The sequence below is a fragment of the Lissotriton vulgaris genome, chromosome 7, assembly GCF_964263255.1.
Source record: "Lissotriton vulgaris chromosome 7, aLisVul1.2, whole genome shotgun sequence".
NCBI lineage: Eukaryota > Metazoa > Chordata > Amphibia > Caudata > Salamandridae > Lissotriton > Lissotriton vulgaris.
The window spans coordinates 1,737,654,473-1,737,792,207 of record NC_141695.1 but is presented as its reverse complement, the minus strand read 5'-3'; the positions used below and the strand labels follow the sequence as shown (position 1 = coordinate 1,737,792,207).

Here is a 137,735-nt window from a genome sequence, read left to right as displayed (position 1 = left end):
AAAAGGGTCTGACAGAAGGACTTACCACACTTTCTCTCCTGGGACCATTAGAAATGAGACTGATGACGGCCTTCAAGGTCAGATCATCCTCCATACCTTTGGACCAGTCATCACGAGTAAATGTGCCAGCACACACAGACAAGACATCCTCTATTACAGCAACAGCGAGGTCGTCAGACTTGGTCCCAGAACTACAGTCAGTGGAAGGCATAGGGAGTCTAGACAGACAATCCGCTTGGATGTTTTTCCACCCATGAATGAATTCAACCTCACACTGGAAGTCCTGTAGCCGAGAAGCTAGTCTCGCCAACCTGGGAGAACCTTTACCAGCTCCACCAGGAGCAAGGATGTTGACAAGGGGTTTGTGGTCGGTACGTAAAACAAATTTATAACCCCATAAGTATGTTCGAAAGTAACTTGTACCCCAGACCGCAGCAAGAGCTTCGCGCTCTATTACCGAGTAGTTAGACTCAGAAGAGGACAAGGGTCTAGAAGCGAATGCGATTGTCTTTTCGACACCGCCATGTTTCTGTAGAAGAACAGCGCCCAACCCAATGGCACTTGCGTCTACCATCAAGATGGAGGACCGAGTAGTGTCAAAAGGGGTGAGGACATTGGCAGATTTGAGTTCCTTCTTAATCAAATTGAAACAGGATTCGTGATCAGCGGTCCAGGTAAACTTGACACCCTTTTTGAGCAAGGATCTAAGAGAAGCTGTTTTAGAGGCAAAATCTCTTACGAATTTCGAGTAGAACTCGATTAGGCCCATAAAGGACCGAAGTTGATCCTTATCGACCGGGGAGGGTGCAAGCTCAATAGCCTCAATCAAATTCTTTTTGGGTTTAATGCCATCTTCTGACAAACAAAAACCAAGGTATTCTATTTCCTTCAAGAGAAAAGCACACTTCTCTTTCCTTAAAGTCAACCCAGCCTCATCTACTCTAAGTAAGACATCCTGTAAAATTTTATTGTGTTCCTGTAAAGAACTACCATAAATCAAAATATCATCTTGAAAAAATAGCACTTTGTCAAGACCCTTAAAAACTTCAGAGACAAGTCTCTGGAACACGCTAGCAGCTGAGACTAGCCCAAAAGGTAGTCTAGTAAATTGGAAAGTGCCCTCACTAGTGATAAAAGCAGTTAAATGCTTTGAGCTATCGTCCAGACAAATTTGGTGGTAGGCGTGCTTAAGGTCCAACTTACTAAAGAACCTTGCACCTCTAAGGGTTGACACCAATTCGCCAATGTTGGGAAGGGGAAACACGTCAGCTACCACACACTTATTGAGGGAACGAAGATCCACACAGAACCTGATTTTGTTGTCCGGTTTCTGCGAGATCACAACAGGCGAAATCCAAGGAGATGCTTCAATGGGCTCAATAATCCCCCCTTGGAGCATTTCCTCTAGAGTAGCCTTAACCTCATCTCTCAAAGCAAAGGGCACTCTTCTAACCTTGTGCTGTACGGGCAAACTGCCCTCTTTAAGAATTATGCGATGAGAGTATCCAATAAGTTCACCTAACTGGTCTCTAAAAACATTTTTAAATCTGGCCAAAATGTCTTCCACAGATGAAGTCTCAACTATGGAAACTGGGTTGTCTGACCTGGGATCAACTACTATATGGAGATCGTATTGGTGATGACGGCCCAAGATTGCTGGACCATCAGCTGATATGTAAATTTTTCCATAGGCTGATCTGCCTTTGAATACAATTTCAGCTTCAAAGAAACCCAGCATGTCTATTCTCTCCCCCTGGTAACCAGACGGGAAGATGTCACACACTTTCAAAGCTCTCTTCCCCCAAACATTTTCCAACAGGGAAAAGGGAATTATGGTCCACTTCGACCCTGTATCAACCATGAGCGTAACAGTTTTGCCATCAATTATGAAATCATCTTTGAAAGGATTGCCCCTCTGGTTATCACACGCACACACAGTGTCAGTCAGAACTAAAATTTTGTTCACATCACGTCTTAAAACATCGCATTCATCAACAACCGTAACTTTAGAGTAATTCCTATTCTTACACATTTTAGCAAAGTGTCCCGTTTTACCACACTTTAGACACTCTTTGTTATTAGCATAACAAAACTTCCCATCTAAAGGATGAGAAGAAGTACCACATCTCGAACACATTTTCTGATTATTCTTGTTGAGAGATGTTGCTTGCACATTCTTTCTTTGAAGAATGTATCCTTTTTTTCTGACGATTGCGATGGCGGCAGATTCATCATCGCTATTATCACTTACAATATTTTTATGAGAAACCTCAGTCACCTTGGACTCTAAGCCACTTTTTTGCAGTTCTCTCATGCATTTTTCACTTTCCTCTACAACTTTGGCCAGTTCTATTGCGTCTTTCAATGTTGGGTTCTTAGCTGCCCACAGACGTTCTTGCACCTTCCTATTGTTGGCTTGCACAACCAATTGATCTCTAATTAGCTCGTCTGCCATCTGCCCAAAGTTACATTTAATAGATAATTCACGCAGTCTTGCTACGAATTCGTCAATGCTTTCTTCAGCCAATTGCTTATTTTTATAAAATTTATATCTCTGAAGAATGAGATTCTCTTCCTTGCCAAAACGAGTTTCAAGTCTTGTGACAGCCTCTTTAAATTCGTCAAAATCGGCTTGTGAACCTGCAGGTAGTACTTGTGGTAGGTATCTGAACAACCGCTGCCCCTCTTTACCCAACGTGGTCATCAACAGTGCTTTTTTGCGTTTAGGCGAATAATCCTCACCATCTAGAGCCTCAATATAGTTATGGAACATAACTATCCAGTCCTCCCATGCTATAGGAGGATTGCCTGGCTCTGATAAGAATTGAGGAGGAAGGGCAACATTGATTGATTGTGACATGACTTTTAGTAAATGTCAGTAGGTACAAGGAACAAAGTACACCCAACAGTGGAGCAAACAAGAGTATGAAGCAAATGCTTACTGTTAATGCAGCTGATGGTCTGATTGCTGCTTTGTCACACTCGTTTCATGCGCTTTGAAACGCTCGTTTCCAACAATTCCTACGAGTAAGGAATTGTACACATCAACCTTCGTAGCGTTAAGTGCGTTAAAGCGGAGCTGGGAGGCACTTGCACTGGTTGAAGATTTCGCGTTGAACGCGAAGGTCTTGTGCACCTCGGCGCGTTACTTCGGCGCGTTACCAAGGCAACGGTAATGCCGTCCAAAATGGCCGACAACGTCATGGCGTCGTGCGTGAGCGTCACGCGTCAGACGCCGACGTTACAAGTCAATAGCTCACGCGCCCTTGACGAACGCGCTCAGAGGCAAAGCGTTGCTTAGCAACTCACCAACAAAGGAAGTTGGTTCGGGTGGCGTCGCTGCTTGTGAAGATCGCGTTGCCAGGATACGCGTTGCAGCAGAGTAGACGTTGATGAAGATGACGTCAACGCTGTGTGGGAAGCAGGAAATGGGCAAAAATACCACAAATGGATCACCACGAAGTCGCTGTCGCCGAAGAAACGAAGGCCACTCTTCTTCACCAACGCTGAATCACACGCGCAGATTCTTGATGGAGTTGAGACACTACTTCTCTGTAAAACGGGCTCAGGCTGCAGCGGACACAGGAGACAGTGGTCGGACCTCACACCAACTCAAGTCGCCAAATGATGTAAAATAGATGTAAGATCCACAGGCACAGGTAAGCTTTAAATGAGCTTTATTGCAACACAGAGATAGTAGGTCAGCTCCAAGTCCAACCAGGGCTCCAACTGCCAAGAAGGCAGGGGAAGCGCTCCAGAATGCAGAACACAAGAAGAGATCTAGAGTGCAGGCTCAAGGGAGAGCAAAGCACTGTACAACAGGCAGTAAGGCCCAAGATGGCGGCGAGGGGCGCGTAACCAGCAGAGAGGTAAGGGCCAGAACAGACACCCGAGCAGCCCCAGCCGCGAGAGCCAGACTACACCACCAAGACGCGGCAGCAGAGATCAGCATAGGGAGAGAGGCACAGCGGCCGACCGCCGACACCCAGAGCTGCGCCCCGGGGGCAAAGCACGGCGCGACACAAGCTAGGCAGGAAGAGCGGACGCAGGAGCCCGACGGTGAAGCCAAGTGCCGAAGCGGGTGAGCGATATGGTCCAGACGCACAATTGAGCTGGTGTGAGGGACCCAGAGGCACTGAGGAAGTACAGCTGCCTAGAACCCGATATCACTGTGGGAGCAACGGGACGGGACAGTCAGCTGAGCAGCCCTAACCGCGAGAGCCAGATCGCCGGAGCTGCGCCTCGGGGGTACCACACGGCCCGACAAAGCTAGGCCTGAAGATCTGACCCAGGAGCCCGGCGGTGCAGCTGAGTGCAGAAGCGGGTGAAAGACATTGTCCAGGCGCATGACTGAGCTGGCGTGGAGCCCCGGAGGCACTGAGGCGATGGACGACGGGGGGGGGGCTGTATCTGGTGGAACACTCCAGGGGCACCACGCAGACGGCATCATCGGGAGTCTTCCCACTGCGGGAGAGAGGGTGGACGTTTTCCTGAGCTCCTGCCCGCTGTCCATCGTCATTAGCATCGTATAGGCCCAACGAGAGTGGAGAAGCCTGATTTTGACTTCGGAGAGCTCCCCTGTGCCGTTGCTGCCCTTGACGCCCGCTTTGAGATCGGCGGGGGCTGAAAGCAGGCAGCGGAGCCCATCGGAGACGACAGCGTCCTGCCTCGTGGAGATTGCAAGGCGGCAGCGACCTCGCTTAAGCGGCGGCCCGTAGCGACGAGTGAAGGTAGGAGCCCATCGGAGACGACAGCGTCCTGCCTCGTGGAGATTGCAAGGCGGCAGCGACCTCGCTTAAGCGGCGGCCCGTAGCGACGAGTGAAGGTAGGAGACAGGGGGAGAGAGGTTGGGGCAGGAAGGCAGGGGAAGAGAGGAGGGAAAAAAAAAAAAAAACAAATCGACTCACCTGCACCTTGCGACGGCGGCACTTCTCCGGTCTCCCTCTTCGGCATGGGAGACCGGCAACGTCGACAATCTCTCTGGCACTTCTCCGGTCTCCCTCTTCGGCATGGGAGACCGGCAACGTCCTCCGCATCTCCCGGGGTTCCCTCCAGGCCACGGGAGCCCCGCGGGCGCCGCCATACTTCTTGCCGTCTTCCTTCTTCCCCCGGGCTGCGGGGGGCGGGCACTTCCGGCCGGCCGCGCTAGGATTGGCCGGCCGGCCAGTCACGGGGCGGGAAACGGGGGAGGAGAGACGCAGAAGTGCCGGCAATGCCGGAACAGACTCGGGGAAGTTCCTGGCGTCGCGTGACGTCGGCAAAAGCCAAAGAATGTCGGGAACGCCCCCGTGTCTGGTCCGGCATTGACGGACAGGCCCCTCGTCCAATGGCTAGGCTCCATTTATGGAGCCAGCCAATGAATGACGAGGGCCGACCCAAAGCACACTACAGTTCTCATCAGGTTTTCGCCTGCGCGAAAAAGCTGCGCAGAAAGCGCAGCTTTCGCCAGGCAAAACCTAAAAAAGAGTCTCGCATGCCTTAGCTAATCTGTGATCCTCAGCACAAAGCCCCCTCTTAAGGGAATTTACCCTTCACGGGGAAATATCCCCGCGCCCTCATCACCCCAGAGCGGTGCGCCTCCTCTATGGGAAAAGCGTCTTTCATGACGTCTGAGACAATGCCTCTTTCTCAGGGTAACACCCCTTGCTCTGGGAAATGCCCGGTCTAATTAAGCCTCCCATTCAGGGGGCCGTCTGAGGAACAGAGGGGTCTCTTTGCTCAGGTCTGCATGGCTAACAAACATCGACAATGGGCAATCAGCATGCTCCTGTGATGACGTCTGTTTGGACTTGAAATACTGGTCGGGAACGTCATTACCCTGATGCCACCTGCATGGCTCAGGGTCGGCCTCCGCTGTAAATGCTGGTAAATGACACGCACGTGTTCAAAATTCACAATTCTATAAAAATGCTCTGTAAAGAAATGCCTGTTATGGACACACCCCCGAGCACAGATTAACTCGCACTTGTGCACGCCTACCTTCATGGGCCGTTTAAGGTGCATACAAGGACCCTGGAATAGGCTACCCGAGGGTAAAAGGAATTCTTTAAACTGTTATTTCTGAAGTAAGAAAGAGAGCGCGAGAGTGTGAGATAGAGTTTGTGTGTGTGTGTGTGTGAGAGAGAGAGTTTGTGTGAGACAGAGAGAGTGTGTGACAGAGAGAGTTAGCGTGTGTGTGTGTGACAGAGTGTGTTTGTGTGAGAGAATGTGTGAGACAGAGTGTGTGACAGAGTTAGTGTGTGTGTGTGAGACAGAGAGAGTGTGTGTGTGAGAGATAGAGTGTGAGAGACAGAGAGTGAGAGTGTGTGTGGCAGAGAGAGAGTGAGCGTGTGTGTGAGAGAGACAGAGAGAGCGTGTGTGAGAGACAGAGAGAGTGTGTGACAGTGTGTGTGTGTGTGAGGTAGAGAGTGTGAGACAGAGAGAGTGTGTGACAGAGAGATGTGTGTGCGTGTGTGAGAGAGTGTGTGTGACAGAGTTAGTGTGTGTGTGTCAGACAGTGTATGTGTGTGAGAGAATGTGTGAGACAGTGTGTGACAGAGTTAGTGTGTGTGTGACAGATTGTGTGTGAGACAGAGACTGAGTGAGCATGTGTGTGAGAGAGACAGAGAGAGAGAGCGTGTGTGTGAGAGAGACAGAGAGAGTGTGTGACAGAGAGTGTAAGTCAGAGAGAGACTGTGACAGAGTTAGTGTGTGTGCTTGTGTCTGTGTGTGTGTGTGTGAGAGAGAGAGAGAGTATATGTGTGAGACAGAGAATGAATGAATAAAATAATTATATAAAGTGTGCAATACCCGAGGGCGACTTAGCGCTAAGCGAATCAAGTCCCGGGATGGGGGGGCCATCAGCCAGGGGGGATCTAAGGTGTTGCACAGTGGAATGGGAATAGCCAAGACTTCAGCTCCTTCCTGAATTGCTGCAGGATGGGCAGTGAGCGAAGTAAAAGAGGCAGGGAATGCCATAGCTTCCCACCGCAGTATGCAAGCATTCTACCACCCCACTAGGATGAAAAGTCTGGGCGTCTGGTTAGACAACTCTCTCAAGTTTGACCACCAAGCAGTGAGGGTGACAGTGGCCTGCTTTGGCACGCTCAGACTACTTCGGAAGGTCCTCCCTCTCCTTCCAATGGCTGCAAAAAGAATCTTGATTCAGGCCTTGGTTCTATGGTTCTATCGCGACTGGACTACGACTGGACTACGGCAACTCTCTTCACTTAGGAGCTCCCAAAGCAACATTAAGGAAGCTCCAAGTCGCACAGAACTGTGCCGCCAGGATACTGCTCGGGATTCCAAAAACTCAGTCAGCTAAGCCAGCTAAGCCAGCCCTAAAGACCCTGCACTGACTGCCAATCCCCGAAAGAGTAAAATTCAAGGCTCTCTGCATGGCCCATAAGATAATGTGGGGAACTAGCCCTGCCATCAACAGCCCCCTCATCACCTCCTATCGCCCCAAGAAAGGCCTGCGATTGGCTAATCTCAACCTTGCAGTCCTCTCCAAAATTAAGAGGGTAAGAAGCGGAGGAAGATCCTTTTCCTATAATGTGGCAAGGCTTTGGAACACATTACCCCCACAACTTCGCGTCAAACCCCACCATTTTCCGTTTCGTCAACTTCTTAAAACCTGGTTATTTCAACAATCGGCCCTATAACCCCACTCGTTTCCCTCTGTCAGTCACTAGCGCTGGGATGCCCTAGGGTAGCTATGCTCTCTACAAATGCTGAATAATAATAATAATCTTTCTCTGTTAATTCTTGTGACCATGACCATGTGCGCAGAGCTTGATCTAAGGTTCCTGCTGGGCGAGTACCAGGAGAACCAATCTTTAAAAAAGGACGTATCGGCTCTTTAAAGAGGCTTGTGAATTAGACATACAGCCTTGAATGAGATTCTCTTCTCCACCGGCAAGCAGTGAAGGCCATGCAGTAGGTGAGAAATTGTTTTGAACTTGAAGACCTTTAGTGGTGTTCTTTTTTTAATCAAGTATTTGGAGGTACCTAAGGAGAGGGCATTACAATAGTCCATTTTCGACGCAATGAAAGCCATCATCACCATTTTTGTAGTTCAAATGGAATGAACAGGAGAATTTTTGTTTAAAACCCTCAGCATAGAAAAACCAGCTGAGGTCACCGCATTAATTTGATCAGAGAAACATAGTTAAGTTTCTTACCTTCTCCACTGGCCGAGGTAAAGTCAGAGAGAGAGAGTGGGAGTGAAAGAGAGAGAGAGGGAGGGGGAGAAAGAGAGAGAGAGAGTATGTGTGTCTGGGTGTATGAGAGAGAGAGAGACAGAGTGTGTGTGTATGAGACAGAGAGTGTGTGTGACAAAGAGAGAGTGTGTGTGTGAGACAGAGAGAGAGAGTGTCCGACAGAGAGTATGTGTGTGTGAGTGAGAGAGACAGAGAGAGAGAGTGTCTGTGACAGAGAGTATGTGTGTGTGTGTGTGTGAGACAGAGAGAGAGAGAAAGAGTGAGACTGTGTGTGTGCATGTGTGTTACAGAGAGATAATGTGCTTGTGTGTGACAGAGGGAGAGAAAGAGTGTATGTGGGCGCATGTGTGTGGCAGAGGGAATGTGTGAGCGTGTGAGTGTGACAGAAAGAGAGGGAAAATGAGATGGGGTGCAGGTGATACAATGATTGAATGAAATGATGACCAGGAATTGGAGGCAAGTGTTAAATTTACTAACGTCGAGGCCAACCCCTCTGGTGGTGATAGTCTTCCAACTGGCTTTCAAACCAGTTTTTATTACGGAAACATGGGCTAAGGACTCCTCTGGTCCGGACCTTATTGAAGCAGTCCCTGATGGGTACTGTCTGACTCGGCAGGATAGAGTCGGCCGGGTCGGTGGCGGCCTAGCCATCCTGCACAGGGACAACTTTCAATGTCATACCACGCTTTTATCTGACCCCAAGGATGCGACTCAGGTGGTCTACTTTTCATTACATGAGTCCCATGTCTCCCCATTTAATGGGATTTTGGTCTATCGTCCGCCCGGTTCTAGAGCGGACTTTAGTCTAAAACTGCTTCAACTCCTGGAACCCTACTTTGGTCGGGAGAATCTGACTATTTTGGGTGATTTTAATTTTCATTTGGAACTATTGGAATCTCATGACACCTCCGTGCTGCTGGAAGCTCTGACAGCATGTGGATTCACTCAACTGGTGAAAGGACCCACCCATTGAGCTGGTCATACGCTCGATGGCATTTTCTCTAATGATCAGAGACTTTCAGTTATGGTTCCTTTCTCCCTCTCCTGGTCAGACCACTTGGCCGTGCCTTTCAAAGTGGCCCTCCCTAGTCAGGAAAGTGTCAGGAAAGTCCCAAGTACTTTTGAAGTACGTAGGAACTTCAAAAAGATCGATGAACACTCTTTTGACCCTTGGATTTCTAGTCTGTCTTCTATTCGGGAGATGGACCCTTCCTCAGTGGTGCCACATTATGATAACATTCTGAAAGAGGCCTTGGACGAACTGGCGCCAGCTCGGTCCTGCTATTCAGCAAGGAAAAGACCATCAGCTCCTTGGTTCTCCGAACAACTCAGACTCCTTAGGCAGGAAGTTAGGAAACAGGAGCGTCGATGGCATGCCAGTTGGGATCTCAAAGACAGGGAAGCTCACAAAACCCTGCTCAAGAGATATAAATTGGAAGTTATCAGGACCAAGCAAGATTACTTTGTGACCCTGACTTCCTCTCTCTCTTCTCCCAAAGAGCTCTTCAGGATCGTTGACTCGATCACATCTCTTCAGGTCCCCGATCCAGTTGTTCCTTCTCAGGAGCTCTGTAATGACATCGCTTGTTTCTTCCAGTCCAAAATAGCGGACATCTACACTGCCCTGGAGTCTCAGAGGCTTTCTACGGCAGAGCCATCAGTTACCGTAGTCCCTGATGTCCCATCGGCAGAGTCTCCCGTGGCCGGTTATCTGGAATCCTTCCCCCCGCTCTCCCTACATGATCTCGACAAGCGGCTTGATAAAACCAAGTCAGGGTCTCCACTAGATGCTTGCCCTCTCAAGATCCTGAAGCAGTGTAGGGGATCTCTTCTACCCCCTCTACTTGAGATCATGAATGGGGCCATGAGGGAGGGTATCTTTCCACAGCAGTGGAAAAATGCTGTGGTTAAACCCCTTCTTAAGAAACCCTCCCTTGATCCTGGGGTTTTGAAAAACTTCCGCCCCATCTCACTGCTTCCGGCCCCTGCAAAGATGCTCGAGTCCCATCTTAACGAGCATCTGGCGGCCTTTGTGGAGAATTCAGGCTGTCTTGACCCTTCCCAGCATGGTTTCAGGAGGGAACATAGCACCGAGTCCGCCCTCACCCTGGTTCTCGATTCCATCCGCATGAGTGTGGATGAGGGCCGGACATCCCTCCTGATCCTTCTGGATCTCACAGCTGCCTTCGATACCCTATCTCCCCAGGTCTTAACATCTCGACTGGGCGAGATTGGGGTTCGGGGGGCAGCCCTGGGTCTGCTCTCTTCCTTTCTTGATCATAGGGAGCAGAGGGTAATGTTGGGAACATTTCTATCTCCATCCCTGTCTGTGCAATGTGGGGTCCCTCAAGGGTCGGCGCTTAGTCCCACCCTTTTTAACATCTATGTGACCCCCCTTGCCAGACTCATTAGATCTTTTGGGATGGAGGTAGTCTCCTATGCGGACGACACACAGATCCTCGTGTCTCTCTCCCAGTCAATTGAGCTGACCGCCTCCAGATTTAGATCCTGTATGGAGGCCGTCGGCCAGTGGATGATATACAACTCACTCAAATTGAATGGGGAGAAGACCGAGGTGATGGTGTTCGGTGGAAGGGAAGATATCTGGTCCATGGAGTGGTGGCCCGACTCGCTTGGTCTGTGCCCCAAACCTACTTCCTCAGCTAAAAACCTTGGGGTAATGATTGACCCTACCCTGGACATGCGCCAGCAAGTCAACAGGACGGTATCGACCTGTTGGGGCATAATTCATGTTCTCAGGAAAATAAGGAATTATCTTTCCCAGCCGGCAAGAAGACAACTTGCTGTCGCCCTTTTGGGATCGCGCCTGGACTACTGCAATGCGCTGTATGCTGGACTGAATAAGAGTCAGATGCAGCGCTTGCAGGTAGTCCAGAATGCGGCAGCTAGATTTGTCCTTGATCTTCCCCGTCGCTCTTCGGCCACGCTGGCCAGGAAGCAGTTGCATTGGCTTCCGATTAAGGAGCGGATTGTCTTCAAGTCCATGTGTATGGTCTATAAAGCCTTGGCCAAAAGCAGCCCCACAGGGATCAGAGCCATCCTGACATACTACAACCCTGGCAGGAGCCTCCGCTCCTCCAATCACTCTTTCCTCCACATCCCCCGTACTCGGAAAGCCAGATGGGGTGGTAAGGCTTTCTCCCTCCTGGCCCCTAAATGGTGGAACGATCTTCCATTAGAACTTAGGTCCCTCCCCTCCCTCCAAACTTTCAGAGCAGCCCTTAAAACTCGCCTCTTTGTCCAAGCGTACATGTAAGTGCATGTCTGTTCGCTCTTTGTTCTTTTTTGCTAGGCGCCTTGACACCTTCGGGTTTTAGTTTGCGCGGTATAAGTTGCAAAATAAATAAAATAACCACCACCCAAGATGGTTCTTAAACCTACTTTTCTGCTCTTCTAAAGAAGTTCAGAGATGGGTAGCTGGGCACTAGGCACCCAGACATTCTGAAGTAGCCGGTTCAGAACCATGACCGAGCCTGCAGACAGCGCCTGGTGGTCGTACAGCGCCCCGCCAAAGCTTAGGGTACTTTAACATGTGCTCAAAACCCCCAAGAAGCTTCTAAAAACCAAGGAAGTAACCAGAAAGATTCACCCCACTCCCTCTGAATCATAACTCTAATGGCAGTCGCTCCATTACCAGAAGGGCTCGGGGTTAGGGTGAGACTTCTCTCCCAATAAAAGTTTTCAGAAGATAGGGCCAAACAGTGCATTTCACAGTTCATGGTTTTATAGAATTTTCCCACCAAACTGAAAGCTCTGCAGAAATTTTTAAGGCTTCTTATGAAATAAACCAACATATTAAAGTAATTCCTGATGAGGCCGACCCTTCACAGGAAGTTCAATGAGCTCTGTCTCCTCCCCACCAAGATCATGTTAACACAATGCAACCAAATGTAACCAAATTGCTTATGGCCCAGATGAATTTCTAAAAACATATAATAACAGCCTTAGGTTTGAAAGATACTTTTGAAGAGGCTCTCATGGAATATTCCATTTACTTCCAGGCATGCCAGGCAAGTTTGATCCTACCTATAGATATTGCATCGGGGAGAAGTGGGGAGGGTTGCACCCCTAAACTTCACTAAGAAACCTGGCAAAAATGGATGGAAAAAAGACAATTTATCAGTCTAATCTCCCACATTGTGGCTTAAAAGCCACATGTTCTACAAGCGAGGCAAATAATCCTGTCATGACATTTGATGTGGCTTATGTAATTTTGGAAATTCCTCACTTATACTTTCCCCGCCCGCACGAGCCACATTAGTCAATAGACAATCAAGCTCATGGGCTTGGACGCAAAAAAACATCACTCGCCATACAGATACAGGCAGAGCACGGATCTATAAATTTTTTGTGCTGACGTATTTTTGTGTAATTTCTGGCATTTTGCGATACAAATATTACACAAAAGGGCTAAAATCCTGTTGTTATGCCAAATCGCTTAATTTAGATTTTGTTCGAGTGAAAATCTTATTGTAGGAGCAATGGAATAAACCAATCGAACCGAACGCAGGCAATGGTTGTTTGCGTCACATGTCATTTTGTGCTATTTCTAAAAGTGAAATACATCCTTGCACACAAAATGGACACCAGGAAACATTTCATACAAAAAACTACGCTCAGTCCACATCAGACTTTCACATAATAACCCATAAATTGTTGTGCATTTTTGCATAATTTGCTCAAAGGAAATTGCATGAATTTGTCCCAGGTTTAATATTTATAAGGTCTTAATTAAGGCTGCCAGTTTTCTATTTTTACAGGTAATGCAGGCAGAATACAATGTCTTTCTTCTCTGTACTTACTTTTTAAAAGTGGAAAAATACTGAACATTGTGCTTCTTGTGAGTTACTCTCCATGCCGTCTTTCATGAATAGATAGATAGCATGGGCAACTGAAAAACATGATGAGATTTCTTCAAATACAGGCATATGTGTGTGTATATATATATATATATATATATATATATATATATATATATATATATATATATATATATATATATATATATATATATATATATATTCACTGAAAAAACCATAGGTTATAGACCATATATAGTTAGGAATTAGCATTTACAAAACCTTGAAAATTCACTGAAAAAAACCATAGGTTATAGACCATATATAGTTAGGGATTAGCATTTACAAAACCTTATTTTACTCGCATAAAACCATTGAAATTCGCATATATAGTTAGTTGCGCTAACTATATATCGCGCACCCGCAATCCACTGCTGATGATGTCACATATTACATCATTCATGACATGGTCAGTGACATCACTGATGACATCACTGATGACATCTCAAATGACATCACTGATGACATCATCCAGTGGCTGTCTGTTTCTGAAAAGTTAAAATTTGTCTTACATATTGAAGAATGAGTGGATGTATAAGTGTCTGGATGAAGGATTTAGTAGGTGCATGACTAACTGTATGAGTGAGTGATTAAATGTGTCTCACTGAGTGCATGGGTTAGTGACTAAACTGTCTTAATGTGTGCATCATTATGTCTGTTGTTCTGTAAACTGCTGCATGTGTTGATCAGGAGCTATATGAGTAACTATATGGGTTATTGGTTGGTTGCCCAAGTATTTGTATGGGAGACTGAGTGTGTGTGTGGGTGGCTGGGAGGTGTATGACTCTGTGCATAGATGTGTGAGCAGTTGATTCACTAGATCTATGGGTTCAAAAGTGCATGTGGAAACAGCTGTATGAGTGGTTGACTGTGTGCATGAGTGTATTGGTGAGTGAATGGATATCTCAGTGCTACATGTCAAAGTAAGTACATATGTAAAACATAGTATGGAATGGAATGGAATGGAAATAGATTTATTGAGCGCGGTTGCTGCCCATGGGCGTCCAAGCACTGAGGTGAGAATCGGAGGGACAAGCGGAGTGACAGATTAGAGCTCGGAGGCTTTGGCAAATAGTAAAGTCTTCAGCTTTTTTCGGAATGACAGCAGGTCCGGGTTGGAGCGGAGTGAGAGGGGGAGGGTGTTCCAAAGTTTAGCGGTATTCAATGAGAACAGCCTACCCCCGGATCTGGCTCTCTTCACTCTAGGAACCACTGCCAGGAAAGCCTCAGAGGAGCGGAGGTTCCTATTTGGGTGATAGGGAATGACAAGGTTGCTGTTGATTGCGGGTCCTGTTTTCCAAAATGCCCGGTGCGCAATGCACAGCGCCTTGAATGACACTCTGTGTTTGACTGGCAACCAGTGACATGTGAGAGTAGACATATATAAATAACTGTGCATAAGAGCCAGTGAATATGTGAGTGGCTGTATGGATCATTGTGAACTTGTATCAGGGATTGGATAAGAGAGTAAATATGTGTTAGTATATGTTTGAATAAGTAAGGTGTGTATAACTGTATAGTTGAGGAAATAGAGATGTGATTGATTCTTTGCATGACTGACTAGGTGTGTGAGTAACTCCATGGATGAGTGACAGTCTGTGAGTGTCTGTTTACACTGAGTGTATCTAAGGTTATATTAGAGTCTGAAGAGGTTCATCGTATTATCACATGAATGATGTCATCATTGATGTGATCAGTAATGTCAAATGAGATGTCATCAGTGATGTTATCAGTGATATCATTTGAGATGTCATCAGTGATGTCATCAGTGATGTCATTTGAGATGTCATCAGTGATGTCATCAGTGATGTCATTTGAGATGTCATCAGTGATGTCATCAGTGATGTCACTGACCATGTCATGAATGATGTAATATGTGACATCATCAGCAGTGGATTGCGGGTGCGCGATATATAGTTAGCGCAACTAACTCTATATGCGAATTTCAATGGTTTTATGCGAGTAAAATAAGGTTTTGTAAATGCTAATCCCTAACTATATATGGTCTATAACCTATGGTTTTTTCAGTGAATTTTCAAGGTTTTGTAATTGCTAATTCCTAACTATATATGGTCTATAACCTATGGTTTTTTCAGTGAATTTCAATGGTTTTTTAATAGCAAATATCAAATGCTGTCAAATGTCAAGTACATGATAGGTAAAAACATTTTCGTGTTTATGCACGCTGATGTGCTTTGAACGCTGCCCCCCCCCCCTCTTTTCTCTTAGGAGTACTCTCTCTTTGCAGATAGTGAAGGGTAGTTAACGCAGGCCTTTGCCCCCGTTGTAATCCGTCGTGCCTGCTTCTCTCTCCATTTGATTGATTGTTATCCAAGCATTTAATATTTTTGAATTGGTTCTCTTTGGTTCATTCTGTATTTACAAACAAGCACAGAGTCGCAATACTCTGTTTAGTCTTTGCAGATAGTGAAAAATCGTTTAAAAAAACAAAAGGAATCGAGCAAAATCAGTAGGCCACTAATGGGATCTGTTTTTGACCTCGCTAAAATAGAAACATTAAGAACAACCCCTCATGAGAAATACGAAACTAGTGAGATGAACTTAGCTCCACACCATGATGGCTGCAAGACAGCTCGACTCTGCCGCCCACCCCACCCCACCCAAAATAACGACAAACCCTATGCAAATATTATAAATATAAATATATACAACACACCAGCAAAGTAACAGGGTAAAACATTTTATTAAATAACTATTTACATAACTATTTTATACTTTTTGTTGCCCGATCCGGCTAGCTCAATCGATCGAGCATGAAACTCATGCACTCTGATAGCAAGCGTTGCTGCTGATACTATGCAGACAAAAACTGGTTTTCAGTTTGTACATTCTTCAAGATTTTTCCATCCAAGGCTGGTTGAGAGTTTGTAGAACGATGGCTTCAGATTTTCAACATATTTCAACAAACATATTTTCAACATACGGTGTGGTGGCGCGGACTGGGAGGGGGCGCTTGGCTCCTGCCCCCTCCCCAAGTAAGATTTTCATACGTGAGTGTACGTTCATGGTTTTGGTCCCTGAGTTGCTTCGATGTCACTGCCATGCTCAAATGGCATAAGTCCTGGATGTTAGGTGCCATAGTTCAGAGTTCTGAGCAGCGCTTGTAACACTGTCTGAAGCTTATTTGCACCTGCTGCAGCTTCACTATTCTCAAAGTAAGTGAGGGCCGTTTGTGGACCTGACTGCATTGGAAAACAATGTGATGCGGTGCCTCCCTGAACCGCTTGACGGAGGCCCCCGAGGGGCGGTGAGATGGCGCGGACTGGGAGGGGGCGCTTGGCTCCTGCCCCCTCCCCAAGTCGTGTTGCCCTGGTGTGGCCTGAGATCGCCCCCGACATAGGCGGCCGGCTCCCGGGGTCCGGCGGAACTTTTTGCCTTTTGATGACTCTTCCATTCTGGACCTTGTCCCACAATCCGTTTGACCTGAAGACACGCTGTAGTGGGGCGCCCCTTTACCGTTTCAGTTGCCATTCCGCCCGCTTTTGCTACACTGTGCCTCTTCCGCCATTCAGCTGTTTACCGCCCGCTCTTGCGACTACAGCGTCTCGCTCACCATGTAGTTGAGTTGCAACCGCTCTTGCGATGCAGCGATAGGCGGCTGCCACAGGACTCTCAAAATGGCGGCCGGCTCTTCAGATTTGGGCGTGGTCCACTAAAATGGCCCTGGGACACCTTGGAACTCGGACGCTTGTCTGCTAGGGCTTGGGCCCCATTCTCGAAAGCGTCCCCTCAGCCTTGAAGATTCTACAAAAGTCTTGGGGGCCCGACTCCCGCAGGCTTCTGGTGGGGAGCGGCTGCCATGATTGCTCGTGGAATGGCCACGACTAAGCTACGAGATGGTGGTGCTCTCATGCTGACGCCAGCTTCAGTCTGAAACATCCAGAAACACTGTAGACTACCAATTCGATCAGTTCCGGTAGCGCCCCAACGTGACCCGGTAGAGAAGAACTTGCCCTCCCCTCTTTGACTGATGGTTCTTGTTGCCTATCCCTTCTGTTGTCATTTAACAGAACTTTTTAGACTGCTGAAAGGGGTTGTGTTCCGAACGCTGGTTGGTGGAGACATTTTGACTATATTCTGGACCTACGTTGTCGCGTAATGCGTTATATGACACGCCGCGTTAGCGCACCCGGAAGTGCTCCGGTGCGCGAAGCGCAGTTTCCCGGAAGCGATCCGGGGCGCGGCGCGCAGCGCGTAACGTAAGCATAACAGGTCATGTGACTTGTTAATAAAACTTTTCATTGGTTCATTTTACTTTTGTTATTTTAATGATGAAAGGCTTGGTCATATGACCTAAAAATTACGCTTTTTATTGGTTTCGAACATTATTTTTTCTTAAACATATATGTTATAATGTTTCAAGCTAATGTACTTTCCCGGAAAATGTACAACTGTCCTGCAAGTAAAATATATTCCTTTCGAGAAAAAGGGCGTTTCTTCGTCCCATGACGGAACCGTTGAGTAAAAGAGGCTCGGCCTGCTGTCTTAGTCGCCGATACGCCTGAATATCAGATTCTTATCGATCACTTTATGTTGCAGGAGTGGAAAACACAACTGCCCTTGACCATTTATCTTTACTGCGTTCCTGCGTATTATACCTTTTATCCGTCATGTAATTGGACTGCTTTATTTCACTTGCCTTTTACTGATTCGAAAACAGTGACTAAAATTAAAAACTTTACCAATGTAAATACTACTACCATGTTTTGTTTTAAAAACCTTTATTGTGAAAATGTCAGTATACAAATACGGGCCTATAACCACGTGGGCCGGCCACGGAGCAAACTGGAATCGTATATGATGAGGAGACATTTACATTGTAGAGGAACGTAACGAGCGGGCCATTAGGTTGCAAGAACTAAGGTGTCTAACAGTTGCGGAATCGGTGGACGTACATTTTGTAATTAAAATACGACAGGGCCACTTTCAATAAAATTATCTAGATATACATTTGCGGGCAAGTACCATGGGTGACGTTAATTCGAACTTTCAATAGTACAGTAATCAATAACACATCAGAACTTAATATCAATAGGGATGTCGAAATATTCAATCAATTCTCGTCCCCGCCCGCCATGTGCTTCAAAACTGCATACGTATCTCGTGATATCAAGGTTGTGCAACCAGTACACAACAAGAAGTTACGAGTCCCATTTATACCGGCGCCATTTTGGGCAATACCACCCTTGACACAGCCCTTTATGCTACAAGATGGTGTCTTCCATTCAGAAAATATTTTTGGCAGCATTTTGAAAGGAAAGATAAACAGCCGTTCTCCTAGTGAGTCTCACATTGTTACATTTAGGAAGAATGTTGAAGAGTAGTATGTTGAAAATCTAAAGCCATTGTTCTACAAACTCTCAACCAGCCTTGGATGGAAAAATCCTGAAGAATGTACAAACTGAAAACCAATTTTTGTCTGTATAGCATCAGCAGCAACGCTTGAGTCAGCTTTGTGTGAAGCCGCCATTTTGATTCAATCAATAGCGTCCCCCTGCACACATTCAGGGACCTGGTTGTGTCTTCAGGTCAAACGGATTGTGGGACAAGATGCAGAAAGGAAAAGGAAAAAAGTTCCGCCAGACCCCGGGAGCCGGCCGCCTATGTCATGGGCGATCTTTGGCCACACCAGGGCGATAGTGAAGCTGCAGCAGGTGCAAATAAGCTTCAGACAGTGTTACAAGCACTGCTCAGAACTCTCAACTATGACACCACCTCGGTGCCATCCGGATCTTGGCGCCTTGTGCTGGTTCCGGCCTATTCACACATCGGTCCGCTACTGACACCACCTCACAGGCCAACGGGGCACCCCACGCCGACTTTCGGCGCAGCATTGTAGGATGGCCACTACAGAGCAGCAACTTGCTAAACACCACCTCGGTGCCATCCAGATCGCGGCGCGTTGTGCTGCCTTCGGCCTACCTTAGCCGCAAGTGCGGACGCAACTCAACTGGATAGCGAGTGAAACACCAAGGAGCGCCCCACTGCAGCCGAGGAGCCTCCATCTTGGGGGCGACGCACAGCATCACCAATGCAGTCAGATCCTCAAACAGCCCCCACTGACTGACGTAACCTCACAGGCCAACGGGGCGCCCCACGCCGACTTTCGGCGCAGCATTGTAGGATGGCCACACCAGTGCGGCAACTTGCTGGACACCACCTCGGTGCCATCCAGATCTCGGCGCGCTGTGCTGCCTTCGGCCTACTGTAGCCGCAAGTGCGGACGCAACTCAGTTGGACGGCGAGTGAAACGCTAAGGGGCGCCCCACTGCAGCCGAGGAGCCTCCATCTTGGGGGAGACGCACAGCCCCACTGACTCACGCGACCTCACAGGCCAACGGGGCGCCCCACGCCGACTTTCGGCGCAGCATTGTAGGATGACCACACCAGTGCGGCAACTTGCTGGACACCACCTCGGTGCCATCCGGATCTCGGCGCGTTGTGCTGCCTTCGGCCTATTCGCACATCGGTCCGCTACTGACACCGCCTCACGTGCCAACGGATTTTCTACGCTTTTTATAGCCCTATGCCGCATAACAGGTCATGTGACTTGTTTATAAAACTTTTCATTGGTTCATTTTACTTTTGGTTTCCTAATGATGGGAGGCTTGGTCATATGACCTAAAAATAACACTTTTCATTGGATTAAAACATTTTTTTTCCCAAACGATGAAAGCCCCACCTTCTTTCTGGATGTTTCAGACTGAAACTGGCGTCAGCATGAGAGCACCACCATCTCGTGGCTCCGTCGTGGTCATTCCGCGAGCAATCATGGCAGCCGCTCCCCACCGAAAGCCTGCAGGAGTCGGGGGCCCCCAAGACTTTTGTAGAATCTTCAAGGCTGAGGGGACGCTTTCGAGAATGGGGTCCAAGACCTAGCAGACAAGCGTCCGAGTTCCAAGGTGTCCCAGGGCCATTTTAGTGGACCAGGCCCAAAAAGGAAAGAGCCTGCCGCCATTTTGAGAGTCCTGTGGCAGCCGCCTATCGCTGAACCGCAAGAGTGGGCGCAACTCAGCTGAATGGCGGATTTTGGCACAGTATACCAAAAGCGGGCGGAATGGCAACTGAAACGGTAAAGGGGCGCCCCACTACAGCACACGAGCTGCCACCTGGGGAGGCCCGTTCACGCCGCCTCCCCCCCCCCCCCCCGGGGCGCCCCACGCCGTTTTTCGGAGCAGCATTATAGGATACCAAAACCAGTGCGGCAGTTTACTGGACATCACCTGGGTGCCATCCACATCTCAGCGCGTTCTGCTGCCTTGGAACTATTCGCACAACAGACTGCTACTGACAAGGCCTCCCCCGGGACGCCCCACGCCATTTTTCGGAGCTGCATTGTAGGATACCAAAAACCAGTGCGGCACCCAGGTGACATCACCTGGGTGCCGTCCAGAACACAGCTCGTTGTGCTGCCTTGGGACTATTCGCACAAAACACAGCTACTGACCATTGTTGCTTCTGTTTTCAAAAAATTTTTTAAATGTGTTTACTGTTTTTGTTGCGTTGTATATATTTATAAGTTATTAAAGTTTTATAATCCTACTACTTTGTTGGAGTGCTATATATTTTTAATGTGACACATAATTGTAAAAACTTTGATGTACAAAAAGGCATCCCTGGAATCTTCCGCTTCAGGCTCGGACCCACACACCCTCACAGTGATAATCCCCTCCCCAAGCACAATACAGGATGGTTATCAGATATTAGGAACGCGTATGGTGTGACGGATCTCATGGGGGGCCTTGATCTACTGTAACTCCTTTGAAGAGGGGTGATTCTCTACAGCTGGGGCCATAAACTACATCCGCAGGGCTAGGTGATAGCCTGGGACCGGCCTGGACAATTGGACACAGAGGAAGAGGAGTGTCAGAGGGTGCGGTAGTGAATAGGGTGAAAGGGAGGTGTCGGGCGGGCACGGGGTGTGATTCTCAGGGAAGAGCAGCGCAGATGGGGGGAGGTTTATGGCCCATGCATGAGAGAGAGAGCGGGGGTGACCAGTGCGTGGGGGAGATGCTTGCGAGGGTGGGGAGCCGTGCTGAGGATCGACGGCGTGCAGAGAGTGGGTCTGGTCCAGGCATCTAAAATGGCTGCCGTGCACGACAAAATTGTGGCATTGGAAAAAAGGCAAGATGGCGCAGACAATGTTTATCAATAAGGATTAATTAATAACAAAATATTTTATTGTAGTGACAAAATGGCGGTCAACAGTTCCTGATTTCCATCGAATCGAACGTTAACAGACGTCACGCAGCAAAAAAAAAAAAACGCTCATGCACAGCCGCTGGAAGACATGTATCAACATATATGAGCCTCCTCAGCCACCCTCAGAAAACATAAGGGGTCAGGATACGTCTCCCGTCCCCCCTTATACCCTGTAATTTAATTAAAACGAAACACAAAATGGCGAATTCCCGTTTCGCTACCAGTTTGCGGCCCAGTTCGCGGCCCGGGAAGCGCTTCTACCGTGAAAAATCAATTTTTTTTTATTTTCCTCACGGGACCCTTTAATAACCCCAACATCATTCCTAGGGGGTCAAGAGGGGTCTACCTTGCCCCCTTTCATTAAATTCCCCCTTCGTTTTTCTCCTCCTCTTGTCTCTCGATCCTACCGAGAGACAAGATGGCGGCCGCTCCGGACTGTTTAGAATGTTGACAGACACCGGAGAGCCAATCAGCATCGCTTCGCAAAGCTCCGTGACGCGAAAAGTACGCGATCTGGAGCGCTATCTGGGACGCTGTCACAGATATATACATTTTTTAAAACGTTAATTTCTCAAAATCCACTGGAGCACATATATTGAGACCCAGCAAAGGCACATCGGGCTAACAGTCCCTACAATTTTGCCAAGTTTCGTGCAAATCCATTCAGCCGTTCGAGCTAAAAGTGAGGCCAAACGCCCTATGGAAATTAACATGGGAAAAACGCGTTTTGGGACCCCCTTTTTTCTCGGCCCCCCCTTGACGAAACCCCCCCAAATTTTCAAGGGCTGCTCAGAAACAAAATGTGCCATTTTCCTGAAAATTTCAGCCGATTCCGTCCACAAACGCCAAAGTTATTAGACATAGAATTTTCAAAAGTTCCATAGAGAAATAATCCTAACTATATATACCTACTGGCTATCGCCAGTAGGTAATATATATATATGTATATATATATATATATATATATACTAGCAGCCCGTCCCGACCTTGTCCGGGAGCAATTAGGCTTCCCGGACCCCCGCCTGCCCCGACATTGTCCCCCGGATGTCACAAAGGCCCAGTGTTGAGGCGCTCTGCATAAATCTCCATGGCAGATGCTGTAAGTCCCCATCCCCCGCCTGCCCCAACATTGTCCCCCGGAGCCTTTCCTCAGCCGATGTAAATTGTACCCTTCTGTTTTTTTGTAACTCCCCGTCCCCCGCCTGCCCCGACCCCCGCCTGGCCCGACATTGTCCCCCGGAACCTTACCTCAACAGATCTAAATTCTATCTTTCTGTTTTGGTGTAAGTCCCCGTCCCCCGCCTGCCCCGACCCGCGCTTGCCCGACATTGTCCCCCGGAGCCTTACCTCAGCCGCTGCTCCTCAGTTCACCGCTCCTCCTTCTGTTTTGGTGTAAGTCCCCGTCCCCCGCCTGCCCTGTCCCCCGCCTGCCCCGACCCCCGCCTGCCCGACATTTTCCCCAGAGCCTTACCTTAGCCGCCGGTCCTCAGTTCACTGCTCCTCGCCGCTGGTCACCGCTCCTCCCGCCGGTCCGCTGCTCCTCACCTCCTCCCCCGCGCCATGTCCGCCGCTCGTCACCGCTCCTCCCCCGCGCCATGTCCACCGCTCCTCCTCGTGCTCCTGGACGCCGCACCTCCCCGCGCTCCTGACGTCAGCACGCAGGTCGCGGCCGGTGCTACTTCGAGGGGACTACATTTTTTATAATGTAAATCTTTCAAATATAACGTATTTTTTTACTTTATATAGCCTATGTCCATCTGCACACCCTGAGTATTACAACGATGTATCGGGTGTGTGGATTGGCGCTGTGGTTCCCGAGTTTACCCGCCTCAAAGCCTCAAAGTTCTTCCTTTATAATAGTAGTATAGATTTACTGTCTACGTTAATCAATATATGTTTTCTATTGAACTGATTATATTTCTTATGGTTTTATTGTGTATATATGTTATATTTTCATTTTACATTATATTTGTTTTGAATATTTTACATTTTTTTTATTCATTTTCATGGTAATACAATTTTAGCATAGAGTAAAATAAATATATGTATTAGATATGGCACAGTATATATATGTTAATGAGGCTTATTCAATGTGTGCTCGGCAATGGAAAGCGGCGTCAATTTCCATACAGCATGTCTCTTTTTGGCAATGTTAATGAGGCTTATTCAATGTGTGCTCGGCAATGGAACGCGGCGTCAATTTCCATACAGCATGTCTCTTTTGGCAATGTTAATGAGGCTTATTCAATTTGGGCTCGCAATGGAAAGCGGCGTCAATTTCCATACAGCATGTTGGCAATGTAAATGATGCTTATTCAAATCTGCGTCTTTCTGTTTTCCTGTCCGCCCCCTGTGCGAACGTTTATTGTACTTTAAATTGTGAAAGTTGCATGAACTTAATTGAGCCGGCCGTGAACGGCTTTGTCCTTACAACGCTAATAATGTGCTCCCTAGTTTGTTGTACTGCAAAACTCTGAAAACTGTCTCTGCTTTTGCTCGGCTAATCGAGTGCTCCCTTCTCCGAACGCATTACACCCTACGACAGGAATAATGTGCCAAGTGCGTCAAGCATTCCGTGTGCTTATTTATTTATTTTTTGTCACATGCGTGTTTGGACCAATGTGTGAAAGTGTAGCATACTTTTGTTATCAAATACTGTGCAACATTTATTTAATGTGGTGTGATTGGTTGTAGCATGATTGGTTGTAGCGTGATTGGTTGTTTGGTAAGGCGCGCCCCTTTGGTGTGGTCTGACATTGATCGTGTTTGGTACCGCGCCCCTTTTGGTTACGCAGCTGCGCCCCCTTGTTTATTTTGGATCCGAACCCTGCTGAAAATCGCGAATGTGTTAGCGATGTTGGGACTGAAGTGAGTACCCAGCCCATGCCACACAGCGAACTTGTAAGGCATGCCCCAATCACAATGTATTCGCCGACATGTAGCCGTATAAAGGTTTGTTTTTCAAATCGCTATGTACAAAACGGTGTTTATGTCTCCACTGACACGTGTATAAATGTTTTAATTTTTCTTCTTGAACTTCCTGAAGTCGCTGTGTTTTGCGAAGGGGCTGTGTTTTATGTGTGGTTGAAGTTCGCAGCCCCTGTAAGCGAGTTAAGTGTCATGAATTTTGGGACATGCCCCTCTGCCAATGTTACCGCCCACATTAGTTTGCCACGCCCATGCTACTCCCTAACAGCAGAACAACGCCCACAAGGAACTACTTTTCCCCGAATGTTGTTTGCCCTTTGTAATGTATATGTTGGACAAATGTATAGCCTATGTCCATCTCGTGGACCTCCCCTTTCCAACGCTGTATTGGGTGTTGTGATTGGTGGTGTACTTCTGGAGTTTACCCGCCTCAAAGGTTCCCAGTTCTCGCTTTATAATAGTAGTATAGATTTATATAGATTTATATATATTTATATATATATATAATCCTACTGGCGGTCGCCAGTAGGTGGTTATAGTTAGGACCTATTTTCCATAGGAAATCCGCAACATTCTATTTGGAATAACTTTGGCACTGGTTGATGGAGGTCCCAAAATGTGTTTTCCCCATGCAATTTCCATAGGACCTTTAGCCGCAGCTACAGTCCAAACTCCTGAACGGAATTACGCCAAATTTGGCAGAGATGTAGTCCTCAGTTCAGACTCATACCTTTTTTTTTAAATGGTGTCACTCTGCTCAGTAGTTCCTGAGAAAATTACAGTTAAAATCATATATATATATCTATGGGCGCGGTGGATCCGCTGACTCTGAGCGCACCGTGAGTGCACCATAAGCACACCCTTTCGATCACGCACTCAATGGTAATTGGCTGTCAAGTGGTTGACAACATTTGCAACCAGGAACTGTTGGCAGCCATTTTGTTCCTCGGTAGAAGCGAGGCTGAAGAAGTCAGTGGAACAAGTGTGCAAAACATAAAGGGGACAGGGGACAGGGTAGAAATATCCTGATCCTCTAGACATGTTTAGGGGACACCCAGGGCTCAAAATTGTATTTTTTTTTTTTTAACCCGGCAGGTGTTTCCCAACGGGGCTTCTTTTGTAATTAGCCCTCGGGGGGCCAAGTCCCGGAGGCAAATTAAAAAAATGTATGGGGGGCCCATAGGGGCCCCCTAGCCCCAGGGACCGCCACCCACCCTGCTCTCTCTTTCAAAATCCAAACCAAGTTTGCTATGGGAAGGCAGGAGCCGCGAGACTCCCGCCCTCCCATAGCAAAGAGCAGTGTGCCCGGGACACTGCAGGAACCGGACCTGGGTGTTGGGGTCCCCAGGGCCCTCTAGGGCTCCAGGCGGGGGACCATGCAGCCCCCTCCCACAATACAAAAAGCCCCGGGGGTGGTGGTCTCCGGGGCTTGGGGGGCCGTTAGGGGCCTCCACCTCTAATTTTGCAGGGGGGGCGGGCCTTGGAGCCGCACCCCAACCATTTATTTTATAGCCCCGGGGGGTGGCTCTCACTCTGTTGAAGAAATCTTTCGGTAAGATAACAAAGGATTTTGAAGTCCATTTTCGCAGTTTTTGTTGTAGTTTGCTGCCATTAAAGTGGCGACAATTTTAACGCCGTCTTTGTAAACATGCCCCAAAGTTTTGTAATGTCGACAATCCCATCTCCCATTTAAATAGGCACAACATATTTATTGAAGTGCATTGTGAATCGTGAAGCAACACTGTCTAATTGTGATCGATAAAGAATTGAAAGAGTTGTGTACTTCTTTTGCTCGTAATGTGCATAGGGGCAGATTTACAAGTTCATTGCATTACTATTGCATCACTTTTAAGATGGGAAAAGTGATGCAAAAGGGGCTCAAGAGGCTTGTAAATCTGCTACACAGTGTTCTGTCTTACTTTGCTTTCCTTTCTGTCATGTAGAGGATCCTGGGTAAATATAACGGTTTCTGTACAGCCAGTACCTTTCAACCCTACCCCCAAACTGCTTACAGCCTGTTACCATAGTACCAGTTCCTGGAACACTTAAGTGAGCACAGAGGTAGAACTTCACCACAGAATGTTGCTAATCGAAACAGTTACTGTGCTGGAGTTGTAAAGGTTTTCCATAGGAACCGTTAGTCATAGCTATAGACTCTGGTAAAGAGCTGGTAAAGAGTTAGCCTCAGTATTATACTTCTACTTATAAATATCATTTCTATTTTTAAATGTTTTCTAACTATATGAGTATCACACTAAATAATAGTGAAATGTTGCCAGAAGAAGATGTATGTACTTTTTTAAATTAACTTTTATTAGAACAACAAAAAATAACTAGAAACGTAACTTTAAGATAATAATATAATAAATAACTAGAAACATAACTTTAACAAAACAATATAATAAACAAAATGTGATATGGACTCCAATAGAAGTAGGGTAGGTAATCTTCAAAACAAAAATGAAAATAAGTGTTTAAAATTAGATCGATGTGACTGAAGGAGGTCAAAGATTACAAGTTAAGGTAATACTTGGCAATATTTCTTAATTTGCAGGTCTGCATTGTGCCTGATACATTCCACCTCTCTTATAGGCCCGCGTCCAAGAGGTGCCTACTGCATCAGATTTACAGTATGGACGAACAGGTCTTTAAAATGATTCAGAGATGAGATAGAATTAGTTTGAGAGCAAATCATTATGCAGGACAATATTCTTTGGGGCTTATTTACAAGCCCCTTGTGCCACTTTTGCATTACTTTTCCCATGTTAAAAGTGACGTAAAAGTGGCGCAAGGGTCTTTTAAATAAGCCTCTTTATTTCTATCGCATTTAATCGGAGGCATTGTGTATCTAGGCCGCTCTGCTTACCTTCTGTAAACACTGTGGCGAACAGAGTTCACAACTTGAACTCAGCTTTGGTTGTACACGGCAGACAGTCTTACATTCAGCCTTGATTTTTTTTATCGGCAGAGTGGATAGCAGCATCCATAACTTTTAAAAGATAAAGAGAAACGATGTGAGAGAGAAAGAGAGAAAAAACGACATTAAAACTGTGAGAGAGAGAAAGTTATAGATGGAGGAGTTAATACTGGAGAAAATCTTCGTAACTCACCTTTTTGCCTCCGTTGTGTGTCCAAGCACGTGCCGGTTCATAGTGCACCCTCTAGTTTAGTGATCTGAAAGATAGTATAGAGATAGTAATAGCAGAGTATATACAATTGCACAAGTATATTGTTACTTTATGTCTTTGTAAAGACAGGATACTGTATTTCATCAACTTCCACTGTAAGAAGGTGTCTGTGAGCTGTTTTTTTTTCAAAGTACTATACTCCCACTGCATAGCGGTCAGTTCTCAATACTGCGTACCCAGAGTGTTGCACCCCATTGACTCCCAGAGTCCGGAGGTGAGTGCTTTCTTTTGCGCACTCAGGTGCAGATTTACAAGCTCCTTGCGCCACTTTTCCCATGTTAAAAGTGTCACAAAAGTGGCACAAGGGGTTTGTAAATCTGCCCCTCAGACTGTTGTAACCTATCTATTCTCACTGCTCAGAGGTAATTGTATATTCCTACGCAGTCAAGCTGCTGCACACTACCCACTCTCTCTGTCCACAGATGACTTGTCGTTGTTTCGGAAACAAGCTTCTTTGCTCACCTTGTGCCATTGGCTTGATTCAAAGAGGGTGCACCACGTGTCGAAGCAGCCTTCTCAGACGTTGTTACGATGGCCACGCATCATTGCAGAATGCACGAACGTTGAGCTTTGGAGGTTTTTGGGGGGACGCCAATTTGTAAAACACAACCTATAAGATAAAAAGGAAGTTAACATTGTGTGTCGTTTCTTTATGAAAGGAGAGAGGAAGTGAGAGAGTGACTGAAAGAATATTTGCAGCTCACCTTTCTGTCTTCGATGTGTCTTTCACCACGTGCCGGGACATAATGCACCCTGAAGCTCTACATCTAAAACACAGTAAAAGAAATATGTTTTATTGGTAATTGTTACTATCTTAATGTGGAGTAGAATTACATCGCCCTTTCACACACCTTCCCTCCCGCATTTAAAAACAACTATTTGTACAGTTCCAACTTGTTAAATAGGCTTTGATTTTTGAAAAATTACTATAGTAGTAATCTTTTTATTCGGTTGTGAAAGCAAGTGGTGCGAAGTGATACACGTGGTTTAAATCATCACAAGCATCGAACATTTGATTATAAAAACGTTCCTGCTATTGGGAAAAAATATATAAATGCAATAAGATACGGTATATAGGACTGCGTACGCCTAAATCTCTGCGTTGCCTTTTTGTATCCAGTCAGCTGCACCCCATCGACTCCCTCCGATGCGCACCCAGGCCTCCTTGCTCATCTTTTCATGGACAGGACACCTTCTACATGCAGTCCCCCTCTGCCACCAAGAAGTCTGACATATGGTGCTGAGTCTTGATATAGTTATGGGAAAGGACATACTTGTGCACCTATCTTCATAGCAGGTTCCTCACCCACTCGGTCCTTGCGGTACCACTAACTCAGTGACCTAAGAGGCCACGCACGTAGTGGTGGACCGTTTTACTCAGTGGTTCGGGCGTAGTTCATACATATTTCACAGGATGTAGGGATTAAAGGTGCTTGCGCATACTAGCAGTGCCACAGGAGTATTTTTTGTGTGTGCCTTAAATAAATCAAGGCTAAATTCCCTACTGTCTGTAGTGTAGATACAAAGCTAAATTCAAGTTGTGAATCCTACTGTCCGGAGTGTACATCGAAGTCACTATTCAGCACAGTTATAGAAGAATGCTTTTTTCCACTTATTTTAAGAAAATCTGAATACATACAGTATAATTGTCTCTGCATTAAGTAAATCAAGGCTGAAGTCCCTACTTTCTATTGTGTAGATGCAAAGCTGAATTGAAGTTGTAAACCCTGCTGTCTGCAGTGTAGATCGTAGGGTGGATTGCATCATCTGTAATCATGATTGAAGTGAAAGATAGAACATGTATGCAGTGTAAATTTTATTATTCAACTAAATCTATAAGTGATATAAAAGAAGGTTTTGAAGGAAGCATACTAAAGGGATATTGTGTAGGGTTTGATAGGTGTTAGACTTAGTTTGGTTTGCACTGAGTTAGTGGTATCTGTAACAACAAGGTTCTGTGGAGCCTGCGATGATGCGCGGTCCGGGCAGGCCGTAATGATAGTAATGTTTTTTGTCTTGTGAATTCTGCCTTAGTAAGGCCACGTGATAATGATTTTTAGTACAGCAATTGTACTAATGTGTTTTGTCGATTGAATTTTGCATGAATTCCATTTAAAAGGGACAGTATGTCTCACTGTGACATAAAACTGTTCACTTTTCTTTGCGATGATTTATGGTGCACTGAGTTAGTAGTATCTTTGGCGCTGAGCTTCTACGTATCCTGCAATTATGCATAGTGCAGGGGAGCCGCACTGGGAAGAATGCTTTTGCCTAGTGAATTCTGCTTTAATAAGGCTAAGGGAGATGACTTGTGATGATGAGTTAGTGGTACCGAAAGAACTCAGCGTGTGCGTACCCTGCTATGATTCATTATTCTGGGGGGTTGCAGTGGTATAATATCTCTTGTCTACTGGAATGCGTCATTTGAGATGTCATCAGTGATGTCATCAGTGATGTCACTGACCATGTCATGAATAATGTAACATGTGACATCATCACCAGAGGATTGCGGGCGCGAGAGATACAATTAGTACAACTAACTATAACGGAGGAATTTCAATGGTTTTGTATGAGTGACATGTCCAGCTAACTATAACACCCCTGAAGCCTATGGTTTTTTCAATGAATTTCTAAGGTTTTTTAAATGATCATTACTAACTATAACCTGCCTGAAACCTATGGTTTTTTCAGTGAATTATATATATATCACGGTCGGAGAACCTATCCCCCTGGCCTGGTCCGACCACTTTGCCCTCCCTTTCGACTTTTTGACATCAGGTTGGCCCTCTCCTGGTCCCTGGAAAGTGGAGGAAAAGAGGAACCTTAGCCTCATTAGCGAACATTTGTTTTTGAACTTTTTCACACACTTTGAACTGCTAGGTCTCTTGATGTTAATCTAGTAGCTGCTGAGATCTCACGACACTTGTTAGCAGCAATGGACTCCCTTGTCCCTGTTAGCAGTCATTATTCAGCTAGAAAAAAAACCTCTGCCCCCTGGTTTACAGAAAGACTCAGAAAAATTAGCAGGACTGCCGTAGACAGGAGAGACGTTGGCATGCTAATCTTGAGCCATCAGGCAGGAAGCTGCATAAACATTGCCTTAAGGAATATAAGGCAGCCATTGTGGAGGAAAAAGGAAAAAAAAACTCAAAGATCACAGGGTCCCTGAAATCTTCTAGGGATCTGTTTCAAATAATTAACTCCCTTATCTCTCCTTATGTGGCAGATCCCTCTGAATTCTCCCAAGAGTTCTGCAATAAATGATCTGATTTCTTCCTATATAAGATCACAGACATCTATTCGCTGTTGGAAGCCTCCAACCCTAGGGTTGGTCCTTCTGTTCAGATCGCCCTCCATTCTAGCAATGTCTGGCGGTCAGAAGATTTTCCTAGGCTCCTTACTTTTCCTAGTTTGCTGCTGGACGAGACGGGCCGCCTCCTAGACTTAATCAAATCAGGCTCTCCATTGGATCCTTGCCCCCTTAAGGTGCTAAAAATCGTCCGCAGAGTCTATCTTCTACACCTTACGGCTGTTCTTAATATGGCCATCTCCGAAGTGCGGTATCCCACCATATGGAAGATGGCGTTAGTAAAGCCATTGCTAAAAAAGCCTTCCTTAGACCCGGGAGAATTGAAAAATTATCGACCGGTTTCTCTCCTGCCAGTCCCTGCTATGATGTTGGAGATTCATTTAAACGCCCATCTTAGTACTTTTCTTAAGGATCATTGTTAGCTGGATGTCTCTCAGCACGGATTTAGAAGCCATCACAGTACGGAAACCGCACTGTCTTCAATACTATCCGTACTAAAGTGGATGAAGGGCACACAAACTTGCTTGTTCTTCTTGACCTCACTGCAGCCTTTGATATCCTGTCTCCCCAGAGGATGGTTCAATGCCTCAGGGAGATTGGGATCGGAGTCTCGGCTTTGAGGTTGCTTTCTGCCTTTCTCAGTGACAGGGCCAAACCGTGGAATTTGGCCCTTTCTACTCCGCCTCTAAATCCCTGTCTTGTGGTGTGCCTCAGGGCTCTTCTCTGAGCCCAACCCTTTTTAACATTTATGTGCCACACCTGGCAAAGGTTGTAAGATCATTTGGACTTGAGTGTTTTCCTATGCCGATGACACCCAAATCATGGTCTCCATATCCCATAACATTAGGGACTCTGCCCTTAATTTCAAACTCTGCATGCAGGCCGTTTCCTCCTGGATAATGGAAAATTACATGAAACTAAACAGAGACAAGACAGAAGTACTTGTCTTCGGTAGTAATCAGGACATCTGGTCTATGGACTGGTGGCCTGTTAGCCTAGGTGCCTGCCCTTGTCCTGTTTCTCATGGAAAAAACCTAGGTGTAATTGTTGACAATTCTCTCTCCATGGAGCACCAGGTTAGTAAGACCATCTCCACTTGCTTTGGCATTATTAGGGTTCTTCGGAAAATTGTTCACTTTCTCTCCTTTGAAGCACGCAAGCAGGCTGTGGTAGCATTGGTAACATCCAGATTGAACTATTGTAATGCCCTATATTTGGGCATTAACAAGGGTCTTGTGCAACGGCTGTATTTGGTGCAGAGGGCTGCAGCCAGACTGGTGATGAATCTTCCAAAATGTCATCCTGTCAGTGCCGCAATGAGGTCACTGCACTGGTTTCCTCTTGATCAAAGGATCCTTTTCAAGTCCTTCTGTCTGACTCATAAGGCCTAGGTCCTGATGGCATCAAGTCGATGTTTCAGCGATATGTTCCTAGTAGGCCTCTCCGCTCCTCCAATAAAAATCTGTTAGTGCTCCCTAAATTTAGAAAATCCAGGTGGGGAGGTAGAGCCTTCTCATCTCTGGTCAACCCTCTCACTCCATCTTTTGCAGGAGCTTAAAAACCTGGCTTTTCTCACATAATTCAGTATGAGTGTGTTGTCTACTCTGCTGCCTCCTTTTAGATGCATTAGCGCCTTGACACCCTTGGGCTTAGTTCGTGCTTTATAAGTCCAATACTTACTTACTTACATATACATATGTACATATATATATAATACAAAAACCACAGTTGATGGACAGAATGCAGAACAATGTCATACATTCACCCCAGTACAGAGATCTGGGCCTAAATCCATCGTTTTTTTGCACTCCACACCACCCCAGTTCAGACATGGCCATATGCAAATCAGTCTGACCCTGTGCCTCATGGGAACAGTCCAGCCCGAACTGCCAAGCCATGCCTTCCCTGGACCGGAAACAAGCTTTTGAGGACCGGTTTCTGGCATTCCAGCCGTCTTCAGCCCGGCTTGCTTGAATCCAGTGGTGTGGAGAGCATGGGACTCACGTCTGAGCATACCCATCCCACTCGGGGTGACAAATGCAAAAACCACAGTTGATGGACAGAATGCAGAACAATGTCATACATTCACCCCAGTACAGAGATCTGGGCCTGAAACCATCGTTTTTTGCACTCCACACCACCCCAGTTCAGACACGGCCATATGCAAATCAGTCTGACCCTGTGCCTCATGGGAACAGTCCAGCCCGAACTGCCAATCCATGCCTTCCCTGGACCGGAAACAAGCTTCCGAGGACCGGTTTGGCTGAAGACGGCTGATAAAGCAAAAGAAGGGGGCTCCCCGTAGGGTTTCTTAGTGATATAGGCAGGCCAAGGGGGGAAGAACAACTGTATAGAGAATGAGAGAAGGCACCCTGCCTGATATTTGTAGAGGTCCTAGCTAGAGGATCCAAACGTGATAGGAGAAGGGGGGGTGGTTAACCCAGAGGCTGAAGCTGCACAGGACAAAGACCAGGTCAATCCAAACAGACTCAACAACATATATTAGACGAATACATATTTTTTATTTTTCCCTTTTTAAATATATTATTTGAAATTTTCAAAAGACAGACATGTATAACTTAAATAGTCACAGTGATATTTTACGAGACACATGGCAAAAATTCTTTTCTGGATTAAGATCTGCCCAGTACTGACCACACTTCAAACAAACAACCATACTCATTCACACAGGGGTTTTCTCTTACTATTGTTTGAACATTCAACTTTCATTCATCCATTCATTCATATAGTCCTGGCGTAGACAACAACAGATATTCAATAAGTTGCCTAAATCGGGAGGTTCATCCAGGCAGATGGTATTAATACGGGTCCAGGTGTAGTTAGGACAGAATGCCGTATTCCTGGGAAAACGTGCTGACGCGCGTTTCGGTGAGAGGCCAATGTGGCCACACCTTCGTCAGGGCCTGGGTAGTATGCTGGGCAGGGGACAGGAGTAAAATCTGTTTGTTTTATTAGGAAGGCATAGGATTTAAAGACCGCCTTCACGAAGTCAGGAGAGGATGAATTCCAGTTGTTACCAAGCTATTGGGTCTCAACTCGTGGTTCCTCTGGTAGGATTTACAGGGCGCATTGCTCGACCAAGTGGCTCACATAGGCCGGGTAACCAGAGACACGGGGTAGCCGGTCGCTGTTCGTCGTATTCTCTTCCGCGATGTTTATCTGTCAATTATTCTATCGTCTGTTCAAGAGAGTCCTGTTGGTCATCAGGTGGGGGGTTGATCCTGTCACATTGCTGTCTTTAACGACTTTTGCGATAGTTGGTAATCCTGCAAGCACTAATACTGTGCCTTCAGTGCCGCGGGCAGAATCAGAACAATCAGGTCGGATATTTCGTCATGGCGTCATCGAAGGGCGCACAGGCGAGTGTCCTGTATCGCGCAGTTGGCCGACCGAGGCAGCCGGCGGAACCCCATCGGAAGACAACGACCGACTCCATGACGAAATATCCGACCTGATTGTTCTGATTCTGCCCGCGGCACTGAAGGCACAGTATTAGTGCTTGCAGGATTACCAACTATCGCAAAAGTCGTTAAAGACAGCAATGTGACAGGATCAACCCCCCACCTGATGACCAACAGGACTCTCTTGAACAGACGATAGAATAATTGACAGATAAACATCGCGGAAGAGAATACAACGAACAGCGACCGGCTACCCCGTGTCTCTGGTTACCCGGCCTAAGTGAGCCACTTGGTCGAGCAATGCGCCCTGTAAATCCTACCAGAGGAACCACGAGTTGAGACCCAATAGCTTGGTAACAACTGGAATTCATCCTCTCCTGACTTCGTGAAGGCGGTCTTTAAATCCTATGCCTTCCTAATAAAACAAACAGATTTTACTCCTGTCCCCTGCCCAGCATACTACCGAGGCCCTGACGAAGGTGTGGCCACATTGGCCTCTCACCGAAACGCGCGTCGGCACATTTTCCCAGGAATACGGCATTCTGTCCTAACTACACCTGGACCCGTATTAATACCATCTGCCTGGATGAACCTCCCGATTTAGGCAACTTATTGAATATCTGTTGTTGTCTATGCCAGGACTATATGAATGAATGGATGAATGAAAGTTGAATGTTCAAACAATAGTTAGAGAAAACCCCTGTGTGAATGAGTATGGTTGTTTGTTTGAAGTGTGGTCAGTACTGGGCAGATCTTAATCCAGAAAAGAATTTTTGCCATGTGTCTCGTAAAATATCACTGTGACTATTTAAGTTATACATGTCTGTCTTTTGAAAATTTCAAATAATATATTTAAAAAGGGAAAAATAAAAAATATGTATTCGTCCAATATATGTTGTTGAGTCTGTTTGGATTGACCTGGTCTTTGTCCTGTGCAGCTTCAGCATCTGGGTTAAGCACCCCCCCCTTCTCCTATCACGTTTGGATCCTCTAGCTAGGACCTCTACAAATATCAGACAGGGTGCCTTCTCTCATTCTCTATACTGAAGACGGCTGATAGCCAGAAACCGGTCCTAGGATGCTTGATTCCGGTCCAGGAAAGACATGGCTTGGCAGTTCCGGCTGAACTGGGGTGGTGTGGAGTGCAAAAAAACTATGGATTTAGGCCCAGATCTCTGTACTGGGGTGAATGTATGACATTGTTCTGCATTCTGTCCATCAATTGTTGTTTTTTGCATTTGTCACCCCAAGTGGGATGGGTATGCTCAGACGTGAGTCCCATGCTCTCCACACCACTGGAGTCAAGCTATCTTGGCTGAAGACGGCTGATAGCCAGAAACCGGTCCTAGGATGCTTGATTCCGGTCCAGGAAAGACATGGCTTGGCAGTTCGGGCTGAACTGTTCCCATGAGGCACAGGGTCAAGGCTGATTTGCATATGGCCATGTCCGAACTGGGGTGGTGTGGAGTGCAAAAAAACTATGGATTTAGGCCCAGATCTCTGTACTGGGGTGAATGTATGACATTGTTCTGCATTCTGTCCATCAATTGTTGTTTTTGCATTTGTCACCCCAAGTGGGATGGGTATGCTCAGACGTGAGTCCCATGCTCTCCACACCACTGGAGTCAAGCTATCTTGGCTGAAGACGGCTGATAGCCAGAAACCGGTCCTAGGATGCTTGATTCCGGTCCAGGAAAGACATGGCTTGGCAGTTCGGGCTGAACTGTTCCCATGAGGCACAGGGTCAAGGCTGATTTGCATATGGCCATGTCCGAACTGGGGTGGTGTGGAGTGCAAAAAAACTATGGATTTAGGCCCAGATCTCTGTACTGGGGTGAATGTATGACATTGTTCTGCATTCTGTCCATCAATTGTTGTTTGTGCATTTGTCACCCCAAGTGGGATGGGTATGCTCAGACGTGAGTCCCATGCTCTCCACACCACTGGAGTCAAGCTATCTTGGCTGAAGACGGCTGATAGCCAGAAACTGGTCCTAGGATGCTTGATTCCGGTCCAGGAAAGACATGGCTTGGCAGTTCGGGCTGAAATGTTCCCATGAGGCACAGGGTCAAGGCTTATTTGCATATGGCCATGTCCGAACAGGAGTGGTGTGGAGTGCAAAAAAACTATGGATTTAGGCCCAGATCTCTGTACTGGGGTGAATGTATGACATTGTTCTGCATTCTGTCCATCAATTGTTGTTTTTGCATTTGTCACCCCAAGTGGGATGGGTATGCTCAGACGTGTGTCCCATGCTCTCCACACCACTGGAGTCAAGCTATCTTGGCTGAAGACGGCTGATAGCCAGAAACCGCTCCTAAGATGCTTGATTCCGGTCCAGGAAAGACATGGCTTGGCAGTTCGGGCTGAAATGTTCCCATGAGGCACAGGGTCAAGGCTGATTTGCATATGGCCATGTCCAAACTGGGGTGGTGTGGAGTGCAAAAAAACTATGGATTTAGGCCCAGATCTCTGTACTGGGGTGAATGTATGACATTGTTCTGCATTCTGTTCATCAATTGTTGTTTTTGCATTTGTCACCCCAAGTGGGATGGGTATGCTCAGACGTGAGTCCCATGCTCTCCACACCACTGGAGTCAAGCTATCTTGGCTGAAGACGGCTGATAGCCAGAAACCGGTCCTAGGATGCTTGATTCCGGTCCAGGAAAGACATGGCTTGGCAGTTCGGGCTGAACTGTTCCAATGAGGCACAGGGTCAAGGGTGATTTGCATATGGCCATGTCCGAACTGGGGTGGTGTGGAGTGCAAAAAAACTATGGATTTAGGCCTAGATCTCTGTACTGGGGTGAATGTATGACATTGTTCTGCATTCTGTCCATCAATTTTTGTTTTTGCATATATATATAATATACATATATATATATATATCTGTGTGTGTGTGTATATATATATATATTACCTACTGGCGGTCACCAGTAGGTATATATAGTTAGGACCTAGTTACCATAGGAAATCCCCAACATTCTATTGGGATTAACTTTGGCGCTGATTGAGGAATCTGCGTGTAATTTTCCTTAGATTTGCTCATCTATGCTCCGCTCCTTCCCTGAAAGTTTCGGGGGGATTCGTCAAGTGGGGGCCGAGAAAAAAGGGGGGTCCCAAAATGTGTTTTCCCCCTGTTCATTTCCATAGGGACCTTTAGACACGGCTACAGCCCGAACGGCTGAATGGAATTACACCAAATTTGGCAAAATGGTAGGGCCTGGTATGCAGATGTGCCTTTGCTATGTTTGGTGAAAATCCCTCCAGTAGTTCTTGAGAAAATTGAATTTGAAATTTTTCAAATGGCATTTTCTATGCGACCTTTAGACACGGCTACAGCCCGAACGGCTGACCGGAATTACACCAAACTTGGCAAAATGGTAGGGACAGGTATGCAGTAGTGCCTTTTCTTTATTTGGTGAAAATCCCTCCAGTAGTTGTTGAGAAAATTGAATTTGAGCAAATTATATATCTATATGCGCTCAACATACTATTGGGAATAACTTTGGCGCCGATTGAGGAGTCTGCGTGTAATGTTCCAGAATTTTGGCCAGCTCCGCCCCGGTCCTTCCCTGAAAGTTTCGGGGAGATTTGTCAAGCGGGGTCCGAAAGGGGGGTCCCAAAACGTGTTTTCCCCATGTTAATTTCCATAGGGACCTTTAGAAACGGCTACAGCCCGAACGTCTGAACGGAATTACACAGAACTTGGCAAAATGGTAGGGACAGGTATGCAGTAGTGCCTTTTCTATATTTGGTGAAAATCCCTCCAGTAGTTGTTGAGAAAATTGAATTTGAGCAAATTATATATCTATATGCGCTCACCGTACGTGCACCTTACGGGTACGGTACGCGTACCAAACGTGCGCGTACCCTTACGTGCGCGAGCGAGTTTCTGATTGGCTGGCAGTCGACTGTCAACATTCCAAACTGTCCAAACTAGGAAGTGTTGGCCACCATCTTGTTTTTCAGGAGAACTGAGGCACAAAAGAGCCCAAAACAAGAGTGGAAAACACTAAAAGGGGGCAGGGTAGAGACCCCCCAACCCTCTAGCCCTTCTCAGGGTGTCCCAGAAAGACCCCCAAGGGCAAAAAAAAAAAAAGAGAAATTCAAATAAATCGAGGGGTACGCACACTGTACGCGCACGGTACGCGTACCCTGTGATTTAAAATAATTTTTTTGCACTTGGTGGTCCTTCTGGGACCCCCTGAGAAGGGCTAGGGGGTCAGGGGGTCTCTACCCTGCCCCCTTTTTGCATTTTCCACTCTTGTTTTGTGCTCTCTTGTGCCTCACTTCTCCTGAGAAACAAGATGGCTGCTCAGGCGGTCCCAGAAATATAATAACATATATAAACGTTATCCGCTAATAGAATTAGCATTTACAAAACCTTTGAAATTTATTGAAAAAAATATAGGTTTCACGCCCGATATAGTTGGGAATTCGCATTTAAAAAACCTTGCAAATTCACTGAAAAAAACATAGGTTTCAGGCCTTATATAGTTAGGAATTAGCATTTTAAAAACCTTGCAAATTCACACAAAAAAACATAGGTTTCAGGCCTTATATAGTTAGGAATTAGCATTTAAAAACCATTGAAATTGCTCCTATATAGTTAGTTGTACTAACTATATTTCGCGCACCCGCAATCCACTGCTGATGATGTCACATATTACATCATTCATGACATGGTCAGTGACATCACTGATGACATCACTGATGACATCTCAATGACCGCTCTATGGCAGGAAGCTGGTATTAATTCCCTGGAACAACTTTTCCATGGTGACAATTTTAAATCCTTTTCCCAATTAAGTGAGGAATTTCATCTACCGCCCACACAATCCTGTAAATACTCTCATCTTCAGGGGCAACAGCAACACTCACCGCCGTGACAGGAACGGCTTGCCCAGCACCCAGCTCCCTTCTCCGCTCCAGCGCACCGTGAGGTGAACGGCCAGCGAAGACCACAACTCCCAGGTGCCCCAGTGGCAGAGGCGCACCTGGGACGTCATACACAGCGCCCGGAGGCGCCAACAAAGAGCGGAGCGCCGAGTGCTCTGTGGGGGCAACAGCAACACTCACCGCCGTGACGGGAACGGCTTGCCCAGCACCCAGCTCCCTTCTCCGCTCCAGCGCGCCGTGAGGTGAACGGCCAGCGAAGACCACAACTCCCAGGTGCCTCAGTGGCAGAGGCGCACCTGGGATGTCATACACAGCGCCCGGAGGCCCCAACAAAGAGCGGAACGCCTCCCGTCCCGCGGGACGCGCGCGGGCGGCGCCGGGCTGAGCCCGGGCAGAGGGCGGGCGTCTGTGGCCGTCAGAGGGCCGGAGGAGGCTGGGCAGGGCCACGCCACTTACATCATCACCATCGCCCCTCCACTACCTAAGGTACTGTGCCTTTACGATCATTCATAATGGGGAAGAGGAAATCAATGGAGGATGTCATAGATGTGCCAAGTACCCGGGTAAAAAGGAGAAAATCTAAGAAAGCTACAAAAGCACCCAAACATGCGGGAGAAAACTGTGTTATGACACGCATCGAAGAACTGATTGAAGATTGTAGCCTCATTCTCACATCCAAGCCACCATCAGAGAACATCCTAGTAGATATGGAAGGGGATGATGTAACTGACTCAACGCAGAAGAAAGGTAAACGGGGTGTGACTGTTGTTCCTGGGATGTTTTTGAAGAAAAAGTCTAATCTTAATATTGATGAGCACATAGGGGACACCCCAAATGATGGCCCAACCATAATAGACACTGAGGTCGAAAATTTCTCCCATAGCCCGCTTAATCCACTTGTATTGTGCTCAAACAGGTACTTACCTCTCACAGACATTGACTGTTCTGATAAAGAGAATGGGGTACCTTCGACCCAACAAACACCATCAGATGCCTACCATGGCCAGAGATTGGAAGTTAACCAGCACATACCCACTATAGAAACTGGGAATGATATTTCTGAACTCTGTAGCCTAGTGAACCGTCTATGTAGATTTATACATTGCATGCAAGATAAAGTTGACATTTTAACTTCTAAAGTTCACAAGGTAATCACTAATGCGAATACTTGCCCCACTTGTAATCCTGTTATAAAGCAGTTGAGCACTGGTACTGTTGAGAAGCAAAAGGCAACACCACAGTGTCCAGTACCACAGCAGCATAGCGGTAGTACCCAGACCAAAGCACATATTTTGCCTAGTAAACAAGGTAAAGCCACAGAGGTGTCAGCAAAGCCCCTACCAGTGAAAATATCTAAATCTAAATCTCCTGAAAGAGCTAAAAATAATGGGCATGCAAAGCTCACTGATAGGCCATCTAATACCCCCACTACCACTAGAAACACCCCAAAAATTAATCCCGGGAGATGTCCTTCCCTGTCTCGACCTATACCTCCTGATTTATCTAAAGTATATATGGTGAACGTCCAAAAATTAAGTGTAGACAAGAACCTGGAAACCAAAGATTCACTGACAAACAAGGCTGTCCATTGGATTAGGCATACCAGAAGATGCCGATCAGTGATAAGGGAAGACATCACTAGGGCTTCCAGGCTCTCGCATCCAGGACACGGGACTGATTGCATAGAACTCACATTTAAAAATGCAAATATTGCACAAAATCTAATAACGCTGGAGTTCAGGTCTTGCTCCCCCGATCATTCAACCATCCAAATTAGATCTTCACCCCCCCAACAGTGGTTGAAAGAAACAGGAACTCAATCACAGGGGGAAGGAGTGGGTGGGTCATCCCTGGACTTAAATGATTGACTAACCCCAGATGACATTAATGTTAAACACTGTGACGATCTATTACTATCCATCCTAACTGCACCACAGAGAACCCACACAGGAGCACTTTGTGCTTTTCAAGAAATAGTAGAGTATAGTAGGGAAGATATTCCATCAAACCCGAATTCCGATGTATCTGTACTCCAGGACATCCACACGAGAAATTCTTGTTACTTATTAGATACAGGGGGTCCACAAAGGTGAAGTTAGTATACCAAACCTGAACCCTGATGCAAGTCGATTGACAGATTTTGACATATTTGGCTCAATTTTGTCATGGAATATTGCAGGGTTGAGTACCAAAGTGCAAAGCGGTTCCAGTAAGTGTGGTGGCAGCACAACAGAAGGTCCTCTGAGCGCTGGGGGCAGACTGCGAGCTTCCAGGATTGCGTAGAGCTCTTCTGCTTCCCCTTCCATTCCCTCTGGGTTTTTACCTCTCTTAGCTGCTTGACAGCGCTTGGCAGCGCGACTTTTAAAAACTTCAGCAATCTTGGTATTATTACCTTTTTAATCTCCAACCAGACAGCGGGTGACTTGAGACTCGTTTCCTTACGTGGGGTGTGCCTCCCTGCCCCGGTCCACCACGGCTGACGTGCCGATTCCTGTGGAGGGCAGGCGCCATCTTGCGTGAGGACCTGGTTCCCGGCGGTGACGCGCGCTGCGCTCTAGCTGGTGGTGGGGTTTGGCTTTAAACTGTCCACAGGATTGGGGCACTTCGCGGTTCCAGTAAGTGTGGTGGCAGCACAACAGAAGGTCCGCTGAGCGCTGGGTGCAGACTGCGAGCTTCCAGGATTGTGTAGAGCTCTTCTGCTTCCCCTTCCATTTCCTCTGGGTTTTTACCTCTCTTAGCCGCTTGACAGCGCTTGGCAGCGCGACTTTTAAAAACTTCAGCAATCTTGGTATAATTACCTTTTTAATCTCCAACCAGACAGCGAGTGACTTGAGACTCGTTTCCTTACGTGGGGTGTGCCTCCCTGCCCCGGTCCACCACGGCTGACGTGCCGATTGCTGTGGAGGGCAGGCGCCATCTTGCGTGAGGACCTGGTTCCCGGCGGTGACGCGCGCTGGGCTCTAGCTGGGGGTGGGGTTTGGCTTTAAACTGTCCACAGGATTGGGGCGCTTCGCGGTTCCAGTAAGTGTGGTGGCAGCACAACAGAAGGTCCGCTGAGCGCTGGGGGCAGACTGCGAGCTTCCAGGATTGTGTAGAGCTCTTCTGCTTCCCCTTCCATTCCCTCTGGGTTTTTACCTCTCTTAGCCGCTTGACAGCGCTTGACAGCGCTTGGCAGCGCGACTTTTAAAAACTTCAGCAATCTTGGTATTATTACCTTTTTAATCTCCAACCAGACAGCGGGTGACTTAAGACTCGTTTCCTTACGTGGGGTGTGCCTCCCTGCCCCGGTCCACCACGGCTGACGTGCCGATTGCTGTGGAGGGCAGGCGCCATCTTGCGTGAGGACCTGGTTCCCGGCGGTGACACGCGCTGCGCTCTAGCTGGGGGTGTGGTTTGGCTTTAAACTGTCCACAGGATTGGGGCGCTTCGCGGTTCCAGTAAGTGTGGTGGCAGCACAACAGAAGGTCCGCTGAGCGCTGAGCGCTGGGGGCAGACTGCGAGCTTCCAGGATTGTGTAGAGCTCTTTTGCTTCCCCTTCCATTCCCTCTGGGTTTTTACCTCTCTTAGCCGCTTGACAGCGCGACTTTTAAAAACTTCAGCAATCTTGGTATTATTACCTTTTTAATCTCCAACCAGACAGCGGGTGACTTGAGACTCGTTTCCTTACGTGGGGTGTGCCTCCCTGCCCCGGTCCACCACGGCTGACGTGCCGATTGCTGTGGAGGGCAGGCGCCATCTTGCGTGAGGACCTGGTTCCCGGCGGTGACGCGCGCTGCGCTCTAGCTGGGGGTGGCGTTTGGCTTTAAACTGCAATGGCCACCCGGAAGCGCAGCGGACGAGCGCAGCGGGCGCGACGATGGCGCGCCGAAGGTAAGCCTAAGGTAAGCCCGTCTGCGCCCGTCCGCGGCCGGCCGGGGCACGGGGCACGCCACTCTGCCTCTTTCCTCTCCTATTCCCGTTCCTCCCTTATTAACTTTCATGACCACGCGCTTCCTCTCCCTGAGTCTTCATCCAGGCTCGCCTCATTGGGCTTGCTTACAGCCAGGAAAACCTTTCCTGAGATTATATCTTCTCCGGTTGCTGTCAGGCCGCCAGCCTTGGGCCCCAGGTCCTGTACACCACCGTTGGTAAGAGCCCACAAACCCACTTTATCAGTGATATACCTCAATACACGTTCACCTGTCAGCCATCAGTTAGATATTTTCCATCTTCTGGGGTCTGAGCAGCCGGACATCCTATTTCTTACTGAGACTTGGCTTACGGATGACTCATCCCCCGATATTCTGGCGGCTATTCCCCCGGGTTACTATATACTGCAGGCAAATCGCCCCTCTGGTAAAGTTGGCGGTGGTGTTGCAGCCATCATTAGGCATCCAAACCGTTTTTCCCCAGTGGTCACTTCTAGTATCCCTATGACTGACTGCCTGGTGCTCAGACTGGAGCAACCAGGGTCTTCCCTTATATGTGCCCTGGTTTACCGCCCCCCCCCCCCCAGCCTATGCCCAGCTTCTCGGCCCAGTTTGGTGACCTTATCTCCCAGCTCACCATTAACAACACCAATGTTCTGGTCCTAGGGGATTCTAACTACTGGCCTTCGGATGCTCACGAAACCCCATGCTCTTTGGCTTTTTCGGACCTTATGTCAGGTCTAAACTGCACCCAACACATACATTCACCAACTCATGCTAAGGGCCACATCCTGGATCAGGTTTGGACTTCCTGTTTGGACATCTCTGTACCTCTTGTCCTCCCCTGTCTTTGGTCAGATCACTTTTTAATCACTTTCACCTTAGCTATGCCCCCCCTGTTACCAATGTCCTAGAAACCAACTTCTTAGCTCGCAATTGGAACAGGGCTGATTTGAACAAATTTACTTCCTTTCTCAGCACATCTGTTCCACCTAATACTGGACCTTCTGCCTCTATTGACGCTCAATCACAGGGCTTGACTCGCTTGCTTACTTCTGCCGCTGACTCCGTGGCACCTCTAAAACTAGTTAGAGCGAGGCGCCGCCATGACGCCCAAAGGTGGTTCACCGAGGATCTCAAAGCCCTGAAACTTGGGCTTCGACAGGCAGAACGGCGTTGGCGTCGGGGGTATTCCCCTGATACCAAACGGATATTTTCCTCCCTGCTTAGAGAGTATAAGTTAGCCACAGCCTCGGCTAAGTCTCTTCACTTCTCTAATAAAATGTTGGTTTCAGCCAACAAATCCAAAGACATATTTTCAATTATCGAGGAACTATCCAATCCAGTTAGAGTCACCATTGCACCCCTCCCCTCCCAATCTCTATGTGATTCCCTTAATCAATTTTTCGTGGAAAAAATTGTTAATATTAAAAATAGTATCCCTGCCCAAGTCCCGCCTGTCCCTCCTCCGTCTGTTGTTTCTTGCTTTCCACCCATTTCGAAGGAAGGCTTTCTTGCCCTCCTGTACAAAGTCTCCTCTGGTTCACCTAACGATTGTTGCCCTCCCTCAGTTCTCCGTGAAGCTTTCACCGTCTGCCCTGAACCCCCCCTGGCCCTCCTGAACAACTCTTTCGCCACGGGGGAGGTTCCCTGCTCTTTTAAGCAGGCAGAGGTGGTTGCCATCTTAAAGAAACCCTCGGCAGACCCCTCCATCATGAGCAACTTTCGCCCCATATCCCTTCTCCCTTTCCTCAGTAAGGCTCTGGAGTCACATGTCACCTATACTCTTAGTTCTTTTATTGAGGAATCGTGTTTTCTGGACTCCCAGCAGGCTGGGTTCAGACCTGCGCACTCCACAGAGGCGGTCATTCTCTCTGTGATGGAAGAACTGCGCAGAGGGGCCGACGCTAACATCTGTCAGGCCCTAGTGCTCCTGGATCTGTCGGCCGCCTTTGACACGGTCGACCATGGTATTCTGGTCGACCGTGTCGTAGAGGCCGGCATCCAGGGCACCGCCCTGAACTGGGTTCAGTCCTTTCTGACCAAACGTCAACAAGCAGTCAGACTGTCCCAATTCTCTGCCGACCAGGTCGAGCTGACCTGTGGTGTCCCGCAGGGTTCCTCTTTGTCCCCCCTCCTTTTTAATTTATATCTGGTCCCCTTGATTCGTTCTCTCCGTGGGTTGAATGTCACCGCGTTTAATTACGTGCATGACATTCAACTGGTCTTTACCATCGACCCCTCGGACGAATCAATCTCTACCTTTCAAACCACGCTCTGCTTCATCAGCAACTGGGTGAGCTCAAACCATCTGAAGCTCAACCCCGACAAGACCGAGCTGGTTCTTGTCGGGGGGTCTTCTAACCCTTGGCAACCTTCCTTTTGGCCGGCAAGCTTGGGCAGCCCCCCTTGCCCAGTGAATTCAGCCAAAAGTCTGGGGGTTATCATTAGCAGTGATCTTTCTATGAAACCCCAGATTAGTGCGGTAGTGTCCTCCAGCCATTTCCAGCTTAGGAAAATTCGCAAAATCTCTCGCCTACTCACCACCGAGGCTCTTACCCTGGCCCTGCTAGCGTTAGTCATTTCCAGACTCGACTACGCAAATGCGTTGTATGTAGGCATCCCCGTTTTCCAAACTAAGAGACTCCAGCTGATCCAAAATCAGGCCGCCCGCCTGATTTTTCACCAGCCTAGTAACCAATATGTTCGTCCCTTTCTAAAAAGTCTCCATTGGCTCCCGGTCTCTGCACGTTGTAAGTTCAAGCTAGGTTGCATTATCTTTAAATCCCTTGCAGGTGACGGCCCCTCCATCTCTTCCCTTCTTCACCCATATGTTCCTCTTCGCAATCTTTGCTCGTCTCAGATGGCCCTGCTATCAGTTCCGAGATTCAAGAGGAAGAAACATGGTGGTCTTAGGTTTTCATTCTTAGCCCCCTCCTTCTGGAATGCACTCCCCCTCCCTTCAAGGCTGTCTTCCCCATACACCAGGTTTAGATCTCTTCTTAAAACTTTCCTGTTCACCGATGCCTACAATTAAATCTGTCCTCACGCTCTTTTCACTGTTCCCTCAGCATAAGCGCCAAGAAACCTTAAGGTGTAAGCAGCGCTATACAAAATTTAAAAAAAAAAAAAAAAAGCCCTGAATGGGCTTTGTTTGTCAGCCAGTTCACCATCTGTATATTCCAAGAAACGTGGCTCCTTGACCCACTATATCTCCCAGGGTTTTTGAATTTTAGTATCGCCGCTGTAAAAGGAGACAAGGGACGACCCTCGGGGGTACTAACTATTTGGGTCAAACAAGATTCTGGGATCATCGTAAAGGAACTCACCTCTAATCACAAGGATATACAGATTCTCTCCCTTGTACTTAATCGAGCTAAACCTTTATGCATTTATAATGTGTACGCTAGGAGCACAGGGGGGCGGAAGACAGACACTCTTGTTGTCCTCGAAGGCCTCATTGAAAAATGTTCCCAAAACTCACGGCTGATTATTGCTGGAGATTTTAATGTAAACTTTGAACCATTGTCTGGTGGCGATTCTCACTTTGTAGATGATCAAGATAGCCAGTGGGGGGTTCCCAAACTAGAACTGGACCCAGTGTAAAGATGGACCGACCTGGTGATCCAAATTAATTCAATGTGTCTGAACCAAGGACTAAGGGCAGTCAATGGAAGGACCCCGAAAGACCGGATGGGTGCTGTCACTTTCAAGAGCGGCAACCGAAAAAGTAGAATTGATTATATACTAGTCCACCTTGAGGTATGGCACCACCTGGTAGACATGATGGTTGTTGACCGCCTAGAGAGTGACCACAACCCCCTATGCATGATCTTTTCCTACTGGGAAGTCCCAGTGACACCAGAGGACCCAAATAACGGAAGCTCTCAACCCGTTGTATTGGCAAATGACATGCGCCACCTGAAGTGGGCCAAAGTTGTCCAAAATCAGTCAAACATTGACTTTGTTTTAAAAAATGTACAGAAAGCTACTATGGAATTGAGCGCCTGTTCCAATGCCGAACCTTTTACCCCTGAGAGAGAAAGCGCAAGTAAGGTCCACGAAACCCTCTTTTTGCAAATAAAAGGTTTATTTGTTAAACCAAATAATCCGAACAAAAACATGACCGATAAATCTCCAAGATGGTATAATAAAGAATGTAGAAAAGCGTGGCTGGAACTAGGTCAAGCCATTAAAAATGGGCCCAGTGCTAGTGTTCGCACTGCCAAGAGCGCGTATCAAACTATTATTCAAAAATCCAAGCGCGCCTGGGATGAACAAAGATGGGAGGAGCTTAAGGAGGCAAGTTCTCACAAAAATTGTAAACAATTCTGGGACCGTTTGAAATGGGGCTGTGAAGGAAGCCCCGAAAAACCCCAAAATTCGGTAGCCCAGGATGATTGGGTAACTCATTTTAGGACCCAATATAATCAAAGGGCCGGAACTACCGATAGAACAGAGAGAAGGGATTGTATGTACCCCCTGTACGGAAGATGCGTTTACTATCATGGACATCCAACGCGCACTAGATTCTATCACTCCTGGAAGGGCGCCAGGTATAGATGGTGTCCCAGCTGACATCTTCCTTAATAATAGAAAACTCTGGGGGAAGTACATACTATTACTGGCTAACATGTTAGTCAGTGGATCCCCAATACCCGAATCCTGGAACGGGGCGGAAATAATCCCCGTCTTCAAAAAGGGCGATAAATCGCTCCCAGGCAATTATCGCCCGATCAGTCTAATTGATACCATCCAGAAGATCTATGGCAGACTGGTATTAAATAAGGTCCAAGAGTGGGAGCGGGAGATGGACATCCTGTCCCACCTCCAAGCAGGATTTAGAACCTCCATAAGCACAGTCGATCCCTACATTTTGCAATGCTCTATTGGAAGGTCGTTCAACTTGGGGAGGTAGCTTGTATGCTGCCTTCATAGATTTGAGGGCAGCTTTTGACTTTGTACCACGGTCCAACCTTTGGTTTGTCTTGAATGACATGGGCATGCCCCCCACCCTTCTTTCTATGATTATCAAATTACATGAGCATAATTACGCCCAGATAAGATGGGGTTCCCCAGGACATGTTACCAATCAGTTCCCGGTAGAGAGAGGAGTGCGCCAAGGCTGCGTGTTAGAGCCTACCCTCTTCTCCCTCTACATTAACAATGTCGCAAAGACCCTGTTGGAAGCAAATGTTGACGCACCAATTCTAGCAGGCGCTAAGATACCAATCTTAATGTTTGCCGACGACTGTCTCATTATTTCTAAGACCCCAAGTGGTCTGCAAAAAGCACTTGGGATCTTTGAAACATACTGCACTGACCATGGCCTGGAAATTAACGTCCCAAAATCCAAATTTATGTCTTTTAATCAACACAAGTCATTCAAAGGAAAAGTCCTGATGAATAACCTACCCCTAAAGCAAGAAAAATCGTTTTCATATCTAGGTGTTACCATCCAACATGACCTACGTTGGAACGAACAGATTGACCTGGCCACCCTCAAGCACAGGCAAATCGCAGGGGCATTGGCCTGCGAACATGCAAAATCCCTGACAAAACCGATGGCACCTGCAGTTAAAGTCTATAAAGCAAAGGCCGTGAGTGCAGCACTTTATGGGGTTGAGATGTGGGGACATGAGAACCTAAGTAAGTTAACGGCCTCCGAAAATAGGTTCCTACGAAATCTTGTTATGCTCCCACACAGCACCCCCATGGGCCCGGTTTTACAGGATCTAGGTATAAAACCAATTGAGATCATTGCAAATCTCCATCCTGTATTGTACTGGCGACGGATATGGGTAACGCCGTAGCTAAAAATATTTGCCATGGGACTCCTGGACATTATTAAAAGTGATGTCTTTCACCAGATAAAATGGCTCTCTGGAATTAGAGCGGTTCTCAGAGAGCTGGGTCTGGCGGAGACATGGGAAGACCCAACCAATGCTGTATTTCCATCAAAAAAGGTCATCAAGGGCTTGTACTGGGAGATGACATCTTCGAAACTTTTTAGGACCGTTCCCCCACTTTCACTAACAGGGGTGTTTATGGAGTTCAAGGATGAAACTCGTTTCGAGACATTCTGGGACGACATAACGAAGCCACTGGACAGAAAACTTTATTTTCAATTGAGAATTGGTAGTATACCTATCAGATCTTTCACATCCAGATGGTCAAACGGTGGAAGTAGCTCTTGTCCATTTTGCCCAGATCTTAAAGAAACAGTTAGCCACTTACTTATTGTGTGCCCGGCCTACTCTGCCCCGCGCAGAGTCTGGTTGCGACCCATGGCTAAACTATTAGGCACTCAGAGCGGAACTGTGGCTACTAGAATTATCTGTACAAACCCAAGCCCTGTAATATATATAGCTGTGGTGAAATATTTAGGATGGGCCTGGATTATTAGAAGCAAAAAATGCAAAGGGGTTGGTCTTTGAAAATGCACTTTATATATGAATACTTGATGTATCTTAAATTGGTCATTTTTTATTATAATGAATTACTTGTTTTAAACTTTGTATAAATTTTAATTCCACTTTTATATAAATTATATATGTAATGCTTTTATGACTATGTCGAATAAAGCTTGTTTGACTGACTGACTGGCTCTCATCTTCAGCAAGCTCTCACAAAACATTTAAGTTCCCCACCTGAGTTGTTGTCCGTCTCTCCTATTTTATCTTATCTGAATTTATGGGGAACTCTTAAGGGTGTCACTTCTGGTCTTTATAAGACTTTCCTGCTCCCTCTATTTTCGCAACCCCTTTCGAAAGCTCTTCAATTGAAATGGCAAACACGCCTATCTGTGACTTGCTCTGACACTCAATGGGATCTCATTTTGGAAGGATTACATAAGGGTGTTCGAGAAGTTCGCCTTAAATTTTTTATTTTTAAAATCCTCCACGAATGGCACTGGTCTCCGGTCAAATTACATCATGCTAAGTTACTTTCGCATTCCTTGTGTTAGAGATGTTCTGCTTCCGGCTGTGATATAACACACATTATATGTGAGTGTCCTCGTACCAGATCATTTTGGCTTTTTGTACGAAACACTTTGGCTCATTCTATGTCAATGCCCTTACCCTTTACCTCTGCAAATATAATTTTACATGACTTTCGTGGCCTTTCCAAGTTTACTAAACCACAGACTCGTCTCCTCCATACTGCTTTAGCTACGGCAAAAATGTGTATATTGCGTCATTGGAAGTCTTCCTTACCTCCTTCTCAGGAGGAGTGGTTGGTGGCAATGATACAAACAGCTTCTAATGAACGTATAATCTATAGTCTACAGGATCAAGCTTCCATTTTTTTTCAAGTATGGTCCCCATTCCTGGAAACCACAGTGGATAATGACTCTATCTCTACTTCTTCTTCTTCTACTACTACTCTTCCTTCTTAATTCCACCTTCCTTGTACCATGCTTACTTTCTTTTCCTTCTCTCTTTTCCACTTCTTATCATTCTTCTTGCTTCCATCTCTCTTCACAACTAGTTTGTTACTCTGGGGCTCCTTTTCCTTCTTTTCTTTTTCTTTTTCTTTTTCTTTCTTTCTCTCCTTCCTTTCTTCTCTTTCTTTTCTTTTCTCTATTACCCTTCATTTTGATTTATGAATACTAGAGGATGTGTTGTTGTATGCCTCCTTTGTTATATTCCATGAATGGTTTCCTCATTTATACTGTGTTCCATTTCTTCCTCTACATGTATATCTGCATTTGGGATTTATTTGAAATGTTCTTAATAAACAATTTCAACACAAGATTCACCACTTGTCATATGGACCTTTGATTGTCAAGTGAAAGCGTAAGAAAGGAGCAGTAGTTTTCAATAACAGTGAAAGGAATGTGGATCCACAAAAACGACAGAGAGGAGGGGGTCCAAATCATAAGGGTTCTATTAGCAATTTTGTCATGGTTACAATTCAATCAATTAGCAGTAGAATAGTCAACTTTATTGCAAAAGCATGTATAGCCAACTGTTCTGTTCATGCAATTTGAATTTCAATATTATGAAGAAAAAATGCAAACAATTAAAAAACTAGAGAAGACAAAATATAAGATAAATTGGTTCCATAAAAGAGCTTCCCTATTCTAAGTACAGCATCAAAAGAAGCAAGGGGATTTCTAAGAGAAGGTGTCAGCATCAAATGAACCAAATTTAAGGCTCATGGTAAATGCACGGGTGCTCCAGCATAAAGCTCAAACACCCTGGGCAGGGGAAATCAGCAGAGTCGAGAAAAGGTCTTCCCTCCTAGAAGTCACAACAGGATCTGCTGAACTAATTTTTTGAACCCACAAATAATACGTGAAAGAAAGTTTTGGAAGCCTCTTCAGTCTGTTACCACCAAATAGTCCAATCAGGAGCAGTAGTTTTCTGGGAGCAGGTACACGCCCTAGCTTCCCAGCTGGACAAAGAAACACACATCTGCACACCATTGAAGTTAGCAACAGACAGGCAGAGGAAGATTTCTCTCATCCCTACCCTCTGTATGTGTAAGGCCAAGCCCTAATTATCCCTAGCTGTTCTAAGGGTTTCCATACACTTACAAGGATACTCGTCTAACGAACAAGCAACTTGATAAGACACCCGCAGAGAGAGAAAAAACACGAAACTGATAGAGCATTTTATAAATGAGCAATTTGTGTGACTCTGGCCTGGTTACAAGTTAGGCCAACTTTAAAACAACATGGCTTCCAAACAAGTGCAGTTAACATGAGTAAATACATGGACTATCAGCCTGATTCATGTACGGGCCGTTTTGCGTGGCCCTAATAGCGAATCATAGCGACTCGCTATTGAGGACACGCAAAACGGCATTCATGTAGGAATTGCTAAATAAATAGCGATTCCTACATGTTCTCTATTTGCGAGTAGCAATTTGCTACTCGCAAAAAAAGGAATAACTCCCCATTCATTCCTATGGGCCAAAAGGCCCATAGGAATGAATGGGGAGTATCCCTTATTTGCGAGTAGCAATTTGCTACTCGCAAATCAGATAGCGATTTTAAGGGTGCCAGGGGTGTCCAAAGGACACCCTGTAGCACCCCTTAAATGCAAATTGTAACAGTTGATGCGCACACACATGTCCAAAGGACATGTGTGTGTGCAACATGCAACTTAGAAAAATGCTTTTAAAAGCATTTTTCTAAGTTTTTGCTATTTACCGAGAGGTCTGACCTCTCGGTAAATAGCGGCCCGAATTTGCAAAATCGCAATTTTGTAATGTGTCATGAATAGCATTTAAGGAATCTCTAATAGAGATTCCTTAAATGCTAATCCTCGCATGTTTGCGAATTCTTTAATAGCGATTTTTGCATTTGGGATCATGAATACCAAATGCAAAAATCGCACTTGCAAAGGGCCAGATTCTCAGAATCTGGCCATTTTGCGAGCGCTTTTAGCTACATGAATCAGGCTGTATGTTTCTGTTATCTCACTATGAGTAAATACAGCCACTTCCAGTTTTTCAATTAATAAAGTACACACTAGTTAACACGGTTTAACACACGTTGAGTATATGTGATGCATGGAGCACCACAATGCACGGCTCCTAAAGGTTTTACAAAATTCCTAGTCATAGGTTTTTTTTAACATTAACCCAGAGTCCATCTACAGGTATATAATGTCCAATTAGCTTTTGGTACTGGGTCAGAAAACACCACTGAAATTGAAGGGATCTCCGTGGTTATTTGATTAAATGACCTGTATGTGATGCAGTCTTGGTTGAAGAGGAGCTACCTTTTCCCGAGCTGATTAAATGTGTCGAACCAACAGCCATGGGCGGGGCCCACTCACTACATTTGTGGTTTTTCCTCCAACCCCCTCCCAGCACTGAAGTTGGATGAACCGGAAGACAAGGATGGCGATGCCACAATTTTCCCAGACTAAAATCTCTTTAAACTTTGGAGGATTCTACTGAAAATGGAGCAAAACAGAGAACAATGAATTGTGGTGAGTGGTCTGAATATATAAAGGGAGTCTCTCCTTTTGCACGAGTGGTGTGTTATAATGCTGCATTTTGTGGAAAAGTGTATACATGTTTGAACATGTCACAGCTACTGTACGAGGCCCCACAGCCTTGCTATACTGCTCTAATGCCTTATGCTCTGCATGGTGATGACTGTCTCCCTTTTTTAAATCTTTAATAAACAGATTTGACATAGAAAAAGTAGTGGAACACATAATTCAACATGCACTGGCAAATTCATTGTGCAGCACACATAGAAACAGCAAAATGCAATAAATGATTGTTTATGTGCTGGGAGGTGTCCCTTCCAGCACACAAACAATCATTACAAAAATGACGATTTGCAACTGCTATGTGCGCTTCAATACGCAGCACACATTGAAGTTACAAATACCATTTATGATTGTTATGTGCAGGAAGGGACAACTTCCTACACATAAACAATCATTCCCACAACGCAGGCACCCTTGCACTATAGTGCAAGGGGGCGTGCTGTAGTGGAGAAGTGTGGCTCAATGGTTAGAGCGGCAGACCCTTATGCAGAGGTCTAGCCCGGGACCAGGGTTCAATTCCCCGCCTCTGCAGGTCTTGGGCTCAAAAATTCCACTGACCTGATAATTTTCACCTCGGTGCCTATTCCAATCATGGAGTCCCACTCTGCAACTCTGGGCAATAGCTTGCTTAATCCCCACAACGCTAAGGATGCCTGGCCGCCACCTTGGGGGTGCCCAGGAGTGGACGCCTCACAGGGAAAGCCAGGATGGGTTCCACAGCGGTATTCGTACAAGCGCCGTGAGACCCTTGCGGGTGAGTAGTGCGTTATACAAGTATCAATTTACATTTAAATTTAGCACTAGGCAGCTACATTTAGCACCAGTGCAGGGAGAAATGCAGGGCTGCACCGTATTGTTGTAAATACAGTGCAGCCCTGCGTTTCTAAAGTGACGGAAAGGATGCAGACTGGTGCTATAATCAATCAGCAGGTCACACGATGTCAAGTGACTAACTGCAATTGAGCATGCTATGTTCAAGATAAGGCCAGCAGAATCACTCCCCTATGGCCCTTCTCTAAACTGATGGGTAGTCACTTCATAACAGACCAGTATCTATATGTTGAATGCCACATTCCAAATCGGGCTCCCACGTCTGCGTTACAGGGATCAATGGCATTGCTTTGCTAATCTGTGTCCTTCCTTCTTAGAAACCTCTCAATGCTTCTGTTGCATTACAGCTCATTAAGTGCCCTTGTTTGAAATAGATTGGGTCACAAAATGGCTGCTACCATCTTCTTTCGAAATGCGGAGTTTTACTAGTCTATTGGTGCCAATGTTACAGCAACCAGACTTGCATCACTGAAAAATAATCATTCAAAAAATGTATGATCCCGTAGCCCATCCCACCATACATATTAAATAAATGCTGCTTTCAGTGTCATTTAGGAGCTTATTCTATGCTAACAATGTTAGGTAACCTTACCCAAGAATGCCTCTCATACATCAAAATCAAGTACAACCAGTGTGTTTGGTCACTGCACAATACAACACGAGGTTAGGGTTGGATCATCGAAACTGTAAAGTGCGGTACTAGTCCATTTAGTCGCTTGAAGGTGAAGCAATAACAATCTTGACATTTATTTATTTATTTATTTATTTATTTATTTATTTAGCGCAACACTCATCCCAAGGGATATCAAGGCGGTAATAGCGAATAAACTGGTTGGACTGCTGGGGGACAGACACAGATGAGTCTTAATATTTGGGGAACAAGTGAGTTTTTAGCTTTTTCCGGAATAGCAGGTAGTTGGATGTGAGCCGTAGATCCAGAGGCAGTTTGTTCCATTTCTTGGCTGCCAAGTATGAAAAGGAACGCCCTCCCGTCCGGACTTTCTTGATGCGCTTTGTTCTAGGCAGCGCTTGATGTAATGACCGCAAGCACCTTGCTGGAATATAGAACTCAATTTTCTCCAGGAGTATTCTAAGGCCGCTTTGATACAACACTTTATGAGCATGGTTGAGTAGCTTAAATACAGCTCGTTGACGCATGGGTAGCCAGGGCAATTTATTCATGGCCATTGAGGCTGAACTTAGCCTGCTTTTGTTGCAGACAAGTTTGGCAGCGGCGTTTTGGAGTACTTGTAGCCTCGTGAACAGGAGCTCGTTCATGCCTACAAATAATGTGTTCCTGTAGTCGAGCTGACTTACCAGCATGGCCTGCGTGACTGATCTTCTGCAATCCAGCGGAATCCATTGAAGAACATCCCCTTCTCCCCACAAAGGGAGTCAATGCAGGGAACATTTAAACGGAGAAACATAGTGGCTTTTTGACATGGGAAAAATCAGGCAAGAGTAGCCTTGCATACTACCAGTAGTAGATATTTTGGAAGGCTCATACACCACATATTATCATACTTCAACTGAGAACTGAGCAACAACTCTACTGCCACTTGTTGGATTTCAATTGGAGTGATAAGATGGAACCTGCACAGCTGCTGGAGCTGTAAAAAGCTTCCTGCTCCACAGCACCAGAGTATTGAAGCGAACATCTGCATCCCATATGTTGTGAGTAAAAGATAGATCCATGAATGGCGTCAGATAGATTTTAACTTATAAAGTTGATAATGTGGGCCCAGAGAATTTAGAACTGTACCTGTGCAGGGGATGAAGCAAACACGTTCAATCTCATCAGTTGCATTTGATATTTTACGTAGAACTTAAACCCCGCTATAAGCATAATGCAATACCTAGGTGTTGGGAGAGGAATTTCCCTTAAATGCGTAGGTCAAGTGGGCACACTTGCAGGGAGGTCGTTTGACAGTGAGTCTGTTATACCTGCTGCTCAGCCTTTATCTTTCTGCTATTTTGGTTTACATGTATTTTTGGCAATCTACAGGTATTGATCTTGCCCCTTTCTTGCATATATTTATTATTGCCAACTTGTATATGCATCTGTTTTATTGTAATTCTTTTGCTGTTGATTTTATTGGTATTAAGAAAGGGAGGTGTGTTATACCTGCTGCTCAGCCTGTGTCTCTGTTGAGAGTAATGATAGGTGTGAGAGCTGGTTATGGAATGTTAGGTGAGAGAGTCAGTTGGAGTAAGGGCTGAGCAGCAGGGAGGCTGCTCCTGGTGGGGCGCAACTGTATAACATCTTACTTGGAATAAGTCTTCATAAAGGAATTACCTGGAATGGTCCTATTTATTTACTACATAGTCTCCGCATACTAATGTTTTTAGGTCTTCTTGTTAAATGGAAGGAGACCTAGAAGAGGCCTCCTTGGTCTGGAGTGGCACACAAAGTGCACTCCCCTTTTCTTGAGAATGGCTAGTGTGCCAAGTCTTCGAGCTGAGAAGAACGGCAATGTTGGCAGCATAACATTAAAATAAAGGAATGGGCCTTTTTACCGGTTACCTTCTGTAGAGAGTTGCCTCCTAGTCTCTCGTGGTTAAAAAGATCTGCACTTTCTGTCACCAGGTCCTTTGCTTCCTCCATGTGGGACATAAGCGGCACACGTATATATGCTGTACGATAATGCGGTAAAACATGAAGTGTGTGAGGTCTACTTGGCTGCATGAAGAGATGAGGCTAATTTAGGACTCTCATGTGAATGGTTAATAAATGGAGGTTGGAGCGAGCCTAGCAAACTAGGATGCTTTCTCAAAGAAGGCTAAAGAAAATTCTTGAGGTTCTTCGAGATGTACCAGGATCCTGTGAATAGAAGACGGGAGGCAGATGCTCTTTTTCAAGTGCAGCACCACTTACCTTCTTCATTCTTCATCAGAGGTGTGCTTTAGACATTTTTGTGTAGTAGCCAGGTAGGGAAGGCCTGTCTCCTTCTGGGTAATGGCTCTACAACCTCTGACAAAACACACCCAGCTCAACCTCCCTTCCTGCCAAATCTGCAGATCAAAGAAATATGACTGGATAGCCTGTGTGAGCATAACATAGCCCAGTGAATCCAGACATCACCCAGAACAGAGCGAGGGTCTGGAATTCTCATTTCAGTCTACCCTTTCCAAACTTCTGCAAAGAGAAGGTGCAAGAAGGCACTCCGACAGACTGTCCAGAACAGAAAGGCTAAGGGCCCAGTGACCTGTGATTAGCAGAACCTGCGCAGAAGGACGTGAGGAAGACTGCAACATCCATACTGTAAACTTTGGGGGGAGAAGCAGTGCTGTGAGGATTTGTGATGAGCTGAAAGTGTGCACACGCGTGCTCCCCTCTTGTTGCACCCACTTTGCGCTTTCATCCAAGCCTGGCCCAGCTCAATGGCTTGGAGTAAGAGGGGTTGCCATCACAGCCTATTCTTTAACTCCTGGTGAACTACTTTAAAATTTGATCAATGGGGGCAGAGTTGTGTTCTCATCAAGACCCACTTTGAGGAGTCCCCCCTTGTTCCCCCCCCTACAGTCTATGGCAAAGGAAAACATAGACCATCCTAACCGGCCTTCAAGACCTGACCCCAAAACTCGACGGCAATCATGCAGTACTGGAACATATTACCCAATTCATTAGTCACCTTTAACTTGCCATCTAAGAACTTGTGTGCTCATTAGCCCCTCAACATCTGGCCTTGGATCATAGTTCATAGGCAGCAGTGAACATCTGTAGTCTTCCAAGTACACTGGGCCTATAAGGACCAGAGCAAAACTGAGCAGAGAAGGTTGTGACAGCCACATGTCTATGCACCACCAACAGGAGACCTCTCAGCCCCTGGGTGAGACCACCCACACCCCCCTCTGCTGCTGCCTAAGTGCAGACATACACACTCTGTCCTAGTAGGAACTGCAAGACTGGCTTAAAGAAAAATAATGAAAGTGCCAGAGGTGACGCAATGTCACTATTTTTCGTTTGCACTTAATGGCATGCTACCATATAATCTGCTTGTTTGAGCATTTGGGTGTATTATACGGTATGTTTGTGCGGCCTCACCATGTAATGCACTCGCAATACAGTTTTGAGTCCAGGCTTGTTTGTAAAGCCTTATGCTCAACCCTGGGTAGCTATGGCTTCGAGCAGCAAGGCTTAATCAAATGATCTAGGGTAAAGCATTTAACAGTACCAAACAACGAAACAAGAAAGCCATAAAATGCATGAAAAATCCAACACCAGTTTATAAAAATATATTATATTTTTAGGAGTTTTTGGAGACCAAGATGAGAAAAATCCACTCTAGGATTCCGGAGAAACTCATTTTTGAAGAAAACTTAAATCTTATTTGAACCGCGCACAGGCATTGGTAACAATAAAGTTTGTAAACTTTTGAAAAGTTTGTAAGAGTGGAGTTTGACTACTCCGTCCCGGCTTTGGTGACCAAATCCGACAGGGAGACAGTCTAGGGGGCCAGTAAGGAGTATTTGAACAGTTACCTGGCCACCAAAGCGTTTCCCAGTCCAGTCCCAAACTTTACAGCACGACCCCCATAGACTTCAATGGATTGGTCCTGATACTGTGGATGCAGGAGATGGGAGATGCTCAAGGATGCCCTTGGTGCTGTGGAGTCAACGGGGGGGTGTCTTTGCAGGTACGTGGTCGACTTTGACCACAGGGGTAAGGGTCCCTCAAAGTCCTCTTTGCAACATCAGAAGGTCAGCTGTAGCTGGGCAACCATTTGTCGTCCACACCAGTACCAGTGGTATCCTCCAGTGGAGGATGGTGTCCCACTTGGGTGCCCAATCTGAACTGAGAAGACACTCCCAGGTGCGGCCGATTCAGGTGCATATTTTGGTCGTTGAGGATCAGTGTACTGGGATGCCAACCAGCAGTCAATAGTGAATCCTGGAGTGGCTACTGACTTGCTGAGTTGAGCTACTTCAGCTTTTTATGTCCCTGGCACTGGTTCCAGGTCAGCTGACTGACTCTTGGAGCCACTTATTTGAGCTGGGGAGCAACTTTTCTCTGAGCCAGCTATCACAGGCAAAGTCATCTCTTCACCAGCCCATGGTGCGGCAGGTGCAGTCCAGCAGGTGCTGCAGCCTCTCTTTGACAAGTCCAGGATAAGCAGGGCAGTCCTTCTTCGGTCCTTTCCCCAGTTCCTTCTTGATCTAAGGTTCAGAGTGGCAGGGGTGCTTATTTATACCCAGAAAGTGTCCTGGAGAATAATGTGGTCACTAACCAATGGGCTACCAGGTCCCATTCCGCTTGGGTATGTGGCATCTAGCAATCCCAGAGTGCACTATTCTGTCCACTCTCAAGATGTCTGAACCTTTCCTCTGATGTTAGGAGCTTGGTAGCCTGGTATGGCTAACTGGGGGCTACATGCCCATAGGGAAACCGGTCTGGGCACTGGTCTCCCATCTCGGTCTCCCTGAACAAAGGGCAGCCCTTCGGGAGTGTGATCTACCTTTGCCTACCAAAGGCAGTTTCACCTTGGAAGCTCGCCTTTTGGGCTAACCCTGAGTGGCCTCCTGTGAAAGGGAGGTGACACCTCACATTGCAGCAGGCCGCTATTGTTCCTAAGTCTGGGAGTGGTTCACAGCAGTCCCCAGACGGGCAGAAACCTGTTTGGTAGTCAGTGACCCTGTGAGGCCAGTTGACAAACTAAGAGTAACAACTTTCTAAAAGTTGCATTTCTTTAATAATGGCATTAAATTTGATTTGAGCAATGAGTCTGGTTTAATGCCACAATTAATTTGATACCTTGCAATACCCATCTCAGTCCATTCAAAAGTTAGCTGGGTTGTGAGGTCAGCCGGTAAGCCAATAGGGCTACTAACTTTTACACAGCAAAACAACAATTTGCACGTGTTGCTGCTACTACAAACGTGTAAAAAAATACATAGCCTGCTTAATAATGTACAGCTCCCAGCCTTAGGACTCAATAGGCCTTCCTTAGGGGAGACTTACATATATTGTTAAGGGATGTGGGGGCTTTGCCATTGGTTTGAATGGCAAAGTCAAACTAGCAAAGTTACCACTGCACTTCCAGTTTGCAATGGCAGGCTGGGAGTCATTTTGTACTTTGTCACACACAGGGTGGCACCATTGGTGCTGCAGCCAGGAGTGGGCACTCTGCCTCACATGCCCTGGTACCACATACCAGGGACCCACAAGAAAGTCAGTTTCTGTCAATTGGGGGAAGCAAACTCTACACACACCTTGTAAGGGATGAAACACTGGCACTAAAGTCTGGTCAGCAGACCTCTGTGCACTCTCAAGAGTTGAAACCCAGCATCACCATTCCAAACAAATGTGGGGGTGAACATGCAAAAAGAGGTAGATCCTTACAGCTTACATATATGCACATGATCTTTTACATATAGATTCCCTTTAACAAGTGATTTTTATATTAAGAATCAAATAATGTTAAGGTATATTCAAACTAATTTTGCATAAGTTGCAGAAAACCAACTCAATTTCAATGAAATGTTAAACTTTTGCTTGCTGTACATAATCTTGTTCTTTTGCTAGGCGCCAAGTTACCATGTTCTTATTAGTCTTAATACTATTGCTAACATTTTGAGTGAATGCCATTTCTTGTGATTTAATGATTTGGATGCTAGCTTTCTCCACTCATGAAACAAGGGAGTTAGGGGAGAAGTCCTCCCTTTGTTTGATATCAGTTTAAAGCCGTGGGACTGTAGCCACTTGTTGCTTAATCATGTGAAAGAGGCAGACACCAAGCTCACCATGAATGTTTAGATTTGATTGGTTCTTACTCTGAGGAAACCTGTGTAGTGTATTTTTAGATGGGAGTTCATGTTTTTAATTGTGTGACTCTGACCTTAGATAGTTAGACTTGGAGCTGTCCACCTTCACAGGCAGAAGTCTCTTTTACTCTCTCGAGACCCAATGGTCCTTATATTTCTGCTCATATTGTTCATTTTCAGAGCAAGCCCATATCTTCTTTTTTTTTTATCAGAACCTTCATTTGGTTCAACCTGTAATGCCTTATTCACCGACACCTTCTGATTATGAAATCCTGATTTGCCCACAACCTTCGCTTAGTATTAGGGCGTTTCCTTTAGGAGAACAGAATTCACTAAAATCTGCAGGTTCTGTATTCAATAAATTAATCTTTCATTTACCGTTTGACTTGCCTGTACCATATAATCATCTATGCTGTAACCAGCTGATTATCGATTTATGATTAAACCGCCGATTTGAGTTTGTAACTTTTCTAATTTGTTAATAAACCTTCATGGATTACAATTTTGCCACGCTTAGGTCTGTACAGTGGGGCAAATCTGCTTCACAGTCATTAATATGATACTAAGTTGATAACTAGAAGCCTCATTTCAAGAACCATCCAAGTATTGCGGAGTTTCGAGTTTTCACCAATTTTTATCCCGCTATCAAGAAGGTAGCAGAGAATGGTTCTCACACTTGTAGATAGTTATAATTTGGCCCAAAATCTGTGGAGTTGTCGCGTCCTAGGAATGTGAGTACAATGGGGGTTGTGTTTGGTGGTGGGTTGTTGAGTATCGCAGTGTTTGGATTTTGCCAAGTTAGTGTGTTGTGTGGTGCGGTGTCCATTTTTAATCCAGAAGGGCTCACTGTTGAGGTGGAAGGTGAGATGTGGCTTTGTGCTTATTGTCTGTGCTTATGAAGAAATGCGCTTGTGGTAAGAGTAATATAAACATGGAGTAAACTCATTTGTAATTTATCTGTAAAGGTTTGTAATGTTGGATTATGAAGCGTTTTCAGCAGCACAAAAGATAGGGACATGTTAACTTCTAGTGCGAGGCCTTAATAATTGAGATCTAGTGCACAAATCAACTGCGACTAAAATAAATTTGTATGCAGTATCAGAACAAAGAGGACTGCAGTGATCAAGATAAACACAGCCAAAAGGTTTATCTATACTACTATAATAAAGCAGAAACTTTCAGGCTTTGAGGCGGGTAAACTCGGGAACCACTGCGCCAATCTACACACCCGATACACCGTTGAAATCGGCAGGGTGTGTAGATGGTTATAGGCTACATAAATTAAAAAAATAAACGTTATTTCAAATTTTAGATTAAAAAAAAAAGTAGTCCCTCAAAAGTAGCCCCGGCCGCGACGTGCGTGGTCACGTTAGGAGCAAGGGGAGGAGCGGCGGACATGGCGTGGGGGAGGAGCGGTGACGTCAGGAGCAGAGGACCGGCGGCGGAGGAGGAGCGGCAAACATGGCGCAGGGGAGGAGCGGTGCTGCGAGCGGACAGGCGGGAGCAGCGCCGGCGGAGGTAAGGGCACTCATGTAGGGGCAGGCGGGTGACGGGCCGGGCGGGGGACAGGGCGGGCAGGGCCGGGCCGGGCGGGGGACGGGACGGGCGGCGGTCGGGGAAGCCTGAGGACAAGAAAGAGGAGGCAAACGGTGCACTACAAATGTCAGACAAACGGTGCATTACAGGAGGAAAAAGTGACGTGTAGCCAGAGGGGTTTTAGATGCTGTAAAAGTTTGAGCCACCTCGGCTTCCGTACGATAATCCCATGCTCTTCTCAATGGGACTCTGTGCTCCGCCGTTAACAAAGTGCGCAATGAAGGCCTACACACGGTCAGGAGAAAAACAGTACCCCCTCGAACGAGGCCACCTTCTGTCAAAAAGGGGAGAGTTTGCTCACATAACTGTCAGCGGTGAATATGTTATTGTTTAGATGCATTTGCTTCACTATAGGAGATTATATTTATATAGGAATATTTCCTTCCCGAATACCTGCGTCCCTTGGGTGGAGTGGAGGGAAGGGGGTGGATGACGTGTGCACGAGGAAAAAGTGACGTGTGCAGGTTACAAAAGTGGGGTGGGCGGGGGCCCTGAAGCAAAGTGAATTACAGGAGGAAAAAGTGACGTCTGCAGGTTACAAAAGCGGGGCGGGAGGGGGCCCTGAAGCCTAATTGCTCACGGGCAACGTCAGGACGGGCTGCTAGTTAGAAATACACAACTGTGTTTGTGGCGGACGTGCGACTGAAGAAGGCTTAATTTTCTGACAAACGTCACAAGAAAGGACATAATTATGTGTCTGTTTATACAAACCATGCCACCAGTAGCGTTGCTGAAGAATAGAGACTGTTGCTGATGCTCTCCAGCATGTGCAGAAGCCATGCCTTTGTGCGCTGCCTTGATCAGATCTGGCCTGCGGTCTGCGTTAAGAATCAGCCAATACCCCACCTTAGGAATAGCAGTGGCCTAACGATAATTGAGGGGGCCCCCCTGCCAGGTACATGGAGGGGCCCCCTCCGGACTCTATTAAGAGCTCTCAGGCCAAAGTGCAGTGCTGAGGGGGCCCCCTTGACCTTGAGGGCCCCCCCGCACTGCGGGGGATGCGTGGGCCTGTGTTACGCCCCTGAGGAATAGTAGCATAAGAAACCTGTCCGGGAGTTAACTGATAAGAGTATTTATTAGGAAAACCACAAGGGTAATGAGAACCCTCCCTAGTTGCAGCTACTGCTGCCAGAATCTCATTATCTATTTCAGACATGGATCTTGTAACTGCTGCTACGGTATATGTGGCTACTGCAGATTTGGCAGCTTCGTCAGCCAAAGGATTACTGACAGCATGTACTCCTACACGCTGATGGCTAAGAGTGTGCATCATACGAGTGAGAGGAAGACGTCGTTCAAGTTCTGCGACTCGAACACTAAGCGATTTTTTGCTCAATTACGCGGCCTGTGGAATCACAATAGTTATTCTGAGACCAAAAGAATAAATTGTTATTGTAAGATTGAACACAATAAAAAGAATCGCACACAATAAGAGTATTCAAATTAGGATCTGCAAACTTCGTTATCTAGAACAAGAGCAGCTCTGCAAATTGTGCGGTACAGTCACCAAGTGACTGTGTGAACAATAGAAGATTTAAACACTTCAACAATGGAACTAGCAACAATAGCGCAGGCTGCAGAATAAGCATGCTTAGAATCCGTGGCCGGTTGCGCCGAGATGATGCATTTGTACAAAGAGGAAGAAGAGACAAAGGAGGTGGATGCACTATTTGTTCTGTAAGAATTCCTGTGTCTAGTGAAGGGTCAAATATAAATGTGACATCTGTAGAGGTCAAAGAGTTAGCCCATTGTATCCAACAGGGATCCAATGCTTTTGCATTTGGTACACTGGCTTTAGTCACCGCTTCCAAAGCAGGGAAGGGCGTGACCATGAGAATGCGTTTTTCAGTGGAGGAGAAACGCATTTCAGCAGCAATGTATAAAAGTGATTTGTATGCAATAGGTACTGTGTCCCCCTCATTGAACGGTAACTAAGTGAAACCCACCGTGCCCGAAATGATACGGATGACAAGGTTAGTGGTGTTGTCACGTGTCAATAAGTTAGTTGCAAGCAATTCCATTTGTAAAGATTGAAGTATGTCCCGGAAGCCAGCAGGCAGGAGAACTTAAGTTGTATCAATACATCAAGCGGTTTGATACGCTGGGAATAATCGGGAATGTAAGTCCTCACGAAATTCAGAAAACCCAACAAGACTGTACTCAACGAGGAAGGTGGCTGCAAATGTTCACATTTCTCCAAGAAGTGCGAGACCAAGCCCTTCCCTTCATTATTGAGTTTGTAACCCAAAAAGAGAACTGCCAAGTGGGCAATACGTGACTTTGCAAAATTGAATTTGTAACAGAGGTCGGAAATGGAAATTATGATATTCCCGTCCCGGAGAAGATGGTGGTCAAGCTCATCATCAGAGAGATAAATATCATCTACATACGAGAGCGCATAGGGCTCAATGTTATGTAACAAAGACACTATCTGTGCAGAGAATGCTCTCAGGCTGTTCTTATAGCCCATAGGGAGGCACATTTTTTTTTCTGATTTCCGACCGCACTGAATGCTGTGACGTAACTGCTCAGAGGAGAGAGGTTGTGACTGTAGAAACCATTAGAAATGTACAGCATAGTTTCGTATTTTTTACAAACAATATTGTTTACCAGCGCAGAGCTGTGCGCGTTCTGCACTGCATATGTACGACTGTTTAAATTTCTGTAATCCAATACAATCCGAAATGAACCATCAGGTTTAGGGACTGTAAAAAAAGGATTATTCATTGGAGAGGTACACGGTAACCACCCCTTGGTACTTCAACTGAGTCAGAATGTCAAAAACAGAAGCTTTAGCTTCACGTTTGATGGGATATTGAGGTTGTGGTTGGGGCATAGAGCTTAACAGAATTTCATGGTAAGGAGAATCAACATCCCAACCCAGCTGATTACGATACACCGCTGGGGCAAAATTTAAAGCCCACTCCTCTGCCAAAGCCTGCGCCTGTTCCTCTGCGACATAGCCCAAAAAAGTGGGAAGGACTACGTCCTCCCCTCTTGAAGAGGCTCAGACAAAGGGAGGAGGCCAATCCGCCTCTGCTAACAAAATATCATATGTACAGGTCAGATTCTCCCAGAAAACCACTTTGATAGTACCCTCAATTTGAAAAATGATATCATAAAGTCTATCTGGGGGGGCAACCCGGGTATCTGCAGTCTCAATGGAACCATAGAACCCTAAGAACTACACCACAGCCTCATTATTTGTTATGGTCTCCTCATTCCCAGTGTGAAATGCAAGAAAGAAGGTACGCTGAGATGATGTATCCAAAAGGTAGATGTATTCTTCAGGACAGGAACATCAAGTGATGAGATAGTTGTAGCAGTATAAGCCCCACCAGGAGCAGTATCCCTGCTGCTCAGCCCACATACACCAACTGACTTTTATCTCAACCATACACACAAGAACACTCTTTGACATCACTCACAATGGCTGAGCACCAGAGTATAGAACACAGAGAAAGGACTAAACATAAATGAGAGCAGAATACCACATTGCTATTCCTCTAGAGTGATTGTGTACTAAGTGGAACAGACAAGAAATGTCATTTTGTTTAATAATAGTTTGTGCAAGTTCGTCAATGTTGAGTGAGAGCTACTGCAAGGTGCTGAGTGTTATAGCTCAGGGTGCTGCTCTGGTATTGGTCGGTTGGTGTGCACGCCGCGCTGGGATAAATCATTGCGCCAGAAAGGGCTGTGCTGTGAGTGGACAGTTCTGTGGTGTAGCTGTGAGATTGGGAGTTAGAGCGGTTGCATTTTATTTTGTGATTTGTTGAGAACTACTGGTTATTTTACTTGCCATTCACTTTGTCTTGAATTGCATTTTGAGAAAACCTGACATTTTTCAAGATTTTAAGGGGGGTATTTACAATAGACGTGGCAGAGCGCAGCAATAGCCACCTTGGCTTAACACTGCGCTCTGCCACTTCTGAAATGCAGGGATGCATCATATGTACACAAATACAGTACATCCCTGCGTTTCCCCCTGTGCTGGGGCTAAATTTAGCTGCCTAGCACCAACGCAGCCACCCTTGAACCATAATAATATACCTGGGCTTAATGCAGCACACATAGAAGTTGCAAAATTTCATTTTTTAAAGGATTGTTATGTGCAGGAATGTGGCCCTTCCAACACATAACAGTTTTACTGTTTCCCTGTGCGCTGCACAATGCAGCAAACATTGAAACAGAAAAAACGATCAGAAATTAAACATTAGTGGCTTAACGCCGCATTGTAAATAAGGTGTAGTCCCAATCGCCACCACATCGTCGTGAAATGTGACGCTGTGGTGGCGTTAGGGGCATGTAAATAGGACCGTAGGAACTTTGTTTAGTGATGATGTTAGAATACCGCTCAGTGAAGGCGAGGAAGTCCCTCTCTAGGGCACGCCTGCTCATTATATGACAACCAATGGCAGTTTAATCACGTGTTTGAAACTCTGCCCTTACCTGCCAAACTGTTGCAGTCTGCTGATTGAGCCCCCCTGGGTCACGCCAGAGTCCGCTTGTCGCCGGCTTCACCGGGTGGCTGCCATTGTCCCGACACCAGCAGGGACTCCATATCCCAGCAGCCCTAGCGGCAGGAGAAGCCGCAGTGACGCCAGAGAGCGCCAGGAGGAGCATAAAGGGGGCTTGGGCTCCAGCAGCACAGGAGCCTGTGTTTGAAACTCTGCCCTTACCTGCCAAACTGTTGCAGTCTGCTGATTGACCCCTCCCATGGGGCCCGCCAGAGTCCGCTTGACGCCGGCTCCACCGGGTGGCCGCTATTGTCCCGACACCAGCAGGGACTCCATATCCCAGCAGCCCTAGCGGCAGGGGAAGCCGCAGTGACGCCAGAGAGCGCCAGGAGGCGCATAAAGGGGGCTTGGGCCAATGGCGGGCCCGTCCGCGCGGTCAGAGACAGTTAGAGGCAGGGCTGGGCCATTCCTCTAAGCTGTTGGACTGAGTACAGTATTTCTTTTTGTATTATATTTACATTTTTATATTTTTGTAACACTTCTTGAATTTGTACTGGTCCAACCAGGGGTAAGGGCAACTTTGTTAAAGGAAGGTCTGAGGCAGGGACCTTAGATGCCTTCCTGTTGAGGGCAGAATCTGTCCTCATTCATGAAATCCAGCTCATTGAGCTAAAGACTGTCTCTTGAACCACCCCCTCCTCAGAGTAGACTCTCCTTGACTCCCACACTCACGGTACCAAGTACAGTCCCCCATTATTAATTAGTACCCCGTACAAGCTGTGATAGATTCAGCTACGAACACTGTCCCATTAACATCTCCTGAACACAGCCCTACTGGGTCAAAAGTCACAACTAGAGGGCAAAAGGCTAAATGCAAACTCAAGCATGCATAAAATGTTGAATCCTCACCAAACATTGTTAAAGAAAAAGGCAAAACTATTTCAAAGCAGCGTAAAGTTGCCACAAATTCACTGGGGAGGAAAGGGAAATCGGTTGAAGGTGCATGGGAATCCATGGAGCTCTTAGTAAGCTCCACTAAGCAGAATGAAGTAGGCAAGCCTGAGTATGTAATGGAGGATGAGAATTTTGGGGGCAGACTAGAGACATTGATGTCGACCCTTCTGAAACCCATTCACTTAAAAATCTCTAACATAGAAGCCTGGTTAGTAAAAGTGGAGGATTTGGTGCATAGTACCCACCAATTGGTACAGAAATCAAATCCTAATAATCCCGCTTGTACAGTAAGCAGAGTAATTACAGGGGGGACGGAAGGGGGAAGCAATGGTGTAGCTGTAAATGGTACAAATCAACAGGGCCATCGTGAGAATTTTTACTACCCATCACAAAATTTACATTTACCCCCCAGAAGCGACCCAGTACAAGGTTGTTCTGGCCAATGTTCCGTCATTAGCACCCAATGTATTTGAACACTGGTCAACCTTAAGGAATAAGTCACTCCACTTCCTTACCACTAGGACTTGCCTGAAAAATCCCCTCTTCTCGGAGTTTAAAATGGTGTGTAGGATCGGGTGGGTCGGCACATATCCAAAGTTATTAAGAGGAGATTGTGTTTTTATAACATTTAGGGCACCACATCTGGTACACACTATCACTGAGAGGGGTCTAAATGGGCCTGTTAAACCCATTATATAAATATATTACCCCTAGGATATTTTTATCGCCCCTTAGAACCTGCAACGAATTCAGGCCCTCAATGTTTAGTAGAAAATTACCTGGAAACTAGGCAGCCAAGATATCATATACCTACATATAATCGCTTTGAGGTTCTAAGTGGCCTGGAAGATAATGATTGACTTTATTCTGAGACTTGTGTAAAATTCAATTATGTGGCATGAAACTGGTGATAAACAGAGACACGAGAGTGAGAGGGTTCAAGTGCTTAGTGACTCTAGCAATAACATTTTAAATTGAGTTCAGGTTGTTCCTAATGATTCTTTTCAATTAGCACATGTTAACACGGTCCTATCAGAGGCCACAAATCCCCCTTTTACTCACTCGACTGTTGTTGAACCCCCACCCTGCCACATCGTTTCTTGGAATATTGCTGGAATCCGATCGAAACTAAATACCCCAATTATGGTGGAATTTTATTTTACAATTTGAGGTTCTTTGCTTCCAGGAGACTTGGTCCAAGGAAGCAATCCATCTAAATGGGTATAGGACTTATCATATCCCAGCTGTTGAAGGTTGTGTCTGTATTTATCTAATAGTTTGAACTTAAAACAGATAACTGAGTTCGCCAATGATAACTATTATCAATTACTTGTGTTGGATTTGGATTCAATGTTTTCTATAGCCCTGGTCAATTTTTACAACAATATTCCCCCAGGTTCAGTGTGTAGATTCATTATGAATATGTTTCAATCATTGATTCTCCTAGGCAAAAGTAAAAGGAGAGATATGATGTTACTTTTGGTGGGGGATTTTAATTGTATGCTGTGTGAAAATGGTGAAAACAATCTATGTGGAGCATTGTGTGAAGAAGGTGCATGTTCTTCATACTTCAGTCATACTGCCTTGGGGAACAGGTAAATGAATGAATTAATAGTTTTGACCTTGGTTTTGCTAATGAATTATGCTTATCACCAGCTCCCCTGCCCCCTACATTTAACCGTAGGGGTTGCTGTTCTACCATTGATTATGTGTTAGCTTCTATCAATCATGCACAAAGCCTCCATTCTTTGTATGTTTCTGATAATTCACTAAGTGATCATTTTCCTCTCTGTTTAACTGTCACATTGCCATCCAAGAAAATCTTAGGGACCAATAATAGTGATCGATTATTAGAGAACTTAGCAATCGGAAGCACAAATGGTTATTCCCTGCGATGGGCTATGGTTGACCAAAAAGAGATGCTTAAATCAGTAATTGCTAAATGTAACTTAGATATAGTGACATGCCTGAGTGAAGATTCTACCCCTGCTATTCTATTAGCATCTTTTCAAACAATAACAAATGTAATAAGGGAGTCTCTTATTAGGCAACACAAGAGTAATGGAGCCTGGAGTGGGTGGTTTGACTTGAGGTGCACTCAACCCTACTCACTCTTAAAAAAGAATTGCATAGAAAAACAAGAAATATTCTAGACGTTAGGAGAGTTAGGCTGGCATACAAACAAGCGATCAGAGACAGGAAAAATAAGATAAGGAAGGAGGCCTGGGAGGCTTTGCATTTAGCTTCAGTAACCAATGATAGTGCAGGCTTCTGGAAGGCAATTAGAACACCTTTCCTATCTAATGATAATGGCCCTACTAATGAGATAGCTATCACGGAGAACCAATGGATAAAGCACTTTGCTCAGATATATGGAGGAGATGAATCTCCAGTGGAGGCCCAAGATATAATCCATTCTTCTCATTCTAAGGATTTAATGTTCACCTTGGAGGAAGTTGAGAGGGCCTTACACGCCAGTCAGGGCGGTAAGGCTCCTGGCCCAGATGGGGTCCCCATAGATATATTTAAGTCAATCATACCTCTATAGGGGCCTCTTCTTGTGCAGGTGCTTAATGAGAGTTGTAACACCGGTTTTCTACCCACTTGGGTAGAGTCCACCATTGTGCCTATCTTCAAAAAAGGGGATAGGAATGACCCGCGATGTTACAGACCAATTTCTTTATTGGATGCCATTACGAAGGTAGTAGGCCGGGTCATATTGGAACGTCTACTGGACTGGGCCAATGAAAATTCTATCTTATCAGATTTGCAATATGGCTTTCGGGCGGTCTGTGGACAGTAGAACAGGGTTTGAATCTTTCTTTGTTGGTGGGGAAATACACGAGGGCTAAGAAAGGGAACTTGTTTTTAGCTTTTGTGGACCTCTCAGCCGCATTTGACTGTGTGGTCCACACTAAATTATCAAAATTGCTGGGAGATCTGGGGGTTGATGTGAATATTATTTATTTTCTTAAGCGTTTTATAGTGATGCTAAGGCACATGTGCGCTATGGCTTGAAGGGCGAGTGCTCGGCTGCATTTTCGATTAGAAGCGGAGTCAGGCAGGGTTGTGTCCTGGCTCCATTCCTTTTTAATTTGTATATAAATGGGCTCGAGGAAGCCTTGTGTAAAGATAATCAAGATTTTCCTCAAGTAGCTGGCCGTCCAATCCCAGCCCTCTTGTATGCAGACGATGCCATGCTGATGTCACGAACACAGGTGGGCCTACAGCGCGTTGTGTAAAGTTTCCACTTTTCATGAAAGATCTGGGTTTAAGGGTAAACTTTTATTATGCGCTGTGGCAGAGGTTTTAAGACAGAGACTTCTTTATTGCAGGACAAAAGATTGAGGCCACCAAAAAAATCTTATTTGGGTATCCTTTTCTCCCAGAATGATTCCTGGGTACAGGCTGTAGCAGCAGAAAAATTGGCTCTTTTACGCACTACATCTGCCCTCACTATCTTTGCCAGGAAATTGGGCAAAAGACCGCCTGAGGAACTTATTAAAATATATAAGGCAAAGTGTGTCTCTGCAGCTCTTTATGGGAATGGGGTATGGGTGGGTTTGCCGACTTCACCCCCATCCAGACAGTTGAAAACTCCTTTTTAAAATATATCTTAGCCGTTCCAAGTGGCACCTCAGGGTGTATTTGCCACGCAGAACTAGGTCTCCCGTTTATCTCCGATTCAATTAGGTTAGAGCCTGTGCTATTGTGGCACAGGCTATGGACGAAAGAAGAAACCAAACTGAATAGAGAGATTCTTTTAGATATTCTGAAACTGGAAGGAGTAATGAGGATTCCCTGGCTGAGATACTTTTATAATTTCTTTAAGGATCTCGGCCATCTAGAGTACTTTTTAAAACCTCCTACTATTAAGGCAGTGACCAGAAAGGATCTGAGGAAAGAGTGTCTTATGCTGCTGGACACCCTGAGAATGACATCTGAGATTTTAAAACCCACAGTCCTGCATAATCAACTGATTTAAACTACTTTTAAAATCCAACCCTATTTATCTTTTGTTCCTGGTGCTTACGACAGGTTTTTATTAACCCGTTTTAGGCTGGGGATCTTTCATAGATTAGTCACTTTTCCCGCTATGAATGACTGGTCACGAGACCCCCAGCCCTGTCCCTGTGATAATATTTCCCCTCAAACTACGATTCATGTTATTTTGTAATATTTTTCTACTGACCGGCGGATGTTTCTGGTACCTATACTAAAACAGTCTGGGTTATGCCAATGTCGCCACGCTTTACTGTCATTACAACTTTTAGATAATGAAAATAGTGTTCTAAGAATCATAGCCTTTTCGAAAAAAGTGTTTTATCTTAGAAAACTTATGTTTACTTGAATGCGTTTAGCACAATAACGATGGCCCTCCTTTTTTTAATAATGTAACATTTAATGTGATTTTACGTAATGTTTTTATGATGCGCTTCTTACATGAAATTGCTTATGTATTTTACAAGTGTGTGCTTTTATGATTGTTATTCAACAATCGAATAAAGCTTTTCTTGAACTTGAACTACTCACGTGCATTTGGCTCAAAACGTGGAAAAGGATCACTGCAAATCAAGGGTTCTTGTAGTTTCCTCTACATGGTACTTTTAATTTAAGAATAACTGAGGATTTAGGGAGGTTGTTGTACGAGATGAACCCATGTGTTTAAAAATCTTTAAACACACGGGAGCATGCAACACATGGAAAGGAGAATGAGAAGTATCAGACTAGGCCAAAAGGAGAATTTGTGGTTGGCTGGAAGAAAGTGCAATGCAGATCAACAGGCATGGAGCAATCATGTGATTGAGAGATTCAGGATGGACCCAGTACTACCTAGTGGAAAAGCAGAGAGAAAAAAGTACAAAAGGGCATGGGACTGAAGCGGAGCCAGACGTATTTAGCAACAGTGATTCCAGAGACTATCTTCTAGACGATTATTGACTTCTTGGCCAACTCCATACAATGTCATCCAACAAGCTGGAGGGAGCCAACTGCTTGTGGAGTTCCCGCCACATGCAGATATGGGTGCCAGAGTGCCCATTGATCAGAGTCTGCGGGAGGGTGGAGGCGAGAGTACCTGGACACTTCCACCTTCCCAGCCAGCACCTGTGAAACTTCCAGTTCTGCAGTTAGCGCCTATTCCCGTTCCTGCCCTGCAGCTGTTGTCACTGGTCCCCTTTGCAGCCCTCCAGCTAGCCGCCCAAAGTGCTACCACAGTTGCTGCAACACCTGTCCAGCCAGTGGTTACGACAACTCCATACCTTTACATAGATGAGAGCACCCCCAAATAGGAGCAGCTCTTGTTGCGAGTGTTCCAACTGTGGAAATTGATAGCCATGTGCCACGTCCATCGGAAAGCGAAGGCTCTTTAAGGTATGTTTGGGGTGAAAGTGGAGTTGGAGAAAATCATTAAAGCAATGATTCGAGTTGGAGTTCATTGTTGGGCACAATGAAGAACTCTTGTTCTTTAGCCAAGAAGCCGCTAGGCGTGCTTGTGAAACCCACAAAGTACAAGAAGGAACAACAATAAAATTTGGAATGGCGTTTTTTTAAAAGCTTAACTTTAAGAAAGAATTTCCGGATGTTCATGGCTGAAAATGCAGTTAAGAGCATGCGAACTCCTGGAGTAAAATGGAAAATTATGGCACTTTATACTCAAATGTGGAGCAATACCCAGAATTTTAGAAATATATGGACTAAAAAAAACAAAGGAAAAGAAAGATGAGGAAAAGCTTCCAGAAGGGGATGGTTGCAGAAGTGACCTCGAAATTAAGACTCACCCCTCTAGGAAGGTGCGTGGGGGAGCTTGTGTGCATGTACTGGAAGATAACATTTTAATAAATGTATATGAGAATGGAAACCTGTATTTCAATTTGACCATTCGCTTAATAAAATACCCTTAAAAGTCCAAAAGATTTTAGTTGGGGGAAGCAGGGAGGCAAGATGGCCGCCGTGACTCTGTAGAGAGAAGTCGCACTCTATACTCTCTCCTATCCTAGGATGATGGAGTATTGGTGACCCCAGGGATGTGGGTTCTGATTGACCGGACTTTCCTTGCCACAGCTGACGTACTCAACCCAGTCTGGTTGAGGGGATCGTGGGTCTTCCCTGTGAGAGGAGTGAAGAGGAAACTGATAGACTGGATTAACTGTTGGAGAGGTTTTCTCAACGGTATGAAAGTACTCCCAAATATGTCCCAAAGACTGAAGGCGGATAAAGACAAAGCTGCAGCAGCAGGATCGACTAAGGCTTCAGGCGCCGCTCTGAGAGAGGGGGCTATCCCAAAGACAGCCCCTGCGAGAAAAGCGCCGGATTTCTCGGGCCGAAACCTGAAGAACACGCCAGTAAAGCAGCAGGAGAAGAAATTAGAAGCGGGACCTGAGACCCGATCAGCACTGCACAAAGCTGCAAAGGATAATGCACCAGACGGGAAGCCCCAGCGAGCGCATGCAGGTCATGGAATCGGTAGGGACCAGAAGAGGCAAGCGACCTTACCAGAGTCGTTCACCACGAAGATCCCTCTGTCAGTCCCCCGCCTAGAGCTCCCCGCAGACACGCAGCAGCAGAGGGGGCAGCAGTCGACAGTTACCGGCGAGCAGAGGATCAGAGAGACAAACGCGGAAGCAGACGCTGCAGACCGCGAGGACGCAAGCAGCGAAGCCCCGGTTGCTAGGCAACAGAGAAGCAGCGTAGGAGGCGGTATGGAGAACGGAGAGCAGCAAGCAGAAGCTCCAGCAGCCGTGAGAGGAGAGGAGACGGAGTCGGCGGCGGGTAAGACTTTGGGATGTGACCCGGTCAGTATCAGTGACAATATTAATGCCCCTAAACAACTTACAACTACAAATACAAATAATGAGTTAATGCTAGACGCTCTTTTGTCAGTAGAGGCGGAACTGCTTGATATTTGTCCGAAGGCTACTGAAGCAAGCTGGGGTAGCACGCAGAGTCTAACGGAGCAGCAGGGGCCACAGCACGGGCTCTGTCTGGATCCAGACTTGGGGAGAAATAATAAAAGCCTTGACAGAAGCGCGAGGGGAGGCTCACCAGAGTTTTTCTCGGTTAATGAGGGAACAGACTCATCAGAACTAAGCGAGATGGAAACAGAGGAGGAGGAAAGCGGGACTGAATGTACTCCCGACTCAGACATCAGCAACTGTCCCAGTGAATTAGGTACCAAAAAGAAAAAGGGTGCTTTGGGAGCAAAGACAAGAAGTGGAAGAGGCTCAAGAAGTAGCATGTCTAAGAAACTATCATGGGACTATGCCGCTACTTCAGAGACCTACAAAGAAAGTGAGCAGGAAAGAGGGGAAAAGGAGGGAAAGCAGGGTAACCAAAGGGTAACCTTAGAAATGCTGTTTGGAACCCTGAAGCAGATGCAAAAGGAGGCAAGAACTGAGAGCAAAAATAGGTGTTCTCAAAAATAATGGCAAAAATCGAATCCTTAGTTATACCCTCTCAGCATGGTTTCATTCCAGGGAGAGGGACAACTCACCACACCAGGCAGGTTATCACGGCATTCGATGCTGCAGATATCCTGGAAGAACCTATGGCAGCAGTTTTCCTTGACGCCGAAAAGGCCTTCGATAGGGTCTCATGGGGATATCTGTGGGAAGTTTTAAGGTGGCATGGCATAGGACCAGGCTATATAAAGGCCATGCAAACGCTATATATAGCCCCTACGGCCAAGATAAGAATCAGTAGAGGTTACACAAATGCAGTTAACATTCAGAGAGGCACAAGACAGGGTTGTCCCTCTTCTCCCTTGCTGTTTGCTTTATACCTTGACCCTTATATTCGCAAACTGGAAATGAACCAGCAAATAATGCCATTGGTAATAAATGGGCGCAGACTGAAATCATTAGCTTATGCGGATGACGTTGCTATTTTGACTCCAGAACCAGTAGCCGCCATTAGGGTAATCGAACTGGAAGCTGAGAGTTTTGGCCAGTTCTCTGGTTATAAGCTGAATACAACCAAGACGCAGATAGTTAAAAACCAGTGGGCAAGGTGTAATGATGGTAGAGTGACAAGTACGGCATCCTATTTAGGGGTGCAAATGACGGCAGAGATAAGTAAAATTGTGGAGAATAATATGGATCCCTTGATAACTCAAATGAAAAAAGATTTAGAAAGAATGAACAATTTGCACCTGTCGTTAGTTGGCTGTACAAACATTATCAAAATGCTGATTTTACCAAAATTTCTCTATGTATTTAGGGCGGTACCATTACTGATTGAAGCCAGCTGGTTTAATTGTATAGAGGCTATATGTAATAGGTTTATCTGGGCCCAAGGTAAAACCCGGAGAGCATATAGATACATGACACTACCGAGAGAAAAAGGGGGGTGGGGGGCACCAGATTTTCGTTTATATTATATGGCTTGTGTGCTGCAGTATATCCAAGGTCTTATTGGCGGAAGCCCTGACGATGTTACAATCCAGAAAATGTCTACAGATGTGTATGCTGTAACCCTTGGGGTAAATGCAGAGAATTGTTTTTTAAAGTGTATTGATTACAGTTATTTCAAGAGGACTAAGTTTAAAACTGTTAAGGCAGCCGTTACGACATGGAATGCATTTTTGAAGAGGGTAAAACTTGGGAGATACAACAGATATGTTTTATTAACTAACAACAGGTCACTACCAAAGGATATTTTCGGAGACCATATTATGGCAGAGTGGGCACTGAAGGGGGTTACACAAATTGGAGACCTGTATGCACAAGATGGCTTTATGCAATTTTCAGAGCTGAGAGGAAAATATGGGTTAGATAATAGGGGATTTTTTAAATACCTACAGATTAGAAGTTTCCTCAACAGCAAAGTCGGGGGTCCTGCAGGCTTTAATAAAGTTGGTATATTGGAGAAAATAAAACTGTCAGGAGATTGCACTATTAAAACGCTCTATGCAGCATTGGTGGAAGGTAAGCAGGATGATTTAGATAAATTTAGTAAAAAATGGGAAGACAAATTGGGTATTGATCCAAGATGCTTTTATGACTCACTGAAATTTGGAGCAACGATATTATGCGCTGCCCCGCTGCAGTCGCAGCATTATAAAACATTGTACTCTCTGTACTTTACACCGGCAAAAGATTGCTAAGTGGGGTGGGAATCAAGGAATCAATTGTCCCAGATGTAATGAAGTGGAAGCAGATAGTGTACACATCTTTGCTTCATGCCCACAGTTAAGAACTTTGATTAGGGGAATTGAGGGGTTTTTGGCGAACTCATTGGATATTGCGATAACACTTACGCCAGCTTTGGTTATGTTAGGGGTGAGCGACGATGTGCAGACACATTACCCCGAATATGCTGAATTCCTTTTTGTGGTAATGGCTGTCTATAGACTAACATTAGCCAGAGCATGGCTCGATAAAAATCCTCCGAATATGCAATGCTGGCTGGCAAACACTCTATATGCGTATAATATAGAGGAAAACATTTTTGCCCGGAAGGGTAGGAGTGGAAGACGGTTGGGGAGAAGAATCTGGGACCCACTATGTAAATGGAAAGAGGGTCAAAGAAGGAATAGCTAGGGGTAGAGGGAAGTAGTAGTCTTTAGTCTGGATGTTAAATGTTTGTTTTGGGCTTCTTCATCGCTGATTACAGATTATGTTTTTTTACCCTTAGAAGATTGATACCACGGTGTACTTTGTGTTTGGCCAAAAAGTCTATTGTATTTTGATATTCAAACCTTGTTGTATCGGAAATGCTCATAATTATTTGTTGTAATAAAGAAAATTATAAAATAAAAAAAAATAAAAGTCCAAAAGATTTTATTGTGAAAGCCTGAAAACATTGAAAAATATTTAAGAAGCAAGTAAATGTAGGGACATGCAAACAAGATTTTTTCACAACAAAATTATAAGCAAATTCAGTTACGCTACAGAGAACCAATGCCACAAAATACCAAGTCTTATGGCAAAACCTACAACCCAGAGTTTCTCAACTCGATTTTGAAATCTGCACAAACACAGAAGAGTCGGACACTGATTGGGCACAATTATCGTCACACCAGACAGAAATGACTGCATCTTCAACAAGCATCCTCTGATGTAATCAGAAGAAAAATAGGTCTTGTTATTCAGGAGCACAACAACTCCACAAAACAGAGACTCTGTCAAACATCCAAATGATTCCAATTATTGGCGTGTCTTCTCACGACAGCATTCGGCTTTCATGAGTGTACATTCTTTCCGGTATGTGCAACGGGGAACAACATTAAATGCAGTATATGATTCCACAAAACAGGAAAGGCTTTGGAGCGGATTATATTCATTCTAACCAGAATCATTTCAATGCCCCATCCTGAAATGCAGAAATGACAACACGGCGTTTATCGGTAGCACACATTCCAACCTCACAAGGTCAGTTAGGAAGCATTTTTTTAGGTCATTTTTTTTTCCTCCAAGCTTTATACTTTTTACGCTAAGTGCCATTTTTATTAAGGAAAGCAGGACTTCGTATTGGTAACTACCAGCCCAAGTCATCCTGTTAAATTCTGTGTGAAAAGCGTCTCTTGGGCTTCGTGGAGCGGGCAGCCGCTAATCCCATTGAGTCAACGTCATGAATGGGTGCCAGGGTTTGACAATCCAACGTCGGATTTACGCCACTTCCACCACCTGCCTCAGTTGTTCACACAAGGGCCCAAGTTCCTTCTCCAAGCTGACGATTAATCCTGTACGAATACAGAAAGAAAACATTGGAACATGAGTCAAGTGAGGAGCACTTAGGATCAGACAAACTGTCTACAGCAGGTTTACATACAAAAGAGAACTAATTTCAATACAACTGTGATTATGTGGATTCCGAAAACATTCCGACTTCCTATAGTAAGGCAAGAATCTGTTCGTCCCCGAGTCACAGTTGTCAATACAGGAATCACCTGTGACCTTCATGCTGAACAAAACCTATGGTGAGGACACGTGCATGTTTAACACAAATACCGTGCTAGTCCAGAACCCACACTTGCAGTTACACGAGTGTGTGATTTGTGCTGGTGCACACCGTGAACCACTGCTCTAAACCCCTTTGAATGTTCCCTTATGGAATATACCAAAGAAGTGTTTGTTCCAAACCTGATCCATTATTCGTCGTTTCGGCCTGGCCATTCACCGGGCTAAATGTCAACGGGGTGAACTCGCCAGTATTGGAAATAGAAACATACAATCCATAAACATATTTGCACCCTTCAGTTGTACTTAGGATTTTCGCCCAGTGTGTTCGCTTTTTTTGTCCCCTGAGTTACAGAATCGTGTTCTGTAGATATTGAGGCAAGCAGATAAGACTAGAAAGGCAGGTTAATTGTAGCACTAATTTTATTTTTGTGGTGGGGCAGGAGGATGTATGGGGGCAGCGGAAAAGTGTGGCATTGGAAAATGCAGGCATAACCCACAAACCTGTGAGTTTGTGGCCAGACGTGCATTTTGTGTAACGTATGGCACCCAAGAAAAGCAAGTAAAGCTACTTTTTACAAAAATCAGGCGTAAGAGCATTTCCAGGGTGGGAAATAGTGCCTCCCTGTCAGGGCTTTAAATGGCCCGGGTCTCACCTGTGCTGAGCACTGGCAGTTTTATTTTAAGGGGTCTCGAAACGGGTCTCCATCGGGCTCCGTTTTGCGCTCCGGTTTTTTCCAGACTGCAGTGACAGCAGGCACATCGATGTGCACGTGCTCACACTGCTCACTTCTCACTAGTGAAGAAGTTACAGCATGACGTCATGCCAGGTGAGCGTGGTAGGGGAAGGAAAATTCTTTAAAGAAAGTAATGTTCTCTCTGGATTTCCCTTCTCTTTTTGAAATTCAGGAGCAGCAACATTGTTGTGGTGTCACTAGAGCTTTAAGAGGAAGCTTTTTCAATATTATTTATAAGCCATAGTTGCTGCTTATCTATCTTATGTATATAACAAACATTGACAAAGCCAATAGTCCTGACCTGTAGGTATGAGGTTACTTGTATCATATATCTGGATGTAGTGACAGAAACACAGATTTTTAGCTTATGTGTTCATAAGCCACACTCTTAATTACATTGGCCACGCCGCTTTGAGAGAGACACCCCCCCCCCCGCCCACAGTTTTTTCATCCCACTTAAAGCCCTGATCTCTACATTCAACAGGGTGGAGAGGTTTCTCCATGTATACTCTAGGGGAAATTTGTGCATCTTAAAAGAGCTGTAACTTTGAAATGATCATAAGCGGAAATGTATAAGCTTTGTAAACTTATTTTATTGAGGTTTCAATATAAATAACCAGAGAGGCAAGCCAGTACCAGACAACGATAAAACAAGAAATTAAGACAGAGGAGATACAAGGTCAAGACACGACAAGCACAGCAAGGAGTGGAGGCCTGTACAGCAACTCACTAAGAGGGCAAAAGGGCAATTATTATTCATGAATGGCAAGTGGCAGCGCTCGTGAGATTTCTTAATGAATCAATCTAGTATATGTTCCAAGCCTCCAATGCCGAGCATTGGTTCTCTGTAGACATTGTGGGTGAGTAAGCTATTTTAGAGAATTCCCATTTATTGACAGAGTTAGATGGCTAAGCGAGCACAGGACTCCAAGACTGAAGTGAGGTCGAGTCGCCACGACTCGCTTTTCAAATCTTTTCTTGCTCTCGTTTAACTGCAGTTTTTCTAGTGACCACTAGGTGGCAGTAAAATGCAGCAAACTGGTGTTTAAAGTGCTTGTTTGGATGCAGTGTTGCATTTGTAGCAGGATTAAATGACAAATCTATGATAGAGAAAACTAAAAGCCCTGGTCGGAAGGTCAAACGCAGAAATGGGGAAAAGCCACAAATAGGAGCAAAACAACTGAGCCTGACGGGAAATATATCCAATCTTGAGCAAGGATTGGCTCGGTGTGGTATTGTATCCAAAGCTCTCTGCGACAGACTACTGGAGCGGTCTGTAAAAAGACTGCCACAATGAGCCACCATGGATTTCCAAGGAAATATAGCCTTGTATAGGTCTACAGGCGGTATAACATGGTCTACACCACTCCCCTTCACAAACCAGGACTGTGTAGATGTTCATGTTTACGAACAAGTACTTGCAAGTCAGGAAAACTCTCCTTACAAACCCAATACCAAGCACCATCTTCTTTTGCTTGCAAGCCACCGCTTTAGGAAGAAGGCCACTGTTTTGCAGCATGTAACAAACATGTGATCGACTTTAGCACATGCTGTAAACAGAAAATGCTACTTACCTGCAACAGATTTGCACCCTGTAACCCTTACCCTCAGCTCCCTGGATATGTTCAATGTTTTTATATCATCAGTCCAAGTACGTCAATTTCACATTTTGATGATGTACAGAGTACACATGAGCTGTACTGCTTTTCTAATACTTTCATATATCTTTACTTACTCTTTGCAGCATAACAAGCTATCTAAAGGTGGTGTTGGACAGGCCACATGAAGGGCTCGCTCCCTCCCCGCATGACAGGGCCCGGACACCGGCTCTCCAGGTGCTACCCACAGAAGCAACCCGCACTCCGTCCCCTACGGGACTCCTGCCCCCGGACATCTCTGTATCACGGGCCCGGGCCACCGTCAGCACCATTGCCCGGCCCGGCCGCCATCTTGGACACTGCACCACGAGGCCGCATGGCCTCAGCTCGACCCCAACCCTGGGCCTGGCCAGGCCCCGACATCCCGGCACCACCATCCACCCAGGAGGTGAACGGACCACTTGGCAGGTCAATGGGAGGAAAAAGTGTCGATGGCTCTCCCCCGCCAGGTGCCGATCGCCCCCAGCCTCCCCGGGTGCTGGTTCCACCCCCCTGCTGGGTGTCTGGACTCCCTCATCCCGGACCTCCCGACCTCCAAGTGCGAGGGTCCGGACATCAAAGGCCGCCAGACCTATAACTGGGGCAGCTCCAGAGCAGGAAGGCAGTTGTATCCTGGAGTCGAGAGACACCGAGAAGAACTCATCCTTGACAGACTGCTGGCACTGCCGCAGCCCTGCCTTGTGAACTGTCGTCCTGCCGCTGGCGCTGCCGCGGCCCTCTGCAACCTTCATCCTCGTCCGGACCTGCTGGCGCTGCCGCGGCCCGTTGTAACTACCATCTTCGTCGGGACCTGCTGGCGCTGCCGCGGACCGTTGCCACCTTCGATGTCCCCGGGACCTGCTGGCGCTGCCGCGGCCCGTCCTCCTAGAACGCCGAGCTCGAGGATTGTGAGCTACCCATCATCTCATCGCAACTACCATATTGGTAATAAGACTGTCCCGCTACCCCCTTTCCCATCCAAGAGACTAGAATCGAGGGGACCCCTGAGTCCAGACCTCCTTGTACCATTCTACCGTACCTCAAGATTGCTTATAAAGAACGTTAAATCTTATCTTTGTGTGGTGTCCATCTGTGGGGGGGAAGTTACTTGTCTATACGATCGCTGGAGACGGCTCTCCCCGGAGACCTCTCCCCTTGTCCTCGGCCGACCCTCCAGGTCCCGTCTAACATTGGTGGCCAGCGGCGCGATCCGAACCAACGCGTAATCGTACAGAAAGCAACTCACCCCACGACTAAACCACAATGTCGACCCAAGAGAGCGGGTCTACGGAGAAATTCCAAATGGAGAAACAGGAGGAGTACAGCCATCGAGAATTAAAACAATTTTGTATGGAACTGGGCATTGCTACCACCGGTCTGAGCACAAAAGATGACTTTAAACACGCCCTAGAATCGTGGGCAGAAGCAAATACCGCCGGTCCCCGGGACCAACACATCGAAGCACCAGAGACTAGCACCGCTCCTTCCGAAGAAAGGAGAACGGGTCTCTCCCGGGAAGAGATCCAAGAGCGAGAAAAAAGCAGACTGCACGAATTACAGTTGGCACGGCTCAAATTGGATGGAGAACTAAAACTAGCGGAACAAAAATTGAACCTAGAACACTTACAGCTCCGAGAAGAGCGGGAAGAAAAGCAAAGACAAAGAGAGCTCGAAGAAAAAAGACTGGCATACGAACACGAGCGCAAACTGGCAGAGATAGAACTACGAAAGCAAAACAAAGACCTGGGGATGCCCGAGCCACCGCGCACCCCAGGAGCTACAGAACCAAAGGTCCACATTCCCAAAGATGTCGTCCGAGAGTATTACCGAAACGACGACATACAACAGTGGTTCAAGGCCTACGAGATCGCCATGACCTCCCACCGGATCGATCGAAGTGACTGGGGAGCCGGTCTATGGGGGAGGTTCGTCAATGAAGGCCGTGATGCCCTGTTACAGCTCCCGGACCATCAAATGACGTCCTATGATCACATGAAGGCCGCCCTCCTCACTCGATATGGGCTGACACCCGAAATGTACCGCCAGAGGTTCCGCGACTGCACCCGAATCCCAGGTACAACTTGGGTGGAATATGTAAACTATTTCAGCCGAGCCCTTGAGGGATGGATCAAGGGGAGCCACGTAACGACCTACGAGCAGCTTTTTAACCTCGTCGTATGGGAGCACCTCTCCAACAACTGCTTCGTCGAGCTCAGGCAGCACCTCCTCGACAGTAAATTGACTGATCCACGGCAGCTCGCCGCCGAGGCTGACCGATGGGAAAGCACCCGAGTGGGCCGGGGTGGGCCGAACGAGCAGAACAGGAACAACCAAGGCCATCACCGTCCCCGAGGAGGAGGAGGAGGAGGAGGCCAGGGCCGGGGGAAAGACGCCGTCCCGGCCGCTCCCGCTACCAGCACCGGGGCAACCCCCCGATGCGCCCGGGATTCAGAGCCAATGTCACTTGTCACCGGTGCCAGCGAGTCGGTCACTACGCCAATGACCCGAACTGCCCAAAGAACCAGACTCCGGGGCCCCGCCAGGTAGCTGCCGCCGCCCTAGGAGAAGAGCAAGTCTCCGAAGAGCATGAAGAATACGAACAAGAGCAACAAGAGTGGGAACCGGCCGCCATGGTCCTGGCGTGCCTAGGGGGAAGAGACATGATCCCGCGGGCTTCCCTACCCGCCAACACCAGAAAATACAGTCAGTGGGTGAACATAAATGGGCGCAAGGCTGAAGCCCTACGTGACACGGGGGCCAGCGTGACGGCCGTCCGCTGTCACCTGGTGACCCCAGAACAAATCCTACCGAACATTCTCTGCCCCGTCCGTTCAGCCGACAATTCGGAGAGCCTGTGTCGGATGGCCTGCGTCCCCTTCGAATGGGGAAGAGTATCCGGCATGCTGAAGGTGACGGTCCGCGATGATGCCCCCGTGGACTGTCTCCTGGGGAACGATCTCAAGAGTTCCCCGTGGGCCGCCGTGGAAAGAAGAGAGCACCTGGGGATGTTGGGCCTCCCGGACTGGGCGTGCGTAACCACCCGGTCCATGGCGGCCCGCGCCATCCCCCGACCCGAAGAACCCGAATGGCCAGCACCTCCTCCCCCGATCGCTCCAGTGGGGGACGCCGACCCCCCCGGAACAAACCCAAGAAGAACTCGCTCAGCCCCAGGACCTCCCAGACCTGGCCCAGTGGCGTCAAGAAGGGGGACCCACCCAGGAACAATTCCGTCAAGAGCAAAAGACATGTCCCTCCCTCGAGGGACTACGACAGCAAGCACTCGCCCAGAGCGCGGGAGATACCGCCGGGGCCCACTGGATCTATTGGGACAATGATCTATTGTACAGCGAACAAAGAATCGCAGAGTTGGGGGCCAGTCGAGTGTTGGTGGTGCCCCTCCGTTTTAGAGACTTCCTGTTGAACTTGGCCCACGACGTCCCCGTGGCCGGACACTTGGGTCAGGACAAAACCTACAACCGCCTGGTGACCCACTTTTACTGGCCCAAAATGAGAAATGACGTACTCAACCACTGCCGGTCCTGTCCCACTTGTCAGGCCAGCGGGAAGAGCGGCCGCAAACTCAAGGCACCCCTGCGACCCTTCCTGGTGGTTACCACCCCGTTCGAAAAGGTGGGAATAGACATTGTGGGGCCCCTGGACCCCCGAACAGCACAAGGGCATCGATTCATCCTGGTACTGGTGGACCACGCCACCCGCTATCCCGAGGCCATCCCCCTTCGAACTGTAACAGCACCGGTGGTCGGCCGAGCCTTAATGGGGATCTTCTCCCGGGTGGGCTTCCCCCGGGAAGTCGTCAGCGACAGAGGCACGAACTTTATTTCAAAATATATGAAATCCCTCTGGCAGCAGTGCGGGGTCACCTACCGATTCACAACCCCCTATCACCCGCAAGGAAACGGACTGGTTGAGCGGTTCAACCGCACACTCAAGGGAATGATTATGGGGTTGGAAGAGCCCCTCCGCCGCCAGTGGGATGTGCTACTCCCGTGCCTCCTCTTCGCCTACCGAGAAGTCCCTCAGAAGTCCCTCGGCTTCAGCCCCTTCAAACTCTTGTACGGACACCCTGTTCGAGGGCCCCTCAGCCTAGTCAAGGAAGGTTGGGAGATGGCCCCCCTGAAAATCCCTCCAGACGTCTACAAGTACCTCCTGACCCTCCGCAATCAGACCAGGCGATTCCGAGAGATCGCCAAAGCCAATCTTGAGGCCAGTCAGGAGGACATGAAGAAATGGTACGATCAGAACGCCTCCTCCATAGAGTTCGAACCTGGCCAGCAAGTATGGGTGATGTCCCCCACCGAACCTTGTGCCTTGCAGGATAAGTGGACGGGGCCCTTCAAGGTGATCGAGCGCAAGAGCCCCGTCACCTATCTCATCGACATGAAATCTCCCCTGAACCCCCTCCGGGTCCTCCACGCCAACAGACTCAAACCCCACTTTGTGCGCTCGGAGCTCAGCCTACTGATGGCTACAGACAGTGGAGCAGAAGAAGACTCCGAGCCCCTCCCTGACCTACTGAGGACCCGTGAGAAAGATGGTTCAGTAGACGGGGTCCGACTCTCAGATGCCCTAACCTCGGAGCAGCGCCAAGACTGTCGGGCTCTCCTGCTGCAATTCGCAGCCCTATTTTCCCTCACCCCAGGGGTCACCCCCTGGTGCTTGCACGACGTGGACACTGGGGACAGTCCCCCTATCAGACATCGGGCGTACCGCGTACCAGATCGGGTACGTGCCTGCATCCAAGAAGAAGTGTCGAAAATGCTCACACTAGGAGTCATCGAACCCTCGGACAGCCCCTGGGCCAGCCCAGTCGTGCTGGTCCCCAAGGCTGCTGCCCCCGGCACCACCCCTGAGCTCCGATTCTGCGTTGACTATCAGGGTCTGAACGCTGTCACCCGGACCGACGCTCACCCCATTCCCCGAGCCGATGAACTGATCGACCGCATGGGGGCTGCCCGCTACCTCAGCATCTTCGACCTGACAGCGGGCTACTGGCAGATCGGCCTCACCCCCAGGGCGCAAGAACGGTCCGCTTTCTCCACCCCGGATGGTCACTACCATTTCAAAATGATGCCATTCGGAAAGAAAAACGCTCCAGCAACCTTTCAACGCCTGGTGAACCAGGCATTGGCGGGCCTCGAAGAGTTCAGCGCCGCCTACCTGGACGATATCGCGGTTTACAGCCGCCACCGCCACCTCCGAGAGGTCCTGCAGGCCCTCCAACAGGCCGGCCTCACAATCAAGGCCAGCAAATGCCAGATTGGCCAGGGGTCCGTGACCTACCTCGGACACCAAGTGGGGAGCGGTCTGGTGGCCCCCCTCCAGCTCAAGATCGCTGCCATCCAGTCCTGGCAGCCACCCGTAACGCAAACCGAGGTCCGGGCCTTCTTGGGGCTCACCGGATACTACCGGCGGTTTGTGAAGGACTATGGCAGCATTGTGGGGCCCCTCACGGCACTTACATCCAAGAACCAGCCAAAAAGAGTCGACTGGACTCCCGACTGTCAAGCGGCCTTCGAGAAGTTGAAGGTCGCCATGTGCACCGCCCCGGTACTCCAGGCTCCCGACTACAACCGGGAGTTCATCTTCCAGACTGATGCCTCCGACCATGGCATTGGGGCCGTCCTCTCCCAACTGAACCCCGAGGGAGTCAACCAACCAGTGGCCTTCATCAGCAGACGTCTGTTGGCCCGAGAACAGCGCTGGAGCACCATCGAGAGGGAGGCCTTCGCAGTAGTATGGGCCCTCAAGAAGCTCCGGCCCTACCTCTTCGGTACCCACTTTCGGGTGCAAACAGATCATCGCCCCCTGCAATGGCTAATGCAGATGCGGGGGGGAAATCCCAAGCTCTTGCGATGGTCCATCTCCCTGCAGGGGATGGACTTCACGGTGGAGCACCGCCCTGGCCAAGATCACGCCAACGCGGATGGCCTGTCACGCTTTTTCCGCCTCGACGAGGAAAGTCCCCAAGAGAATGGGTGACTCTCCCCGCCTTCAGCTGGGGGGGACGCATGTTGGACAGGCCACATGAAGGGCTCGCTCCCTCCCCGCATGACAGGGCCCGGACACCGGCTCTCCAGGTGCTACCCACAGAAGCAACCCGCACTCCGTCCCCTACGGGACTCCTGCCCCCGGACATCTCTGTATCACGGGCCCGAGCCACCGTCAGCACCATTGCCCGGCCCGGCCGCCATCTTGGACACTGCACCACGAGGCCGCATGGCCTCAGCTCGACCCCAACCCTGAGCCTGGCCAGGCCCCGACATCCCGGCACCACCATCCACCCAGGAGGTGAACGGACCACTTGGCAGGTCAATGGGAGGAAGAAGTGTCGATGGCTCTCCCCCGCCAGGTGCCGATCGCCCCCAGCCTCCCCGGGCGCTGGCTCCACCCCCCTGCTGGGTGTCTGGACTCCCTCATCCCGGACCTCCCGATCTCCAAGTGCGAGGGTCCGGACATCAAAGGCCGCCAGACCTATAACTGGGGCAGCTCCAGAGCAGGAAGGCAGTTGTATCCTGGAGTCGAGAGACACCGAGAAGAACTCATCCTTGACGGACTGCTGGCGCTGCCGCAGCCCTGCCTTGTGAACTGTCGTCCTGCCGCTGGCGCTGCCGCGGCCCTCTGCAACCTTCATCCTCGTCGGGACCTGCTGGCGCTGCCGCGGCCCGTTGTAACTACCATCTTCGTCGGGACCTGCTGGCGCTGCCGCGGACCGTTGCCACCTTCGATCCCCCCGGGACCTGCTGGCGCTGCCGCGGCCCGTCCTCCTAGAACGCCGAGCTCGAGGATTGTGAGCTACCCATCATCTCATCGCAACTACCATATTGGTAATAAGACTGTCCCGCTACCCCCTTTCCCATCCAAGAGACTAGAATCGAGGGGACCCCTGAGTCCAGACCTCCTTGTACCATTCTACCGTACCTCAAGATTGCTTATAAAGAACGTTAAATCTTATCTTTGTGTGGTGTCCATCTGTGGGGGGGGGGGGGGGGGGGGGGGGGGGGGGGGGATGTATATTGCGAATATTGCAAAATCACGTACTCAGAGATTCCTCTGAGGTGCTTACAATCCACATTGTACATATATCGTTTAACTTATCCCCCCTTTCTACCCCTGTAGGGTCGTGTTATGCCCTATCTTCGCAAAGGAGAAGTCTGTCTTATACCGTATCCATCTAAGTACTCCCGTTTATTGGGGATATTCTAGGCATTACCACGGCGTCTATGTCTTCCTGCCAGACTGAATCAATTCTACCTCCCCGTCCGGGGGGTCTTCTGGTTTAAGTATATCTGTTATCATGAGGTACCAGGCCCTCGCGTCTTCTTCCACTTTATCATCTCGCCTGACTTTTTTCAAGAGTACCAGCTCTGCTATGGCCCATTCATTCGCGTCTCAAATCCATGGGACCGGTTCCCCTAAGACGTCTCCAGATCTCCTAGAAAGACTGTGATCCTCAGGGTTGAAAGGTTTCAGCGATTGCTTTAGGTGTCGCAGCCACAACCTAATTTTGGACATACAGAAGGGAGCAGGACTTCAAGGAAGGATACAAGCAAGTGGGAAAGATCTGTGGAATCAGCCCTTGTATCTGAGAAAATAATGGTTTGCTCTTTTGTGGACATGTTGACTTTCTTGGCCAGTCTAAAAGTAAACCTGGAATTCAGGATGTTCAGCTTGAAGTTCTTGCAAGAAATCAGCTTTAAAAAGTCCTGAATCAGCACTGCAAATGTAACACTGATGTAAAAATATTTCTGTGAAAGCAGAAAAATATTCCTAACGCAAATCTTCCACCGAAGGTGGTGGCAGCGCAGGAACGAACGTTCGCAGCTTTGCTTCCAGATTCCGTGTGGAGCACCCTCATGACACGTTAACCGCAATCCGCAGCCCGAGGCATAGTGCAGAGGGGACGGAGGCTGAACCGCCCAGGGACCTGAGGAGCGATCTAGGGCTCAGTCTAATCTGGGACCAGATACAGGGAATGCAGAGGTAAAAGGTCTGCATTGAGGATAGAGAACCTGCACGTGAAGCTGGGCGAAGGCAGCTTATGCACTGTATAGGAACCAATATGGGGCAGCATTAGAGGGTAGTTGCCACCGGGCCCCAGTGAGGCGAAAGAGGCACCTTGCCAAATGGTGGAGGAGAGCTCTTGCTCTGGGATGTCCAAATGTAGGCATGCTGGATACCTGCTGATATTGCAAGCAGCACCCTCATTGGAGCAGTGTAACTGACAGGAGTTCACGCAAGGTTATGCAAGAATATGAGAATAGGATTTTCCAGCTTACGCCACTTTTTGTGTAAGGGTAGACGTGTCTGGCCCAACCCTGGCACCTCACCCGTGAAACTCCTGTAGTGAGTGTAGATCACCTGTAGATCCCTAAGAGATCAGAAGAGTTTCCGAGCTGAAGAGGCACAGTCACAGTAAGAAGAGAAAAACTCTTGTCTATCACCAGAGTTTCTGGGGAGCTGGTGACAGTCCATGACAGCCTACTCTAGAAAAAGTACAGAGAAGAGGGTTTGCGGAGTCACACAAAATGAGGACTCTGACGTTTCACATAGTAGTGGGGGTACTAAACTGATGTGCTCTGTAGCAACTGGGAAAACCAGGAGGAACAGACAGATGGCCATCATACACGATGACAGACAATACAGGTGGTTATGAGCTTCAAGGTGGATAGGTGAAGGGTAAAGGAATAGTCGGACTGCCTGACTGAAACACATGCACCAAATGTATGACTCGTGGACCTCATTAAGCCTGAAGAAGGGTTCATCAATGTTTTCTTCTGCTCTGGCACACAATGTACTGGACCTCTGAAAGCCGCAACTGACAAAATAGCAATAAAGTCAGCTTGTATACTACCCAAGGAGAACATGAAATCTTGTTTAGCAGACTGAAATCAGACTTTGAAAAATCCCGACAGACAACTTAACAGACATAAGCTTGGAAATGGTTAACATCACGACTGATAAGCATGGTTTAAACCAAAGACCTGAGTCGGAAGAAAGCCAGCTACAAGCCTGTGATGAGACAGATCGCCTCACCACTACGTCCACATGCCAATAAGAGTCACAGACCAAGAACCTGCTGGTCAAATGCGGAGAGCTGGAAAACATAAGATTAATCTCATCTGTAATCATAAGGAAGAGGCAGAGGTAGACAGTGTTATCACTTCTACGTTGGAACTCTTCCAGGGCAAACTAACGGAGACATCTGCTTTTAAGACAAGAATAGTTATCATACAGTGGACATAACGTAGGTTCCAACAGGTTTCTGAAAACGATTCATTACTTAGATTTCGAGATTCCTGCCATACCAGTATTTACCAGCACTTGCCCTTTAACTGAGCACAGCATACAGGCCAATCATACAAGAGCTTAATAAATGCCAAATCCAATAACAATGGATTGAGACAGATTGAATGCAATTCAGATGGAAAGGAACAGAAACCACAAGGACCTCACCAGAAAGCGAAAATGATCTGCTTACCACAGCGGAGGGGGGAGGGGGTGATGCTGGGGACATGTCAGACCAGGCGTCCTGCTCCCAGGATCGCCCCGATGTAAGAGACACCAGTCCTACCTGCAGAAGACTCAGAGGAATAAACCAGGAAAGAGGAAATAACTAAGACTGAATACCCAGCAGAGTGCCTTGAGCTTATTAGATGCCACCACATGGTAAGAAACAAACCCTCTTATGAGATCTGGTCAGTTGTAGGTACTTCCTTGGTATCATATTTTGAAAAGGGTGAGAAGGCATGGGGCCACCTGGAGGAGAAATAATAATAAAACAATGTCACTAACAGAGGCTGGGAGGTTGAGGAGGGAGCACTTACCCAAGCAAGCAATAGTTGGAATAAGCACAGGTCTGTTTCAAGGCGCCCGAAGGTCTTATAACATGTGCTGTTAGGAAACAGTTTTAGCTTATTGACAATGTAGTTACAGAGCCCAGAGCATTTGTTGTCCAAGGAAGGCCCATAATAAGCAAGAAGCTACTCATAGCCCCTTGGTCATCTGGAGGATTGGCTTGTCTGCACAGCTTGAAATATTATCAAGATTCTCATTTAAGGATCAGTGTGGAGAAGATCGGCTGTGAAATAGTAAAGAGGCAGATCCACTTGGAGCAAGCACTAGCAATACACCCTTGTCCCAAAAATGTATTCATTCTGGGGTTATCACGACTGCTTTGGAGCTTAGGGCAGTTAAGCACTTCAAGTCAAGTCAAGTCAATAGAATTTCTATAGCGCGCTACATACCCAGAGGGTCTCAAGGCGCTTGAGGAAGGGTGGGAGGATTACTTGTCGAATATCCAAGCTTTGAGTTGCTTTCTGAATGCAAGATGGTTCTGAGTCAGACGAAGGTGAGTGGGGAGTGAGTTCCAGGTTTTGGCGGCCAGGTAGGAGAAAGATCTACATCCCATGGTGGTTTTATTGATGCGAGGCACGGTAGCTAGGGCTTGGCAGGAGGAACGTAGCTGGCGGGGGGGGGGGGGCGGGGTGTAGAAGGAAAGTCGAGTGTTGAGGCAATCGGGTCCGAGTTCGTAAAGTGATTTGTGTGCGTGGGTTAGGAGGCGGAAAGTGATCCTCTTATTGACGGGGAGCCAGTGGAGTTTTCAGGTGACTGGAGATGTGGTCTTTACGTGGGATGTCGAGTATTAGTCTGGCCGAAGCGTTCTGGATGCGTTGGAGTTTTTCTGGACTTTTGCGGTGGTGCCGGCGTATAGGGTGTTTCCGTAGTCCAGGCGGCTAGTCACCAGAGCATGGGTGACCGTTTTTCTGGTTTCAGTGGGGATCCAGCGAAATGTTTTTTTGAGCATGCGAAGAATGTTGAAGCAAGATGATGAGACGGCATTGACCTGCCTGGACATCGAGAGTGAGGAGTCTAAAATGATGCCCAAGTTCCGTGCGTGATCCGTCGGGATGGGTGCTTTTCCAAGAGCCTCTGGCCACCAGGAGTCGTCCCAGGCGGAGGGGGAGGTTCCTAAGATAAGGACTTCTGTTTTATCTGAGTTAAGTTTTAGACGGCTATGCTTCATCCATTCAGCTACTTCTTTCATTCCTTCCTGAAGGTTGGTTTTGGCGGTATTAGGGTCTTTGGTGAGTGAGAGGATCAGTTGGGTGTCATCTGCGTAGGAGATGATGTTGAGGTTGTGTTGGCGTGCGATGGTCGCGAGGGGACTCATGTATACGTTGAAGACGGTGGGGCTGAGTGAGGATCCTTGTGGTACGCCGCAGATGAGTTCAGTGGCCTCTGACTTGAATGGTGGGAGCCGGACTCTCTGGGTTCTTCCAGTGAGGAACGAAGTGATCCATTCCAGTGCTTTTCCTTGGATTCCGATGTTTCTGAGGCGCTGTAGAAGGATGCTATGGCATACTGTGTCGAAGGCTGCGGAAAGGTCGAGGAGGATGAGGGCGACTGTGTCTCCATTGTCCAGTAGAGTTCAAATGTCGTCTGTTGCGGCGATGAGGGCGGTCTCCGTGCTGTGTTTGGCTCGGAAGCCGGACTGTGAAGGGTCGAGGGATTTGTTGGTTTCGAGGAAGGCGGCGAGTTGGTTGTTGACAGCTTTCTCGATAACTTTGGCCGGGAATGGTAGGAGCGAGATGGGTCGGTAGTTTTTGAGTTCGGTGGGGTCAGCTGTGGGTTTTTTCAGAAGGGCGCTGAGTTCGGCGTGTTTCCAGCTTTCCGGGAAGGTGCCGGAGTAGAGGGAGCAGTTGATGACGTCTCGGAGGTGTGGCGCTATGATGGAGTCTGCTTTGTTGAAGATGTGGTAAGGCCATGGGTCTGTTGGGGATCCTGAGTGAATGGAATTTATCAGGCGGATGGTGTCCTCAGTGGAGATAGGGTTCCAGTCATTGAGGATGTTCAATGGGGGTGAGGGTACGGCAGAAGGTTGGGTGGGTTGGTCTCCAGGTTGGTTGTCGAAGCTGTTGTGGATGTCTGCGATTTTGTCGTGGAAGAACGAGGCTAGGGAGTTGCAAAGGGTTTGCGAGGGAGTGATGTCGTTGGAGTTGGCGGAGGGGTTGGTAAATTCTTTGACGATGTTGAATAATTCCTTGCTGTTGTGGGCGTTGTTATCTAGTCTATCTTTGAATGCGGCTTTCTTGGCTGTCCGGATCAGTTGGTGGTGTGTGCTGGTGGCGTTTTTGAATGCGTCCCTGGTGCTGGTGTTTGGGTCTTTTTTCCAGGCTCTCTCGAGGGAGCGACAGGGCTTCTTAGATTTTTTAAGATCATCGTTGAACTAGGATGCGTTTTTGCTGCCTAGTTTGGTTTGACGTTTTTTCAACGGTGCTAGGATGTCGGCGCTGTTGGATAGCCATTGGGTGAAGTTAATAGCTGCTTGGTCGGGGTTTGAGGTGTGGGCAGGGGGGTTTTGAAGCAGCGATGAGGAGATCTGGTCGATGGTGATTTTGTTCCAGTTTCTTCGTAGAGTTGGTTGAGGGAGGTTGTGAGTTGTGGACTTATTGTAGGTGAAGTGAACGCAGCAGTGGTCCGTCCAGTGTAGAGTTGTGGTATAACCGCAGGAGATATGTTTGCTGGAGGTGAAGATGGGGTCGAGTGTGTGACCTGCGATGTGGGTGGGGGTATTAACAATTTGTTTGAGTCCGAGGTTGGCGAGATTGTCCAGGAGGGTGGTGGTGTTGCAGTCGGAGCTCTTATCCAGGTGGAAGTTGAGGTCTCCGAGTAGAATGTATTCCTTGGAGGAGAGAGCGTGAGGGGTGATAAAGTCGGTGATGTCGTCACTGAATTGGCCGTGGGATCCAGGAGGTCGGTAGAGGAGGGTGCCTCTGAGTGTGGTCTTGGGGTCGGTGTGGATCTGGAAATGGAGGTGTTCGGCGCTAGCGAGGTTGGCGTCTGAGCTGGTAGAGATGCGGATGGAATTCTTATGGACGATGGCAATGCCTCCTCCTGTGTGCTTGACGCGGTCCTTATGAATGATCTTGTAACCTTCTGGGATGGCAATGGTGATGTCTGGGGCTGAGGAGGCGTTCATCCATGTTTCTGTAAGGAAGGCGACGTCCGGAGAGATGGTGTCTAGTAGATTCCAGAGGTCGATGGCGTGTCTGTGGGCCGATCGGGTGTTGAGCAGGATGCACTTAAGGTGGTTAGTGTCGGAGCTCTGTTTGATGTTCGAGGACGAGGAGTTGGTCTTGGTGCCGTCGAACTTGCAGGAATTGCAGGTGAAGGGTCCATGGGTGTGTCCGGGGGCGGCTTGGACGCAGTTGGGAAGGCGGCCGGGGTTAAGAGCTAGGAGGGTGGAGGCGTCATAAGTAATGCGGGAAGGCTGGGTAGTGCGAAGACCAGGGGGTCTGGCGCTGGGCGCGGTCCAGGCGCGGACGGGCGTAGACGGGCTTACCTTTGGCGCACCTTCGGCGCGAATGGGGCGTGACCGCTGCGCGTGGACGCTGCGCGCCTGGGCTTCTGTCAAATGGATGGTGGGAAGGGGGAGGGGCGAGGGCGGCTCAGCTGGGAGGCGGGGCGGGCTCACGAGGACGCTGACCGAGCACAACAACAACAAGCAAGATGGCAGCGGAGGGGAGGGCAGGGAACAGCGCCGGGGGATATCGCGCTATGAAAGTGATAGTAAATGTGGAAGGTTCAGCGCAATTAAAGCGGAGCAGCGAGCGAGGCAGCACAAGGCAAATGAGCTTCTGGCAAAACAATTACAATTGGAAATGCAGCAAAACGATACCAGGTCTCTGCAGTGAGACTGGGGAGCGACCACTCAGCACGCCAGTGAAGAGGGGAGAGGAACTTACCATATCCAGAACCCCATATCCCTTCCATCCACTTTACCCCACAATTCTCTCTCAAATGGTTGAGAAATAGCTTAAGGAGAGAGGGTCATCGCTGCATCATGAGACGTGTTCGCAAAAGGTCATGTTACGACTTAACAAGTTCAAACAGGATTTAAAAGTTACTGTTAGTGACAGAATGGATTGTTTATGGCAAGCCCTGGCACTGAAAAGACTCACCTATGACATACACCAACAATGCATGAACTTTGCCAAAAAATTGAGTTTGCTTTCATGTCACCCGACTGCTTTGGGGAAAGTGAGGGACTACCCGACTCGGCCGAGTGCACTCCAGTTACTGGAGTCTCAGGCACAATAGACTGGTTTCAATGTAGGATATCTATGAAACAAGGGAGGACAGGCACCACAAAATACTGTATGAAGAAGGGAAAAGAGGAAGTACCAGATGTATAAGGGGGTGTCTGTTAATGTTTATACTAAAACCTTACACTTGAGGACTGGTTTTGATGTTAAGCTAAGGTTGATGTTACTAGGGTGATGTACAAAGCCAGCTCAAATATGGACTTTTCACATAATCAAGGACTGTAGCCCTTCATGGGAATGGAAGGCTGTTTAAGTCTTGAAATCCTACAGAAAATGAAAAAAAAATGTTTGCAACAAAACAAACAAAAAAATAGAATGATTTGTTGCCACATCGAATTGGTAGGCACAGAGGTCAGAGAATTGCGTCAATTCCTAAAATATCGCACGAAGCTCCCTATGTGAATGTCCACATTATGGTAATAACATTTTCAAACACTATTCCAGAGCGCAGTGGAAGATGGAAGGGTATGCACAGCATAGGATTCTTCTTGCAAAACAAAGTTAAATAAAAGCATATTCCTTTTACAAATGCTTTGTGTTTACATTAATAGGACTGCTATTGATACAGCCTATATGAAAATTGCAAAACTACTAGCTATAGATTTAAAGACCTAATAAAGACAGTTTTATCATAATAGTCTGAGGATGAGCCATTTGCAAATTACCATATCTTTGACAGTCCTAGAGCAATCTTCTATAAAATCATGACAACGGATTCTAAAATTGATGTGTAAAGCATCACACTGTAAAGAAGGGAGGGCAGCTTAACATCATTCAGAGTAAATAGAGCATAACTAGAAATAAATGTCAGACTAATCACAACAGAACCACAGCTATGATACATTTAAGAAAAACATACCTGTGTTGGCATTACTGCTTGCGATGAAACTTACGACGAGGGGCAGCTGATTGAACTGGACAACCTTGGAAAGGAAGGCACAGAAAAGAATAAAAATCTCAACTTCACTTTCAGGGTCATATGTTTTCATTAAAATTCCTCTGCATTTTAGAACGTGCACATTTCAACATTTTGTTACAGCGTAAAATCCATCATTTGAAATTGCACTAGAAAGGTGACTAGCAGGCAGAGATTTAAAAATGTTGTCCAAGGGATGGGCCAGTTACATAATCGCAGACCGCTTTCATGCAAAGAGAAGAAAAAACCTACACGACTGTAGGTTTTTAAAAAAGTGTGTCTATATATTACTAGGAATATTAGTAAAAAACAAAATGTAAAAAAATGACAAATCAGTGGAAGGATAGAAGTCATCACTGCAAAATGAATCCATTTATATCAAATGGCAGAATCAGTTCAATGTAATATAACAGCCCAATGTCATCATCCACTATCCTAAGAACATTCTGAAAATCTCTGTAGACTAAGCAGCATACTAAGAAAGGGAAGAGGTCAGAAAGAAGGGTGGGCTAGCACCGTACTGATGCAATTAAACGGATACAAATATTACGAATATTGAAAAAGATAAGCAAAAGTCTGATTTAAGAGCTCTTAATATTAGAGAGGATGATTAAGGTATTCATCCAGTGTTCCACTTAAGAAGAGAGACTGGTGTTCTACATGAATATCTGCTTCTTTCCCATCATGTTGCTTTAGTGGAATCATGTCAGTTTGTGCTCTGGAAGTGCTGCTAAAAATCTGTGCAGACTACTGGGGTAACCCAGAAAACGCCAAGAGGACTCGGGTACAATGCAGTAAGAACAGCAATTGGTCCTGACGTGCCTCCATGGACAAACCAAAGAGGGAACTGCTTATGAAGTTAATTCACTAAGTCAGTGAAAAATTCATGAATATCCATTCAAACACGAGAGTAGTACACCACAAAAGAGACAGAACAACTGAAATTGTGTGGAAACGAATCCTTTATATATTCTTTTTTACTCATGAGAATAACATATTCAATGGAACACATGGAAAGGTATCCATGGACGGTTGCTCAAATGAGAAGTGCAAAGATGGTGCTCATGTGTGAGGTGAGTAAAAGTGTAATGAACAGAGCAAGGTCCAATCCAGGTAGTTTTCATGTAAGTTTATTCCAAGCTAGATGATACAATGAAGAGCCCCACCAGGAGCAGCCTCCCCGCTGCTCAGCCCATCCACCAACTGACTCACACACTCACCAAGATTCCACTCACCAACATTCCACTCACCAAGATTCCACTCACCAACATCGCACTCACCAACATCGCACTCACCAACATTGCTCTCACCAACATTGCTCTCACCAACATCGCTCTCACCAACATTCCACTCACCAACATTCCACTCACCAACATTCCACTCACCAACATTCCACTCACCAACATTCCACTCACCGACATTGCACTCACCGACATTGCACTCACCAACATTGCACTCACCAACATTCCACTCACCAACATTCCACTCACCAACATTCCACTCACCAACATTACACTCACCAACATTACACTCACCAACATTCCACTCACCAACATTGCACTCACCAACATCGCACTCACCAACATCGCACTCACCAACATCGCACTCACCAACATTGCTCTCACCAACATTGCTCTCACCAACATCGCTCACCAACATTCCACTCACCAACATTCCACTCACCAACATTCCACTCACCAACATTCCACTCACCAACATTCCACTCACCAACATTGCACTCACCAACATTGCACTCACCAACATTGCACTCACCAACATTCCACTCACCAACATTCCACTCACCAACATTCCACTCACCAACATTCCACTCACCAACATTACACTCACCAACATTCCACTCACCAACATTGCACTCACCAACATTGCACTCACCAACATTGCACTCACCAACATTCCACTCACCAACATTCTCTCAACACAGTCACCCTGGATGAGCAGCAGGTATAACAAAAAGAAAGGAAAATCAGATCGCGTGTGTGCACAATGATCCAAGGTCAAGAAATCTGTAACACAAATGTAAGGCTATTGGGGGGCTTCAATTGAGGATCTGATGGGCCAAGTAAAAAGCAATAATAACTCACTGCCATGCTGTGGCGGAAACGTGTTCCTTAATCTGTACTCCCTATTGATTTCAAAGAGTGGGTCTTCCCACACGACCAGCACCTACTGCTTCCTGCCCAAAAGGCAGCTGCAGTGCAACAAGGTATTTTGGTACTGATCCCCTTATAATGAAGGGTTCAGTAGTTTGCTTTTTACCTGTTCACCTACATACTCATCGGCTTTCATGTTTGCTTTATTCAGGGTATTTAACGATGTATTCGCACACCGGGCTTCGGCTCCCGTCTCCTGCAGGACGCCATGGGAAGACCCCCTTTATGAAATCAACAGGGAGTACAGATCAAGGAACACATTTCCGCCACAGAACGGCAGAGAGTTATTATTGCTTTTCACTTGGCCCACCAGATCCTTAATTGAAGCTACCTAATAGCCTTACATCCATACATTAGTGTTTCAGATTTCTTGGCCTTGGATAATTGTGCACGCACACTATGGATCCGTTGCAGTAGTAGGAGCTTTGGATTGAGCGGTTTGGCGTGGCCAGGCAAACACTACGATCAGTGGATCTTTAATTAACATGTTTTAGAATAAACGTACACCAGGGAGACATGTTCTAAATTGCCTTTCATTTAATTTAGGTTGCCTCCATCATTCCCCCGGTCATGTTGAAGACCCGCACGCGGAGATTCATAATTTCCCTCATCGCTTAAGTCAGGTCAAAACTTCGACATCTTCCCATTTCATGACCTGAATTACATAACACCGGTCAGACTCGAGATTGGACGATGCATTGAAAGAATAGCAGCATCATCCTGGTAAGCAGATTTTGAGTAAAACAATACAATTGCTTTGTAGTCAGGCCTTAGAACACTGGGTTACCCTTCTCCCAATTATGCTAATCGGTATTCTGTGAGTAAGACTATTGTCTTTTTATGGTTTTCTATCTGATTTTCCTTTCTTTTACTCACCTCACACATGAGCACCATCTTTGCACTTCTCATTGGAGCAACCGTTCATGGATACAATTCCATGTGTTCCATTGAATATGTTACTCTCATGAGTAAAACAAGAATATATAAAGGACTCGTTTCCACACAATTTAAGTTGTGCTGTCTCTTTTCTGGTGTAATTACTCTCATGTTTAAATGGATATTCATGAATTTTTAAATGGCTTAGTGAATTAACTTCATAAGCAATTCCCTCTTTGGTTTGTCCACAGAGGCACGTCAGGACCAATTGTTGTTCTTACTGCTAAAAATCTGTGGTCGCTGAATATTAAGGAGGATAATCGAAAAGGGGCTTCGGAATTCAGTACCATATTCATCCCATCCGCACCTTCTTGCCAAAAGTCCTATTCTTGGAACAAGGCCGTGGTAGATGGGACAAGGCAGATTTGGCATTTCCAACACAGGTTACTAGCTCTGTTCCTTTTGGACGTTATAACTGAAGTCTGATATGACATTGGAGTAAGTTCATAGCTCATTTCCCCAAGGCATGGATGTTAATTGAACATGCCCATGATAGAATTTGTTGAAAAATGTCAAATTTGGTTCATTTGTCCATTTGCACAAGTGGTGTAGAACGTGTAAGAGGTCAAGTGACAATTCTACTATTTTATATTCACCAGTATTTTTTGTCTTTTAGGTTTTCTCGCCATTACTTGAATAATCTCTTTAGTTGTCCATGTTTCAATCTTTTCAGTTAGTACAGTGCATACAAGCAAAGAGCAACTGGCCACAATACCAATAACACGCTCATCGAGATTCAAATAGGTATGGAAAAAATTCAATTAGATGCATGCAGCATCTACAATCAAGGAGTACATACACACACTTGCCACAGATATATCTTTATTGTTGAACACTTCTCTATCTGAGGAAGGGTACTGGATCCACAAATGCACTCTAAGCATCGCAGTATTGAAAAACTCTCGACTTACCAAGCCAATTAATCCAATATTATATTTGCCATACAAGGAAAAATCGTTGAGAAACCCATACCTATACAAAGGCAAGAGTGTAAATTAAGCCCATCAAAATGTTCACCACTGCTATGAGTTTCAGTCCTTGACAAGTGAAAGGCTTGGTACCCGCAGACATTGAAAAGGACATCCTAACTAAGAATCGCCATTAATCGCAAGTCTCCTCAATTTGTCAGCCAACCACAATATGGCATCCCCTAAACCTCATCTAGCACCTTTGGAAAGTATTACAAATTCTCTCTTGTGAATGAAAGCACACAAGTCAGAATTGATTAAGCAAGCTCCCGCACTTTGGTGTTTGCATTTGACGTCCCATGGAACCTCAGAATCGACATGTGCTCATCGAATCACACCACTACCAGTACCAAATGAATGCAGATGATACAGGATCCATCTCAGAATGGGGACAGACTCAGCGATTAAGAGCAACCTCTCTCACTGCATGGAAGACATTCGCCACTGTGTAAGGAGAGTTGCCCACGTGAGAATGGATTAAAACCAAAAGGATTGATAATGGACAGTAACAACACCAACACAAATGAAATGGTTGAAGTAGTCATTAGTGTTAGTAATCCATGCAATTATATAAGCAATAATTACAGGACTTGTGTGCGAATAGCAATTTGAGTTTTACTGCCTCTGCTAGGTTGGTCGGACAGGGGAGCAGTCCGTCACATATCCCCTAGGTAGCCCTATTACAACTATGGCATCCACAGCCAGTTCTGGCTTAATAGCCAACAGCACTTGGCATGCAGGATTTGGAGGCCACATTTCTAAAGGGTGGAAACACATCAAGGCCCTGAGGGCAGAGTTCTACTAGCTAAAAGGTCTGTACTCACTGTAAGTGATATGTGACAAGGGGCAATTTGGGAACATTGCAGTCACCTACCAGGAAAACCTCTGACAGACGGGCAGACTTGGAGCACAGTATATCTCTCATGTCAACATTATCTTTCATAGGATGACAGGAATTAAACAGTCTCTCGCTCTTTCACTCTCTGTGTGATAAATGTACTTTTCCTAAAGAAAAAAACGCTGACTGGTCAATCATTTGTTGTGTGTTATTCTTGTGTGCCAGCGAATGGTGATTACTAGCCCACACTACCTCTCCTAAGTAGGCCTTGGACTACTCTCCTTCGCTACCCTGAGAGAGTTAAGTGCTACATTGGGGTGGTTGATTTCAAGTAAGGAGAATTGTGGACCTATAACTTGTGCAGGCCACACACTAATAACCCAATTTCCAACAGTATGACGGCAGGCTCACTTAATTTCCTTACATGCAAAGCCAAGAGCCGCCCCGCTTGTCAGGTTCACTTTATCTGCTGCATAATTCTGGTGGGTTGATGTCGGGATCAGCCTGCAAGCCAGTAAAGGGCGGTTGTCATAATGGTGCAAAAGAGTTCCATGCCTACTGCATCAGCACCTCTGCATGTCCGCCACATTGTCGCCACCACTTACAGCCATTCTGGGTCACCAACTGCTCACCTTTTCTTCAAAGCCTGCATGAATGCCGCATCCACCACGCTGCCATTAGGGATCAAGCGGCTTCAAGCGGGAGGAGTGATGCGACAATAGCATAAGCAGCGCTGCCTACAGATCATAGGGCTCTGGGAGCCTCTGAAGATCAAACCCACAAGGTAAGGGGTACTCTGGCTCGCACTATTTGCTGCCACCTCAGAGTCCAACATAGCAGCAGCACCCCCACCAATAGCTACCCACAACTGACCCCCTCCACCAGGCAAGGCTCACGAGATGGCTCAATGTTGTACAAAGGTCTAACTTCAGAGTAGCCCTAGTAGTGAAAAACAGATATGGGCACTTTGTAAGGCAGATTTCATATCTGCACTTTTCTCTGCTCATGCCACCAATCTCACATTTTCCCCCTTAAGTCAACTCTGAGTATATGGTGAGGACATGGAAGTCTCTTAGCTGAGAAAAATCATCCCTCTTCTCTCTCACACTAACCACACAGCCGAACTGACCAGACCCTTTCCCCGCCATGACTCAACTAGCGTAGTATCATGCATCCTTGCCTCCACAAAAAACTCACTGCTAGGCTCTTAATACTTCAGAATGAGGTAATTAGAATGTGTATATACATTTGCAAGCAAACCATATCCTGCCTGTCCAGAAAGCACTCTACTTGCTCCTTGTAGATGCCAGGATTATACGTTGCACAGAGGTAGATCACTGGACATGAAGGGACTCAGACTCAGGAAACCCTTGAAACTGAACTACTCAGACTAGCCTGTAAATGAACAACTAAGCAAAGCACTTTGGAAACTGTTTACTGACCTTGCCTGATCGGACACCAACCTCACCTCTTAGCAGCAAACTGTTTTCCCCTACTATCAAGCTCAATGAAGTACCCAAAAGGTAACAAGCACTGCTTTATAGATCCCCTTGATGAATATCTTCTGACAGGCTGTACATAAAAAACTATTGAAGTGTTCCATTAAAAATGCACTTTTACTTAATTAGCACAGAAAATGCACACAAAATAAAGAGCGGGTGATTGTTATTTAGATGACCTCTTACCTGATATGTGTTGTAGTAACAGATTATGCTCTTGTTTTTAGAAAGACCCAGTTTGCTGCCCTGATCTGTTGCTAGAGCAAAGGTGGACAAGAAACCAGGCCTCAATGCATGTTCTGGAGCACTGTCATTGGCCACTGTAAAGATAAATATCATGCAATATAGTTTAAGATCTGTGACCAAATACAATCAATAACAGAAAATAGTTTGAAAGAAGGAAAGAAAATGAGTTGAGAAAAGACACCACACAGACATTGGCAAGTTTGTAAAGTAGAGGTCCAAAAAACTGGTAAAAGAATAGTTGAGACTGAACAGAAAGGGCAAGACTTAAGAATAAGCTAGATATTCCTAACCTAAGATTTAGAGGAGCACCACCTAAATTGATCATATGGGGGGCATGGGTGTGTAGGAGATGGCTGTCTATAATTCCCCAGTCTCCTAGAACGGTCATGCCAAAGCGGGCCCAGTTCCACTCAGGAACGAGGATTCAGGTTAAAGCGGGACAGACAACTGACCAAATTGCTGGGGTTCACTTCAAAACTGAGAACACTGACCATGATTCACAAACTGCAACATTGCAGTATGTTTTGCACTACTACAGTGGAACTACAAAACTTACTAAAAAAATGCTATTTACAAACTGAGCAATTGTACTAGTTTTCACAAACTGCACTTTTGTAGTAACATACTTTTGTAGTAAGTCCCTACCTTCATTTTTTTCTATGAGAGGGAGTTGGCCACGTGATGTGCTTGACTAACTACAGTTTCTTTTTTTAGTAGTATTACCAAAAAGAAGTAAACTTACTCAAAAGGGTAAACTTACTCAAAAGTGCAAGTTACGATTGTGAAATAGGCTTTCGAGATGGAGGACTGGCTATGGAGACATTGAAGGGGGGAGTAGGGGGGGGGGGGGGGTCAGTCTAGATCCTCATTGCCACTTTACCCATCTGTGAATACAAAAATAACAGAAGTGAAACGGAGTTCCTTTCTATTTGGTCATGGGAATTCACAGAAGAAGCCAATCAGTGGGGACAAAGAGCCAACTGTGAAGCAAATTAAGGATGCACCGCTTCCTCCTACGAAATACTTCTTCTACAGGAGATTTCTAATCAAAGTGGAACTGCGTTCTGATGATGGAGGGGCATATGCAAAAGGGAGAGAGAGCTTTTAACTACCATGGGGAAAAAATCATACTAAATTTGATAAAATGGACTAAAGATTGGCAGTCATCGAAACCAAAATGGAACAAATGTAAAGAAAAATGAAGGACGTTTAAACGAGGTGGACAATATAGAAAATAATTTTACCACTGGAGACGCAGGGGGTAGACTTTTAGAAGTGGAAATTTGTAAGATGCGCCTAAATGAGCAAGTGGGATGCTTAAAGACTGAGGCACTCTGTGTGCGCTGTGTATGGAAAATACATTCTTATTTGCCCAGGTGGAAGCAGGCTCAAAGCCAGCAAGTTTTGGCAAGGCAACCAAAGAAACTGATTGGGCATAGTTAATCAAGGCATAGCTGCTGCCTGTTGGGCCCAGAAACCGTCCCTCTGAATGGTTATTGATTGAGCCAAGGGGGCAGTTGGCTTCTTTATGTTTTCACCTGGAGTGTGCAATTATCCACATATTATGCTTTTGGATAAGTACATAACATGAGCATGATGTTTGCATGGTGTTTCTTGGAATTACACTAATAAAAAGTTTAACCATAAAGTGACCATGCAACAAAGTTTTAAAGGGAAAAAGAAGAGGAGAAAGACGGAATGTAATCCAAGAAGGTTGCCATAACCACCTTTGCTGAATATTCTATCCAGAGTCGCCAATGAAAACATTTGAAGAGCCCAAACTTTGCCACACAGTATCAGAGGCCAATGGCTTCAGAAGGACTAGAATGTGGTTTACTCTTTTGTACATGTTTCTTGTTCTTCTGTCTAAACGTTAAGGCCCCAAGGAGCTGGATCCTCTAAACACAAAAGAGGAATATGGTGCTTGAAAGCAATTGTGTAGTCTAGTGGAAAATCACTACCGGCTTTGAACTAGCTGAATCCCATTAATTGGATTAATGCCAGTCTGTTTCAAACCAAAGTAGGGATCCCCTGGGGAAAATCACTTGATAGACCAATCAAACACCAAGGGAATATCATCGGTTGATTGGTTGGTCTAATACACAGTCCATTATTATGATCTGGCTAGACAGTGCAGCTGTCGCCAGACAACCACATGAGCATCCCTAGAGAGGGGCTTTGGCTCTGCCCACATGTTGGAAGCCAAGAATACATGTTATGATTGGGCAGAAATAGTGTGATTCTGCACAAAAAAAAACGCTTGCCTTCCACGCAACTGTGATTATTTTGTTTATCTATCCAGCTGCCTGAGCCTGAAAATTCAGGGGCACACACGACATTGGAATTCTACTAAAGTGTTTTCGACAACTAGATGATGGCAGTGATTAACCTACATGGATTTTTAGGTCTGCCCTGATAGTGCAACTGTCCTCTGACCTTTTAACCTACACCATTATTCTACAGTTCTTTGCGTCCACACAAATACACATCTATTCCTTTGCTTTTTACTTGTAATGCTTCACATTACCATTGAACATTCCTTTAAAGCCAGTCCAATTGGCATTGTCAATGCTCGTTTTTTCTTGGTTCTCACCTAATTTATGTACATATTGCAGTTACAAACTCCTCGTTGAGAGTTATACCCTTAATTTTGCACATATTTATTGGTACAAATAGAAACAAATCAAGTTATCACTAATATACATACAATGCATGTACCAGAGATGTGAATGGAGAAAGGACCGATAACAATACGCTAAACAAGCAAGTAAAACCGGCGTCTTAAAATGGAAAGTTGGTAACCTTTGCTTTCCATATCTGCTGTGACAGCTACCAAATACACTCAATTGGACACATAGCCTAGCTGCACATCCAGTAGGTGCAAAAACACAATGTTTTGTACTGAGGTTGGGTGATGACCTCTGCTAGCATGAACCATGAAGAGTATTTGGTCTCCAGGACTCTTTGAAAGACCATACAGTACCGTTTGAATGTGTAGATTCAATTATCCAACCTCTAGGACGCGAGAACTAAGGACGCCTAGGTCGGGAAACTTGTGATCTGGATGCTTGACCTAGCTTTGCTGCACCATCATCAGATTGTGTTGTGCCTGAATTTTCCAGTTTGGTTTCAGCAAAACATTTACCAAATGTTAGAACCATGTCGACCTGGCCATATTAAATATCTATGTAACCTTTAAGCACCTGCATTTCCTAATCACCTGTTGTGGAAGTGTTTTTGGGAAAGGCTTAAGCAAATGTTCTGGATAAACATTACTAATACATTGCCCTTTGACCTGAATTGAGGTTTCCTGAATGGGTAGTCGGGGTAGTTCTTGTTTTCTCTGGTTTCAGACAAGTCTATAAGAGGAAAACCTAAGATTATGAAGGTGTATTTATTTCTTTATGCTCCATAAATACAATTTACTTCTATGAGAAGTGTGTTGCATTTTGCTGGTAAACATCCAACTCGATAAATGTGCATCATTTAACCAATGCCAAAGGCTACATGAGAGCTGAGACAGAGGTAGCAACTTTGATCTCTCCATTTTGTTCAAGTAAAATATTGTAGCAGACGTGTTTGGAAGAATCTTCACTCACTGTTTGCTGCATAAGTTAATCTGCTAGGACCACGGTTTAAGTTTCTCTATATTGATATTTAGGGAGCACTAGTGTGGTTTCCATGGCCCTTCACAGATTAATTAGCCCATGTGCACTCTTCAACCTGAGAGAAGCGCACATTGATGAGGTGACCATAGGTATAAGGTCTGCGAATAATCTACCCATTAATAAAGTAATGTACTCTGTGTACAACACTAAAACCTTCCCAGTCCACTTCAACTTAGTAACATTTACTCACACATGGTACCCAGTGGGAACAGGATGCCACCATACCCAGGTCCTTCTCAGTTTTCTCACTGAGAAGGAGATGTTTGGTAAATGACATTGGACTTGTGGAATGAGAAATTAGACCCCTGTGCCTGGGATGGGAATATCTTTTACAGCAGCATTAAACATGGCAACTACAAATATTTAGCCTCCGTTTAATAAAGCTGTCATTTCTTATCCATGGAGGGGGCAATTTTTATGGTTTATGTAAATGTTCAGTGTTTTCCGCCATATGAGGCTCACTCTGAAGAATGTGGCTCAGGTCACGCCATAGTCTTATCTTTGGGCACAGCAACTCAGGTCACGTTGCAACTTCTCTTCTGGCAAAGCAGCTTCAGGACCACCAGAGAGGATCATAGCCCCAAATGTGCTCCAATCATCTTCGATTGTGCAGCACGGTTCCAGCCAGGAACAACAGAGGGAGAAAATGCTGCCGGTCAAAAATCAGGGCTCACAAATCGGTCTGTGCAGTCTTCCTCTTCTGGTAGACCAGATCAGGGTGACGTTGCAGATCAGGGCCATGCTGCTCTTTGCTTCTCCTCGACAGCCACTTCTCCTGGAAGGTTGCCAAGCTCCTTCCCTCTCTAAAAACACAGGGTGGCTTCTAGGTGCTTCAGGACAGGTGAACATCTCTTACAGCTAGGGGTAGACTTGGGTGACGTTCACGGGCCTCTAGGAAGTTGGCTGTCAAGCAGACAAAAGCTCTAGTTGCACAGGAGGCATCCAAGTATTCTTCTGAGCACTACCTTCTTTGGTCATGGATAACCTGAAACTGGAAAAACAAGTGGGTCAGTGGCTCCCACTTTTATAGAACAACAGAAAAAAGAAATGTTGATCCACTATCTGCACTTTCAGAACTGGTTTAAGGGGGCTCTTCTTTCAAGTGTACTTGCAGGTTGCTCTACAGATAAAGCTGTTGTGTAGAGTGATGGTTTGCACAGCAGGGTGGTCTCCAGCCTGAAGCACCCACAAAAGGCACAAGGACGTGCAAGGTTTCTGTACCTGGTTGTCATCTGACAACTGAAGAGTGTGATCAGGGAAATAAAAGACTAGGCATCACCTAAGGGGTCCCCTTCAGCTTGCACAACATCTGCATTCCGACCCTTGACGTCCACCACATATCAAATGGCAGTTCTTCAGGAAGACAAAACAGCTCCTTGCTCAGCAAAAATCCTAATGAATTTAAGGAGCCTGGTCTCTCCCCTTGCTGTAGTGTCCAGGTCTCCTATCTAGAGGTTCAGGAATGGTAGCAATATACTTCCACTGCATGGAAAAACAACCTCGCCTAAATTATGTGCAGCAAGACAGCCTTGGGGCATTCAAAATGGATCCCACAGGCCTCCATTACTCTAGCTCACTTACACGCACCATGTATGTACCACAGAGGCCACATATATACAATACACATACAAATACTTGGGATGACAGCACTAGGGTCTGGGTAAGCACATAGAAGAGGAACTTTATACTGGGCTTGTCCGCCTCAACTCAAGGGACACATATGAAACGTTCCAGATGCAACTAGGGATTCACAACACATTGTAAGCTGCCACCACTGCTCTAAGTGCCACAGCAATTGTTAGTTCAACAACGACATGTTTGTTGCACCCCTCTAGGCCACAGGACTTTTACAGAAACCTTACTTGTGATAAGTGAAAGGCCTAAGCCTCTGCACGCACAGCTGATTAGTGAGAGGGTAGGGCCAAAATCGAAACCAGGATACCGGGTGCACCCAGTCGGGGACTCTGGAAAGGAAACATGTCTGGACACCATGCATAGGGCAGGCCTATGCCAACAGGAGGGATGGGCTCGCTCAAAAGAGGTTTGTAAATTTGAGTGCTGGAGATTAACATGGCTTTCCGGTATCAGGATGGAAAGACAATGTTTGACGTGATCAGTAGTGAGGGAACATATTTTGCTTAATTTTTATCAACAAGTTGTCAATAGTTGGCTTGAACAGCTGAGGGGAGAATCCCGCCCCTGATCAGACCAAAATTAGCCTTTCAGCCACCAGTGGACAGATTTAAAATTGGGAAAAAGTTCAAGTATACAGAATCAATACTAAGCTAATTTCTACACAACAGAGTTACCCCAAAAGGAAAGGAAACAGCTATGTGGAGGGCTCTGTATAACCGACCGAAAGGTCACGATCCAAAGGCATACGTGGTTTGATTGCAGCAGTGTCATTTAAAGCTTCTCAGTCAGGTTCTCACATTTGGTGCATTCCATACAGCAATATGGGACAACTTTGCAAAGCCCAATAGAACATCAACAAAATTATATTGCAGCTTCTTTTCCCAGTCTTATATTTAAACAATCTCACATTTAATAAGTGAATACACTTCCAAAAATGTATAATTTTTCATGTGCAGTTGTAAGAAAAGATTCTAGGTTAACGGCAACACACATTATTCTCCTGCAGCAAATTTCCCCCAAGATTTCACCTCAAAATCAAGGCAGGAGCAGAAGCGGTGATCATGATAATGGACACAAAGGAATATTAACACCAGCAAGTGGGGTTTGTTGGTCTTTTATTTGGGGTGGACTCTAAAGATGTGATGCCAAGCATTCTCCAAAGTCAAATGCTTCTTTCAAAATTTGTACTTCCCACCTTACAGCCTACTTCTCCCCAACTGAACTATGGTGAGGAATGGGAAATCCGGTCCTGAAAAGTACTGCATGTACCGATGAGATAAGGAACCTTTTAGTACCGCTATTTAAATGGGAGTGTTTTTCTGGTCAAAACACTGAATGTAAAAGGAAAGTTATTGTGTTGAACGTTGCACAAAAATAATGTGTCAATAGTGAACACTACCTAAAGGTTTTTATGAAAGATACCATAAATCAACAAGGCTAGATTAGATGTTTGTACTAGCTAGCCGGTCTGAGAAGGAAAAACAGCTGGTCTAAAACAATTTAGATATGAAGGGAGGACTCTGGCAGCTTGGATATTAAAACAGAAGGTGAAATTGGTGGGCAGTAAAGTCTAGGGGCCGAATAACAGAAAGGGCACCAATGCCAACCGGCATGTGTACCCGCTATGTGCGCTCCTGGGGCCCTTTGGTATTACAGAAGGGCCGCAGATGCTTTTGCGGACCCTTCTGTAATACAGATCGCACTGGCATACATGTAGCACCAGCACCATCTCAAGAGGGTGTTCCCCCCACCTCCATGGGAGCTTGGCCCCTCTTTACCACGGTGCCTGCACCATATTAGGGACACAGGCACAAAGGCAAAGAAGCGGTCAGAAGGCACACTGAAAGTATATTACAAAAAGTTGGCGCAGTCAGTGTGCCACCCTGAAGGCAGCTTTCTGGAGGTGAGTGGAAGGGGGGGGGAGAAGTTGGGGGTTCCATGTATCCCGCAGACATCCCCTTACAGGCAGGTGCAATAACTCACTCCACCTGCCTGCAAAGGGACCTCTAATCCCTCTTTAAAGTGCAGTTGGGATGACTCCTGCACAGTGAAACAATGGGAGGCTTTGGAGCGGCCACTCTGCATTTCACTTGAAAGCACTGCCCCCAGGGCAGCACATGTAAGCGGCTGCCCTGTGGGCAGCGGATTCACTGTAATACGGCCCACTTTGTTTGTTTGTGCATGGCACACTTATTTAAAGGTTGCATGGTGGCACAAACAGGAAAAGTGTGCCCCATGTGTAATAGGGCCCCAGAATGGCAGAGAATGTTAAACTGAACTTTATAGCCAGAATGCAATAAATGTTACACGAAAAAGCTTGTTTTTAAGTCTAGCAAACAAAAGTACATTTTCAAATAGAGATTTCAGAATTAAAGGGAGCATATAGAGCAAACTGGGGCAATAGACTGTGCATGTGGTGAAACAATTTGCATCGCACAGATATAACCCCTCGAGGGAGACTGGAATACCTTTGATGACAGGAACGCCATCTCTGTCGGACACAATAACTGCATGAAGACCGTCGACACTGGAAAAGAAAGAGTAACGTTAGAAGAGGAAATAATATAGTAATTCCACAGATCTTAAAAATCCGTACATAACATGAGGGTCACATATAAAGGTGCAGGGACGCACGTCTGGGTAGAGTCAAATCAAACATGTGAAAGACACTCCCTCTCTACGGTATTTAGGTCTTCTATATACCAGGTCGTGTCCAGAGGAGGTGTGCCTGCACCACTATCAAACGCACGTCTTATGTACCCTGTGATGTAAAAGCACATGCAATTTTGCGCGGAGAGCACCAGCACTTATTTTATATAGTTTTTATATGATAGAGGGGGTGTGGGGGGGGGGGGGGGTGAGGGGGGTGGGGAAGAGTACCAGCACTTCTCGGAGAGGGGGTGGTGCTTTACTATCTCTGGGAGAATACTGGCACTTCTCAATAGGACGCAGAAACTCTAGGAATGTAAATGTACAGGAATTTATATAGCGCAAATCACAAAGCGGTTTCTAAGCCCTTGCTTAGGGAACCCGTCCTGGTATTCCCCTGTGAGATAACCCCGCTAGGGTATCCGCAAGGTGAAAGCCAGGCATCCCGCCGCGAGGGGCCGTTGTGGAGATTAAGCAAGCTATTGCCCAGAGTCGCAGAGTGTGAACCTGTGAATCGAGTAGGCACCGGAGCGAGAATTGTCGAGTCCATGGACATTTTAGGACTCAAGACCCCGCCGAGCCGGGAATTGAACCCTGGTCCCGGGCTGACCTCTGCTTCCAGGTCTGCCTCCTCTAACCAGTGAGCCACACTTCTCCACGGAATGGAGAGCCTGCACTTCTCTTCACTCACTTCATGAACTGAATGGGCAAGTCAGTCATGTTTTACATTAACAAAATGCAGAGGGGTAAGTCTATATCATACAGACCTTGTCCGTCTGTGTAAACTAAGTTAATACAAGTGAATGTGTGCTCCGTACCTGTTCCCCCCTTCTGTAAGGCAGGTGTCAGACGTTTGGAAGGTGAGCTCATTAAGTCAGCAAAGGCAAATACATTTTAGGAGGGCGAAGCAGGTTTCCAAACATGTGATCCCACGAACGTCCATGTACATATTTGGCATGTTATAGAGTCAAAAGGATTGCAAATATATTCAAGGTCTCCAAAGGACCAGAAGTTGGGAATTTTGGAATCTGCTCCCCTCGAAAGCTTGATCTCGGCCTTTATGGCACAGCTATCATAAATACAATATGCTTTATAAAGCAGGCAGTCTTGCAGCAATGGGCTCAAGGAGGTGGAGTAAGCATCAAGCACAAAGTGTTTCATCCTAATTAAGGAAGATATGGGGGCAAATGCAGGGGAGTTCCAAATGTCTTCTTCCTTGGTATGCAAGATGCATATATGAACATGCAGCGGTCACAAGAGATCCATAGGAGCCTAAGAGATGATTCGGGGTGCTGTGGGTCATAGTAGCGTACACTTTTAGAGGTTATACTAACTACCTTCAAATTGATTTGTGCTTGGGTGGGCAGAAGTGCAATATGTGATGGGCACTGAAAATGTCTCACTGAGGTGATGGGCAAGCCAAAAGGCAACAATTTTGGCAATTCTCCAAAATGGAATCCTCATTTCAATTATATCTCTGCCAACATAAGCCCCCCCCCCCGCAGTACTTTTTTACAGAGTGGAAGGCTCTCCTTCCACCTCAAACAATTCAAAGCTAAAATGGCACATACGTGCATTTGTTGATTTGGAATACAATTAAAATATCAATCCACAGGAAAATTACAATTGTGCTTCAACACATGAATGAGAATGCTCTTAGCCATTTTAACCGGTTCTCTGCTAAAAGAGAAGAAATCAAAAAAAGAAACTGTTCCAGTAGGCACAGACTCACGCAGACGAAACAGCACGGTTAGCTCACGAATGCAGCAGCACTAAAATCTATTAAGATCTCTCAATAGGTTGTGTCCTTCATGAAGGCTTATAATTCTTGGCTTCACAGGACATTCGGCCTTCAACTTTGGGGCTAATTATGATGTTGGTGGGTCAGACACCAACAGACCCACCGACAGCTCACAAAGCGGTCGCCCGCCACATTATGATACAGCAGGCAGAGGCATCAGGCGGAGTGACCGTCTGCGGCGCTTCCGAAGGTCTCAAGGAGCCAGTCAGTCTGTCGGAAGACTTCCACAATAAACCATGACGGCGGAGCCAGCTCGGCTGCGCCATCGGGATTATGATGGCACTTTGACAGCAGTTCCATGTCGGCCATTCCGACATGGAACTGCTGTCTGAAAGTGTCTTTAGGGGACCCTAGTAGGGCCCCCAACCCTCTGCAGCCTTTGCTCTGGGGCCTGGGGGAACCTATGGTACCCCTCTCAACATCCCTGCACCATGTGGCAGGGATGATTCAAAGCCTCTTTTTGTCAATGGAAGCTTGTGCTGCTGGCCTTTTCCACCCGCCGCACATGCTTCCATAGATAAATGGAGGTATCGTAATAGTGTGGTCGGACCTGCCTGCAAGTACGTTCGCCCAACATTGTAATAAGGCCCTTTGTTTTGGGAGCTTTTTCAGACAGATACGATATACAATAGTCCAGTTTTCGCTCTTTCTTCCCAAGAGCTTTATTTGACAAAAGGAAGTTAGCTGGCTCGTGCAAACTGGGTAAAGGTTGAAATAAAGTAGAGCAAACTTATGGTAAGCTTCCTCCTCTAGTCACAAGAAGCCCAGAAAGGCCGGCACACAGTCTGTATTCATGGAAACACAAATGCCATGATCACCGCTAAATACCAATAAACACTGTGTGCAGAGTTTGGGGCATTCAGTGGCAGTTCACAGGTGGCCAGGCACTTTCCAAATGCTCCTGTTGACGAGTGACCAGTGACATGTGCCTTTTTAGAGCCTATGGATTTTTAGCAGATTTATGCTAAAATTAGGTTGTAAAAATGCAATATTTTACCTTATTTTTTTAAACAAATTTCATGGTAGGAGGACCCTTTCAAAGCTTCCCAGAGAAAGTTGTGCTTGGCTCACTTGTTGGAATTACTGGGAGGTACTACACCCTGGGACTGTCCCCGATTCTCTCCTGGCCAAATGCAAAGCCATCCTTCAACCCACTTTACGGCCTCATTGTAGAAGTCGCCAGTGCCACCATTTTCAGATCAACTTAACTGTACAAAGTGTCTTGGGTTTGTAATAATACGCAGACTTTTAAATGGCGAGTTACACTTTGGTGTCCGGTAATAAATCTAAAACGTCACCATGCTACTCACTTATAACTCTGTTGAAAAATTCAGGAACTGTACATGAGACTTGATTTTCCAGAATGACGTCGCCAGCAATGCTATTGTGTGTGTGTTTTAGCCTAATTTTATTTCTCCAAGTTGATTATGCAAAATCATATTTTTGGCATCAAAAGAAAGCCAACATGTCTTGTAAATATGTATGGTTTCGTAACTCGAACGATAACCTCTCTCCGTAAAAAATGTTTTACAGCACACAGATACAGATTTCAGTATTAATGGATGTAATTAAGAAACCCACAATGCAGAACAAGTGTTCCTAATGTGTTGAGAAGCACACCTCATTTTAAACAAGGACATGGGGAGAAAGGAACAATTTATGTTCCTAGCTCTGTGAAAAATCAGTTTAGAAACCTACACAGCGAGGGGCCTTTTTAATTTTTAACCATTCATGAAAGGAAGAGCTTTGTTATTTAACACCTGCTGACTCACTATACCCAGCAAATTCTAGCACAGTACCCTATGTATAAGAAGTTAGTCAAATTACATCTGAGGTATTATGATCATTTGGCAGGCGACGTGCTCACGTGCACTACTTAAAAATAGGAAAATGATACTCACCTTGGTAACTTCTTGTAAAGGAACCGCTTCAAGTCCTGTGACAGATACAAAATACAAGACATAATTCATACCTAGTGACATAATGCATTACCCTATTCATTGATCAATCTACTTCATTAGGAAGATTCATTTTCCACTTCAGGTTGGTCTGTTTCCTGTTTAAAAGGAAGAAATAAAACGATAAGCAAGCCCTCCAAACGTTTTTTTAGGTCTTGCTGAGCCAGCGCTAGCAAACAAAAATAAGTAAGCGTGGCCTCTATACATAAAGCGGACTGCGCTGCTCAAAGAAATAAAGAAAGAAACGCGGCCGCTATAGTTTAAGCGGACCGCCATTAGTAAATAAAATTAAAGTGGGCGGCGTGCTGCGTCATAGTGGGTGGTATAGCATCAATCATTAAACAAAATAGTGCTCAAAATAGAGCTGAACGTTTGATAGTATCTGATAAGTATACCATTCCCAATTCTAAATGGCAACAATAAGTTGAGGAGCTCTGTGGAAGAGCAAGTAAATATCTCAAAAAACTATTCTCGACTTTCTGGAGAACGTCCACCTTTCCATGTCCATGTCCCTCGACCCCTGCTCCATAACATTCTACGCTGATGCATTTAGCTTGAAATATCTTGATCATTTCGGGTGCTGACCTTTTGCCTAGCCTTTGCGCAAACGCTGTCAGGGCAGTCGTTGCCCTGGGAAACAATCATTTCCTTGCCTCAATCGCCTGGTTCCACGAAGACTTATTGTCTATTAAAATCGCCAAATACGGATACGAGTTTGTTCTTTCCAGCTTTGTGTTCTCAATAAAAATATCCCTTGTTTTCTTGGATCCCGTTCCTGAGTACATCACAAACGTTTTTTTAATATTAATTTTAAGATGCAGGCCAGCCATAAAACTGCGGTATCTTTCTACAACACGTTGGAGCTCCAAAGGGGTTCTAACTAAAATCTCGGCATCATCAGCGTACAGGTGGGCTGGTATTGGCCGAGATCCGATAAATGGCAGGTCCTGGCCCCCTTCCAACATAGCGGATTCCAACCCGTTCGTATAAAGGGTAAAAAGGAAGGGAGCCAGGACACAGCCCTGCCTAACCCCCCTCTCCACACCAAACGATGCTGTGAGTTCACCCCTAAACCCGTACCTCACTCTTGCCGTCACCTCGGAGTAGAGTTCACGGAGGAAATTGACTAGTGGTGAGTCTATATCCATTTTCAAAAGGATCACCCATAATTTAGAATGGCTTACACAGTCGAAAGTGGCGGTTAAATTGACGTAAGCCATATATAGTTGTCCGCCTTTTGCTCCAACATATTTCCCTATTAAAAGGGACAAGTTAAGTGCTTGTTCCACTGTGCCTAATCCCTCTCTGAACCCATACTGGAGGTCAGAAACTATGTTGTGGTCGTCTGCCCAGGTTTGGAGTCGATCCAGAAGAATACGACCCGCCACCTTACCAAGGGAATCAAGGAGGGAAATAGGACGATAACAAGATGGGCTATGGCGGTCGCCCTTTCAGAAAATGGGAACAAGAATTGAGGCTGACCCTGAATCAACTAAACCTACGACACAAGCAGTTTCAAGCACTTTGGTCAGGATAGGCGACCATAATTCCAAGTTATATTTAAAAAAGGTCGACCGGGACCCCATCAGGGCCCAGTGCTTTCCCTCCCTTGCTAGCTTATAAAGCATCTTCCACTTCCTGAAGCACAAAGTTAAGTGGAATTGGGAAAGATGTTTGTGGTAAGGGTGGCGCCCGCCCTTCGGTTTCAATTGGGTCAGTGCAATCATGCAAGTCTAAACTAAATATATGGGTATAATGCTTAATCCATGTGGTAGCATCATCAGCGACATCTATTTTGGGATGCTACCTTTCACCATGCAGAAAAGGAGTTTTAACAACTTTCCAAAAGTTAGCACTATCTTTCATAGTGCAACTTTTGTGCAGTTGATCCCATAAGTCATTTTTTAGTTCTACCTTACGAGATTTGAATGCCTTGTTATAGATCTTTCTAAGTTTCATAATTTCCTCCTTGTCCCTGGGTGAATTGTGGAGTGCTGCTTTCAGACTGGAATAGGCTTTTATGCACGCTTTATTGAACCACCCTTTAGCAGTGTACCCTTTAGCTTCCATTTTCTTGAAAAGGACGTCTTGTACTATTCTAGTGATGATTATATAGCTAGCCAATATCTCTTCGTGCACGGTGTCAGGGTTTAAACATTTTTCGATTAGGGGCAGCGCTTTCTTCCCTACTTTAGATGTTATTACAGATGGATCAATTTTCATCCATTTTAGAGAGAAACCGTTTAATTTATCCAAATTTAGAGTTTGTAGACCAAAATTGCATGTTGAATTAGGCTTTACTGGGCTAATAAGAATAGATACTAGAAGAGTATTAGGGAAATGGGCGCTTACAGCGTTATTGACAGTTGAAAAACCCTGGATAATGGGTTCCATGCTAGTTGAAACAAAAATACAATCAATGATGCTAGAAAGCCCACTACCATTAAATGTGGTAGAGAATGGAACTGGGGGAACCATCAGTTCATTTGCAAAGCCCAACTCCAAAGCAAACATAATTTCATTCAAGCGATTACCAATATTTGAATGGAGGTAGTGGGTTAGAGCAGCATTGTACTCATCCAACATTCCACAATTTTTATTATTTCTATTCTTACAAAGCGATAAATTAAAATCGCCTCTTCAAATTAGCTTAAAATCTTTTTTAGAGTGCTTATTTCTTAAGTCCTGTAGGGATAACAAAATATCATTTAGAACGATCATACTGCCTGCCTGCTGTAAATTATTATAAAAATTAACCAAGAGATAATTAGCCGATTTATTTATTTTAAGGTTCAAAATCTGAAAACTGGTTTCCAATCTTAACGGGACTATATCCTCATTTTCTAAGGTGTTTGAGATAAACTTTGTCAAACCACCCTTTTGCCTACCAGAGGTTGACGGTAGGGCATATGAAGTATAAGTTGTATAACCCTCAAGATGACTATCTGTGCTTGTCCAGGTTTCCTGGAAACACAACATGTATTTTCCCACCTAGTCTAACCAGATATCATTGGTCATTTTAGATCGAAGCCCTGCCACGTTCCAAAAGATATTATTAGGTTTACAGGTTCCTGATATACGGGGACCATTAGGAACTTCGATATTTTGGTTCCTTGTTTAATTTACAACCCATTGGTGAGATTTTAATTCTCCTCCGTTTGCAACAAGAGGCCTGATCAAACTGGTTCAGTAACCTCTTCTGGGAAACTAGGGACACCTACGCGACTGGAGGGATTTGATGTCATTAAAAGTTCCAATTGATGTTGACCTGGACTAAAAAGTGCCGGCCGGTGCCCCGAGAAAAATGGGTCACAATCAGCCAGTCAATCATTGTCTTCCAAACCGGAGAGGGGGATTGAATCTATTGTATGTAAGGACAATGTACGTCTGACTATAATCAGTAGCACTAAAACTAGTCTTGGCACTATTTTCGTAGCGTATTCGGGGAGGGTAAAAGAACCCTAACGGTAGTATGTTGATCCCCTCTGCGATTACAAAGTGGTTCTCGCCCCCCCGCCCCCCTAATATTTTGTTAACCAATAGCGGGGATGCGAATGTTAAAACTATACAGTCACCTATTACCATTTTTTCCTCGGTGGCCCACCCACTGTACCCTTCTTGCCATTTTGAATTCGTGGAATAATTGTTTGGTCAGACCTACCCTTCTACATAGCCAGTAAAGTGATTTGTTTCTTAAGGAAACCCATGATTCATCATCTGCACCCTCCTTTTTTGGGACATTGGCCAGAACAATGATATATGGTGTGGCGGCCGGGGGAGGTCTAAATGGCGATCAGACACCGGCGTGTCCCGCCAATGGTGTAGCGAATTTGAGGCAAAGGGTTGATAAGTCTGGGGGGAGTCTGTTAATTGAATAGGGTCAAGTGTTCCTGTTCGGCTTTTAACAACATTATTGCCTCCTTTAGCGGGCCTACTAGCCAGCGGTCGAATTTTCTCATGTTCGACCCTATTGCTCCTGTGGACAGAAGAACTATTTTTCGTTAGAATTTTCTCGTTACTACTACACTCCCTATCTGAGTCAGTAAGGAGGCCTGTTGGTATATGGTTTACTGTCCCAGTCAGAATACTCCCACCCGTGTTTGTTGTGCCCTGGACACCCAGACCAATGATTGCGGTCCCCCCCTGGGTACAGTTACTAGAGATAAGATCCTCAATGATAGTTAGTCTGGATGATAACTGATCCAGGCTAACCCTCAAATAAAGGTCTAGTCTCTCGACCAAGGTAGATAAGTTCTTAATCTCGCTATACATGACAGGATTGCCGTTTAATGCGGCCTTACCCTTGGTATGGCCTTTACTACACCCCGCCCGTTTTTTTCCCTTGTGGGGTCTGTTTCGCTGGTTTTGTCACCATGGGAGCTACTTGAACATTAGAGATATTAGCTATAGCTCTGTCAGTAATAGGAGTATCTACGGGACATGGGTTTTTAAGCCTTTTTTGTGGTGGTTGTGTGGGGGAGTCACTATTGATAAGCAAAATCTTTTCTGGGCTAGGCTGGATACACCCAATGGGAACACCTCTGTTAGAAGTACCTTGATCCAATAGGGGAGGCTCATCTGAAAGTACTATGTCTGAGCCGAGCCTGGAAGAACCTGCTTCTATTGATTCTTTAACAGACGAGATCTGTTTGTCAAGGACTCCTACCGCCCCGTAAGATAATACAGCAAAGTCTGCTGAGGGTCAACCAATGTCCTGGCAGCCGAGGGGGGTTTGGGACTAGGTCCCTTAACTAATTCAGAAAGATCACCAATACTACACAACATTACACCCAAATAGGCGTATTGTTCAGGAAACGTTCAAACATTTGTGTAGCGCTAGTGATTACTATATAGCCATTGCAATATGTATCCATTGTAACCTTATCTTTCATTAAAGTCTTAAATTTTTAATTAATACATATTTAATATCTTATTTTTTACGCTGTGCTAGCTTAAGCAGGTTTTGCTGCCCTGTAATTACCTAGTGCCCCGTAGTCAAGTCAATGAAGCATGTTGTAAGCCTCAAAAGGAGTAAAGGCTGTGATACCCCATATTGAGATTCAAACAGAACCCTGCAGTTTAACACAAATTCACACAGAGTGTGTATTACTGGAACTTATAGTCACAAATATATGCCAGAACCTACATATGTTCACATGATCATCGTGAGCATTAGGCACGATGGATACATTTGCTTGACGCTGAAATGAAGTGATTAGGTCAGAAGTTTGAATCCTGCAGGGTACGCTCAGCCATCCATTCTTCTGAGGTTGGTAAACTGAATACCATTAAATTTCTTAGTAGTAACATCTGTTTTGCCCAGTGCTTAGAAGCAGCAGAAATGTAACATGAAGTATTAGATAACATAACACTGCAGCAAATATTTACAGTACCAGATGTCTAAACGCAAAATGTCTTGTGTTTACATTTAAATAGCGTTGTCGGTTCTGGAAGACCTCATAGCACTAGGAAATAATACAAAGAATAAGGCTTCTGTACTAATTTCAAAATTAATTTGTTTACATTTTCTTGGGATGTCAAAATCCTTACACGATGTTATCTGCTGCATCACTTTCCATGAGTTAACCCCTTCCATGCGGCCGCGATTCCCCTGGTGTGCTGTAAACAGCACGACATGGGCGGGCCGTGACGAACCCCAGCCGTCATCAGCACACGAGCACCGTAATGCAGGACGGCTGGGGTTCGTCATGAGCATGGAAGGGGTTAAACAGTGATGCTGCTAGCGCTAGTCTACTGGTGCAGGTGTAATGTTACATGAAGCAAGCTCCTGCTACTTTTTGAACACAGATGGGAGATCAGTAGCTTTTACACCTAATTGCAGACTTCCATGACACAATACTACTTTGAATGAGGGGCGAACGATTAGGAAGGGGTGAGGCATCAGCAATTTAAAAAGTAAATGTTACAAAGTGACCAGGGCGCCTGTAGCTGGAAACGACCTCATGTATGGTGGAGCAGCAACATTTTAACCAAGTAATCCGACCAGAAACCCCAGCCGAGTAAGCATTGCAGCAGACTTTGAGGATATTTTGTAATTCTGTGACCCAGTCCCCTTCACTAATCAGTGTGCCATGTCCTCTGCCCATTTACCCCAGCACACAGAGAAGGCCCGCTACATTGCTTAGACAATAAACAAACAACCAGCCCCGGTTTATCAGAGCACATATAAACTTTTTGGGCGATCAGCTAACGGCAGGGCTGGGGACAGGCGGTATTTATTGAAATGTTACCGCTGCTCTGCAAGAAACAAAGCGGAAACCACATCGGGAAAAAAATCCACAGGACGGGAATGGATGGAGGAGGGGGGGGACCATGGCGCATAGAAGAAGCGTCTTGACAGGGAAAGGGGGAACAAACTGAGCATATTTAAATCTTATAGTGCGACCCCCATAAAGCGACCCCGCGCGGAGTTAGAAAAACAAGACAGAAGGGAGCAGGAAAGTGTTTGCAAATACCCGCGCTGCCTAAATGAAAGTAAACACATTTAAAAAAAAGAAAATTATATAGCTAAGTCCATAAAGCGGATGCTGCCTGAAGACTGGTGGGAGCGGAAAAGAGTTTACAATATCTGTGCCGCTCAAATGAAAGTAAATAAATAAAAAAAACATTATAGCGCGAATACCGCTGCGGCCTAAAGGAAGTAAACAAATCTACAAAAAAATAAACTGTGTGCGGTGGAGCCGCAAATAAGAAAAGAAAGGGGGGTGAGGCGGACGCCATGCACGAAGAATGCAGCGATACCCTGCGCGCCGCTGCTCCTTCCGAAGGCAAAACGCCATGGGAGTGAACATTACAAAAGAGGTGGGACATGCACCCGCCTTTAGCCATTTGCGAGCTTTCATTATTGAAAGACATAAGCAAAAGCTAATCCAAGGTGTGGGAGGAGCCAGACCCACACGGAGTAGACACAAGAAGCCAGGCAGAGCAGAGCTCAACCTAAAAAAGAGATAATAAAAAGTCCCTAGAAGACTGTGGGCTGAGAATAGAACTGAAAACTAAGTATGGGAGCACACCTTCAACTTTGTATCTCTACAGAGCATCTCTGCGTGTTCTGTACTTCATGCAAGCATGCAAACATGGTGTAAAGTGTTTGAAAGTCATAACAAAGCATGCCGATCGATGATCTCACCTATAGATTGTGATCATATGATAAAATAGCTGAAGACCAAACTTACCTCTGCCATGTTTCAAAAGCTGTATGAAGAGTTGCTATTTGGCCTAGGGAAGAAGAAAATATTTACAATGAACGTGAAGCTGGACTGCGATATTAACTGATACATCAAAGGGTATAACTGAGGCAGGAGGTCACATTTCACTTTTCACTCCCCTTGTGAAATTGGTCAATCCAATAAAACATGCCTGCCTTTCTTTTTCCACCATCTTAAATTGGACACTAAAACAGCTTCCCCGTTTACCAAGTTTCCTCGCTCTCCTCCCGAATTCCGAAGCTCTGCTGCAGGGCACAACTTGTGTTCAAACAATAACCAAATACATAATCAAAGTGCTAGCCTCCAAGACTAACCAGACGTTTTCACCCTCCGACACTAAATGGCAAGGGCATTGTCACTTTCAACCTCAGCGTTCGAGTCTTTTAGATGGTTTCAGACATTCTCATTCTCTTTCAAGAGTTCAATATTTCACAGGTAGTCTAACCAATGCCATTAGAACCCACTACAGAGTATACATATTTGGAACCCTTATTTAATGGATTTGTAGTACTGTATCTCTTCTCAAACTAAAGTTTCACCTGTAATTAATGGGATCTCAGGCACCGCGAAATTCAAGCCCATTGCACATGTAATCAAAAGCTACCACTGGCTTCCGATCAGAAACAGAATAAAATGTAAGGCACTGTGGATTGCCTATAAAGCCTCTCGAAATCTAGGTCCACGTTTTCTTCTAAACTCCTTAGTCATTTACACCCCAAACAGGCCACTTTGTTCTTCCAATGCCTACTTTCTGTCAGTGCCTCGTACCAAAACTGCCTCCTGGGGCGATCGCCGTTTTGTTGTGTCGACGGCCAACTATGGAATTCCCTTCCTCTAGAGATCAGAACTTGCCAAACCATGTTGGCTTTCAGAAGAAAAATAAAGACCTGGCTGTTTACTCAATAATCTCTGCCTTTCAGACACGTCCGTAGCGCCGAGACGCCTTTTGGCATTTGCGTGCTTTACAAGTTTCAAAAATAAATAAATCTACTATATTTTTATTTTACTGCCAACAGTCATACACCAAGTCAAATAGGTATGCATGGACTACAAAATATGTTCTAAGCTCTAGTCAGGTCACTGGAAATACTGCTCTGTTGTGCAATGCATCTCAAAGAAGTCAGATCCTAAAATGGGCCTCTACAACATCGCTGAATATCTTTAATTAGTCAACTGCATGACATCTCTGCCTGCAACCTGCCTTTGGCTTGTTTATTGGGTATCATGGGCACATGGGTCTTCTTTCAGTGGTCTCTCACACTCAGCTTCTGACATACTACCCCTTTCCATCCCAGAGAAGTCACCTGGTCTCTATTAGCCTCAGGTTGCATCTGTGTAAAAGTCATGTCATGCAACAAGGTCATTTATAGAGGCAAGTGGCGCCCACAAAGAGACATTGGAGCTCAACACTAGCCCCCTCAAACTGGACTAGTGAGGATACCACCTCCGTTCAAACATTGATGCTCTAGTTTTCCAGAGTTAGGGAACTCCAAACACCTGGGTTGTCTTGGTAAGATAAATATTCTGTCAACTCTGCACTTCACACGTATTCTACATACTGCAAGCAGTAAAGATAGGGATCCCTTTTAGCCCCGACAACTGTCTCTGATCAGTACCAGCATGTATGTGGGTAGAAACATGTCATCTTAGCATAAATGTGTGGGTAATTGTACCTACGTACCATACTCTGTTATTAACATTACCTAAGGTACCCGCAATTTAAAAAAAGGTATGATCCTGGGTTTACCTTAAGATACTTTTCTGGATTCTTTCCTGTCTAGTAATATTTTGTTAAAAATTCCCTCTTAATAAAGTGGAATCCGCCTTGCTAGTATCATCTTACCAGGGTGGGGCGAGGTCGCTGATGATGAAGCATGCCACAAATAGTGGATGGGTCTTCCTCATCCAATCTAATTGGCATTCTTGGATTAAGGCACATCTTTGCACGATTCTTAAGTGGGTTAACTTTCAGAATGTATTTAGAAGGGGCCCGATGTGGGCTTATACTGCTTGACAGCGCATTCTTTTGTGTTTTCCATGAGAGTCTAGTGTGTATTTCATTTGAACTAAACAGCACTAAGAATTACATTTAAGGTGAATCATTTTGAAAGATGCTATTTTTTTATGAATCCAACACATGTTTTAATGTTAACACTTGTGGTCAGGCTGTTTGCAAGTGCTCCAGGAAATGGTAGTACGGAGTCAAAGCGGGCAAATAAAAGTACTGATTCACAAAAATATGCTCAAACATACAAATAGGAGACTCCTTTGTATGATTTGCACAGATCTATGCATTTCTGCTGATGCACAAAATCTAAAAGGGGTATGTTCATAACCTGTTTGGGAGGGAGAGGGGGGCCTACGAGGCAGGCAGGGGCTCGCTGTGAGGGCCGGGACCATTGAATATAGTGTCCGAAAGTCCATCCTACTATAGTTCCACAAACTGGGCAAAGTATGCCCAACAAAGAATTCGAAAGCATAAAGAAGGACATTTGTGAAGCCATTATCCTAGATGGATTTGAAATGTCAGGTCAAAGCATCTTAACTACAGATGCCAGCGAGAAGGGATTAGGGGCGGTCCTGTCTCAACAGTCAGAGGATGGCACAGAAGCTACAATAGGACTCTCTTCACATATTCAAATATTTGCTTCTACCACACTTCAGAATTACAATTTTTTAAAAAAAAAGCTTCATTTGTACTAATTGATGTATTCTGAAACATCTTTTGTCATGTTCCAAAAAAAACACCAAGCTCTCCTCTTACATGGGTACTCAGCAGGACTGTTACATAAATTCTCTCACTTTGAAGTCAGAAAATGAAAAATAAACCCCAAGCTCCTTGGAAGAGAAACCCTTACATTTGACCCGTCTTTGAATGCACAGTAAGTGTGGCAAGATGAGAACAAGATTTTAAGGCCTATTTACAGAAAGCAAATCAGTGAAAGAATACAGTAAACAAGGTTTGAGCAACAGGAGGGGTGAACTCAAGCTGGACAGCCTAAAGTAAATAAAAGGTACCAAACAGAAAGCCAGAAAATGTCAGTTACAAACCACGAAGCACATGGTAAGCAACAGAAAATGTCTTTAGCCACCAGACAGCGGTGCTGTCTTGTAGGATTTCACCTCAAAGGGAGCTTAATTAAGTAGATTAAATAAAAAATAGAAAGGAAGAATGAAACATGGTTGGAAAAACAAAATTGTGATGAAAAAATGGTGAAACAATAGAAATTGAGAGGGAAGTCTGGCGAAAAGTATAAGATGAGAAGAGAGAATATTCAAGAGGAAAAAAGGTGATAGAATGAGTTTCAAGCATCATTTTCATATAGGTCATCCAACCCAGGTGTTTTTATGTCTGGTGATTTCATTAAAATTATATATCCAATATATTTAAATTGCAAGGACGTTCAGCCAGGCATCTTCTTCCGGTGGTCTGTTGTGTCATTTACATTTTTGTCCAATCCACTGCTGCATACAGTGGCCAAAGGGTCAGCGCACTCAAGCCAATTACTAACTTCACTGTAACATCATTATTTTCTTTCATGAGGAACACATTGTGAGATAACGTAGTTCCTTCAGTGTCATCAACTGTTATAGCAAATGTGCAATCTGAGAGCAAAGATTTTTTTGTTTTAGCTTTTTTTTTTTTTTTACACAGACAAGAACCCTGCAGCTTCTGCTGACAGCGTTTTGCAAAATACAATGATGCAAACTAGCACGGACAAAGCCAGAAGGCTGACGGCCAACTATTTGCATTGCCAGGTCCGGTTTCACACTGAATTCTGTACCTAGAGTCCCAGGTTTTTCAAGTTTCAAGTTTCAAAGCTTTATTCGACAGCATTGTCATAAAAGCATTTTACCCTACTCTATACATAATAAATACTATTCTATTTTACAACAATTAAAATACTCATTAAACATGAAGTGCTGTCGGAAACATATTTAAAATATACGATCGCATTAGAAATGAAAACCTGTTACAAAAAGTGAATAAAACATCAGCTAAAAACATTTTGCTTTCTTTGGGCACAATTCATTAAGATAAAGTGCGGGTGCGTATAATCCAAGCCCAGCCCAAATATTTGGCTAGTGCAATGGCGAGGCATGGGGAACAATTTGTTATTAAGATTCTAAGCGCTTCTTGGTGTATTCTAGTCCCTGGATTTCTACATACAGGTTTTAACCATCTTTGCCTTGGAGCCACATAAAGGGGGCAGGCGAACAGAAAATGTGGAATGACCTCAACAAGATCCTTGCAGTGAGCACAGGTGTTAACATTACCCGGAGACCATTCTGATGTAAATACATTGAGCGGTAGACAGCCCACCCTGAACTGAAAATACAACTTTCTGTCCAATGGTTTAGTGATCAAGTCCCAGTAATGTTCACAGGTTGGAACTAATTTATGTTCCAAATACTGGGATGTTAACACCGAAGACTGGTTAGATGACAAAGCCGAGCTGTATATCATATCCCAGTACATTTTCTTTAACAAGTCCTTGGAAGGGAAAGCTGCAGGGTCAGTAATAGTCCATAAGTGATCAAGATGCAGCTTGTTTAATAGATTCCTGATTTCTTTTAACCACGTAATCTTATGGAACCGATCAGAGTTGACAATGTCCGTCAGTGCAGCAGCGTAGTGGCCCAGTTCAGGCATAGTCCTTATGCGCCTCCAAAATAATAGTGGGCGCAGCCGAGCCTGGTCCTCGATTTTTTTCCTCCCTAAATCATAGAGGAGAGGAATGGATGGAGTGCTCTGTGGAACGCCAATCAGCCTACGTAGAAATGTATTCTCTGCAACTGTCAACTCATTGATGTTGGCGAACCCCCATAGTTCTGCTCCATAAAGACATGCACCAAGAACTTTCATGCTATAAATCTCCATAACAGGTTGAATAGGTTTTGTCAATGAAGATTTATGCTTCAGAGCAATGGCCCCAGACAACTGATGGAACTTTAGGACCATGGAAATAATATGCGATTTCCACTGCATGTTCCCCTGCAGGTTGATACCCACATATGTGAAGGCATCCACCTCTTCTAGAGCTGCCCCATTAAAGTACATAGCCCCCTTAAACGATCTAGCAGGGTTCATATTCATGAACTTGGTTTTTGCAGTATTTATTTCCAAGCCCCGAATCCTACAAAAGTCCCCAAAGGCGTTAATTGTCTTTTGTAGCCCACTAGGCGTTTGCGATATCAGCAGGGTATCATCCGCGAACATGAGTACCGGGACCCGCACCCCATCTAGGATAGGGGCATCGGTTGGTGATTTCCTAAGATGGTCCACTACTCCATTAACATAAGGAGAGAATAAGGTGGGGGCCAGGACACATCCCTGTCTCACCCCACGCTCTACGGGGAAGGAATCAGTGACTTCGCCCTGTGTCCCCCATCTAATCTTTCTGATATTTATTAGCATGTGTAAAGCGCTACTTTCGCTCCGGAGGGAGCATCTTGGCGCTAAGCTCACAGAAGATAGACTATGGGGAGCATGGATCAGATAGCTGCGAGGACTGATGAGTCAAATTGAGAATAAATCCAAGTCTTCAGGAATTTCCTGAAAAGGCTTTCTGAGGGGGCATGCCTGAGGTTGGGGGGGAAGACGATTCCATGCCCTAGCAGCCAGAAATGAAAAGGTCTTTCCGCCTTTGGTTTTTAGTTTTATTCGGGGTTCAGTGATTAAATTAGCACCTGATGACCTCAAGCAGCGAGTTGGAATATAACGCTGGAAGCGCTTGATCAGGTAAGATGGACCCGTGCACCTGGTAGATTTAAAGACAGTGACTAGGAGCTTGAATAAGATTCTCTTATGGAGGGGCAGCCAATGAAGGCCGTTGAGGGCTGCAGAGGCCGAGGACCTGCGAGGGAGTTTCAGGACAAGCCTGGCTGCTGCGTGTTGAACACTTTGTAATTTTTTAAGGGAAGATTTCTTGATGCCTGCTAGGAGGCCGTTACAATAATCCAGCCGGGAGAGGATAAGCGCCACCGCGACTGATTTCCTGGCTGAAATGGGCAGAAAATTGAAAAATTTCTTTTAATTGCCTGATCAGACTGAAACAGCGCCCTGCGGTAATGCGCACATGCTCATCGAAGCTGAGGGATGCGTCAAATTGAACTCCAAGATTGCGGGCTGAAGAAACCGCGCTCGGTGGTGCTTCGGAGTTATGAGGCCACCAGTCTTTGGGGGAAAAGAGTGTGCCTTTACCTAGGGGTATTATTTCGGTTTTGGCGCTGTTGCATTTTAGATGATTCAGGTTAAGCCAGGAAAAGACTTCTGAAAGGCAGTTTTGAAATCTAATGGCAGCATCCGGGAGTCTTTTGTCAATAGTGACGACAAGCTGGGTGTCGTCAGCGTAGGATGTCATAAGAATCCCATGGGACTCGATCAACGCGAGAAGGGGGGCCATATATATATTAAAAAAGAGAGGGCTCAGGATGGAACCCTGGGGCACACCTGAGATGGTGGATCATTCGCCAGAAAGAAAGGGGCCTAAGGAAACCGTTTGAGAGCGGTTGGACAGAAATGAAGTTATCCAAGCAAGCGCGGAACCCGAGACACCAATCTCACGCATTCTATTGATTAGAATGACATGTGAGATGGTGTCGAAGGCCGCGGTTAAGTCAAGCAGGATGAGGACAGCCTGCCTGCCCTCATCCTGCAAGAACTTGATGGTGTCTGATAATTCAATCAAAGCGGTTTCTGTAGAATGGCCAGGGCGAAAGCCGGATTGCTGTGGGTGCAGGATGCGTTTGTTTTCCACAAAATTTTTTAATTCCTCATGAACTAATTGCTCGGTGATTTTACCTAGCGCTGGGAGAAGGGAAATTGGGCGCATATTAGACAAATCAGTTGGGGATTTATTTTGCTTTTTCATGAGGGGCTTGACTATGGCCTTCTTCCACTCAATAGGAACAATACCAGAGTTGAGAGATTCATTCACAATGGCATTAATTAGAGGGTTGACGGCCTCGATAAGATAGTGTAGGATGACTGGGGGGCAAGAATCCGTAGGGGCACCTGATTTGCAGGCCAAGATGGCTTTTTGCGTTTGCAGCAGGGAAACTGTTGTAAATTGATTTAGTAAGGGAATGGTTGTATCAGACTCTTGGGTTGGAGTGGGTAAAGGGGGGGGAAGTCCTTATGAATATTATTAATTTTTTCCTCAAAGAAATCTGCGATTTGATCGCAGAGAGTTTGTGAAGGGGGGATTTCAAGTGCCAGTGCCTTGGGGTGAGTGAAAGATTTTACTATATTGAAAATCGTTTGTTGTTTCTGTTTGGCTGAGTCTATTGCTAGAGTGAAGAATGCCTTTTTTGCTTTTTTTATATTGGAAAGATATTGTTTTCTCTGGAGAATGTATGTGGATCTGGAAGTAGGATCGTAGGTTTTTCTCCATTCTCTCTCCAAAATCCTACACTTGAGGTGGCAGTCAGTGAGGGCCGGAGTATACCAGGGGGCGTTGGGCTTCTTTTTACCTCGAACAGATTTTTGAGTAACAGATTTTGAATTAGCAGAGACCACTCTGTCAATCCACAGATGAAAGTTTGTGGAATCTTGTGATGCATCTCCCATAATGGGGGGGGGGGGGGGGGGGGGGGGGGGACAGCCGGTTAGGGATTAAGTTTGATGCACTCAGCTACCTTCTTCCAATTGATGGGGAAGGGGGGGGTGAGAGTGTTTAATAGGGGGTGACAGCAGAGATTTAGTTTTGATGGTGAAAGGAATGAAACAATGATCTGTCCATATTTGTGGTAATGGGGGAGAGACATCTAAGGAAGCCAGGTTTGTGCAGATGCCGTCCAAGGTGTGCCCGGCACGATGGGTAGGATAGGAGACTGATTGAGAGAGACCAAAAATCTCAAGGGAGTGACGGAAATTAAGAGTGTGGGGGTCGGTGCAGGATTCCAAGTGAAGGTTGAAATCCCCAAGGAGGGTAAAAGTGGGGTAGTGGGTAAGAAGAGTTGCCAGAGTTTCGTCAAGAGAGTCCAAGAATGGTGTGGCATTCCCGGGGGGGCGATAGACGAGTCCTCCTGAGAAGGCGGAGGAAGGACTAGTTTGGATAACAAATCCAAGGGACTCACAATCCTTGAAGGAGGCCGGGTCAAATGTATGGCACTTGAATGATTTCTTTACAATGATAGCCAGCCCGCCTCCCCGACCAATGGGTCTGTCCCGCCTGAGGATGGTGAAATCAGGAGGGAGGGCGGTTGCGAGATCGGGGTTGGAAGCATCATGCAACCAAGATTCAGTAATGAATAGGGCATCAAGATCGGCTGACACAATAAGGTCATAGATGTCTTGTCCGTGACGCGCTAAAGATCTGGCGTTGATGAGACCACTATTGAAGGAGGTCGTCTTGTGGCGAGGGAGAAGGGGAAGGGGAGGAATAGGGCTGACGGGACTAGAGGATGACCAACCACATGATCGGCAGAAAAAAGGGCCCCAGAGGTGGTCTGTGAAGGAGTGAACATGACAAGAAGGACTAGGTAAGGTCGGGCGCATAGAGAGCAGCGCAAAGGAGTCGTACCTGAGGACTGGGGGTATAGGAGCAGCATGGCCCGCGCCCGGCGCGATCCTGGCGCAGACGGGCGCAGACGGGCTTGGCTTAGGCGCGGCTTAGGCGCGGCTTAGGCGCGGCTTAGGCGCGGCATAGGCGCGGCATAGGCGCGGCATAGGCGCGCGACCGGCGCGCCCGCTGCGCCAGCCCGCTGCGCCGTCTGAATGGGTGACACATTATATAGGAAGGAGGGAGGGTGGGAGGACGGCGCAACTATAGCGCTGACCTCACCTTCCTCACTCAAGATGATGCCCACCGCCGAGTGATGTTGAATTCAAAGCGGCTGGGCTGAAACAAGAGGAAGAGAAGGTGTAAGAGGTGTCAGAGTGCCTGTCTTCTCAATTCCCCTTAAACTAACAGCCCCCAAAGTTAAAAAGCGGCGAATTTAAAAAGGGTATAAAAACGCTCCAAATGCTATGCAGGGAAGGCTGAAATGAATGCGCCTCAAATCGCGATTATCCAGCTCATCAGCAGCTCGCAGCCCCAGTTCCCCTCACCAGGGAGAGCATCTGTAAGGCAGGGAGCGCTGGTAAAGGGCACACCTAAATACAATGGGAGGGCGGGAGGACGGCGCGACTATAGCGCTGACCTCACCTTCCTCACTCAAGATGGCGCCCACCGCCGAGTGATGTTGAATTCAAAGCGGCTGGGCTGAAACAAGCGGAAGAGAAGGTGTAAGAGGTGTCAGAGTGCCTGTCTTCTCAATTCCCCTTAAACTAACAGCCCCCAAAGTTAAAAAGCGGCAAATTTAAAAAGGGTATAAAAAACGCTCCAAATGCTATGCAGGGAAGGCTGAAATGAATGCGCCTCAAATCGCGATTATCCAGCTCATCAGCAGCTCGCAGCCCCAGTTCCCCTCACCAGGGAGAGCATCTGTAAGGCCTTGGCGTAGTTGCCCTCATGCAAACGCACTAGTAGTGACAACAGTTCAGGGATAATTCCAAGTTCACCTAGCACATTCCATAGTTTTTGCCTAGGAACTAAATCAAATGCCTGTTTTAAGTCTACAAAGACAGCAAACAGTGGGCCATCTGCTAGGGTGAAATTTTTCCAATACAGGGTTAGAAAGTGGAAAACCTGATCAATAGAGCTGGTTAGGGGGCGAAAACCAGCTTGGTATGGCGAGAGGACTCTATTTTCATCTATCCAGTCTTGCATTTTATTTTGAATCATTCTACCCATCAGTTTTTGCGCTGCGTCGATAAGGCTGATGGGTCTGTAATTAGATGGTAGGGCCTTATCTCCCTTTTTATAGACTGGAATGATCTCTGCGCCTTTCCACGAGGCCGGTATTGCTGCTCCTTGTGCTATAGAGTTTGCGAGCCAGGCAAAGTACAGGCACCAATTGTCCCGGTCCGATAAAAATACATCGGCCGGTATGCCATCAATGCCCGGCGCCCTCCCTCTTGTCACCCCGTCCAGTGCTACACTTACATCATTTTTTGTGAATACGTCCTCTTTATAAAATACTATGGGCGGCGTGGGTTGGCACTCAAGGGGCATTGTACAGGAGTATTGCGGTTTAAAGAAGTCAACCCAGCATTCTTTTGCCACGTGGTTTTTTGGGCATTCAGCTGTTCCGCCCCTATCCCATTTTATGATTGCCCAAAATTCTTATTGTTGTTTGGCTGCACAAGCATTCTTTAATTCCTGCCACTGGCTTTCATCCCATGGTCGTTTTGCCCTAATCTGGGCTTTTCTATACTCGTCCCTAGCCTTCAGGACTTCTCCTCTATTTTTGCTTCTTAGTACCACGCTTAGGTTCTGTCTTGCCTTTCTGCAGGCTTGGTCATACCATCCTGCCGTTTTCAAAGGATACACACCCTTTTTCTGCTTGGCTTCCTTTAAGAAGAACCCCTGAATCTTTAAGAAGAATTTGGGATGTGCCTCTTCAATTAATTTATAGAAATCAATATCGTTGCATCGGTCCTGGAGTCCACTCACTTCATTTGCCACCACCTCTTTTAAATCATGCAGTTTTTCAGGCCTATCTAGCAGTGCAGCCCACTTTATATGGCGTAAGTTGTTAGTGGAGATTAGGTCTAGGGTCAGGAAACCCATACCCAAGCCTGGCACTGTTATCCCATGATCTAGTTGGAAGAGCAAACACAACGGGTTATGGTCACTCTCCACTCTAGAGGTGACCCTCATGTCCCTAACCCTGTTCCAGACTCTGACATCTACAAGGATGTAATCAATCCTGCTGCTTGCCCTGAGGTTGTCAAAAGTAGGTGCACCATGTAGGTCTGAAAGAGTGCGTCCATTTGCAGCCCTCAACCCCCTGGCTAAGCACATGCTCTTCAATTGAACGGCTGCCTCAGACCACTTCTTTATCGGAGGTAAGTCTAGCTGCGGTATTCCCCATTTGGCATCCTCTTCTTGGGATAGTTCACTATCTTCAGGACCCAAAGGTTCAAATGTGGTATTCACATCACCCCCCACCATGATTGTAATGTGCTGTGGGAGGGCTTCCATGTTGTTATCTAATACTGTTACCACATCAGAACCTTTACCCCCAGGAACTCCCCTAGCATAAATATTAAAAAGGGCCATCTCATATCCATCCCCCCAAGTAATCACAATTGCCAGTATGTCGCAGTTATTCACGGGCCTTACTCTTATGGTGCATTGCAGAGTTTGCCGTACCCACATAATTAGGCCCCCTGAAGGGCGCCCCTTGGGGTTCTTTTTTGCGGGAATAAAGAAGTTTAGAAACCCTTGCCGATGAACAGGGAGCACTGCCCAGGTTTCCTGTAACATGATTATATCATGGAGCTGAATGAACTCCCCCCATTCTGGGGACTCTAATTTGCTCAAAATTCCCGCCAGGTTCCATGATAGAAGTTGGAGGCCCTCATTAGCTAAGGCAACCCTCTCTTCTGATGAGAACAAATTTTGACTCCAAAGAGTATTTTGTGAATTAAGTAGAGGACTACACGCCCTACGATCATTGGAACCGCTGGCAGCAGAGGCTGGGTACCTAGCTGGGCCATGCACCACCATACCCCGAGAGTGTTTACTCCCTTCTGCTGATTTGGTGGCAAGTAGGGGGATAAATGTGGGTACTCTCCTCTCTGCAATGACAGTTTCTTCAGAAGGAATGTTGGCTGCGCGGTCCTTCAAGGCACTCTCCTTCTCATGCAGTCAATCACACTTGTTTAGGCCGGATAGAGCTGAGAATCTGTTCTCCAAGGGCACACCCCAGCTACTTTTGGCGTCAGAGGGCTTTCCTCTCCGTACCACTGTGTTCCATTTCGTTCTAAGCACAGAAGGATTAAGCTTATTCCCTGTCCTTGTCCCAGGTTTTATAATCTGATAAACATGACTTCAAAGCAGAAAGCAAAAAATAACTCGGCTGCGCTACTCATACATGGTTATGAATAACTCAGAGGTTTGGTACAGAAACATTATGTAGAAGGGAGGCCAAAATATTCTAACACCATTTTTAACCACTTCGACATCTACATATATCTTTTTACTGAACATGATGGCAGATATTGACATTTGAAATACTTGATAGCAAAGTTGTGGAGATCCAAACCAGCTGTGTGGCTAACTTTGCGGAAAGGGGAGCACGGGCTGCAGAAACAGCTTGTAAAGCGCTATGACACCTTCGGGTAATGTTCGCGCTATATAAAAACCGCATTAAATAAAAATAAATAAAATAGACGCGGTGACTGACACCACTGTGCTCCTTACCACAGGCAAGACTGAAAATCAGCATCTCCACGGCAAAGAGCATGATTATGGTCGAAATGTGTGATTCAGAAGAACATTAGTCCAATAAAGTGTGTCATTCAAAGCTTCCCAAGAATCAAGGTACCAGTGGTAGGTGGGATGAATGGAAAGACGGACACTATTATTGCCACCACGTTTGTATCATTGGTGGTCGCATAATGTTAGAAATGTCACGACCCCAGCAGACTGACCGAGCAATGACTGAAGAATAGCTTTGCAAACAACATAGCCTAAGTGAGGTGATAAACAGGCAGACTCAAATCGTGGTAGATAGATGTGCCCTAGAAAAAGCCACCAGCTGCCTAAATTGTAAAACCCATACAGACAGGGATCGCCAAAACTGCAGGTTATACCCAATATATTGGAAGCTCGGACGAATATGCGTCATACCTGCAGGAACTACCAGATAGTGCCTCAAAAAGATCTGGCGTTATGGCCAGAGGTACCTACGTCTTTTTAACCTAGGAGCTCGGCGTCCACTCAACGTGCTTTTGATCGGCAAGCACGTAAGCTTCCCGTGCCCCAAGGAAAAACACATGTGACCCAGTGTAATATAATGAATGCCCTTGTACAAGCTTTCCAGTCCCTTAGGGTTAAGTTCTGCGCCATAAAACTGAAAAAACAAACCCTCGTCCGATTAGAGACTCAACAAAACATACCCTCTAGCTATCAGAGGCTAGCAGACTCAGGTGGGAGGATGGTATGGTTTTTTTCAGTTTTATGGAGCAAAACTTGACAGACCAGAAAGGCCAAAAAGTAAAAAATACAACAGGCATGATTAACCATCAGGACAAAAGTTAAACTACAAGTCAGCTGTTGTTGATGGACATTAGGAGAACGGGATGGAACGCATACATTTTCAGAAAGCAAATACGGAGAGGAGTAGTTTTAGGTAAAATAAAACGTAATTGTACTTCTCGCCAGAAGAATGCTCAGAGTCAGAACACAATTAAAACGAGGATGAAGACTGCTGTAGACTGAATAATAGTTCAGATGCGATGCAATGCCAGACTAAAAAACACCCAATACCCCCTAAATTTGTTACCGGGTGCCCACCATCTCCCTATTTCGCTGACCACGCCTTTACCTCTAAGCAATTCGGAACATGGGCCGAATGCGAGATCTTAAAGTTATTTGCAGAATAATGCATTCGAAAATGGGAAAGAAAAGCAATCATTCTCCTATTTCATGTACCTCTGCGATCCTCGCCAGTTCCTGAAAATGTTTCTGCAGACTGACAGGCAGTGAAGTTACTTCCTGGGTGTGGCGTCACTTCCGGCGCCACCGGAAGTTCGCTTTAAAGTGTGTTGTGTTTGATGCTTGCGTTCCTCGTGACCTGCCTCGCGCTGCCCTCGCCTAGAGTACTATGACGTACTCCCGTTCTACATTAGAACCTTGGGCGAGGGTGGCAGTTAAGGGAGTTGGAAAATTACTACTGAGACTGTCAGACGCCTATTGGTGTCCGGGCATAGGCGGCTTCACCTGCCTTTTGCTTCTTTACAAATTACTTTCGAAACGGGCTAAAACGCATGCGCCCTTTAAGACACTTATACATTGGTGGTCCAGCTGTTGAGAGCACGTACACAATGCAGCTGTATAAAATGTAGAGTTTTTTTTAGTAAGGTTAAAAACCAGCGCTCCGATTTAGTTTGTAGAATAAAAAAAAAATCAGCAAAAGTAATCTTATTTTTTTCTTGCACTTAAAAATGCCCGTAATGGAAGTTAATTGAAGAATGTATTTTCTCGGTGTTTTAGATCCCTACAGGAGTTTCCTTGTGTTGTAATGTACAGATTGGGACGTGCAAGAACGGGGGAATGGGTGCATAACAGGAAATGTAAACAAAAGTTTGAGCTATTGGTATTGTAAATGACGCGGGGTGCCGCTCACAACTCGGACCTTGCCATACCTGTGGAATAGCTCCTGAACTCTTGTTTGCAGCGCACTCCCTGAGGCAGAGTCAGCTGGTGGGAGCGCTACCGCATTCGGCGGGTAGATCATCTGCTCCCAGCGCGACCGCGCCCAGGTAGCAGTGCTTGGAAAGGGCGTCTCCCTGAATAGCCTAGCGGGGGACTGCGAGGCCCAGAAACCACCTTGCAGCTGGCGCCTCTTCCCCCGGAGGCCACGCCCACCTAATTGGCCTCTCCATAAGTTTGAGCTATTGGTATTGTAAATGACGCGGGGTGCCGCTCACAACTCGGACCTTGCCATACCTGTAGAATAGCTCCTGAACTCTTGTTTGCAGCGCACTCCCTGAGGCAGAGTCGGCTGGTGGGAGCGCTACCGCATTCGGCGGGTAGATCATCTGCTCCCAGCGCGACCGCGCCCAGGTAGCAGTGCTTGGAAAGGGCGTCTCCCTGAATAGCCTAGCGGGGGACTGCGAGGCCCAGAAACCACCTTGCAGCTGGCGCCTCTTCCCCCGGAGGCCACGCCCACCTAATTGGCCTCTCCATATTACCTTTCGCGACACCCGCTGCGCGGGTGCCGCTCACAACTCGGACCTTGCCATACCTGTGGAATAGCTCCTGAACTCTTGTTTGCAGCGCACTCCCTGAAGCAGAGTCGGCTGGTGGGAGCGCTACCGCATTCAGCGGGTAGATCATCTGCTCCCAGCGCGACCGCGCCCAGGTAGCAGTGCTTGGAAAGGGCGTCTCCCTGAATAGCCTAGCGGGGGACTGCGAGGCCCAGAAACCACCTTGCAGCTGGCGCCTCTTCCCCCTGAGGCCACGCCCACCTAATTGGCCTCTCCATATTACCTTTCGCGACACCCGCTGCGCGGGTGCCGCTCACAACTCGGACCTTGCCGGCGGCAGGGCCATGCTGGTCATGTTAGATCTCTCTGCGGCTTTCGACACCGTCCCCCACAAGGCGCTTCTAACTAGGCTTTATGACATCGGCCTGAGGGGGACGGTGCTGAGGTGGTTTACTTCTTTCCTGGAAGGCCGCCGCCAGACGGTCTGGGTTTCCCAGAGCTCCGCAGAGATGCCGCCATTGGGAGTTGGGGTTCCACAGGGTTCTGTGTTGAGCCCCACATTATTTAACATCTTTATGTCCCCTCTGGCGGCCTTGGTGGAGGCGTATGGGGCCCAGATCGTCTCCTATGCCGACGACACGCAACTCCTCTTCACATGCGGGAAAGATCAAGAGTTTGTGGGAGAGAGAATCCGGGACTGCCTTGCGCTGGTCTTCGACTGGTTCCAGCGGAACGGTCTGAGGGCCAACTCAGGCAAGTCTGAGATTTTATTTTTTGGTTGCGTTGCCGATCCGGAGTGGCAGCATTGGTGGCCGTCCGACATGAGTCCTCCTGCACAGTCTTCAGTGGTGGCCAAAAATTTGGGCGTCAAGCTAGACAATCAGTTGTCGCTCCGAACTCACATCCTTGGCCTGGCCGGCACCTGCTACGGATTACTGAAAATGCTCCGCAAATTTTTGCCTTTGTTATCTGAGGAGCACAGGAGGATTACAGTGCAGGCTCTGGTCGGTTCGAGGCTAGATTATGCCAATGCTCTTTTTCTCGGCCTTCCTGATTATCTGGTCCAGCGCCTTCAGGTGGTGCAGAACTCTGCTGCCCGGGCGATCTTTGGCCTAGGGAGACGAGCTCGAGCGTCCGGGTTGCTCCAGTCGCTTCATTGGCTCCCCATCAGGAAGAGGATCCAGTTTAAATCCTTGACCCTGATGCATAAAGCTCTGCATGGATCAGGAGCGGGATATCTGCAGCGGAGATTGACTTTTTATCGGCCAGCTCGTTCCCTCCGCTCGGAAGCTCTTTGCAGAGCGGTGGTTCCACGGGTGAGGAAGGCCCGCGCGGGAGGGCGGTCTTTTGGTTGCAGAGCCCCCCAGCTTTGGAATCTGCTTCCATTTTCTCTTCGGAGTTCTTCCAATTTGCTCCAGTTTAGGAGGGGCCTGAAGACCTGGCTTTTTAACTCCTAGTCTGTTTTATTGCCCATTGTT

General features: G+C 46.3%; 1 protein-coding gene across 1 annotated transcript; it reads right to left on the bottom strand.

The window, feature by feature from the left end:
• Positions 1–77,342: 77,342 nt before the first annotated feature.
• LAMTOR3 (late endosomal/lysosomal adaptor, MAPK and MTOR activator 3) lies at positions 77,343–135,149 on the bottom strand. Its single transcript, XM_086932991.1, has 7 exons — positions 134,981–135,149; positions 121,458–121,500; positions 114,205–114,239; positions 110,322–110,380; positions 102,491–102,624; positions 95,836–95,899; positions 77,343–78,259 (listed from the first exon to the last, which is right to left on the bottom strand). The coding sequence occupies exons 2-7, from the start codon at positions 121,464–121,466 to the stop codon at positions 78,186–78,188; spliced, it is 375 nt and encodes a 124-aa protein (XP_086789117.1). The 5' UTR covers positions 121,467–121,500; positions 134,981–135,149; the 3' UTR covers positions 77,343–78,185.
• Between the last annotated feature and the right edge of the window lie 2,586 nt (positions 135,150–137,735).

Excerpts from the sequence above, each read along its gene's own strand:
- LAMTOR3 (XM_086932991.1), bottom strand. Across the intron at positions 110,381-114,204 it reads CTTTACAAGAAGTTACCAAG|TGTCGACGGTCTTCATGCAG; the intron begins GTGAGTATCATT and ends TTTCTTTTCCAG. Across the intron at positions 95,900-102,490 it reads GTTACTACAACACATATCAG|GTTGTCCAGTTCAATCAGCT; the intron begins GTAAGAGGTCAT and ends TTCCTTTCCAAG.